The 144,179-nt window shown below is 35.9% G+C and overlaps 2 long non-coding RNA genes across 3 annotated transcripts; both read right to left on the reverse strand.

Annotated features, from left to right (window-relative positions):
- Nucleotides 1-2,399: 2,399 nt before the first annotated feature.
- On the reverse strand, nucleotides 2,400-97,450 carry LOC113943843. 2 transcript variants are annotated; one of them, XR_003526473.1, is made up of 5 exons: nucleotides 97,330-97,450; nucleotides 16,514-16,721; nucleotides 7,108-7,200; nucleotides 3,272-3,336; nucleotides 2,400-3,134 (listed from the first exon to the last, which is right to left on the reverse strand). It is a non-coding gene; the product is annotated as an uncharacterized LOC113943843 (long non-coding RNA). The 2 variants fall into 2 exon arrangements; XR_003526474.1 differs by lacking the exon at nucleotides 97,330-97,450 and adding an exon at nucleotides 73,900-73,974.
- LOC113943844 lies at nucleotides 38,959-42,165 on the reverse strand. Its single transcript, XR_003526475.1, has 3 exons — nucleotides 42,050-42,165; nucleotides 40,339-40,381; nucleotides 38,959-39,049 (listed from the first exon to the last, which is right to left on the reverse strand). It is a non-coding gene; the product is annotated as an uncharacterized LOC113943844 (long non-coding RNA).
- Nucleotides 97,451-144,179: the final 46,729 nt, after the last annotated feature.

Genomic DNA, 144,179 nt, shown 5'->3' on the forward strand with positions numbered 1-144,179 from the left:
AGAGTATTCTTTCTTATTCACAAGCATATTTGAAAATACAAAGGGCATATACATTAGTTTTTAGTGAAGCCTTAATCTTATTTCCAAAACTGAAAGTTTTGTTCTTTGAAATTATTATTTTTTAAGTATTATAAACTTTAATGTTCAGATACACATTAAAATAATATGAGGGGAAAATATGTAAAATAAAAACAATTCTAGATTATTTTATAATAGCTATGTACAGTTTTTTCATTACATAAAAAAGCCATCAAAACTGAGTCATGAGTGAAGCTTGAAGTTGCTCCTCATGTCCAGTCAGGATAGATTACTCTTAGAAGGAGAATGGATGTTTCCTAATGCATTTTGTCTTGTCACACTGGGGATACCCGAAAGAAAAAACACTACCAGTTTACTACATTGCTTGTGAATTTGTGGAAATAGAGTTCAGCTGTCAAGTTATTACTCCAGATGAACCATTGAGTGTCACAGACAATCAAGCCTATTTGTTGCAGGCATAGGATGACAGTCTCTTAAACCAATTAAAAGGTATACATTGGAAAGAGAGGGCTGCTTCTTGTTGCATGAGGCAGTAAAATTTTATGGCTTCATGAACTTTCACTTGGAAAATTTCTAAAAATTATGTTATCAGAAGAACTCACGTCTGCTTACAGTGGGTTCCTTCTTGTTCTAAAGCAAGCAAAGAGCACTCTGAGTTGAGGAGCCCAGGTTTCAGTTCCTTGTTACAGCTGGAGAAGATTCCTTTGACAGTGCTCAAGTTTTGCCTGGTTGATGTAAAGAATTAACAGCATCCTCCCAGGTTTCTCAGACAGTGTCCTCATTGGTAATTAACACTCTAGGAATGACATTTATTCCTCATTTAAGAGTGGTAACAGGGTGTCACTTCTGCAACTTCCCAGAGATAGAATTTTCGGGGCAGTGCCCTTTAAGAATACTTATAAAAGCAAATGAGCTATGAAAATGGGTTAAGTGTTCATTTGTATGTATGACAGTCATTCAGTATACTAGCAATTAGGGAGAATATCAAATTTTAGGTTGCATATGCAACTGGCATGCACATCCTGTACTCATTTTGAAAAAGGTACTTCCTATTCAGAAGCAGAATACTAACAGAGTACATTTTCATACGTAGCTGTTGGCCTATCATACTTAATCCATCTCAATTCATTTAAACCATTCATTTAAATGTGAGGGAACACTAGCTAGTGAAATATACATTGTGAGTTAGTAGTGAATTTCCATTTGTCTTAGTGTTAGAGGTTAAGTATGCTCTGAAGTAAGATCAATCCTGAAAAGCACTGTTTGAACTAAAATATACCTTTCTGATTTGTAAGCTCTTCAGTTAAGAGATATATCTACTTCTACAGTATTTCACAGATGGAAGACAAAGAGCTGGAAGCATTACTACAGCTAAGGTAAGAGTGAAGGCTCTTGGTAGTACAAGATACTAGTAAGTACAAGATACTGTGCTAATTGCTGGAGCAAAAGTAAATGTGCAACACTAAATTGCATGAAATTATAAAATTGTATGATGCCTCTAATAACATCCTTTGCCATGAGAGACCTACTTCAATAGAAGAAGATTTCAGGATATTAGCAAAGTTTTTATTGCAGCACAGTTTGTTATTGTGAGTGCTACAGAAACACTACTGTTTGCATAGCTGGTGTAAAGTGGAAGATCTGTTTTTGCAAAACAATGTACCACATCCCATAAGGGAGGAAGCTAGCCAATGAGAACAGGCTGCATTTCCACTGATTATGATGATGAACTAATGATCTCAGAGACTAGCTGGACATCAAGGAGTCTGTTGCATTAGCAACAGGGAGAAAAGGGTGCTGAGAGACAACTGTCATGCAAACACCTACTCAGCATATTGCAAACAAGTTCAGCTGAGCTGACAAGGAATATAAAAGTGCTTATATAACAAATGCCAGTTGTTTTACTAAGGAAAAGAATTGTAATGACTCATGAGAAGAGCAAAGGAATTACCTGAAATCTGGGCATCAAGTCGGTTTAGTGCAATGCTAAAAATTCACCAATGTGCTCCTAACCAAGACAAAAAAAAAAAAAAAAAAAGGAGTCACTCTCTACAAGAAAAATCTGTAGCTAAATCAAGTAGTGATAATGCAGAACCTTAACACATATGAATCGCTGAAGACATAGATCTTTAAAAACATATTTAGGAAACTGTGGTAATCAAGAAAGATCATACAAATATTTGAAAACATTTATTTTAAAAAAATGTTACCAGGATAAGGTAGTTTTTAATTGCTTTTGCAACATGTATAAAGAAAACTTGGATTTTGGACAATACTGTTTGATTAAAGCATGTAGGATACAAAACAGGAGAATTATAGCAATGTTAAATACAGAAGATAACTTTCAAGCTCAAAAGACATTTCTTTTAACTGCAATTTTATTTTAATTTAGACATCATTATGTTGACTAAAGACTAATAATAACAGAGGTGAATACTGTTTTGGACCCTACAGACCAATAGCAATAATGCAGCTGATCACCTATTTCTCCACAAGGAAAAAGAATATAGTACCAGTCACTAAGAACTGTGTTAGTACATAGATTTCCAAGGGACTGATTTCCCCAAAATAAAAACCATCATAAGTCAAACAGGATAGAAAGCAATATTTAAAGAGAAAGTTGTCAAAAGAAATTTGGAAATTCTTTTAAAATAAGATGGCTCCTAGAAAGCAAGAATTGTGCAGTAACAATTCTGTTATCCAGGTGAGAATGACAGCCAAAAGCATGTCCTGGTCCAGCACAATGTAAAGACAGTACTTAACAGTATAAGAAAACAGCAAGGAGGAAATAGAAAATAAATCAATATAAACTTACATTTATATACAGATATAGATATCTGATTAAGGAAGTTAAAGGCATTATGAAAAATGCATGGTAGAATGGGCTTAACTAATCTTAGTAAGAAGATTTAAACGTTACCGGGTCAAATGTGGTGGTGAGTGATTAGGTGCGTCTTCTGATGGACATGGCAAACTAATTCCTTACAATGAGAGACCTTGCAACTGCTTTCTTTTTCTCCCTCTGCCTCCACCAGTAGTAGAGATAATTCAGGTAGTGCCTAAGTATCTTCACTGGGAGAAAACACTGCACAGCACTTAAAAAAAGACAAGATTAAGAAACAGTCACTTAAAGTCTAAAATGACAGAAACTCATATGAGAAAATGCATGCAATTTCAACAAAGAGTGGGATTTAGCATTGCCGTGCTTTATTAATAGGACAGGTGGACTCACCTGCTGGTTTTTTTCTGGAAGACATGCTTTATCCAGGAATATTTTTTGGATTTGGTATAGGGTATCTTGGCAAAAGAAAGGGACCAGTTACTATAGAGGTCAGGCTAAATGTTCCAATAATACCTGCATTCAGTGAAACTTTGAATAATATCATTGCAATAGCCTCTTCTCATGTCTTACTTATTAGAGGAGATAAATCGCTGGCTGTATGCCCTGGGTCTGCTTCATGTTGTTAATCACTTTGTAATTTCCCTTACAGAATATATTGACTAAATTGCCTCAGTCTCAGAATATTCCTTTCCCCCTTTGTATCTCTGTGAAGCATCTTTAGCTTTACTCTGTGCTGAGAAAATAAAATAACTTTACTTCTTTTAATATTTCAGTGTTCAAGACATCTCTCAGTTTTCTTAAATCTGAAATAGCAGACAGATCCTTTGGAGAGAAACTCCAAATTTGCAGAAGGCTTTTAAAACCCTTCCTCCATAGTAACTGGGAAACTCCTTTCCAGAAATTTCCAGTTCCTTCCAATTCTTTTTCTTTTTTCACATCTAATAACACTTCAGAAGAAGTTACCTCTATGAAAAATAAATAAATAGAAAAAGGAAATTTTCTTTTCCTTAAATACCTTTCCGGACTAAGTGCCTCAGTAACTTTTCTAGTTTGATCAATTGGAATGAAAAAAAAAAAAGGATTATTTTCCTGCAGTTTTATCTATGCTATTGAATACAGAAAAAGGCAGGACACCAAATAATATTAAAAAAAAATCACAGCTTGTGTCTAAAACATGACATTTGTCTTTGGAATGCCATGTCATGAGCTGATAATGTTGAAATTAAATGACAATTCTTCGTAAGAAAGCTTAAGGCAGAAATTATATATTTGCTGATTATCTGGTGTGAAGCTAGGACAACCAGTCCCAATTTAAGAAGGCCATGATGATGGGAGAATCTAATGGGTCACCTATGTTAATATATTTTGAACTTCAAAGCACATGCTTTGATGCTCTTTCACAATCTGGGAGCTGTACCAAGAATTTATACATGATAAATTGAGGCAGAAAAAAAATTAAAGTGGAAATTACAACAACAGTAAATGTAATAATAACTCTTTCTTATTATAAATTTACTATTATAAATTTATGTGTTAAGACTAATATCCAGAGTTAATTGGGACACTTCGGAACTGTGACTACTAAAGGTACTCCCAGAAAAGGTCACATCTCATTGAAGTGCATCTGAAGTGCCTCTTTCTGCTGCTAGAGCTGTGAAAAAAACTGCAGTGTCAGTCTTACTGACTTTGTCAGTAAAACAGAAGACTAACCTATAAATTATGTAAAGCATATACAAATGTATGTTAGTTACTACTTTGTGCAATATATAAAATTTCTTTCTATCTAGTGCTTCAAGGCACAAAACATTTGTTTGATTTTTCTTTGGACTTCACTCAAATTTAAACTCTCCTTCAGGGCTATTAAGATGAGCTGCCCAGAAGCAGCTCAATGGAGCTTGCAATATAGCAGGTGCTGAATGGATGCACTCCCTTGCCAGTAGCTGTAGCATGTAGCAAACTTGCCTTTATTGGCTTCTAAGGCAGTGAATCTGCCCTAGTTTTTCAACGCAGCCCCAGGCGTGCTACTGATCATTTAGATTTAAGCTTATTGGAAGTTCTAAATGCCTCTCACTGCAGCTACCTGTAGCTTTTCAAAAAGATGCAACTGGCAAGTTGACTCAGAAATATGCCTCAAATTTACTTTCAATAAATTGCATTTAATCTGCCTACTGTTTGATACAAAAGTTCTTCTTTGTTAAAAACACATCCAGCAGCTTTGAAGCAGATTGTGAATGAACAATTGATGAGTATCAGCAGCTGTTTGCAAAAAACATTGATTTTCTGTAGATAACAAATCATCTAAACATTTAGAGTATATTACTATTTTATATAACCTTGGGAAATAAGGTACTACCGCTTTAGCATTTCAGCAAATAAATTTAGTCCCTGCCTGTTAAGTATTTCTCTGAAAGTATTTTGGGTTTTGTCCTTTCTCAAAGTACTCTAGAGAGTACTCTAGAGATAGGTTATTATATATCCTTGTGAGTGAGACAGATAAAACAGAGTACAATGCACCCAGTTTCTCTACTTTCATTTTACATACATGGAACTTTAAAATTTATATAGACAGTCATATTTTCCAAGTGCCCTTCTTGTTTGCCCTATACATATATACAGTCCACCTCAAGTATGAAATGAAAACTTCTCTAAGATTATCTTAAACATGATTGTATTTACTCTTAGTGGAAAAATGAGCAAATTCAAATATTCCCAGCAACAAAATTTTTAAATATACCTACTCATTTACCTGGAATAATAATCCAAAGGATGACCAACAAAAATAGTTGCAATTTACTACTAGACCTGATGTAAATTGCTTTGTAATTTGCTGTTAAAAGTGTTGATTTTGGAAATATTTGGTGTAGAATGCGAACAGCTTAATATATGATGATACATATATGTAAATTTCAGGATTGATAGAATTATTCCTAAGAGTATGCTTTAATTATAACTAAGTATGATAGAATTTATCCATAAACTAGGTGGATTCTTCCAGAGCATTGAGAAGCAAAGAAAAGCAAAAGGGAGATACCACACCAGCAAAATAAGAGATTAAATTGGTCCAATACTGAAAGATTCTTGCGGAGTTCAATCTAACATTTAGAAAAGAAAGGCTTTAGTATTTAGAAGTCACTGGCTCAACAGATTTTGATCAAATTTGAACTTTTTCACTTACTTTACTCGTAGGAATACTTTTACTGGTGGAATTTATATTCCTTTAATTCTGTAACTTTATGTGCCAGTGCACTGATGGGCCTAAGGGAGCATCTGAAATATAAAACTGGTAAAGACCAGATAGGCTTCAGAAGCAAGCTTAGTCCATCTTACTGACAGGGGTCATTTCCATTAATATCACATCTTAATAACTATGTCCTTAGACAGCCACAGAGCCCTGCACATTAGCTTTTCTCATGAACCCTAGGATTGAAAGTTGTTTACAAAAAGGATAAAAGTGTGACACATGGTTATAAAAAGGCATGCTGCATGTATTAAGATTGATCTTTTACTTCAGTACACATACTTCTAAAACATCCCTGTTCCTTCAGGCTGAAAGTGAAGAAGAATTACATCTTGAAGCCAAAATTCACAATTAAGCTATTTTTCAAATATTTCTAGAGCAACTCCCTCTGGTGGGTAAAGATTATCAAGAAGAATATATTAAAAAAATAGATAACATCAACTCTCACTGCTTTGGTCTTGTGTTGAAATGACCATGGTAAACAGAAATAGGTATGTCTGAAAAATCCAGCTGCTTCACAGCTATTTGGCCCTAAAGTAATACTCACCACCTTACAGGTACGAGGACTCAGTCAAAGGCATTAGCTGGTACATGTCAATCTCCCACCACATTTTATGATTCACTTAATGCATATGAGCATGCAAATAAAAATGTGGTTTCCCCGTCATATTCAGCCTAACAAAGGGAATGATCGAAATCCGGATTTTTAAAACTAAGGTATGGTGTATTAAACCAGTGCATTTCACAGTAAAAGGAGGTAAAGGGAGCCTGCACTGTCAGTTCTTAAGAGATATCTAGCTATGCTGTAGTAATTTAGTCTCTTTGTTTATATAGGTTTACCCAAAGGGTTCTCACTCTGGTCTTTACTGCTGTAGTAGTCTATATTGTAGAAAATTTCTAAATCTTGGGAACTACCTTCTATTCATCTTTGTTGCTTAGGAAAGGCACAAATGGCTGAGAAAAGGAAACATTCTTCTTCATCCTTTACCTGCCTCCTTCCCATTACCATGCTCTTCACAGACTGACGATTTTCCTGTTGTGAATTCCAAGCTTTATAATTACTTTTCTTGTGCCAATTAATCTGTAAAAAAAGTACACACCATGAGTTGTTTGACCTTTCCAGACCTCAAAATTATTTCTACATCAAGAATGAAAAATTATTCTAGTTAACTATGTGAATACACCTTTCAGAAGAAAGTAAAAAAGAGAGCTCAAATTTATATGAAAAATCTGAATGTTATTGCAACTAGTTGTAAAGTCTTGTAAAAGTTTTTTTTAGTCCATTGTTAACTGCTGCTGAGGAAGTGTCAGACTAGTTCCACTGTCACCTAGGGCAGCACTTAAAGGCACAGAAAACATAACTGGGAAAAAATGGCTGAGAGGTTGAGATGTATCACCGACTAAGCAGTGTTATACTTGTATCAATCATAAGGAGCATTTTCCTTTATCAAATTGTGATCACCTATTGTAAGACATGAGAAAATCATCACCAATAAACTGAATGAACCTCAAAGAGTTGGAAGAGCACCAAGTGAAAATGACAGATCAGCACTAGAGGATGCACAGTCATGTTGATTGTCAGACACCACACCCAAAGGGGTGTTCTGTCTTACACAGGGGCTTCTCCATCCCCCATAGATCTGCAAATGGACTGGACCTTTGGGATGAATGGAGTATCCTCCTTCTAAGGTGTTCACCTTGCTGAAAGAAGTTTGCTAGTCTGTGAAACCAGACACAGTGTGCAAGACCAGATGCCCAATCCTGTTGTATCCTTGTCATACATTGTCCTATGACAACATGCAGGTCCACTCTATCCCTTTTGAGATGACCCAGACCACTGTGCAGAGTTTTATAAAAAAGGTGTCATAGTTTTATAGAATGGGAGAATGACTTTTTCTGTTTGCTCCTCTTTTTGACTGCGTTTGGGATTTTTTGAAGAATGTACATTGAAATTCTGATTTCTTAGAAAGCATTTTTTGTAATGTGGATAGCTTTATCTCCTGCAGTCTCATAATCTCATCCCTGAATAATAATAGTCAGCTCAGAACTCATCACTGCACATATAAAGTTCAAATATTTTTCTTCTATTACTTAATATTACATACTATTATTTTCATCAGCCATTTTGTCACCCAGTCACTCAGTGGTTTCATTGTCCCTCTATAATTACTCATGGTTGGTCCTTGTCTTTACTAAGCTCCTGTAATTTTGGCTTAACCATTTGCTCTCTCATATTCAACTCCCTTTCCAGGGTATTTAAGAAACATGAATCATGACAGGTTGAAACAGATATTCTGGTGGGACTTCAGTGTTGACCTCTTTCCACAGAAAACCCACTATTTATTTCTAGGTAGTAAATAGATTTTAATAACTAAGAGCACAGAAATAACATACTGGTTTACAGCAGTTAAGCACCCTCTATGGCAAGAAAATATCACCATATTTTTCAAGTCTTTCACACAGTTATCAGCAAGTCATACTTTTAACTGTTACTCATAGCATGTATCTCTGTAGGCTGTACTTACTCTGTAGTTTGTATCTTTTACATTTCAGAATAAAAAACAATCCTAAACAGCCTCCAAGGAGGGAACTTGTCTTTAGCATCTGTGATTGTTAGAAATTATATAATAATCACAATTTACTTTAGTTATTTCTACTGACTGTGAGAAACAGTTAAGTACAATTGGCTATTTGTCCAGAAAATAACTACATGTTAACTTGCATAAACAATCCAATCCAATCCAATTACTTCATCTGATTCCTGTTGTGGGAATGCCAAATGGGCTCATCAAGCATGTGATTAAAGATGCATATTTGGCTTTCAGACCCACAACAGGAACCAAATGAAGTAATTGAGATTATTAATGTAAATTAAATATTACACTGCAGTGGCACTGCTAAGGTGAGTAAAGATTAGTAAACTGTTTTTAAAACCAGGAGGAGAATAAGTTTTATAACTTAAGCTTTAGCTTAGCTTTAACAGGAAGAAAGTTTTTGAAAAGAAAGGAAAATAAAACATTGAATGATGCTGAGCACCAAAAGCAGAGATTTTTATGTGAAAATTGACACATCTGTTTTATTTTGCTTACAGAAAAGTGACAGAAATCACAGAGAAAAACAATAAGATGGTGGAGAATGAATGATGAATAAGAGCACAGATGCCAATGCTAAGAAAAATGTTTCATTCTATCTAACATTATAGCGGGAAGTCTTTCTTTTTCTATATATTTGTAGGGAGTGTTACTATTTCAAGAATTATTGAGAATCTTTGCCTTATCTCTGACCCTGCAAAATAGGTCAGGGCATTTTGGATTCTCAAATACTTCTGTATGTCAAAACCTAGAAGACACCCATCTGTTCCAGTTTTCATCTGTTTAATTTTTTCTACTGCAGTTAACTCCTGTTACAAGATCTTGTAAAATTTGTACTGGGAGAACAATGGCAAAGTATATTTGATTATACCCAGGTTGTTTGATCTTGAACCTAGGTGTTAGAGCAATTATTTCACTAGACTATGAGACAACCATGTGAGAAATACTTCTCATTCCTCATAATTGTGTAGTAAGGATGTTAAGCTTTAAAACCTTCCTACTGTTTTCCAAATACATTTCTCGCCTGAACTCTGAAGCAATTTTTGAATAAGGCAGTCATGACTTGTTGTTCCCCTGACACTGATACTACTGTTTAAATGACAACTTTTGAATCAAGAACTTCTGTAATCAAGTATTTTCTATAAACCATCTCTAATATAAATACTTCCAATAATGGATGTTTTCAGACTAGAAAATTTCACCCATAAACAAGGGAAAAAAACCCCGTATTTTTGCTGTTACATGAAATTAATGGAATATGATTCCTTTAAAGCAGTTACTCATTTATTCTGCTTTGCAGCAAATCACTTGGGAATGTTTGCTGCTTTTAATTTGCCAGGGTTTTCTCTTCTACAAATCAAATTAGTAACCAAGTCCCTTGTTAGGGAGAAATATAATGAAACTAGAGTTCATGGGCAGTTAGGCAGAGCTGCCCTAAGCCTTTGTTTCTGCTGGGGTCTGCTGCTTGCTAACAAGATGCTGTCATAGGACAAGAGTGCCTAAGGCTTCTAATATGACACAAGTGAGAATTATTGAGGCTACAAAGCTCACTGAGCATCCAAACCCTGCTTTATGAGCATATTTGAATCTCAGCCATGTAGTTTTATTCTTTTGACCGTTTCTTGTTATACAGCTGTACTAAAATATCAGCAGTGCTGAAATTTTCCTTTGATATGAATCATAAAACACTCATACTTGTCTGTCTGTATTATGACAGTCAGCATTTCTGAAGACAAAACTTGTTTTTTTCTCTCTCACAATGATCCTGTAAATTCTTTGTAATTCACTGTAAACACTTGAGTAGCCCTCAAAGACTATGGCTGACTAGTGTATACAGCAGCTGTAAGATCCAACACCAGTTTTACAAGAGACAACTTTTCTAAGTGGACCCATCCTGGATGCGTTCTTTGGAGGGACGGTATTACGGCATACATGCATTACATAGTAACATTGCCTTGAGCATGTCATCAAGAGTGTTCTGAGGTAGAAGCACATCAAATTGAAAGAAAGGCCTCAAAGTAACCACTCCTCTTGGCAGAGTTCTCCCAGAAAGGGTTTTTTTCATATAAAGCATGCATTTATGCTGTGCAGTAAATCAGAATGACATGATACAATTTCCGTTTCTTCCCTGTTCAATAGTGCCATGCTATTCCCCAGAATTCAACTATTCATTCTAGACTTGTAGGTCAAAAAGGGAGATTACTTTATCTGAACAGCTACAGGGTGTAGCTGTAGTCTTCCCTGGAGGCGTGGGTTCGTATCCCACTTCTGACACCAAGATTCTGTTGAAGTTTCGAGCTGGCTTCCCGCCAAGTCTCCAAAACTCAATGAAAGAGCCTACTCCCCAGAGAGGAAAGAAAAAAAAAAATGAACAGCCAAAGCTATAGCAAAAATATATATTTTACATATAAAACAGATATATAGAGTGAGAATCCTATGTACATATAACCCCAGAAACTCCAAACAGCTCCCTAAATGGGAAGAGGGAGAGGGACAAGGGAAAAAGGACAAAAAAGGGACAAAAAGGGACAGAAACAAAACAAGTATGCACAATCAAAAAACCCAGTAACCAGCAAAATAAAGAACTAGCAAAATCTCACCACTTCCCTTGAGAAAAGCAGGACGGTCAGACCTGGCCCAGCACTCTCCCCTCCCGTGTGGCAGACAACAGCAGTCGCTACAGGCCTCAACTTCAGGTAAGCAAGGCCAATGTAGGGACCTCCTGTTCCTGAACCTCGCCAGAAAAGAAGAGAGCGAGGTCTCTCCGGTCAGCTTTATTTATACCTCAGTTTACGTAAAGGAATATCATGGAATACTTCCTTGGTCACTTCCCTATTTCTTCCTGGTTACAAGTTGGTCTCCAGGAAGGCCTAGACTAAAACTATTACAATGCCTATGGATTTTTTGATTTTTAGCTTTTTGTACATTTTAGAAGTAGCTGTATTATATCCCTTACCCTGTAGCACAGTAGTTTACACATTAACCCAACACTGTTACCTCATTCCATACCACTCCCTCAAAATTCCGTTAGCTTGTTTAGACTTCCCTCAAGGTAGGCCTTCATTCTGTTTAAGAACATCTGCACCCTGGCCTGGACAACAAGATACCAGGCAGGCACAGCGACCTTCAAACCCAGAGCTTTGGAGGAACTCCAAGGACTGAATGTGCTGTAATGAAGAGGAGGTTGAGGAAGAGGGGGTCCCAGAGCCCCCTGCCTCAATTTTCAGAGGGGCGTGCTGGGGGAAGGTGCTGGAGGGTGGATAGATCTGGGATTGAATGGGTTAATACCTTAAATTGTGGAACCCCATGGACATGGGGATGCATCATATGTATTCCTGTGGGCCTCAGGCCTGGAATTAAAGGACCTACTCTATCTTATGCACTAAGTTGGCTCGGAGTCCTGTTTTCTGTGGTCTCTTAAGGCAACAGGGACATCTTTTTCTTGCAGTCTTGGAGATCTGGACTACAAGGATAAAGACCTTTCTTCACCTGAGGCATTAGGAAAATTTCCCAGAGTGAATAAATGCAACTGCAGAGCTGGACTCATTGAGATACAGCAGAAACCTTTAACATGACACAGTCTGTTTCCTTTTATGGATTACTGAAAGTAATTTACAGATTACATGGATAGGCAGTTCATAGCTAGTACTTCAGTTTAGCATTTCATTTGCAATGTCGTTTGTATGAAGTACCATGGGTATATTTCCAGTTTCAGAGAAGAAATACTTGAGTTTTGTACGAATCTAGTGTGTAGCAAATGCACAGATTCAGCACAACAGAGACATACCTTAGTAATTTGGGAAAATATTTCTTCCATTTATCTTGAAACCTGGTCACATGACATTACAAAATACACTTGAAGCATATGACGAAAGTCTAAATTAAAGCATAATTTCTAGCTTGTTTTTCTTCTCATAAAAGCACTTTGCTCTCCTGCAGTCTGGGGGGAAAGGGGAGCTTTTGGGTCTTGTGTAACCTAGAAACCAATAAGTTTTACAATATTTTCCATTATTCTCTGTAGGCAACTTTATTTCACTCTATTTCACTCTTACAGAATTCCACAGTTCCTCTAGTTTCTCTCTTTGGTGAAATCTGTAATCTGTAAACTTCTCTTAGAACCGTAGAAGATGTTGAGTTGGAAGGGACCCATCAGGATCATCAAGTTCAACTCTTGGCCCAGCACAGGACACCCCAATAATCACATCAAGGGCCTGAAAGGGTTGGCTTGATATAAGATTCTTCAGCTTAAGGAAGACTTTTCTTCTTCCTTGTTTAAAAACCTTTTTCTTTTCATTTCTTACCTGTGGACTAGATTTCCTATGGCCATTTTGAAATTAAGATTCCTAAAGTAATTCTGGGATGTGTTGCCTAAAAAAATTAGGAGAAAAAGACTCTCCAGACAATGTTAGTATAGATAAGATAGAGAGCAGCTCTTTTAACGAAGGCCTTCTGTCTCATGGAGTACAAAGACGCCTGCTCACATACAGAATTCTTACACTTTCATATAATTTACAAATTATCATATCTAATGGGGACATCCAATCCTAAGACCCCTTTTGCCCTGGTAGCACCCTCAGAACCACCCCACTGGAGCCCCTCCAAGGGCCTTGAGCTTTCCAGCTTGTTTTGTCCACCATATCTCTTGTTTTTCCGGTCCAGGTGCACATCCCAATGGAATGTTCTTGCTAAAAATCTATTGCCTTGAAAAGACGGTTAAAAGATGGTTGAACCGAAGCTTCAGGAGTGTGACACACAAACTGTGAGAAAGTAATGGCCTAAAGTGAAGGAAAACTCCAGCTACATTAAAATCTACAAAAAGCTAAAAATTAAAAATTCTGAGGCATCAGTGCCTTTTAATAGTATGTACGGTTCACTGTATCTAAGTAAATCAGAAGTTTGATTGATCTGTTTTTAGGTCAGAGTAAAGGCTCAATTAACCTCATGAATGTATATCTTGTTTCAAGAGTGGTCAATAAAACTATAAATGAAAACATAATCCAGAGTGGATAAATGTCAGATCGTATATAATTTAAAGTATAAGTTTTTGGTATCATATATGACTGCTACTCAAAGCAATTCATTGCAGAACTTGCAAAAAGAGAGGAAAATCAACCTGATTTACTTCTGGGTCAAGGACAGAATTTGGTTCAGAATCATGGCTGGTTCAGAATACCCTTATCAAATAGTGACTTTGCTACAGCAACCTATATCCTTATAGAAAGAAGAGATACAGTTTTAACTATTCATAATACTGTTGCTTGCCTTCAATTAGCAGTGGTAAATAAAAATGTGAAGCTTGTTAAAAAAGGAAATGCAAAAGAGCAGCTGACAGGGTAAAATACATCATGGAAAATAGATAAAGACACCACACTAGCCAATCAGAATAAAAATAACATTACAGCAAAAGCCCATCTAACAGGTTCCATCACTGAAAAAAAGGGCCATGTTATTTATAGGATGTATCATAATTAAATGAAAGAGGAGGATCTTACAGCAAAAATAAATCAAGGATGGGGAAGTTATGAATAAATCAGACCAGGAAAATCATTACCTTTCATAACATAAATATGAAACCATTAACAGGACAAATAAAAGATTTGAGGAATGTCTTGGTAAGTACTCCAAGGCTATGAATAATTTTACAGACTTATCATAAGCATGGAATCTGCCCAATAGTTGTACAGCTTTGCAATCCTGTGCCAAAGATTTGTGATTTCAGAGTGAATAGATCCTGTAGGTACAAAAAGGAGTGCTATGGGAAGAAAAGCCATCACAGAAAATTTGAGCATTTCAATGCCTTGATATTCATAGAAGAGAAGCCAAGGAGGGTTTGTACCACAGACCATTCTTCACAGGAGATAAGTCTGAGGAATTGTTTCAGTCAGACATGGTAATAAATCATTTTCAATTAGAGATCAATAAATTGAATAGTAATAAATCACACAGATCATGTGATATTTCCTCAATATTTCAGTGTGAACTTGCCAACATGTTAAGTATATTATACTTTCAATCAGCTTTACTGCCAGAGGAAAGGAAGATCACTGGTGGAATTTCAGCTTCCTAAGGAATCTAGGTTATTGTGCAACAATGCACAAAGAAAATTGATAAATTCTGTTTAGAATTAGAACATAGAGTTATATTAGTAATTAAAAAAAAAATCTAGACATCAAACAAAGGGTGATGAGGCAAACCATTGAGTAGCTTCTATATAAAAATACATAGCCAGCTATATATTATCCACCTTGAAAAAGGGATACCTTGAAGAGAATCTGATAGTGCTATGGGCTTATGAAGGCTTGAAATTAAGTGGAAAAAAATTCTATTCACTTTTTTCTGCTAAAACACCTGAACTAAGTGATACCCTTAAACTATCAAGCAACAGATTTAAAATAAGTGAGAGAAAATAACAATTGTAAATTACATAACTTGTCATGGCAATTAGCAGTAGCCAAAATAGGTTAAGAAATAACTAAAGAACTAATAAAAGAACACCCATCAAAAGCTTGAGTATATGATGTGGAGAGAATAATTTAATAAAATAGAAACTATTGACTTTTGGAGGAAAGATTGAAGGATCATGCATCTACTCTACCTATATGGTGAGGATGCTTTCCCTATGCACCTGTGACCGGCCACTGTCAGAGACAGGATTCAGCAGTGATGGACTGTTGCTCTGACCTGTAGGTCATCCCCATTCAACTGTGATTGCTACATTTCAAATGCTACATTTCAAATGCTTCTGCTCACATTAGCAGAAGAGGATGCTAAGGCAATCAAATCAAATCAGCAAATAAACCAGGACAGTTAAAATTTCGTATCATATACTAGTAGTTGAATTTTGAAGCTGCAAAGTGTTTGTCAATAACTGGAATAATGACAATTAAAAATTTACATTTTTAATAAAACTAGTCATGAATATGATTTTTATTATGTGGAAGGTGGGTTTTTCTTTTGCAGGGGAGAGTATTAGTTAGCTTTTTAAAACAAGGCACCTAGTATGCATATTATTTAAATTTAGAGGTTTACATTCATTTTATCATGTTACTCATTAAAGGCCCAGATTAGTGCAAACAAATTGGGCAAAATCTGAGGGAGAGATTGTATAATATTCAGACAAGGTACAGAGTTCATGGCACAGTTACTCCATAATATCATTCAGATATGAATTTGCTCATGATAATTGTTATTTGTTTTGACATTTGCCAGTGCCATGCCTGACTGTTACTTACTTAGAAGGCTAGTTTTATGCAATTTTTATTCTCACAACATATTTCTTCTGACATTCTTTTGCCTTCAGTCTTGATGTTATATATTCAAGTATTATAATCATAGAACATTCAAACAGTATATAAAAACACACTGAAATATTATACTACAGTGTGTGACTATCAAAATTTACTTTTAGGTAAGTGTTATGAATTCTTTTTTTAAAAATACTGCTCCTGACATTTATGGGTAAAAGCCGCTGTTGTCCCTTCAGAAATACATTCTGAAGAAAAAAAGACATCTGCTCTATATGATGTCTATGGTCAGAGTTGCAACACGTACTTCTAATACTTATCTGTGTCCCTTCCTTTAAAGGGGAAAGAAATATTTTTTTCTTTAGGTGAGAAAGCTGCAGAACTTTCACTCTTTGAACTGCTTAAGTTCTTCATAGTGGCAGACACACATTCAGGCAGGTTTTAAAAACGCACGGTAGATTATAAAACCTCTTTTTGTATGTGGCATTTTGTCTGAATGCCATGACACCACACTGAAAACCATATAGCTTCTAGAAGTGTTGCAATGCAAATGTATTACCTCTGCAATGGAGACTGCTGCCCTTTAAGAAAACAGTTTTCTTCCTTTGGTAATACTTTGAGATATGTCCTGCTGCTGATCCTTTCAGAGTTTTATCTTGCTTTCTCAATGACCTTCTGTAGAGGTAGGCTTCCTTCCCATTACATCATGCAGTGTGGAGCACATCAGGCTCTGCAGAGTTCCTTAAATATTTGGTTGAAGGTCAGCCCTACCGTCCAGGAAAGAACAAATGCATAGTTTTATACTTTGCTACACTTGAAGAAACCTGGAATTAAAAACAAACAAACAAACAAACAAACAAACAAACAAAAACAACAACCAAACAAACAAAAACCACCAAAACCCCCACAAAACAAAAACCCATACATCACAGGAACCACTTTCCCAGTATGATGTGTTAATTTGTAGCCCTGTAACTCTATAACTTGTGCAAATAAAGGCTTGCCAACAGTAATAACTGAATACTCTGGTGTGCATATTTCACTTATTTTGCAAAGCAGCAGAAAACAAAGATGCAGGCAAGTCATATGTGAAGAAAAGGCTGGTTTTTTTCTGCTGCTGACACTATGTCATTGAATTATGGGCAGTGGTTTGGTACGAAGACTTGTACCCGTTGAATAACGGCAAAACTCCTGTTGTTATCACTTCATCTGGGGGAAATTAATGTGGAGAATTTTGGAATAAATCACGGAGACCAGAAGTCCCAGAGAAGCAAAGCCTTTCCTACACTTCAGTTCTCTTTATGCCAAAAGCCTGAACCTGGATAGAAAACACTGCTTTAGGCAGATTATTTGGAAATTCAGAAGTAAACAAGGCAGGATTTCAGTGTCGCTATTTACCTAGAGCTAACATTCATGATATTCACACAGCAGATTCATAATTTGCTTAGAAACACAGTCTATAAGTTTTCTAGGAAAACTCAGAGAAGTTGATAAAGCTATAGTATAGCCTCTGAATAGCTTCAAACAACTACAGTGTTTGAAAGAAAGTAAGGTGCTTTGCTCTCATACATGGAATTTCCTCTCCAAGAAGCAATCCTAAACTAACAACATTTAACTTTGCATTAGAGAAATACTTGTCACATTAAGCCTCACTTCATTAAGCCTCCAATAATTTTAATCCAATAAATCTGAGTTCCCAAAAGCACAAGGGACCCCTCTTTTATAACCTATAAAGAGATAGCAAGACTTTGGATTATGATAGTAAAACTGAAGATTTTCATGGAATCATCACAGAGTCATAGAGTGGCTTGGTTTGGAAGGGACCTTGAAGATCATCTAGTTCCAATGCCCCCATGAGCAGGGACACCTTCCACTTCAATTTCATAGATTTATAAAGTATACTTATTATATATTTTGCCCCATATACTGAGTATTCAGTCTTTATGCACAAGAATAGGTGTTCATAATCACAAGAAGTGGTAGCAAAAATAACATAAAAGAATGTTTTCTAACTATTTTTTCTGTAAAACACATAACAATCACAGAACATGCATTGCCAAAGTATGGCACATTGTTTTTTAACCACAATTGGAAGGCCTTCTATAATTCCTGCTTTTAAGGTGATTCTAAATGTCACTTTTATTTGACTGTCTATAAGTCTTCATTGCATGTCATCACAACATGGTTTTATCTGAATGCTGTGCTTGTCTTTGCTTTGCACACATCATTCTTCCAGGCTTTTTCTACCCTCTTTTGATTTTCCTTGGCTCTACAAGCAAATACATTTTTCATCTTATTCAAATGATAAAGTGTTTTTTGTGATTTGTCAGGCTCATGAGTCACTGTTACCATAGCATCTGAGACCTTCCTTTATGATCTTACACAGATAAGATAAACACAACAATAAGGTAGGGAAAAGTTCTTATTTTCTACATGGAAAACAGAGAAACCACACTGCTAAAGCATGAAAGAAAGAAGCACTGGACTGTCTTTTCCACTAATAAACCTTCCTTTCTGTGATGAGTTCCAGTGACATTGAATCATTCAGGTTGGAAAAGACCTCTAAGATCATCGAGTCCAACCATTAACCTGGCATTGCTTAACCTAAACATATATTTTCACCTCTGCATCAAGGTGCCTAGATTGAGCTTGTGGTGGCCTGTCTAAGCAAATAGACTTATTATTGGAAGCATATTATGTGCAAAAATACATTTTAATTCAATTTTGATTAGTTTCTACTTCAATCTCAATTATATATGCCACAAATACCTTTATTAACTTAATAAGTATTCTTTGCTTGTAATTTCAATGTTGATGAAAGACAACTTAATTGCTTTTAGAAATTTACTGTTATTGTATTTTCTGTGACTTATCAAGTGAATATTATGTACATCAATCATTGTTTTAGTGTTGAAAAAATTTTCAATTACAAGAATAACTCACATTTTAATAACACTAAATGGCGTTTCACTATGTAAGAGTCCGTTGTCAAGATGCATAATATTCAGATTTCCTTTCATTTAATAGCAGAGCCAATGAAGAGAAAAAAAAGGATATATAACTTTAGTACCCTCATATTTTCATTTCTGTTAAATATCACACTGAGTATAGTTCACATTTATCAATTTGAGTATGCAGCAGTTATGGGCTATGCTTTTGTGTATGTAATTTCTTTTATTAATTTTCCCACAAATCAAATTATATGAGAATAAAAAAGGGGAATAAAGATAACAGTTTCATAAATATCTTAAGGCCAAATCAGAAACTACGTTATGAATCATTTCCATATATTCTTTTTCTCTGTCTTTCAACTGGAGAAGGAGGAACCAGAAATTCTCATATACCTTTATTTTTCCTCTCAAAATAAATCAAACAATGATTTAAATGGTTTCCAGCCTTCTTTTCATATGCTTCCTGTCTGTAATAAAACTTAAGGTGTTTTTGTAGTTTTTGGGGTTTTTTTTGGTGAAAACAGGTGCATATATTTCAAAAGCACTTGCAATCACAAAAACATGCACAAAACCAAATTCCTGTCTCTAAGAAGAAGTCATCCTTACTTTGAAAATTAAAATATTCATTTGGATTTGTGAATGCTTGCTTTTTTTTTCCCCTCTGTTTCCCAAGCTGCCTCTGACTCGGTTCCCTTTTTCTTTCAAAATACCATTAACAGGTCTTTTTACTGATATAAATCAGAGAACCTTACAAAATAATGCCGCTGTGCCCCCGAATGAGAAGGTGCTCTTCTGGCAGCTAGACACCACAGAGGCTGGGAGGGGAAAAGTTGCTCCACGTAATGCTGGTATATGACACTGAAGCTCAGTGTTGGTGGCAAGGGGTCAGGAACGGCCACCTTTTCAGCCCAGAAGCTGCATACCCAAGTTTTAGCCTGACCAAAGATGTATATCTCATCCTTTGGAGACCCTAAGAAAAGCAGTTGCATGAACCTCCCAGGAAAAACAGAGGTTTCCTCAGCAATTATCCACTTCCTTACTGGTCGATGAAGTCAACCCGCACAGTTCCTCCTGATTTACTTCCTTCTCTATTTGGGGATCTGAATTACCTTTTTACAACCTAACCCCACCTGGCAGTAGTGACTTAACTAACCCCAATGAAACTCAAACTGTGAATTGGTCAGGCACTGAATATCAGCATCTTCTCCAGCTGTGTGTTTATATATCACCTATGTATGTTAAGATCTAAAGACTGTATCAGAGCTTTGTGCATCCAGTGAGATCTTAAGCCTGATTACAAAAAGTGATTGAGAAAAATGAGCTTGTCAGATGTCATGTTTCATACCTTTTTAAATGTAGGTAGCTGAAGACTACTTTCACAAAGAAGGGCTGTTTTACACTTCTGAGCAGCATTACCTGATGTCTTTTTGCTGCAAACTGTGCTGAGAAACTACTGGTACTAGATAAATTAATTTTGTCTTTGACTGCTTTGTCAATCGGTGTAAGAAGATATTAAATCACAATAGAAAATACATTGTAATACAGTGATTATTTCCCCGGGATATCATAAAGCATGAAGAGCAGCCAAGAGTTTCATACAGTACAGGACAGTAATTATCTCATGACAAGTGCGGTCCCTGGAGATCACTTTAAAGCTACTTTAAAGGTATTGTGGAGAAAAGCGTTATATATGCTATACTAGAAGATGACAAAGATGGCACTTTACAGTCAGAAGAATGAGTTTTAGCTGGCTGTGGGGTACACACTGATTAATTTGAAGTGTTAACAGCCAATTGAATGCTTCTTCAGTTGAAGCCTATTTATTACAGAGTGTAACAACCAGTTAATCACACTTCGAACCCATAGTATAAAAAAGAAGTTGGAAAGCAACAATCTTCTCTTTCTTTCAGTCATTTAGGGTGATATAAAACACTTCCTTTGTGGTTTTGCCTCTTGAAGCTACTTTGAAAATCAAGAGCACTTTTCCTATGTGAAAAAAACAAACCACCATATTTGACAGAAATGCAGAATATTGCTAAAGAAGGATTGTTGAAGCCATGGTTTGAGTTCTGGGGAACGTCCATGACTGACCTATATTGAAACCAGTTTACAGCTCCTGCAATAAGATATTCAACCACTTCACCATATGCTTCATTCCCATCTTGCAATACACGTTTGCTTACACAGTTCTAATACTAGACTATTTTAATATCCTTGGAAAACTGCATATGGTTACTGTTTCTCCTCTTAACACAAGGACAACTAAAGTATTTTTTCTTTAGTCTAAAAATTTCCTTTTCACTGTGTTGCCGTGGGATTCAGGTGCTGAAAAAATCTCCGGAGCAGTTAATTAGGGGTGAGATAAGAAAAGGGTTTATTTGCCAAGGCTAAGATGTTACAAGACGCGCGTGTACCCCTGTGCCCGAGAGGTTACATTTTATAACATCATCCATCCAATCCCAGATGTATCCACCCTGTGGCCTTTCCTCTGGACCGCCCCGGGGTCCACCCCCTGAAAATGAGTCTGGGGTGCATTTCGGGACCCTCCATTCATCCCATCTTCATCATCATCAGAGCACAAAGGGTACATAGTTACCTAATTCTTGACTTCATTCTGTGGTTTAGGCCCAGATATGCTGTTCTGTCAACTGTCTAGGCCTTACCTTGACAAAAGACTAAACATTTCTATTGGATTCAGGAGTAGGGTTGATATAGGGAGCATAGAATGGGGTAAGAGGGTTAAGGAATGTGTAAACAAGGGTGCTACAGGGAAAAGGGAAAGGAACAAGGGCAAAGAAGAGAGGGTTTCTACTTTCACTGCTTATAAAACTTACAAGTCTTACAAATATTAAAAGAAATAAAAAAACATTAGGGGCTTAAGGCATCAACTGAATATACTTGATTTCTATTTCTATCAGAATAAACTGTCATAAATATAGCATGTGTGCTTCAGTGTGTGTGTATGTGTAGGATTTTTTTTCCTGAACCGTCTGCTTTCCTTGAAAATGTGACCTTCACGAAGCATACAGAAAATTGAATTGCTGTACGCCTAAATATTTTCATACACACTTTTCGTGTGAAAAAATTTTTAAAAATTAACATCATAGTTGAAAAACCAGCAAATTAATTAAATTATAATACCTAAGTATTAATAGGTCAGTGCTAAATAGGCTTTACAAGGCTAGTAGCAAACACCTGTGGATGCAATATGCATTCTTCATGCATAATAAAGTCAGGGGATCAAAAAACTACATGCTGCAATATTGATTACTCATTTGCATTGAACGGAAATAAAAAAAGTGGTTATAACACATTTACAATTTTTGTAAGGTACCCTAGGGCATATGATGATATTGAAACAGAACAGGGAACAAAAAAAAGGAGGAATATGATTTTGAGGATATTATTTACAGATAATATTTATGAAGTGGTAGTGCATTTTTATTTCCTTATTTTTCCTTTTCTGTAACCAGTCTCATTGAAATATAAGAATAGAAAAGACATTACTTTGTTTCCAGTATTCTTGTCACATTTTTAATAAAGAACTAAAATACATATTAATTACTAAAGCGTATAGGACTCCTTAACAGAAATAGAGGACTTATCACAAAAGAAGAAATCAGAAGTTCATTCCAAAAAAGGTGAAGTTCGTCCTTGGAGAAGGGCCAGCACATAGTCCATGTCCCATGAAGGTTTTAATTTGACAACTTCATTTTGAGTCTACCAGGATGACTTTCACACAGGATAATGGAACATCACACAATATGCCAATTTGGAAGGGACCCTCAAAGATCAAGTACAACTCCTGGCTCTGCACAGGACCATCCCCAAGAGTCACACCATTTGCCTGAGAGCATTGTCCAAACACTTCTTGATCTCTGTCAGGCTTGGCACTGTGACCACTTCCCTGGGAAGCCTGTTCCAGTGCCCAACCACCCTCTGGGTGAAGAACCTTTTTCTGATATCCAGCATAAACCTCCCCTGACACAACTTCAGGCCATTCCCTTGGGTTCTGTCACTGGTCACCACAGAGAAGAGATCAGTGTCTGCCCCTCCTCTTCCCTTCACAAGGAAGTTGTAGACCTTGATGAGGTCTCCCCTCAGTCTCCTCCTCTCCAGGCTGAACAGACTGAGTGACCTCAGCCCCTCCTCATATGGCTTCCCCTCAAGGCCCTTCACCATCTTCATTGCCCTCCTTTGGATGCTCTCTCATAGCTTAATGTCTTTCTTATATTGTGGTGCCCAAAACTGCACACAATATTCAAGGTGAGGCTGCACCAGTGCAGAGCAGAGAGGGACAATCAACTCCCTCAACCAGCTGGTGATGTTTGCCTGATGCCCCCCAGGACACGGTTGGCCCTCCTGGCTGCCAGGGCACTGCTGACTTGCCATCAATGAGGTCCCCCAAGTCTCTTTCCACAGCACTGCTTTCCAGCTTCTCATTCCCCAGTCTGTCCGTATACTGGGGGTTGCCCCATCCCAGGTGCAGAATCCAGCACTTTCCCTTCTTGAACTTCATATGGTTGGTGATTGTCCTCTTATTTGTTGAGGTCTTTCCACAGGGCTTTCCTTCCTTCGAGGGAGTCAACAGCTCCTCCTAGTTTTCTGTCATCTTTAAAGTTGCTTAGTATCCCTTCCAGTTCTGCATCCAAGTTGCTTATGAAGATGCTGAAGAGCACAGGCCAAAGATGGAGCCTTGTGGAACCCCACTAGTGACAGGTTGCCAGTCTGTTGTTACCTGATTCACTATCACCCTCTGTGTGCAACCGGTGAACCAATTGCTCACCCACCACATGATGTGTTTATCCAGCTGCGTGCTGGACTTCTGTCTAGAAGGATCCTGTGAGAGATAGTATTGAAAGCTTTAGTGAAATCCAAAAAGATTACATCAACTGGCTTCTCTTGATCAACTAGGTGGGTTACCTTGTCATAGAAGAAAATCAGGTTGGATAAGCAGGACTTTCCTTTCACAAAGCTGTGCTATGAGAAGACCAATGACTGGTCTTCTGACAGGTTTTTCAATACCTCCCAGAATAATCTTCTCCATTACTTACCAGGCACTGAAGTGAGACTGACAGGCCTGTGGTTTCCAGGGTCCTTCTTCCCCTTCTTGAAAACTGGGGCAATGTTTGCCAGCTTCTAGCTCTTTGAATTCAACACCCTTTGTCAGTGGGACTTCTCTGGATTCCCAAGACTGCTCAAAAGTCATCAAGAGAGGTTTTGCAATTACATCAGCCAGCTCTTTGAGGATTCTGGGATGAATCCCATCAGGGCCCATAGATTTGTAGGGATACAGCTGGAGAAGCAGATCCCACACAAATTCAGGGCGTATCCCATCATGTGTCAGTAGACCACATGTTAAGTAGATCATCTCATGGGTGAAAAGTACAGAATTTTTCCAATTACATCAACCTCAGATCCATGCATTATCCTGATGGATCGGCCTATACCTATCAATATTATTCCTTGTTACCAGAAGAATCAAGGAAATCACTACCTGTGCTCTTGATCCCCTACTAATTGTCCCAGGGCCTTAAAGTCTCTTTTGATTGCCCTTGGACTTCTGTTATTTCGATGCTTCCAACTTGAACAACTTGATCAGAGGGCCTTACTAGACTGGAAAGTTTTCCAGTAATGTCCCTCATCCGAGACCCTGGGAGACAGCAGACTTCCCTGTAAGTGAGGTTTGGTGTGCATATTAGGCCCTCTGTTCCCCTTAGAACTATTACAACTATCTATTCCTATTATAACTACCCTTCTTTTCCTCTTAACAGAGGAGATCTTGATGCAGGTACAGGTGGAGGTGTTTCAGGAGGCCCCACTACCCAGAATGACCTTCACCCACCTCATCAGTTTTCTGGCCTTCTAGTGCCAGAGCCTTATACCTGCTGTAGAAGGTAGCAGTCCAACCTGTCAAATTCTGTGAAGGAAGAGGAAGGAACCTTCCTCCTGGTACCCATGGTGACCAACTTCGAAGTCTTGAGACCGTAGTGTCTCTGAATATAATCCATCTCTCTCTTGCCCATTCACCCAAATACTACATAGCCTGCTCACTTCTTCCGCAGCTCCCTCACCTGGTGACACAGCTCTGCAACCAGGCACACCTTCTGCAAAATAACTCTTGGCCCAAGCCTTGCAAAGAGGCATCGGCCGCTCCTGGCAAGCTGTGACCTTGAGAGCTGCGTCTGCCATGAGCAGGTCTGTCTCACTGGAGCCTCTGACACAGCTGGTTCAGTGACTCCTGCAGCTACAAAGGACTGAGCTTTACGGCGTGTCAACACCATAACTGAGGAAGCTTAAACTAATATGCTAATAGGAGTGAGGCTGAAAGGATCTCTTTGCTCTTCCTTACCAGATACTGAATCTGTTTGCTGCCTCTATTGGCTGCTCCTGGGTGATCCGCTCGTCCCATCTGCGTGGAACTGCTGTGCCACACCCTCACTGTCGTGTGACACTCTGGGTCATTTTACTCCCTGGAGCCATTTAAATGCCCCTTGGTCGCTCCTGGCACCGCCCCCTCCTCTCCTGGTTTGCTGCCGAGGGTTTCCAGGTTGTGGGGATGCTGTGTGGGTGTTCCTGATTCCAGGAACCCCTATACATCTGAGTCTCACCCACTGGATTTCCCTTTGCTCAGGGCTACTGGAGCCTCAGTAACTGAAGGTTTGGGTAGGTCAAAGGCCAAAGAAAGCATTAAGAGCTTTAGTGTTTACAGGGCATATATAAAGTATATTCTGCTTAGAAATAAATAAAGTGAAGCAACATCAGTAAATGCAGCTACAGGTTAAGGTTCCAAATGAACCACCAGTAGTTTTTTTTATGTCCTAAACTTATCTGAGGAGGAGGCACTTGCCACTTGCTGTGCCCTTTGTTATTCTCTTAACACTTATTATTCCCTCTTTAGTATTCTCTTCTTCAGCTCTCCAGTACAACACATCAGGCATTACAGCCTGCAAGTCCTCTGTCTCTTTGCAAACTACAACCCTGCTTACAAAAGGTTAAAGATCACCTCTAGCGGACAATTCAGGATCACCAGTGTTTCAAGTGCTGTACAGTTTAATCTTTAGTTAAAGACCATCTGTGAGAAGAGACATTACTTCCCCCCCCACACCCCGCCAAATCCCGTGGGTAGTTTCTGAAGACAAATTCCACTGTTCATGTGTAAGTAGAAAACAAGAACCAGAAAATGCTTGGTTCTTGGAAACAGAATATTTTCTAACAGAATTAGAGCTATTTAGCAAGCAGGGAAAAAAAAGTTTTGTGTTAATAAAACTGATATGTTCACAATACATGTATTTTAATTTAATTTTTTTTGTAGCTGAATGGGTTGAAGCTTTTAAAAGCCTATTAGCTTTACCAGTGGTGGTGTTTTGTTTTACCATTGTTTGTAATTATCTATTTACAGTAACATAACAAATGTAGTGCCTCCAGCAAAAAGCTAAAGGTTGATGAGAAACAGAATGGAAAAGCACCTAAATGTTAGACTAGTCAGCAAGATTTTCAAATTTGTTAAAATTAATACAAGCTATCATTAGAGTACTCTACAGTTCAGTGCTTCATAAATATGAAAAACAAAGCAGTAATGCTTTCTGTACCTTTCAGCTTGACTTTTAATGTGGTTTTATCTTCCTTTAACAAATCAGGATGCAGAACTGCTCATAAAGCTTTCAGTATAGACCAACAGTATAATAATTCACTATGTGCATCTTGAGGCTCTTACAACTTGAATGCATCCAGAATGATTGGAAAAATGTATCCTAATTACATAAAATACAACAACAAAGGACAAAGAATTATCTATCTCTGCTCTAGGGTGATGATGGATACCTCTTCATTATTTTGCCTGCTTCATTCACTGACCTAGTTGTCTTGACAGAGCAAAATAAAAGAGTTTATTTGACTTCTGTCTGCTGAGTCCTATATGTCCTGAAGAACAGTAGGATTCCTTCCAATTGGTGGTTGAGGCTTTCTAAAATGAAATAAAATATCAAAGTACGTCTTTATAATTTATGCACCAAAGAGTATATCAAAGAACCTCAGACTGAGTACTGAAACTGCTTTAGAAAATGACATAGTGGGAGAATAGTGCAAATTAATTTCAAATTTTTCAATGTTTATTCAAAATGAATAAGTGCATTTTTTACCACATAATTTTGTCAGGATGGGAGAAGGTTTTAAGTCACTCACAACATTGATCACTCATGGCGTAGCTTTTTGGGTGTACCAAGCAATTAAAAGACTTGGGAACACCAAGGTGGGTGAAAAAGTTCTTTGGTAGAGCCCTGAGTTATTCAAACATTATCTAAAAAACATTTGAAATTCTGAATGATGATTTTATTCAGGGAATCATGGGGCATTTCTTCATAAAAGTTCTACGCAGGAAGAAATACATCTCTTACTCAGATGCCTATAATACAATGACATCTTATTGCACTAGTAAATATTTGACTGACTTGACTCACAGAAATAGGTAAAATAACATGGAAAATTAAGTGAAATTAAATGTCTGGCTATGATCTCAGTGGTAAACATAAACTATGCCTTTTTATACGATCAATTATCCAGAGCTATCAAAACCCCTGGTCCAACTAACGACTGTTGAACAGAGAAGGAAAATATTTGGCCTACATAGATCTGAAGGTATTTTAGACTCTTCAGTGATGGAAGGATTTAACAGACAAGGAAATATGTATGTAGAAAACTGAAAGCATATGGTTGTAAAAATGGACATAATAGTTTTAACTTTCACATAATGTTTGTAATATGTAATGACCAGATATCAGGATTTCTTTTTTTTAATGAAATGTGCCAGATTCTAGGACAAAGCAAGAAAGATGGAATTTTTTTTTCTAAAGTGCTAGAAGTAGCTAGAAGAATGAATGTCATCGCCTATTTTATACATAAAATTAAATATTTAGGAGGAGAAAATGCATCAGGATCAATCCAAAATTAAAATTTACAGTGGCAATCTGAAAACTCCTGTGCAAGTCAGCAGCACTTGTCTGCTCAGGAACTGCAACACAAGACCATTAATTTTACTGTGTTAATGACTGATTTCAAAGCCATTGCTTTTAAAAAACCCCATAAATTAACAAAATAAACATTCTTTCTTTTAGGTATGAAAGGTATGTTAGAGGAACTCCAAAATGAATTGAAAAGTCTTCTACCAGCATTTTACAAGGTTGCAACAGATAAAATAATATCTAATATTTCTCTTTTTGGAGAGAAACTTCAATAGGTATCATTGCCCAGAGCTTTTCCAAGTGCAATCTTTTCCTCCCTTTCCATTTCTATAAGAGGAATTTTTCCACAGGCTTCATGCAGGTATTTTCATCACTACAAGTATTCAGAGAGCATCTGCAAACAGAATCAAGCTCAGAAAAGCAGAGGTGTTAAACAGAATAACCAAAGTCCAGAGAAGTGTTCGCTGTTGGTAGATGATTCATCCTGAAGCAGTTGTTCAGTGACTCAAAATTTGTGCCACCTTCTGCTCAGCAGTGTGGTAATAGATGTTGTGTTGCTATGATTTCACGATTCATCAAGGAGGAAATCCATAAATTCATGAAATGTCCACAAAATAGAATTTTAATAACAGATTATGAGAATTGCAAGAGATTCAGCAATTCTGCCAGCATATTCCTGTAAAGATTTATTCTTCTCTGACAGTACTTATGACTGAGACTTAAGGGTGCAACTTGTAAGAAAAAGTCCTGTTTCCTTGGCTGAGGATGAGGGTAGGGCCAGTGAGTTTACCTTCTTACTCAATTTGGACTTATTAGTATAGAATTCTTTCTTCTTCAGCCTGTAGAACAAAGTTAAGTACCAGACAGAAAAGCTATGAGGTACAAAGGTTAATGGTGAAACAAAAAATAATGAAGAATAAAGTATGCTATTTCCATTGTAATGAAGTCCATTTGGCTTCAGCTTTAGAAGAAAGCTATTTTAGGCTCTCTAGTGATGCAAGGATTTAACAGACAATGAAATATATATTAAAAAACTGAAAGAAAATGTGTAAAAATGTCCATAATCATTCTGTCATCAATATGCTTTAATCCTGGCCAGGATTATGGAAGGGATTTACAATTTAAAATTTAATATCACACTGGCTTATAAAACCCCTGGATTTGGTATGTATAAGTAATTATAAAAAAACCCCCAGAACACCAATCACTCCCAAGTTTTCTGATTTTATATCAAAATGGAACCAGAAGCCTCTGATTGGCCTCATACTGTCCCATCAATGGTTTCTCAGGATCTTCTTTCAGCACCACTGCCCCCTGCTGCTCCCTGCTGACACCCTACCAGGGGGTGGCCTTTTGCCACCCAAGTCCCACCTGAAGCAGGAGTGTCCATCTCCTGCACAAGCAGAGCAAGGTAAAAACTTTGTCTAGACACCAGTCCTGGGCCTGTCCCTCTGACCACTGTTTCGCCACAGTCCCTGAGAAAAGATACTTTTGGTTTAACAGGGTGCTGAAGCCAGTATGAAAAAGTATCCTTGTTATGGCTTGAAGGTTAAAGAAGCTGAAGCATTTCTTCCAGCATTTCTTCTTCAAGCACCTCATGGAGATAAAGGCAATGGGTGACAGGAGTTTTTATGGAGTGCCATCTTATCGAACTGTCAGGCACTGGCTTTATTCACAAATCTGTGAATCTCTAAAAGTGCTACAGGCAAAAATCCTTTCCCTGTGATGCATCTCCAGCTACTTGTTCTCAGGAGATTTAAAAACTAGGCTTTACTGTCTTTTCTCATTAATTTTGAATAGCAGAGCAGACATGCAGAATTCTGTTTGTCTACCTTGTCACTGCCCAGTAAATGAAATTCACAGAAAAAATGTCACAGCCCCAAACACCCACAAAACAACAAAGTATTGCATTCTGACTCTTTCATTTGGGAAGAAGTGGTTATCTGTGAATAAAGACCTCATATCCCCAGTAGTGATCAGTTCCACAAAATTTTTTGTCGGTTTTGCTGAATTTGAATATACTGTAAACTTAGGACGAAAAGCTGCCTCAACTTCATCTGACATCAGGTTAGTTTTAATGAATTTGACCCTCTAATTCTCAGCTGTCAGAACCACCAGCACTGGTATAATGAACTGACACATTGTTTAGCATACATTTTTTAAATCTCATTTAATTTTATAGTAGATTTTTTGTCTTAAAACCTTAAACTTTTATTGAGCAATTAAACTGCATTCTCAGTCAGGGGGAAGAAACGCTCATAAAAGAGAAATAAGCTAAGCAGTAATTTCTAGACAGAAGTTGCATTTTTATTTCCTCCATCATAATAAGAATAAATATTTGCTTTGTAAAATAAGATGCAGAATCTTCCAAAGAGCTGAAAATGATGACTGATCTTTTATTTTTTTCCTCAAGTGCTATTAGTTTAGAGTTCTTGGAATAGAAACCTGCTTCTGGTATACTGGCAGATTAGTCAAATAAAATGAACAATAGTTGTTGGAATCTTTTTCTACAACCATTTTGCTGACTGATGGCTGTTTTCAAAGCATCACACATATTGATTTTTCTTCCAGAAATCACCTTTCCTTTAATGCGAACATTTTAAAGGTAACCTTGTGTCTGCCAACAAACTAGCAAAATCCTGTATCTGTTGTAAACAGTTCTGATGTTAAAGCAAGATGACTGGAGACCTCTTTGTGATGGTTCAATGACTACCTGTGAATTTTATAGATGATACTGAAAAGTGTAAAACATTATGTACATTACCTAAGTATGTCTTAAAATATAATAATAACAAAATCAAGTTTTAACAAATGTTAATTTGAAGGACATTGCCATTTATAACACAATATCAATGCTTTTTACTTTACTTATCACCTCCATTCTTGTTAATTTGCTCTGGTAACGTCTAAACTGTGTTTCTATCCACCATGAATAAGAAAGGAAAAATGTACACTTTAAATAATTACACAAAACTGCCTAAAAATTTTAAAACACAAAGCATTAAACCACAAAACTATACACTGCTAATCTATGGAGAAATTCTCCTTTCTTTTACCACTATTAACTAAATGTCACTGAAGAAATAAAAGAATTCAATTATATGTCTTTTAGAAAATACGTTGCTAAAATTTCTCTATATTATGAATACCTGCCTACTTAGTTACTTTCATGATCAATGAACTTAAATACCTCAAAAATAGTTTGGACAGAGAAGACATCCTCACAGTAACAGAGTAGATAGAAATATGTGACAAGTTATTGTAAGACTCAACAATAACAACTTTATGAATATACATACAGTTCTGGTGCCCACAATATAAGGACATGGAACTGATGGAGCAAGTCCAGAGGAGTGCCAAGAAGCTGATCAGGGGACTAGAGCACCTTTCCTATGAAGATAGGCTAAGAAAGTTTGGACTATGTAGCCTGGAGAAGAGGAGGTCTCATGGAGACCTGATAGCAATCTCCCAGTATCTGAAGGGGGGTTACAGGGAAGCCAGAGAGGAATTTTTCATCAGGAATTGTGGTGGTAGGACAAGGAGTAATGGGTTCAAACTGAAAGATAGGAAATTTAGGTTAAATATAGAGAAGAAACTCTTTACAGTGAGGACGTGAGGCTCTGGAACCACTTGCTGAGAGAAGTTGTGGATGCCCCATCCCTGGTGATGTTCAAGGCCAGGCTGGGGGCGTTGAGCAACTTTGTCTAGTTGGGGAGGTCCCTGTCCAGGGCAGGGGGTTTAGAACTAGATGATCTTTAAGGTCCCTTCCAACACAAGCTGTTCTATGATTCTATGCTTAATTGGTTAAGGTCTGCATGCTAGCACAAATGCAGTATCCAGAAGAATCCTGGCAGCAATAGGGTAACAATAAGAGTATGTCAAACTCTTTGATCTTTATGTAGATGGTAAGTAAATGAATTATTATTTTAATAATAAGATTGTAATCATAGTCCTTCTTAAAGTAATATCCTACTGATTTCAGTCCTTATCTGAAAAACAAAGGCACATGAAGCTGCTGTACCACTTGAAAGACATTCAGATGCATAAATACATTAATTCTTCTGAAGCATGATGAGGGGAAGTGGCAAGAAGGTACTTTTATTCATTATTATACTCTAGTTTATAGCAGATTGAAAATTTTCTGACTACCTAAACAGTTTTGATCAATGAATATTATTTTAATTAATTAAAACATATCAGAAAAATCTATAAAAATAATTTTGGAAGGATCATTTTGAATCTTTCCAAAGATATTTTTGCTGCATGTTCCAACTTAGGGGGAAAAAAAATCAAAATCATTATACTTATTTCTGATTAAACAGACATTCCAAATTTTGACTGTCTTGAATGGAATGCTCCAGTTCATGGTTCATCCCTATTACAGTATTGCACTGTGTGGAAAACTGAAGAGTTATAACACTGAACTCTAATGACTCTTAGATCAATAAAGCACTGTGACATGCTGTACTCCCAGGTGAAAGGAAAATTGAGCTGCAATTGACATCTCAGATCTGCCAGTTCCTTACATTCACAGAGACATTATTATTTAGTCTGGCTGAAAGCAATATTCTAATATAACCAAAGGTCAGGACTGAGTAATAAATCTGAAGCTAGAGTCAGTTTATCATAATACTGCCATGTAAAAGTCACAATGTGTAAGTAAAGGTCAATTTTAGCAAGTCATATTCAAGTGTTTTTCCTTTGGGCTATGGTAAAAAAAATCCTCTTCTTTGTTACATGATAAATAAACACTGAAAGGTATAAAAATCGCTAAATTACATATTGCAAATTATCTAATTTAATCCTGCTGTATATCAGATTTTTAGAGACTACACCACAATTCCAGTCTGTTCTTTCAATTTCTCAAGTTAACCTTACCCTACATTCTCCTCAACTGATAACTGGAAAGATTATTAGCTCATTCTACAGGTGTTTCTGTGGAATTCCAAAGTTTCCTTACTTTTTGTTTCACTGAAGGCACAGAGGGATTATCATACTATTTAGAAGAGCTTCACTTATTAAGCAAGCTGAAGAAACGCCATGTGAATCAACCTACCTTTCCGTGATTTGTTTTTCTAAACTTTTAAACCGACATAGGTAAACTATACCTTTCTGTCAGTGAAGACAAATGATCTAAAAGCACCACACTACTCAAACAGCTGAAAATATGAAAGCATTCACATGACATTCCTCCTTAGGATAGCATATCTCAGCTGGAAACCTGTTCATGAATCAAGAATTGCTATCCAAACCTACAGTCTTGAGAAAACAGCAAAATGTGGGAGCTGTTTTATACTGAAAAATAGTGTGAGTGTTACTGTTTGAATATTATGCCTTGCTGAGAACTCAAAATAAGATCCCATATCAAGCAGTAGTACAAGCTTCACGCTCTGTAGTAGAATGCAGTTGAACCTTTGTAGTTTCTGAGTCAAGAGGAATGAAAGACTTGTGAGTAATTAGTGTGTAAATTACTAATATAAGCGTGGTTGGTTTAAAAAAAAATGAAAGAAAGAAAAAAAAAGCCTTGTAGGACACAGACTATAGTCAATGTTCATTCTGAACTTCTTACTAATTCTGCTTATTGTGTGACGTCCAACGAAATTTTCCATTGCTGTGGACAATTTTTATAAACCTTTTGTGAAGGTTTGCCAAACATCATTGATATTTATCAGCTTTTCTTCTTCCCTCTTCCTATGCTTTACCAGAGTGTTTGCTATAGAGATGCTGAAGATCAACAAGCAATTTATGAAGACTATGTCCACTCCAATCTGTTATTCAGGAGCAGAAGAGGTCATGTAATTTTTTTTTAATCATGGTACATTTTATTGCACAGAAGAATTTCCAGACCTCTGTCTTTTCACTTTTATTAAACTAATGTTAGCAGTATTTTATTCCTAATCTAATCATATATGATAACTTTGATAGTATTTTTAATTATTTAATTATTTAACTGGAGCTGCCTACAGCTATCAAGATTCCTAATTTTTTTATGCAACATGTGTTAGGGGATTCTCATAAAAACTAGCAATAGTAAATACCATCTTTTGTTTTCACTTTCCTCCCCTTCCTGCCATCAGGTATTTTTACACATGGATAAGCCTAAGATTTCTTTTCTCTGGGCTGAACAGTTTCAGCTCCCTCAGATTTTCCTCATATGAAACATACTCCAAGCCTTTAATCCTCTTCATGTTCTTTGCTGGACTGGCTTCAGTATGTCCATGTCTTCCTTCTAGTGAGGAGGCCAGACTTAGACACAGCACTCTAGACATGCCTTACCAGTGCTGAGTAGAGGGTAGAGGAACCACCTATGTTTTCAAGATTATAATTCAACCCATAAAAAGTAGGAAAACCTTTTTCAAAAGGAATTTCTTTTTAATATCTTTCCAATATCTTTACATTAGTTCATAGCATACTATTTTGCATTTCTTGGCAGTTTACTCAAGATACATAATTAAAGAATTATGACTTAGAAAGATGCTAGTTTCCCTTGGAATTTCTGGAACAAGCTAAGCATTTTCTCTGCAACCCCAAATTTCTAGTCCCTACAATTTTCTAGATTACTCGATCTCCCATGATATGTGTTTTATTTGCTGTATCCTGATTTTCCACAGGATGCTTCCCCCCTCTTTTTGCCTACATACATATGCTACTCTGAAATACAATATATGAACTAAATATTTTTCACAATATTAGAATTACTTTTTAATCATTAAAATACTCTCAGAGATTAATAACTAGTAAAAGAAAAAAGATTAACACAAGTTTTATGACAAGTTGTTACAATCAATATTTCAACAACATCTCTTGGATGGGATATGCTAAACTTCTGCATACTGCAACACACTATATTTGTATTCCTTTTCAATTCCTGGTTTCAGACACAGTCAGGGCCAATTTAGATATAAACATAGCATTAGTGGGGAAAAATTAAAACACTGATGGGGAAATAAAACCCATCTCCCACACTAATCCAAGAAAATGCAAACACAAAGAACAGTTGTGATTGCCCTTGATGGTCTGGCATGTTGTTAATCAAGAAACAGCTATTCAGACAGTTCTAAACATCCTGTGCAGTAATCTTAGAATTTATGGTTACCTGCTGGTTACAGTTACATACTATTTTGACTATAATGGCTTAGCTTTAGCTTGTTTCCATGCTAACCACTGCAGGCTCCATTACCTTTCAAGTATCTACCATAAACACTGCCATTAGCCATAGCCTTCCATTTGTGATACTGTTCCTAATTTTTCCAGATTCAACAATTATATCACTATTCTTCATAATTTCACCCCTGTCTTATCTGATAAAAAGGTTCTAACTAGATCAAGCTAATTTTGGTCTTGCTTTCATTCTACTTTCTTGTGGGCTATATAACTAAATTGCTTTTGGTTCATATTATGACAGAACTCAATTAGAATGTCAAATCCTACATTTCTTTCAAGTCTAGGGTACTGAATCAGGTTAAAAGTAGGAATACAGGCTTCCTAATTATATATGTTACTGCTCTGCAGAACCATTAATCTTTTAAAAATAACACACTTGTGCTTCAGAAGGCACTGAATGGTTTGTTGGCTCTCAACAGAAAACATGAAGAGTAATACAAATGCACAATCACTGTTGCAGGGGAATTTTGGAATGATTTGGGCTTCAAGCTTTCTCATTTGTGAGCACAACCCAGCTACTACTGCTGAAGAGCATGAAATTGAGCTGTCATTACTTACTCATTATATTTTATTGTGCTAGGAATCATTAGGAATCAAGGATGTGAGAGTCATGAGAAATGGGGAGTTTATTTGCATCAAATTCTTTCTGTTATGGTTCTCTTTCCAATTTAATATTATTCAAATGTCTTCAAAATTGTTCAAGAATATTTTATTTTTGTGAATTCTTCCTTGTATGTCAATACTACAAAGGTAACTTCCATCCGATTCCCTTCCCACAGTGATCCCACCTCTAAAGCATCCCTAAAAATCTAATTTATCTCTGATTCTTAACAAGTATTTTAAGATTATTCACCTTTTCCAAATACCCTCTGCCCTCAGAAATAAATGGCAAGCTCATGCTGTTTGAGATTAGCCTCTTAAAGGCTTGCTTTGAATGGCTGAAAGTTTTCCATATAGTCATTAAGGATTTAGCAGTTCTCCTCCATCATTTTAGCTTCAGATAATCTTTAGTTAGCCAACAATGGGCACTATTACATGGGAAACTGAATTTCTTAAATTCAGCAAGGGGATTCTTAAAGTGTTATTTTGTTTTAAGGTGCCTAAGCCTGGATAGACATCGTATAAACCAAAAATTTTTAGTAAGTTAATAGAATACCACGTAATGTAGATACACTGCTTCATTGTCGAAAGTGATAAACTTGACCACATTGTGCACTAATTAATACTGGTGTAAAAAAGTGTAACTTAAGTGAGTTAGCTAAATTTATTTGAATTGATTGGGGAATACACAAAAGTAGAATTAGAGTGTAATTTAATCTAGTATTCAAGGATGATATTTTTAAGAACAGGAGAAAAGGAGGGTAGGAACACCTCTTCTGTGAAGGCAGGCTGAGAGAATTTGGGTTCTTCAACCTGGAGAAGAGAGCTGAAAAGGGACTTTTTACAAGGGCATGTAGGGATAGGATGGGGGAGGTGTGGTGGAATGGCTTTAAACTGAGAGTAGATTTAGACTAGATATTAGGAAGAAATTCTTTCCTGAGAGGGTAGTGAGGCTCTGGAATCACTTGCCCAGAGAAGTTGTGGATGCTCCATCCCTGGAAGTGTTTAAGGCCAGGTTAGATGGGGCTTTGAGCAACCTGTTCTAGTGGAAGGTGTCCCTGCTCATGGTGGGGGCTAAATCCAAACCATTCTATGAAAAGATGAATCTCATAGTACCTTGACTAGTGAATTATGTCGTGTCATCATTGTCATTTCAATGCAACAGTGTAAAAATAAATCTAAAACATGGTACCATACAAGCTACTAGAAGGAAAATTAAGTTTTTTTGTAGATGACACCAGGACACATATGTGGTTTAGTCACCAGAGCCCCAAGACCCTCACAACTGTAATATTTTCTAATGTGACATTTTCTTCTCTTCCAGGGACCACCTGTATGAGTGGTAGGTCTTTCTGAGGAGTGTAGCATCAGCTACAGCCTTCACACTACTGATCCTGATACCAAGGTTCAAACAGTAATGAACTGTAGTTTTAAATTCAGAAGTCTCAGTGGAATTTTATGGTACTAAATTTAGTGTTCTGGGTCTCTAGTTCCACTAGCACTGAAAGATAAAACACCATTTTTGGAACTTGAAATTTGGAACTCATTGTAGGAGTAACCACTTGGTTTTATTTATAGAAAAATCATATGATTAACTGTAGAGCTCAACATGATTGCATATATTTCCCTTCACACTTAAAAGAATGTAGTGAGGAGCTAATTGTATAGTCTTACTAATAAGTAGGTTTTTCATTCAAGCCTGTGAATGGACATGAAAAGAGAGAAAAACAAGACCCCAAAAATTGCTTGACTATATTTAGAAAGTGCATAATATAAAGAAGAAAAAAAAAGAATTCTCCCAACTGACCCTGAAAATACAAGCTAATTCTTAATGCACCTATTTGACAAGTACTGCGTGACTCTTCTGGTAGGGTTACAGAACACTTAAAAATTAAGAGGAAGGTGGGACTGCAAAGAAAGCTCATTAATTAGCATTTTTAGTATTTCAGATGCAAAGGACAGGATAGACTTGCAAACAGCATTACTATGATATCTCTAGTGCAAAAAAAAGATATGGGAAGAAAAAAGGGGAACCCACAAGATTCCTTCTGTGCAAACTTTTTTAAGGGGATAAGTAGACAATAGTACACAAAATCAAGTCAATCTACTTTCTCCACTTATTAAGCCCTCAGTCCTCTGTTTTCCTGGCCTCTCTAACATTAAATTTTATGAGTTATGTATGTTAAAGACCAGGTGACAGCATAGCATTTGCCTTTAGCCCTGCTCCAGGCATCTGTATTAGTAGCTGAATGACATCTAGTTTTATACAGTGCAGCCACATTGCTCCAACCTGAGCACAGGCTGACTTATGGATCTTATCACCTTTTGCAAACACAGTACTGGAACCCTTCCACTGTTTCAGATTTTCTGCATGACATTGATCACAATATTGCTACAGGGATAGAAGAAATATACAGTGGTAAGCTTGTATATATCTATATATCTATGCCTGGCTCCTGCAAGTAGGAGTGCTTTTTCCCTCCTGCACCTATATTTTCCCCTACAGCATTGTAAGCACAATTTTGTATTCCAACAAGTTGTGCACAAGACATATTTGGAAGTAAAACGTACAGACCCCATGTTAGTATCAGAGTTTGATCTTATAGAGGTGACAATTTTTCCCATAATTTATCACACAAATTATTTTTTGTTGTTGTAATTTCCTGTTGTCATTATTTCCAATAACAACAATTAAATATTTCTAGATATGGATAACTGACACTGAATATGATCCTGGTCATGTTAGATCTTTCGTGTTAGATCCTGGTCGTGTTAGATCTTTCATGGCAGAAAAAGATCTAACAGATAAACATTACTTAAAGCCTTGTTGAATGTAGCATAATCCTAATGTAAAAAGTAAAACCAAAGACTTAGTAGTTTTCTTACAACAACTTATGAGAAAACATAGTAGAATAACCTCTGTTGAACTTTTGCTCTCACCATGTAAAAGATAAATTTTCATATTATTTAAACAAAGATCTATCCGTTAACCATGTCTATGTTGCGACCACAAATTTCACAGAATCACAGAATATGTTGAGTTGGAAGGACCCACAGGGATCATCGAGTCCAGCCCTTAGCCCTGCACAGGACCATCCCCAAGAGTCACACCATGAGCCTGAGAGTATCATCCAAACACTTCTTGATCTCTGTCAGGCTTGGTGCTGTGACCACTTCCCTGGGGAGCCTGTTCCAGTGCCCAACCACCCTCTGGGTGAAGAACCTCTTTCTAATATTCGACCTAAACCTGCCCTGACACAACTTCAGGCCTTTCCCTTGGGTTCCGTTGCTGGTTACCACAGAGAAGAGATCAGTGCCTGCCTCTCCTCTTCTTCCCCTTAAGAGGAAATTGTAGAGTTCGATGAGGTCTCCCCTCAGTCTCCTCTTCTTCAGGCTGAACTGACCACTCCAGCAGTTTATCTGTGATGTTATATAGAAACAGAACATTATGTAGACATTGGGTGTTATGCCCACTATGAATTTATATATATATATAACTAATAATGTGTTATGCATACCTATTGTCAGTGTCTATGCAGTAGACATACTCTGATAGAGATAAATACTATGAAAATGGTCTCATGCCTGCTTGAGAGCTAACACTCCATCCTAAAGACCTATTACATGGTGTCAGATGAGACAGTAATGAATAATGAGATAATGATGGTAAGATAAAAATGAAAAATAGTGAAAGACAGTAGTGGAAGTCCTTTTGGTGTTTTATCAGCTGAAAGTGTGAAAAATTTTTAAAAGGCTGTACAGTATGAAGAAATAATAAAAAAGTGCCAAGTATGTGAACAAAAAATAACAATATAATTTGGAAGTCCTTCATAACGTGTGCGTTGTAGGCCTTCTTTATAGAATCTGAACACTCCTGTAGATTTTGCAATTATGGTATTAAAATGAATTCAAAGATGCCCTCCAGCATTCTTAGCATTGTTACATATGCATAGCTCAATACATTCGTAATTAGAGAAGTGGAAAATTGCTCAGATAAAGACTGTCTGATGAATGACTGCAGTTCTTCTACACAAAATCCAACAAAAAAAGTTGCATATGAACAAGACATAAGTTAACCAGCTTAGCAGCTTCATTATGGAGGATATAAGTTTGGCACCACTGAAACACCATTATCTAAAAGAGATGTTCAGAAAACTTCAATATTGAGATACTGTGCTTGTTGAACACTATTTACATCAGAACAAAGATATCTTATAGTCTCTACATGATGTCACAGGCAAAACGTACTAACACATAACATTTCTGGAGTTGTAATCACTAACACTAGGAAGGGAGACATTGGAATTAGGACTTGGCTGGAGTTTTCCAACAGTCCAAGTACAAAATTGCAATCATCAAAATTTTCTCAGATTCCATCTTATAACACAGTTTAATTTCACTATCTTCTAGAGAAGTTTTTGATCTTAAAATTTCTTGCATATGTCCTAGTTCTGAAAAAAAAAGTATTACACTGCTCAGCACTTGTGTTCAGTTTGTTTAAGGGCCACGAAACAAATTCTTCCAGCAAATAACCCAAAGGCCTTAATGGTCTTAAATTTTGTCTTTTATGTTTTAAATGATGAGACTAACAGAAAGAATTGGTAGCAATCACTTGTTATCAGATCAATGACGATACCCTCTTGCACAGAGCCTACACATTAAAGGGTCACTTACAAAATGGGGGAACATGAGCAGTTCACATTTCTCACCTTTCACCATCTTCAAAATAAGTGGCCCTCAAGCAGGATACACCTGTGGGGAAAAGATGAGTCTAACAATAGATATCAGAAATACAATCAGACCCAATGAAATTAAAATACCTAATTTGCATAAGCAACTTCCTAATCCAATTTTCTTTTTAACAAACATTAGAATTCTGATAGAGTTTATATCTAAATTCTTCAAAATACCTTGCTTAAAAATAGCATCCCTCTGAAAACTTTAGTTGTATTGTTTCAGGTGGGTTTTTAAACATTTTTGTTTGTTTGTTTTCTAAAAAAACCAACTTACTCTAGAGAACCTAACTTTTAACTGCTTTGATTTATTTGCTTAGTCTCTCTTTAGAATACAGTCTTCTATCCTTGGAGACCTAGAGTAAGAGCTGGGAACAGCTTCTCATTATGCAGCAAAAGCAAGACAAAATTTCACAAAGGGATAAAAACTAGGAAAATACAATGGGAGAAATAAACAGAAGCTGATAGAAAAACAATACAACACATTGTTTGGATTTAGAAAATTTAGATATTTCTCTCATAACCTATAGCAGGTGCATAAGAAAAGGAAAACTGCTATTATTTATAAATTAAATATGATATGAAATAATATATATTCTAATATTTAAATCTATTATATTGATATATTACTATTTTACCATAGTTTTTTTTAAATTGAAGACATTTCCTAAACACTTGTTTTTATTGGGGTTTTTTTGATCCTTATGTTCTTACATATATAAAAATGAATTACCAGCTTTTAAGTAACTACCACCTTATATGTGAGAAGAGAAACATGTGAGAAACAAAAATAAGCTTTTAAAAATATCTTTATTTTTTCTTCTTTTCATAAGGCAAAAAATTAAGAGAGAGAATTGTGGGGGATAGTAAAGAGCTTTACAATATAAGTATGTAAAATTTTGTTTAATTCTTAGGACAATCTTTTTGATTTTTTTCTAAAGAAAAATGAAACACCTCTTCCTTTTTTTCCCCAAAATTATCCCTTGCATATACTGTCCTATGAAACACTTTCCAGAAAATATTTTAGATGATTTTAATTTTGAAGGTCAAGATGCTTATGAAAATATCTTGCCTACAAAAAATATTGTGTTTCATAATAAAAGAATATTACTATAGCAACTGTTCAAGTTGTTATGGTAACAGGGTCTGTGAAAAGGGCAAATGAGCTTACAAAATGTTTAGACATTTTTCTCTGCAGAATTTTTTATATTCAGTTTTTCCATAAAAATTCTTTCCAACTGATTCAGAGGATAAAGTATGGGAAAAAAGAACTACAAAGAGTTAGAGTTGTCATTACTGTTCTGAAATATAAACACCTGTTTTGTTTGTATTCTTTATATGTTATTGGTTATGTAACATTTGTATACTCTGAAAGAAAAGGGAGAACAAGGTCAATGAGACATCCTATTAGATAGCTTCTCATTTCACTCAAATTTTAAAATTTGCCAAGAAAAAAAGAAAATGAAGAAAAAGGTTCAGTCACAGGCAATTGAAACAGCATTATATAGGGCTCATCAGAATTATCAGCTTGGTTGAATCACACTGTTCTGCAGGCTAAATGTAGCTGTTGTGTACACACAGGCGACAGTGTCCAAGACAAGTGGAGTTCACATCTGCCCAGTGCAATCTTTCTTTTGCAGATTGGCTGCCTGTGTTTGCCCACACAGAGCCCGAGGTGGAATCATACCTGTAGGGCCTGCCAGGATGGGATGGAAACAGGACCTAGCAGGCTCTAGCAGAATGACAGAGGGAAGCTGCGGACTTCTGAACCATATAGGCAGGAGGCTCAGAGGAGTCTGAGTCTTGTCTTTTGTCACTGTCTCAACAAAAAGAGCGCAGTTGGAAAACAATACATTGATGCTTTTGAGTCACTGACTGCTTAGTGGTCCTAGCCAGATCTCTTGTATTGGTGACCAATGCGAAACAGGCCTTATTAGTGTCAAATCCATAGTGCTGTGCTGAAAACAGCAACTCTATTCCTTACTGTGTTGGTTCTCAGCAATGGTTCGATTGACTTTTCAACTTTCCCAGGAAATGATTTCCATGCTGACAGTCAATCTGCCAGATAGCAAGTGGAATTAAGCATACTTATGATACTGTAGCAATAAAACTTCCCATGACTGTCCAAAAATACACAAGAAATGGAAAGAGAAATTATAGAAATATTCTGGTTTACATACTGCAGATATTCAACCGATGGTCACTGATTTTCATCTGAGATCATAACTGATTCTGACTAACATTATGATGTAACTAATCTGGGACACTTTCAGAGTGGGGGAATTTGATGAAAAACATGGGAGAGCAATAGAATATTTTGCTGAAGGTATGTATTGTATTTTCCATCAGGTATTTTATTATTCTATGAAAGTTTTAAAAAGTTTTCTAAATTAATTATTAATTCAAACATTCTGGAGAAACAAGATATCACTTTTAGTTATTGGGCTATGGGTGAGATTCAGGGTATTTTTATATAGCTAATTTCTATTGGAAAAAAATAACTACTTCAAAAAACAGAGGTTTTGATCATTAAGAGTCAAAAAACTGGTTCTGAGCCGTATTTGCAAATCTGGAGAAAGCTATACACATGCTATAAACCTCATCCAAAGTTAAAGAATTTACAGATTAAATGTACTCCTTATAAAAACCCAGAACCTTAGCTCAATGAAGTAACTTCGTATGGAACTAGAGAACACTGTGAGATGACACAGCTTATTTAATACTTCCCTGTAATTAGTACAGCATTTGATATATCTTGTAGTAAAGTCTCAAACTACACTAGACACCTCCACTGGCAGGTCATCAATAAAGTAAATACCTGTTTTAATTTGTGGACACTATCAGAATAACTGACACCAATCATAATTTCTGGACACACAAAGAGGGAATTTGGTAGACACATGCATCCAGTGTCAATGCACCTACAGTGGATGTTGCCAATAGAAAGTAGCCTGAATTGCATCACTTGAAATAGTAGAGTCATTCAGAAGTAAAAAAGAAAAAAAAATTATTTTTTTTATGAAACAGGTAACCTGTTTGTATGAACAAAATATAAGTAAAAAAAAAAATCCCATTATGTCTTTTCCATCTTTATTATTCATGATTCTGTGTAGCTGCTATGTGAAGTGTTTAAACATTAAACTCTATTTAAACATTCAAAAGTAAAATATTTATTCTGTGTGTGAGACTCATTTTAGAGAATAGCAGAAAGTGTCATTATATAATCTCAGCTATTGTGTTTCACTTTATGTGGCAAAAAATGCTGCTATTTATAAAATCTGGAGAAATACTTCATGATTATTACTGCAACTAATTAATTTTTCTTTTCTGCTTGTGAAGTGTTTTCAGGTAGGAATGTCTGCAGACACAGAAGCTTATGACTCCATTTTTAGCCTTCTGTAAACAGTCACAGAAAATGCTATTTTTGAAATTTAGTTCAAAAATAGTATCTGCTATTTTTGAAATGTATTGTATATGTACTTTATATTTTATATGTATTTTCGGAACATGAAGAATATTTTTTTAATATTTAGAGAGCAAGTGAAACATCCCTAATGCATGGAAAAATAAGTGTATTCTGCATTTATAGATCTAAATTTTCTCTGGTTAAATACCAGAATATTCCTGCAGTTAAACTTGCTGTATTCATAGAGTTTACTGAAAAAGTTTCAGAGGTGAAACATTTCCCAACTGGTTCAGAATGGCATGGCTAATGCCTTTGCACCATCATTCTTTTCTTCAAGATGACTGTATCAATTATTTCTTTACTGTAGTGAAGCTGACCCAGTGCAGATTATGCTTTTAAGATCATTTGTAATAAACTAAAACTCATTCATCTCTGTGGATGAATTTTAAAAGGTTAGTTTTGAGAGTCTGATAGTGTGGAGCAACATAAATTCCTTGCATCATACAAAAACAGCAAGTATTTTGTCTAGGTAGAATTGTATCAATATTCATTGCAGTACCATTTTCCGCATAAGCAGAAACATGCAATCAAGAGCAGGAGTTTTCTTGGACAAATCCTTTTTGTTTATTTGGTTTTGTTATCTATTTATCAAATTCAGTAAAAATTCTACCAAAAAAAAAAAAGGCATTAACATTATTTTTCAATTAGCAAAGATGGTAAATTATTCTTCTGCAGATTTTTATTCATTACTTTCTGAAAGTGTTCATCACATTGTATATTTTATTCTCTTATATGCTAGGTCACTGTAATCTGTTCTGTAAATTGCATACTCCACTGATTAAAGTTCACTACATTTGAACCAAGTCACAGTTATGACGTAGCTGTCCTGATACACCTACGTATCTTTGTGAATAAGGCAAATAGCCAAATAGTCTATGTGTGAATCAACGACCTACTATGTAAAGAAGTTAGATTTAAGTAAGATTATATTTAATTTTCTTCAGGTCCTGAAATAATCTATGAACTAGTCTGCTATGCACCGCAGCTAAATATTCAGATTATTTAGGATCTCTATTATTCCTTTCCTGGTCTATTTTTATGTATACACAGAGTACTTTGGCTCAAAAATGCAAATGTATGCAGTGCTATTTTACTGTTCTGAAACCTCTGTTTATATATTCCAAGCTAGCTGGAACTTTTTCAAGAACCTTCGTTATCTTGGACTTTTTGAGAATATTTTGAAAGCTTGAATAAATGCCTAACCACCAGATGCCTAGGGCAGCTAGGCAGTGTCTGAAGACTTAGTGAGTTGAGTGACTCTTAAATTAGACATTTGCATGGTTATTTTTAATTAATCACCATATAAAATGTAATTAGCATGCACCACTTATCATTTGAATAGCAGTTGGCAATTTTTTTATTTTGTAAATTCTTCACAGAGCACAAAGTTCAGGAGGAAAGAGGGTATCCCAGAGGCTGATGTCAGGAATAATCAGGGGTGATTTAGTTGGCTGTTGCTCGGGATATAACATGCAGTTTATTTCACTCATTATTGGTCAGAATTTTTTAACTTCGGCATAGACAACCATCCTTGCTCATCATATCTTCCCTTTGTTTGGGAACAGTAATGAGCTTGACAAAAAAATAACTATGACTTACAGAGAACCTCATCCTCAAGTGCTGTGTGGTTACTCTGGATGATGACTGCAAAGGCAGCAGGTAGCACAGATGCAGGGCCTCCACTGTCTTCAATGAACATGTGTTTGTGCTGGTATGAATGAAAATTCCTAATGCTGTTTTAAAGTGGATTGAAGAACACACAAGAAGAGCTGTAAGGCAGGGAGAATCCCTAGACGAACACTTGGAAGCCAGTTTCTTCCTGTCTGGAGGCAGTCAGCCCTTAGTTAGGATTCAAAGGTACAGATCCTTCCTAACAAACAAAGGAGTCGATATCAAAAGCTTCTGCACACCCTCAGCATTTCCTAAGACAACAATTCTCACCTCCACAGTGCCCAGAGCTGGTAAGGACCTTCAGAATCATACAGATGCACTTTCAAAGACCACACAGACAACATTATCTGTGCATGCTTGGACAAGCCCATTCCCTATAGTTATGGGGAATGAGCATGACATGGTCAGCAGGTCCTGCAGCATACTGATTGTCTGGACTCATTAACATCTGTTCCTGATGACACGTCTCAAAAAGGCACTTTGTATTTGTTCCGGAACTAGTAAAGTCTGGAATAATGCAAACTGATTTCTGACAGACTGTGTTCCCATCCTAACTACCTCTGTACACATACAGATAAAACCACACTTAACATCTACAGGCTCAGTCTTATGCTCCAGCCAAGACAGATTACTGCAACAGAGCAAAGTGAAAAATGTCATGGGGTTTTGCTTGCTTTCAGCTAAGTATACAAATCTGTTAAATGTGACTCAAGCACTAATTTAAAGTTGATCATGTTTCCAGAAGAGCAACTACAGCAAATGAACTCAAATTAGAAAAGGAGGATAAGCTGACAGCATTCCCTTGCACTGTGAACATTCTTCCCTGTGAGTCACACACCAACATATGGACTGCATCCTTCATGCCATGGATCACCTGTGTGCACTGCGCTCAAGAGGGTGCTCCTAAAATTTCTAAAGATAAAATACTTTTTATTATAAATGAAAAGACCTGAACAATCACCTAATTTGAGGATGAGTTAATTAATACATTGCGTTTGAACACTGGCCAAATTCTAGAAACAACCTGAAAAGGCTTTCTGAAAGCCTTTTTAAACCCAACTCACACTTTTTCTCAAGAAATATGCTGCAAGTTTGTGAAAAGGGTGGGGAGAAAATGGAGGGGGAAAAAAAAGTCTATTCTTCACTGCACCCAAGCAATATAGAACTATTACTGTTCTGAGCTTATACCACTCCTATGTAAGCTTTAGTATCCTGATTTAAAATAAGATTTCAGCATATGAAGCATGACTTAGACAGAAGACGCTGATGTCAGAATTTATAGTTCTAGAAGTCCCTGCTCATCTGCCTCAGCACACTCAGAACACTTCAACAACACATTGTTGCCTCTGCTTCTTTGTCCTAATGGGTTCGCAAGTGCTGAAAGTTTTTCCTCAGTGTAATTCCGAAAGCACCTCAGTCCTGACAGAGCTGAGCAGACAGACCATACAATTCCTACCCAAACCTAATATAAACAGCTGGCTTTTTTTTCTTTCTTTACCCCTCCCCACCATGATTCTTACCACTTGAAAGCGTTCATAGAACACCTTCAGAATAAAGATATGCATGAAGTCATACTAGTGGTCTCTTAATTCTTCTAAACATTGAATGGAAAAATATTAACAAGAACTTTCATGTGGCAACTCAGAGCATGTAAAAAAGAACATGTATACCTATGAAAAAAAAAGAAAGAAAAAATCTTACTTTTAAAGGGAAGCCCTAGGTGATAAGACTGTTTATCTATTTTCATAAAACTGTACCTGGGTAAGATATGTAAAACACCTCAGATAAGACTTCTCATGGTAATCAGGTAAAATTTACATCACAGAAATGCTATTACTGGGTTGTTTGTTCATCCCTCCTCTCTTCCCTGTCTTTAATGTTTCTTTTAAGAGGAAAACTGTAAACAAAATGCTCCACATCAGACTTCCAAAGCAGAAAAAATTAAAACTTTGAGCCTCTGATGGGTAGGTTGCCTGGTGGTCTGGAGAGGGAATAGATATAATATGCATTTCTACACTGAAAAGTTCCTGTCAGGTTTTGGGTTCCACTCAGGAGATTGATCACTTAAAAGGAAGGCACTAGTAGCATTTTGTAGCAATACGTAACTCTCTTTTTTGATTTAGCCTTAGTTGTTTAAAAATATTCTGTTACACTCACAACCTTGCAAATTAAAAATTAAATCCCTCTGTAATGATATCTACCTAAATCAAATAAAATAAAGCAGTATTCTAACCTTGAAAACTACTTGCTTCTAATCACCCTTTAGCAGGATTTTCCCCAGGAGATTCACCTACAAAAAGCAACAAGCTCCTAGCAGGAGAGAATGACTAATGCCTCACCCAAGGCTTGCTGTCAGGAAATGTTCTTCCTGAACCTGCACCCTTCCAGTAGGTGATTCTTTCAGACTAATCTTTCTGTGTTACCTTTTTCTGCTCAGTGGGAATGTTTTCCAATTTTTCCAGCAAATAACTTCTCAGCTTTTCACAAGTAGGGCATTTGAGAGTACAACAGAGATGCTATTCTAATGAAAATGCCATTTTTTGCTACCTCACTGGCTGCTGATAACATCTTTTTGTTTCCTATTGAGACCTTTTTAATATACAATTTGTTTTAAACTGCTGATATGCTTGTAAACAGCTTAGATTGCTGTAAATTGATCCACCTGACATTCTTCTTTCTGGTGTGGATAGTCAGGATAAAGAGAAGGCCAGGTTAATTATGAAGAATATGAATTAATTAGGTAATTAACACATCACACTTCTCTGTAGCAGGTAGAAAAGAGGACAAAGATGACTGGAGAACCAAGTGAAGTTAGAGCAGAAATGGGTTTATAGCAGGAACTAGCTTTGATGAGACAGCACAGCCGTGTGTAATGCACTCTCTCAAAACCTAAATTTCTACTAAACTGCATGAATTAGCTCATTCTTTCATCTGCTTGAGAATGCAAGGGTTACAAGTCATACTAACTTAGTCAGGAGTTTGCCTCAGTTTCTACAAGCCTGGAGGAGTCTGGCCCTTTCCTGAACTGCAGAGCAGAAGACCTCAGTGAGGTCTACATAGAGGAAAGTGCTGTTGTGAATCCTCACTGTCTATATCTTACAGTGGGCAGGAATGTAAGAAAGGAATAACACTAAAGAAATTCAATTAATCACACCCAGAGAGATGCTATTTCTGGTATCAAAGAGCTCTAGCTTATGGTTTTTTTGATTTTATTATGGTTTTGAAAGGTCTTGCATCTCATATAAGAAATGTACCTGTTAACTGATGATCAGTTTGATCCATAACTTCCAAACATGAGTTTCTGTGGTTTCAAGCTCATACTCCCTGAACAAACCAAGGTACCAGGGCAAAAAATATGAGGTTTATATAGAATTAAGGGTTTTAGGGTGCTTGCTGAAACTGGTATCACTTTTTTCCATGTAAAAAAGACAACAATTTACAGAACTCTGCTGTGTAATTCGAAATATTTGTAATCTACCTACTGACTGAATTTATTAATGCCATTTAACCTGTGAAATGCACAGTGCTGTCTATCACTCTTGCTTACTGCTGTCAAGAGATGCACAATGACTTGTGTTATGGAAGTGTTACGAGGGTCTCAGCTGTCTTACAAGGCATGTTATACTTCTGTTCAGGAGAACTGACCTTTTCTAAAATAAGGTGGGGAAACAAATCTGCACATTAAAACCCTCCCTCTGAAATTATGGTTTGGCTTTTTGATAATTTATCCACCCTTTTCTTGCCAGTCTTCTATCTAAGTGACTTGAGATTCAACATATTGGGTTTTTTCTCTGTTTTAGGAATTACTTGGCTTATCAATTTCAAAGTGACAGTTTCGTGTCATACCCCTACCAAAAAAAAAAAAAAATCCACCGTAGATAAGCATTGTGTCAAAGCAAAAGTGATTTCAGAGATGTTTTCTTCTCCGGTCTTACATAGAGTCTCAATGTGTCTGTTTTTCTAATGTCTTGGTTTCGCAAACATCAGCATGTATTACAGGCAGTGAAATTCCCAGTTTCCCCATAAAAATTTCTTTAAGCATTGAAACACATTTTGCTGCTGTTACCCTATAAATTAGCAATGTCAAGTTCTACTCATTCTGATGCTACAGCTTCGTCCAATCATTATATTTTTATTCTTAGTCTTTTTTCACTGCTAGGTTGTGATGGTAGAACTAAATGCTTAAGATCACACTCATCTGCAAACCACATAATCTAATGCCCACTTAACTACATTCTACGTTCTGAGCTTTACTTATGAAACCAGAACCAGGGCAGAATTCGGAAGGTCTCAGCATGAGCTTGACACTGTCAGAATTATTAAAGATTCTGAAATCTAAAAAAAATTATATATGCAGTGCCATATTTCTGAAACTTTTGCAGCATATGTTTATAGCTGATCTCTTTTATGTGATTGAAAAATGTTAAGTACATAGAGTGCATCAAAAACCACTGCTGGTTTCTTTTAAGTAGCATATTTTTCACCTGTGCACGTTTTTTGAAGATATGTTGTAGTTTATGTTTGTTTTCTTTCCTATTTCTTTAATTTTAGCTCTAATGGATTCTTTTCCCTCTTATCTTCTTTCACTCACGTTACTTTCATAATGTCTTCATATTGCTATTTCTGTGTCATGCTCAGGACTCACTGTTTATCTTCTTCATTTCAGCAAAGTAGTTCCACTGCCTCTGTAACACTCAACATGGATTTATAGAGAGCTTCTTTTCAGATATCAAATCTTAGAAGCTAAAGCTATGAGAGATTCAGTTTTCTATTTCACAAGTCTAAGCAAGGTCATAGTTCTACACCTATACACACACAAAAAGAATGACATTTCTGTTACTAGATAGATGGGGTGTAAATCTGTGGTCATGATTTTAAAAAAAAGTATATGTATTTTCACCCTATCTTCCTTACATGAATGCATTAAATGGTGAACTCAGCAACAGGAATAATTATCTCTTCATGTTGACCTTTATTAGTATTATCTTCATTTAGCTGTTTAAAATTTACATCAACTTTTCTGATTTTATGTCTCATTTATTTCTAGTTTTCATGATCATACCTTTTTCAGGATAAAAATTATGGCTCATCTTCCAGACTCCTTAGCTACTCCAGCAAGAATTAAATCCAAAGATTTTCAAAATTCAAAATCTAAATTCAAATCCAAATTCCATAGATTTTCGCAGCCAGATTACTCTCCAGATGCCTACATAGTGTAAAGAAACAGCAAGCCACTACTTACTGTTTTGCTTTACAGTTTTTAGACTTAACTATCTAACTACATGATATTGTTTGTTAGTTTAATTTTAAGTTTTGTCTTCATTATTGACAATACAGATAACACAAAAAATTGGAACTAAAGCTTCCAGGACCTGTCAATTGAGTAACAGTCAGTTATTAGATAAACAGTCAGTCACTAGCTAAACAATTCTCTTATGTAAGTCCCAGCACTGTAATTATATCATGATCTATTACTTGTGAAAATATTAATTAATCTATGTCCATGGCAAGTATTCATACAGCAAGAGACAGTGTATCAAGTGTTAATCCAAACAATTCTGAACACCAAATATTTCAAAAGAAGCCCAGCAAAAAAGCTAAAGTACAAAGCTGAAAGGGTGTGAGAAGCAGCAGCAGAAAGGAAAGACTGAGAAGGACAGAAAAGAGGTCATATGAGAGCAGAAATAAGTGGAAGCAATCAAAGACTGGCATTTTATATAAAAGATCCCATGTGAAACAAAATTGGTCCAAGTTGTCATATCTGGCTGACATTCTTTTCTCTGTATAAGTAATGTACCAATTCTTTTGCTACATTTACTGATTAGTAGAGGCTCAAAATTCTTCCTGACAATAGATGAGTTTTAGAAATGAGATACAGCCTTAATTGTAGGCTTTATGAAGTAGATGGGAATAGCTGAATACACATCCAACCTCAGGAGACACATAGTAACTACAGAAAAAATGAGAAATATTATCTGAAATGGAGAACAGTTTGTAAGAACAGAAAGCAGGTGAAAGAAACTAGGGAAAACTGGTATCAATGTTGTTTGATGATTTAAAGAGTTCACTTTCAAATTGGATTTTCAGTTTCTTTTAGAGACAACATACAAAACAGTATTGAACCATTTTCTTACTTTTTACTAAAACAGCATTGCCATAATCATAGATTCACACAACCTCCTGAGTGGGAAGTATCATAGAGTTCAACTCCTCACCCTGCACAGAACAGCCCCAAGAATCACACTATGTGCCTGAGAGCATTGTCCAAATATTTATTGAACTCTGTCAGGCTTGGTGCTGTGACCACTTCCCTCAGGAGCCTGTTCCAGTGCCCAGCCACCCTCTACATGAAAAACCTTTTCCTAATATTCAGCTGATATTTGCAGTATTTACAGAGAGACTCAGATTCATGTGAGAGGCAACTGAGCAGGAGTCATAAACCACCAAAGACCTCCAAAGCATCCCTCAGACTCATTCCTGAAGCCTTCCACCAGAGGACTGTGTGATCCAAAAGTGTTGCAACAGATCCAGAGTCTATTACAAGAGACAGTGTAAAACTCACACCCCCAACTCGCTGCCCTCAACAAGGGAGGTACCTTGATGTTCCCATTTGGCTTGAATGTAATTAATCCATTGAACTCTATGTTTTGTGGGACCCTCACCATTGAGAAGACCACAAGAGGAGGCCCAATGGAATTCTGTCAGAATCCACATGGTGGTGACTATTCTTATACTTAATCTGTCTCTCTGTCACTCTCTTTCTTCCCCTCCTCGCTACTTTTTCCTATTTCTTTCTATCTCTATCTCATATTTACTGTTAAATAAAATCCATACTATTGACTTCAGCATATGGTCTTGTTTGCACCTTAGTTCAGGCAAAGACATCTCTCTAATAATTTTAATAATTGGATCTTAACACCTGGGAAAAGCTGAGCTGTGAATATACTGTGAAAGATTCCCTTAACCCATGATACTAGAGACTTCTTTGGCCCACATCCTGTGTGTGTCTCAGTTAGGCAAGGATGGTGATCATGTGCATTCCCTTCTGTGCTTCAAACTCAACATTTGTAAATAGGTCTGCTTTTTGACAGTTCAGTGATGCCAATGTTCCTACTTTCTCTAGCCTCATTGAAGAGAGATGACATAATGGATTTCATTGAAGCTTGTACAAATGATTGTGCACACAAGGAAAGCAAATGCTATGTCCTGGATTTTGAGAAGTTTGTTTTGCTTGTCTCAGCTTGTTTGTGATGTACATTTTCTGCAATAAACTGGCATTGGTTGGATCATCATAAACTAGTGAAAAATAAGATCTTGTTGATGCTTCTATGGAAAAGCCTATAATTTCATAGGTATTTGAAATTCGGCTTAGTAAAAGTCTTTAATGTGACATGCAATTGCCCAATGAGGAATAGCAAAACCCCAAGTTAACTGGGGTGATCTGATGTAATCTGTATTGACTTCTTAACAGGAAGATTTACACATGCATTCCATTTCTATCCAGTCAAAAGATGTAACAGCAAACTAATCATCAACTGACATTTCAGTTCTACCTAAAGACATAGTTTTGTCGTGATAAAACTGTAGTGTCTAGTATCTCGCATATTAGGAAAGTGGTACATGAACTCAGATTAAACACAAACTTCTAACATACAAGAACTTTTCACTCAAATATGCATACTCTTCTGAGGTTGTTTTCATACTTTTTCTTACCATGTTACTATTTGTGTCTAAAAAGAAGGAACCAAACAAAAGAATGAATATTCCATAAGAATGCTTGAAAGGTGATAAACACAGCTCAAATAAAACTTGGAAAGTCGCCGGGAAGGTGGTGACTCAGAACCATCATTCACAGAAACATGATTCCTGTATATAAGTCACATAAAACCATTGGGAAAAAAAATACAAATCAGTGTATAAGTGATAACTATTGTATAGATGAGTTATAGCTTGGTATACAATATTACACTAGTCTCATCAAATAGAGAAGAAAATTGGGTTGGTTTTTTTTTTTTGTATAATAAATATCTGCTTTTGTTTTAAATGCTTAAAGCCTTTCAGGACCTCTGACAGTGATGTCACTGACTATCACATAGACACCAGTATGGAATGGTAGCAATTTCAGAACTCTGATTTACAGTTTTTAGAGCAATTTCAGAACTCTGATTTACAGTATTTAGAATTTTCATTTTTGTTTTAAATGCTCGAAGGATTTCAGCTCTGAAATTTAAAAAAGCAAATATAAATAAGTTGACCCATTCCTTCTTCCCTTTAGAAAGTGTATAAAACATGTTTATTTCTTGGGGAGAGTATAAAAGGATATATAAAGCTAGAGAAAACCCTCAGTGATTAGTTATTTTCCCTGAGGTTTCCAACAGCATTTTGCAAACCTGGGAAGAACCATTCCCTCAGGACTCTCTGCTATTCTAGTCAGTTAGGTTTAATTCTCTAAAGTTGTGCTATTTTTAATTCCTTTGATGGATACTGAAATGTATGTTTCCAGAGAAGGTAAAAAGCCATTTGGAAGTATTAATGGCTAAGCAGTAACTTAAGAAAAAAAATTAAAATACTCAGCTTTTTCAGTATTAACAGTTTTAAAAAATTGTGCAAAATAGTTGTGATAATTTAAAAATAGTTGTATTTGGCTTTATTATGCTAATATATAAGAAGCAATTTTCACTCCATTAACAGAAATTGTAGTAACAGTGAGGTTCTTTCAGTTTTGCCTCTGTTTTGTAATTATCTCTTTTCTAGAAATAAACGAAATATCTGTATTAGAGAACTAGCTGAATTAGCATGCCTGAATTTAGAGTTCATAACAGATTTTAGTGCTTCGTGGTGTTCATCTTCTCCTTGATGTTGGCATTGTGTCTGTGTGCTATTGAACACAATACTGAGCACTCGATTAACACATGAGATTTTTCAAAGCCATCTCTAAACTTTACCTTTCAAAATAAAATTTTCCTAACGGGATGTCTGATCTGAGTGTAAGTGACCAGCCTTTCCAAGAAGATGTGAAGAATTTAGACCTCAGTAATACGATACTTGAACATGGGAGTGAAATACAGAGGAAAAGATGAAATTTGGGCACCATCAGAACTACCTGCACTGTACAGGTGGTATGTGTAGTGGCTTATATCAGGCTCCTGGTCCCCTGGGTGCCCCCACTGACAGTGGGGTCACACTTTGAGATTGCTTTCTAATAGTAAACAGAATATCATAAGGTAGAAGTGGAGTCACTTATGTACCACCAACTGGAGTAAGTGGGATGCAGCTGAGAAGCCACCTACACCAGAGAGCTTTTAGGTTTTGGAATGATTTTCTTCCTGCTCACAAGTGATAACCTGCGCTGAGAGAGGTTCTTCCCCCTCTCAAAACCTTGAAAAAGGGTGCTTAAGTCAGGTTTCAGTGTTAGAGACAAAGAATTTAGAAAAATCACCAGTATTCCAAAAATAAAGAGCCTTTAGGAATCAAGCTTCCCTTATTTTGTACATTCACTCTCTCAAGATGCTCTTGGATGAGGGCATATATATGTTTACATGTATATATATACAGATTTTCTGGCAGATTATTTATGTAAAGAAGGGCTGCCTTTAGTTGACATCTTCATTTTTTTACACGTGTAAAAGAAATAAAGTCACAATCCTGTACAAGACATACTGACTAGCCATTTTACAGTAGATGATGACAGGAGTGTGTTCAGTTGTGACACTAAATGAGAGAGAGAAAAAGAAAAATTTGAGAGATGAAGGTGATTGTATAAATGACAATTTTTGGAAGATTCTTCGCCTTTATCTAATACTATCCAATCAACAAAAAGCATGATGTAATAAAAGGCAATGCTCAGAACAAATTTTATCCAAAATCTCCCATGTACTCACCACATCCTGTTATACTAAATTTACCTGTATTTTTTCATGACCTATATAATGTCAATAAAAAGAATGTCTTTATTTTAATGTCACACTGAAAAATGGAGTTTGAAATTATGTAAGTAGATATATGTTGTTAGGATGAATTCTAAAGAAATTAAGGATTGTGGTGTGATCTCTGGAGAGTTATAGACTAATATTTTATTACAAAATTCCTTCGCTATTTTAAAATGATAAAAAAATGGCTGTGAAGAAGCTGATTTAAAAAGTATTTGTGGTAACACTCCTTCTCACATGATGGATTACTGAGGCTTAGAAATTGACAGAGACTCACGATTTTGTGGTGTAAAAAGGAACAACCACATATTTTTACACACTGGAATTGAAGTTTTAAACCTAAACTACAAGATGCATTTAACTAAGTTATCAGCCCACATTCCATGAATCTGCTGTGAGAAAATGAGAGCAACTAACACCTCTTCACAAGACCTCAGCTAAGTTAAATCATATGCAGCCTTTCTTTGGGGAGAAAACAGTTGGGCAAGAGATTCCATTACCTTTCTAAGATCTACAAAAAATGTACTAGAAATTTGGGGTTCAGCCCCCAAATATTTGCCTGCAGTGTGCCAAACTTTTAACACTGCAGTATAAAAAAACTTAAATTAATCTTAGATCGTTATTATAGCAAATGACCCCATGCCAGGTCAGTGCAAATAAGGAAAAGCTTGGCTGATCTTAACCTATCAAATATGTCAAATGGATGTCTCTCAAGTGTGTGATAAAAATGCATCTTCACTGCCTCCAGCAGTATGGTATCTGACCCGAGAGCATTAGAGAAGAGAGACCATATTGAATGCTTTCATTTCCCCATAAAATGCTGATCATCATAGTTCAGACATGCCAGATGGAAGTAGTAGTGATAAATGGTGTTGATGCCTCAGGAGAAATGAGCTAGTAAAGTTATATTATGTTCAGTTGGGATTTTAAACATGTAATATAGTTAAAACTGTTATTCTCCTGCAAAATCATATACCTCATATTTCAGTGCCATATCATATATGGGAGAAAAAATTCCTGCCTCCATTTGCTTCTATGAAAAGCAGATTTTCTACATCAAAACAATTTATCTCTACACAAAACATACCTAACATTTTTTAGTGTATGTAAAGGTTTATATGAAATGATGAATGACAAGTATAGGAAAATCCCAAAATGTTATTCCTCCTTTATTCCTTATGTGGGTATAGCAATAGATATCTGGAAACACAATATTAGATTATGTAAGATTCAGCGCACATTTCTAACAGGTCTTTTGTTCCTTTCTAAAATTAGTTAGGAGTTCTACCCTAAATGCTATCAGATGCCATAGAAGGTACAAAGCTGGTTTTAATTCCCAGTTTGATCTGGATAACAGTTTGCTGTGATTAGAAGACATTTTAAGAGATTTTGCTTATCTAGACATAATTTGTATCTTCTCCAAAGAGGCAACTCTATGGAATTTTCCCTTTCAGTGTCTGAGGACTTTTGAGGGAGAAGGTAGATGCAAGTCAGTCTGTTCCCACGAAACCCAAAGACTTAGAAGGCTGGAGGCGATTTGCCAAAGTATCCCATCCTCTAGTTGTATTCCAAGGACTTAGATCACTTTACTAGTGATATATCTGCATTCATTCATTTTTACTACATTGTCTTCCACCAATGGCATTCTCTTGATCTTCCATTGCATGGGTTGAAACACCAGAGAAAAGAAAGGAGGTTAAAACTAGCAGAGTTGTTAGGAGAGGTATTATTCAATTTTTCATTTTAGAGTAATAGTCAGAAACACCTTTTCCTAAACATCACCTTTTCCTTTTGTTCACGTCTGAAGCTACGATTTCTTTTCATGTGGCTGGGTTAAGAACATGCTGCATGACCATAAGACAAACTTGTTCTTGGAGAGGAGGTGGACTGCTTATAAGGGAAAGTGTTGTATGCAAGGCAATGAGGACCAACTGCACCTTTCTAGAAATTAGTGTTGATGGAAAGGTGAAAACACAGCCAGCAAATACACAGTGTTAATAATACAGTGCATGCTCACTATTCATACCAAAAAAGAAAGAAACAGGTGTTATAACCTGCATTATTTTTAAGTCCTTGTAGAACAGAGGTGCAGTAAGAACTCTGATTTTTCGTATGTTTTGTATATATTACTCAAACTTTTTGTCCTTTGGCAACTTGAAATTTAATTTCCTTTGTCTAACTCTTCTTATTTAATTTTATTAATTAGAAGCCAGCCAAATTTAGAAGAAGAAATATTACAGAGGTATATAAGAAATAAGACAGTGAAAAAGTCTATCACGTAAAGATTAATTTGTCCAATTTCAAAATGTATTTTGCAATATTTTATAGCTGACAGGTGATCATGGGCAGATAGTCATTACAATTTATCACAGCAGGAAGTTGTTAAAATGACAATATGGGCAGGTATAAAATTATATGAAGGAGAAGTTATGGAAGATCATTTTGAAACTCTTGCAACTTGTTCTTTTAAAGTTTCAATTACCAAAAGAACATAACCCAAAATCTAATTATAATTTTAAAAGACAGAGTTGGAAAAAATTGCCTGTTGAGGAAGGAAAAAATTTATGCAGGCAAATTTCCATTGTTACTTCCTCCAATTAATCAAAATTTATGCTTTGTTACATGGGAATTGTGTAAAAGTTTTTTGCTTCACCTTGTTTTGAATTTATTGACTGTTGTTCCAAGAAACAGAGAATGGGTGTCCAACCCCAATTTATGCCTTTGCAAATTTCTCTCTCTCTCCGCTTTTGCAAACCTATAATTTATAAACACCAGCCACATGTTATTTTTAAGTGGAAAAGGAATGTTCTTTGGCACTGATCAGCTTTGAGTGGAGTTTTATAGCAGTCTTATAAATTTCTCAACAGCAGGGTTTATAATGAAATTGCCTAAAGTACTCTGACCTAGTCTGCTAGTTGGCACACCAGGCACTGCTGAATGGGTCCTTGTTATGAACTAACAAAAGGAGCTTGAAATTTTTCTTCCCTATTGCTAAGAGCAGTGCTTGTTGCTTTTACGATTCTGCAATCAAAGGTCCATGAGTTTGGGTATTATGGGCTTTTCTTTAGGCTTTTCTGTGCTCCATTTGGTTACTAGGATCCATTGCAAGATTAGGACCTTACGATGACAAGTGCTTGGAGGGAGGATTCTATAGTAGTATGGGCTACAATGTCTAGCACTGAAGAACCATTGATCAGATACACTCTACAGATGCTGTTGTAATAGAAACACTAACAAATGATTAAAGTGAAGTATCAGTTTTATGCTTTATGATATGCAGAGTGAGCAGGGGTATTAAGATTGTTCCAAGATCTTCTAGTTCTTTTTTTTTTTTTAATCTGCCTTTCAAGACTAAAAGGTCTGTCCTAAAGGAAGCGTATTCACAGAAACTTAATTGAAAATCTGCTTCTGACAGGAGAACTCCAATAATGAAATACTAAAAGGAGGGGAAAAGTGCAACAAATATTCTGACCTTTCTTTTAGTTTATTGGCAGAATTTTGAAATTATCTTTGCGATCTGCAACTTTGAAACTAAACCAATTATTTAGACAGGTTTCAGCCCACCAATATGTAATAAGCAAATACTATTTTTAATATTTTGTTTATACTTTAGCATTCCCACCAAATCCATATAATCAGTACAGAGGCCCTTCCAATCCTCACTGAAATCACAGTGAAATATACTTAGCCATGACTACTGACCATGTTATAAAGCATTTCCTTAAGTTCCAGCATACTTTAGTCTCTGTTTCTGGCTAGGGAAAGGACTAGTCTCACAGCAAAACACAGTTCATCATTAAGAAAGCTACAATCTAGTCATATTTAGCTAAGCTTTCAAATTAGCCTGTTATAGGAGACTGTTATGTGCTTTGTGTGCAGAAAAACAAAGCATAACCTTTTCAGTTTTAAAACAATATGCCTTAAGAGCACACAGTTTTCAGTTAAAAAGTATTACTAACTTACATGCACCTTAAATCAAATCTGTTTTGACATGTAGGTTAGTGTTTCTTAGCATTTCTACTCAAATGCCAGCTGATGAGTACTGAGAATCACGTTAAGCAGCACCACTGACATAAAAACCATATGAGACAAGACAGGCACTCATGTGAATTCCTGTGAAAATATCCAGATAGGTGGGACCACTCAGCCAGGTAAGGGAAGTTGGGCTGAATCTGAAAAGAGAAGCAAGTCCATCTGTGTTTGAAATGGATTCCAAAACACAGTCACAGCATTTTTAAATTCCTTTTGCTTGAACATATTCCCTTCTAAAAGCAGAATGTAGTTTCTGGAACCCAGAATGTCATTATGATATTTAATACTGATGGGTTAAAATTCATTTGAGTACAGATTAGGAGGAAGTTTTCTAATACCTTTTAATAAGCTCCCTATTGAGAAAATAAATGAAATATCTACATTACTTTGCACTTCATGAGGAAATATTCCGGTTTCTGTTGAAGCCAATGGCAAACCTTTTTCCTTTCAATAAAGCAAGTACCTCACCATTGAGATAAAATACGGAGTGACTTTGCAAACCCTTAAGCAAGAATTAAGTAAACTTCGAGTCCATTGTAATCCTTGCACAATGAATGGATTTAGTATCTTTTCCTCTATTTTCTGAAAACACCATGTTTCCACCACTGATAAAAATTTTTTAAAATTTTAACTGCTAAGCAAGGTTGAAATACGTATTTTCTTATTTTTGTTTTTCTATCATACAGAGCAAAGTAAGCTTTTAAAAATTTTTAACTCAGTTCTTAAACATTGCTATAATAATGTGTTTTTAAAATTGAACATTTTGTCACTCATTGTACCATTTATATACTCCCAAAGTCTAATTATAAATATACAATGAAACATAAAATGCCATGTGAAATAAACAAGAGAAATTGATTTCATGTACTTTTAGCATATCTCACTCACCACTGTTCTGGTTCTACAGAATATAAAAATGAAAGCATTTTCAATCTTATTTGTCAAATTATAACACATTGCAAAAGCATAATTACTGTTCAGAAACTTCCAGTTTTGTCTACATGAAATTGAATGTTTCTTATAACAATATAGACTTGGCTTATTAATCTGTTGTTATGAATAATAAGTTTTTAATTGACTACCCAGGACTATGGTCATGCTATGCAGACATTGAAAATCATGGATATCTAGTCCAGAGGCATAAGTTACCTGGATGAATATTCATGAACTTAACTAAAAGTCCTTTTACAATTCAATTCTATTGCTTTATTAATACTATCTGCTTACATTTAAAGTACTTCTGAGAACAACATCAAACATTATTATCTGAGAAAGATGATTAAGTAGCTTTTTATGTCCAAAATGTTCGTGCATGACTGTAACATCCATATGTATAAGTTTAATGCATTTCCTGCTGTCAGTTTTTTACATTATTTAACTGAACAAAATTCAATAAAACACAGACTCCATAGTTCACTTGTCAACATGAACTACAGTTTGCACAGGCTTTTCCAGCTAATCCATCTGAATGTAGTCCTTCTTTGCATTTCTTGAGTCAACTTATTGTGTCTCAGTTTACCCAAATAGGCCAAAAAATTTAAACATGAAAAACATGAAATTCACAGGTACTTTCATATTTGGTGTCTATTGCTCTCAAGATCTAACAGCCTGAAGGAAATCCTGCTGCATCTGTACAATCCCATCTGGTCAGCGCAGTACTGTCTTTCCTTTTTACCTCTCTAAGCCCCAAGAGAAAGTTTTTCTATTTTTATTGTCTTATATAAGAAAGGGATTGTAGAGTGAAAAACTAAGCTAATGAGTAAACTGAAAGCAAATAATTCCCCCAAAAGTCTCGTGTCAGTTCTCTTAGAAAGGACACGGTGGCCTCAAGCTCAATCATCTTTCTTAGTGCAGTACTAGTATCGGAAAGCCTGTGTGAGTCTCAAAAGTCAAAATCATGTTACCATTACTGACACATGCAAAATATATCAAGGACTTCAGATGCTTAAACATTTATTTCCAAAAATCTGTTTTTGCGTTGCTGAATAAATTTGCTGTTTTATTAAATATGACATTGATAAAAAATGCCAAGAAGCAAATTCTAAGTACCAAGAGGATTTTTTCCATGCAGTCAAACTAGAAGATGAGAGTGTTTACATAATATCATTTTTGGAGTTCAGAGGAGGCTAAAGACAATCCAGCTGTGTGGTCCACACAGCACTGTAAAATGATCAGCCTCCCCTTTGAAGATATGGTATATCTTACAAAATTACATGGAGATGTGGAGAAATGAGAAGAGAATATACCTACTTACCCTTATATTCTAGGCCCTTATACCTTTTCAAAAAAATAAAACACAGACTTAAATGGCATGGTGTAAAAAATAGACAACAACATATATTTTAATGTGGAATTTAAAAATTCACAATCTGTAGGGCCTGGTGCCTTTTTTTTTTTCTTTTGTAGCTTTACTAGTTAGCTTGTTTTCTCCTGCTTCCTTTTGTGCAGAACAGATATGCCTGCCCTGATTGTTTGGGGGCTTAATGTTTCCAGTTTAGCAAGGAGAGATGTGATTGTGAGCCCCACTGCAGGTATTTAAATGTCTGATCAAGATATTCAACAATAGATGTAATTAAGCAGGCTCTAATTTTACTTTTGTGATTCAACATAAAGAGAGAAGCTCCATTACTTAGTATTTATGTCATTCCTCAGAGAAATGACCCTAATTTTTTGTAATTTCCAGTTGGAAGATTACCAAATTGGTTTTGAACTTAAGTATCCCTGTGGGTTCAGAGTCATTTACTGCCAGATTACATGAAGTACTCTGATCACTTCCAATCATAAAAAACTTATTTTACTTAATAAATAAGTTTACCTTTATTACTAAATAGATACTACAGTCTTAGGATCATCTTCCACCAAATAGTTAATCAAAATACCTTTAGAAATGAAAATACAAGTTACATAGTGAATATATAAAAGCATAATTTTGTGTGTCACATGAACTTAGCCAAAGAAAATAGAGGCTTATGTGACTGAGCTGAATTTTACACAGGATAACCAGGTTTATGAAACTAATCTTAAGACAAATCTCGAGAAGTCTTTAATGTATGTTAAAAAAAATTTGGGGTTTATAACTCCTGTTACCATAATGAAGACAGTCCAGCTCACACTCCAAACCACCAGACAGTGTTTCACAGTTCAAATTTTCATTAAAATTTTCCAACTTCATTAGAACCTCCTTGTTACAGACAGCTACTATATATGAACAAACTATTATACAAAAGGAAAAAGCCAAACAATGTTTAAAATTACAATGAACAAGAAACAGTGGATCAAAATAAGAGCTGTATTTCAGACTCAAGCCAATGGATAGTTTCATAAAATACAAAGGTTTAAAAACCAAAATTACGAATAGAGAACCTCAGCAAGGCAGGTACACATACTAAAAATACAAGTGTGCTCAGATCAAGGACATTTTAAGGCCACAATCGCTAATCAGAAGTCTTAGCAATGCGTTATGATGTCAAATTTGAAACTAACAAATAATTTAATGTCATATATAATGATTTATAAATAAACATAATCAAAGTGCAAAATATATATTACCTCCTCATTTCTCTGGAAAGCTTTGTGGGTGATCACCGTTCTTGAGCTGCAAGAAGACTGGGTTATATATATTTGAGACCTGATGAAAAACTCTTAATTTTTCACCTGCATTTCCTGTGAGACAATTTTTGCTGTTGAAAAATATCTTCATGTTTGTCTTTCTTACGCTGAACTCAAGGTTTTCAGACTAGATCTGCTTGATCCTACAGAGATGGCATAGGAAACACTTTTATGAGCACCTGACAAAACACAATATTGTGTCTTCAGATCCCCCATGAACAGTTTCTACTGGAGAGAGCCCCAAAACAATTAAAAATTTTGTAATGGAAAAATGGGATGCGTGGATGCATATATGCATGTGCCTGTGTATTTGTAGGGGAAAAGCCTTTGTCCCAGAGAAATTTGATTGGATGCTTTTCCTGTTCTCTGTTAAAATATGGACTTGCTGATGTCTCATATATTTTTTATAATGAAGATTGTTAGGAAATTAGAAATTCAGAGAAAATGCCTGGAAGGGGATCTTTAACATTCAGACAGGATTCCTGCTCAAATTGGAGCATTTGTCATGGTTATTTTGGTAATATCATAATCTGTGCACAAAATAACTAAATCTCATTCAGGGATGAGTGCAGTACACTCCTACAGAACTAAACGTGGTTCAAAACTAGATTAAACTTCCGCTGTGGTCTAAATACCTATTAGGTTTCTTGTCACTTCTCTGTGTTTTTATATAAAATACCTACAAGAAATTCATATTTGTCAAAAATAATTGCATCCTTATCCATCACTGGAGCAAACTGAAACCAATACACCCCCAGATTAAAGCAGTATGGGTTCTTTCCTTGGGTATACAAAGGGAAAGATTAAGTGTTCCTTTGGGATTGTTTCCTTCTTCCACTGATAATGTGATTTATTTATTTTTCACTATGTTATCGGAAGTGTCTGCACTGAAAGTTATTTTTCTTTCTCAAAAAAATCTAATATCTTATTAAATTCTTTACTTGTTTAGTATTTATAAATATTGCACTATGTAAAAAATGTTACTACAAATGTGATTATCAGTTATTAATTTAGGATCTAAAACATGCTGAATGAAAACATGAAAACCCTAGGATTTCCAGTGCTCTCTCTATACCTGTAAACTTTATCCTTCTTCTTCAGTACTGAAACCATGACTTTTTCCACCATTTTCAGAATATGGAACTTACATGAATCATTACCAATAACGGAGGCTCACAGTAAAATTCTGAGTGACATGGAATTGTGACTGCTTAGGTGCCACCAATTTGGATGCCTTAAAATGCTCTGAAGTGATATGTGACGTTGAAGTCTGCAACAAAACCAGATACAGGTTTGGAAGAATCACAGAAGGAAGTTTAAGGTCTCTGCTACCCATCAGGAGTTCAGAGAGCACAAAGCCAGGTTATATAGGACTAAAGGCTAAAGGACCGAAAATATCTTTCATGTTCCTAGGCAGACACTGAACTGGTCAAGCTCTAGAGTTCCTTTTTGTCAGGAGCTGCACTAACTTGGATTCTACTGCAGATGCTTCTGTGAGACCACACATGTCACTCATTACATTTTCTGGAGAAAATGGTTGTCTGACCACCAGCAGCATTTTCTGAGACTTTGTGTTATAGCCATTGCTTTCCTGATTCAAAGTAATGGAAGAAAAGCAGAAGGCCCAGTTTATCCAAACTGATTCCTCCTACTTCCCATAGATGAAAATATGTCACTTTAACCTTTGGCAACTGATAACCAACCATTGCTTGGTTTTCAAGTTAAATCTGTCTGACCACCTACATGCCAGCCTGCTAAATAGCATCCTCAAGAAAGTAAAATGACCAATAACAGCTACTTAAACTTTAGGGAACAGATCACCTTTCACAAAAAGTGGCAGTTTACCACAGAGCATTTTTAGGTGTACCCATCCGTCAAAATCCACTCTTCCAAGAAAGGTAGCATGAGATAACTAACTATCTGTGTCTGTATGCTGATTCTCACTGGTGGTATTTTAGATAAGAGTTTATGTACACAGCAGTCAGCATGAAAGTGTTGTTGTGAAATTGATAGCGTGCCCTTTTCAGTAAAACTACAGGCATAAGAGTGAATCATTTGTATTTCAGTAGCTGGCAGTTCAAATGCTCCTCTCTTCATTTCACAGTCTAATACAACTGGTATAATGCTTTTCTGTGTAATTTCTGAATTCAAATCAGCAATTAAAAGATCACTTTTACTGACACAGGACTCAGAGGCTAAACACAGTGCTGTGACATTGCTGATATTCATACTATGTGTAGTTTCCTAGGATGCCATCTGAAATGGGGACAGAAGAAGATATGTGACATATGCAAGAGGATCTCAGAAGGGTTTGCACATCAGGCACATCAAATCCCAAGGCATCTACCTTAGCACACAGTGTACAGTGTGTAGGCAGATCATCCTTCATTGTTCAAAATTTAATGCAAGACATCATGAGACAATCCAGTCTTACTTGAAAGAAAATGAAAAAAATAAATGCATTTCACTCAGCTGTACCCGAATGTTTCAAATAAAAGAGTGTTTAAGACAACTAGATGGTAAGCAAAGAGAAAGGTAGTGTTTTTGAAGGCTTTATTTCCACAGAGGGAAAAAAAAAGGTGGAGAAAGAAACTTTTATATGTGTTGTGTACAGAGTTGAAAAGAAAGAGTAAGAAGCCTGAAGCTGTTTGGAAGATTTTTCTCAGACACTCTGGGGAAAATTTCAAAAACTCATGCAGAAAAGAAAGGCTTACATTTTTACTGGAAAAAAAATAATCCCAAAAAATAAAGGCCAACCTCCCCAGCACCTGAAGTGTAACAGGACAGTAGAAACACTGTAGGACTCCTGAAATATTGAAGAAAGTTTTTACTGAGAGGACAAGTGAAGTAGGGGGCTTACTGAAAGCCTGGGAGGAAAATGATATGACTGGACTCAGACAAGAAATACTCCAAAAGAAATGAAGCCAGGGAAGAATGTACAAGAATGCAGATCTGAGTTGTGGTATATCAACCAATTTATATTAGCCAAACTTATAAATTTTCTGTTGCCACAAGAAGCATCATACCCAGAAGCAGACTGTGAACTCTTCATCATCCATGTTCTTTTTAAGCTGGAAGTGGGTGCAAAGGCATCCTCTAACCTGCTACTATTAGCCAACTAGGTAGAGTCCTTTTGTATTCATAACTTGAATTCTGCCAGAAAGGATAGTGACAATCTAGTCTAAAATATTCCTTGCTTGCACTGATAGGATTTGATGAATGTTTGCAAATGCTTCAAGCACTGTTTTATTGTAAGATTAAATGCCTTTTATTTGGATGCTTACTCTTTTTGAGAGTCATATCTGCTCACACTTAACAAAATTATTCCTGTTAAGTCCAAGAGTTCCATTTTCTGTTGGACTTCTTTGATCTCATCAACACCTCCGAAGCAAGCTGCATAGCTTTGTGTTTTCATGCACTCCAAAAGCTCATTTTCAAAATTACTTCCTTATACATAGCTATTCATTAGGATTTCTGAATCACTTACAGTAATCGACGTTTTAGGAATAAAAGTATTCACCTATTATAGAGGCATTTATTAGCACCCTATGCAGTAGTAAATTATGAAATTCACCACCATATAACATCATAAAGGGTCCAGAACACTCTCTGTAAGTGGTGCTGTCTCAGGGATTTAAAAAAAATGGTTTCTCTGAAACCCACAAAAACACTTCTTCTAATCAGTGGGTCTTGGCTTTGGCCTGAAGTTAAATGCAAATGGAAATATCCTTTAACAAGAAAGAAAAGCACAACAAGAAATAAAGAAAGAAGCTCTTATAGATAAAACATACCAAGGAAGAAAAAACAATGATCATCTGATTTTGCGAGGTTCTCATCTGTTCCTGAAACATATATATATGTATATAAAGTACATAGATGGGTGAAAAAAATAATTTAAATCAATCCTTCTTTTTAGCAAAGAAACTCAGAGACAACTGTTGTTTTGTGCTTAGAAACCATTTCTCATTTCTCATTTCTCTTTATACAGACAACTGGCTCCATGTACTTTTTGAAATAGCCTTTACCTCCCTCCTGCTCAAACAAGAGATCAGAAGTAAGGCCATGACCCTTGGACTCTTGCCCATGCCCTGTTTAATGCTTTGATATCTCTTAAAGATCCAGCTTAGAGCAGTCAGTGCATACCAGCCACAAACTACTCCATCCTTTTTATGACTGTTGGGCTGGAGTTAGATCAGTGCTTTGGAAACTGTGTCAAGAAGTCTTTGGAATGGAAATTTTGACTAATAAAGAACTGTTTTTGTTCTTGAACCACTATTTTCGTCGATGTTCATTTCACCATGACAGCACATATTGAGGAGTCTTCAGGGTTGAATCATAGTCTGGAGTTTGGAATTGCATTGATGAATGCTTTGCACACAGTATTGAAGTGATGAGCATCTTTGGATTGCGGCAAATTACAATAATTTGCTAAAGCAAATCCTGATCTAACAAGAAAGTCTACAGCTACATGCCTTTTGAAAACTTTGATGCATTTCACTGACCTTACTGTATTTTCCCCATTAGCCTGGCAACAAGCTGTCATACTGGATGTGTACTACTACATTTCTTCTTTGTTTGAAGTTAGATTTCCCATTAGTTAAACAAGTTAAAAAAGACCTCTAAGGATGGACACTTAGAACAGAACAGGTGAATATTTGTTATATTAATTTATTGTCCTGATGACATTTGATCATGTAAAAAGCTAAATTCAATTTGTTGCAAGAGATATAAATGCTCCAAAATAACCTGGAAGTGTTTCAGTACCAAATCCAGTCTGTTACAGGAGAACTAGCATATTGCAAGGCCACTGCCATCCAGAAGATATAGCTTTATATAGCCTTTATATTTAATAACTTCTGAAGCACACGGTACTAAAGTGAATGAAAATCACATGCAGTTTTCTGTATCTCATGTCTTATCATTTGATGAAATATTTTGTAGGAAATTTTAATGTCCTTTACTACTACTAGCAGGATTTGGTAATTATCAGTAGATCTTAAATCTGTCTCTGGAGAGCTTAAACATCCTTTTTTTCTATGAACAAGTACACATCTATACAGTTTATTGCATGTGTTCACTTTATTTTTTTCTATAATTACTCCTGTACTTAATTTTTTTCATATCAGCACACATCAGTGTTAAGCTATTATCTACAATGAGTCGGAATTATGTCTTGATTTGGTTTCTTCTATTTATATGTGTACTTCATATTAAAAAAAATATTATGGTAATTTCAATTTTTGCTCTAATTACTGGTACAACTCCAAAATAGCAATTTATAAAACACTAAATGAATAACACACTTTGAATTTAGGTAAATGATACTAAGGAAAAAACAGTTTTATATGCTAAGTGTCAATTTACTCACATTAAAAATCCATTGCATCTTTCGTCACTACTGGAAACGCCTCTTCCTAAGAAAAATCTGTCCCTTACTTGAAGCCAGTTGGAGATTTCAGTGTATGCAGAACTAGCAATATCTGAGAGGCAGTTCTTTGTCTCCTGCAGAAAAGTGATGCTGAAGATCATGTTTGAATTTTTCTTACACACTTGTATTCAGTACGTAAATCCCCTACAAAGCTAATAGAACAAGACAGCATTTTGAACTGACAAATTCTGTGTGAGTTTAATCTTTTACAAAATATTTCCACAGTGATTCAGAAGTTGATCTGATAGTATGTTACCAAAATTTCTGTATATTTTGCTTTCTTCTTTTTTTTTTTTTTTCTTTAAACAGTATGGGAAGCATGGTATGAACAGGATGAGCAGGAATTCTGGAACAGGATGAGCAGGAATTCTGTGATGTGGTCAGGTAGGAAAGAAAGACAAGAGGTTCAAATACACAGAGCCAGCACTCAGAATGTGTAGTTCCTATGTTTACAACAGCATGCAAAAACACTTGCTGGGTGTTTTCCTGGCTGAACTAAAGTCAATGAAAGTTTTACTCTCAAATATACCAGAATCAGAATCCTCCTTCTTTACATTATTCTTCCAGATCTTACACTCAGCACAAAGCAGGAATTTAAAATAACATCAGCAAACTTCATGCCAGCATCTGATGACTTCATGAACTCTAGACAGTTGTGATCCACATTTCTGTTCCGGCTTCCGCAGCTTCAGTTTCAACCACAGTGAGTTCCAGTGCGTGGAGATCCTTCAAGTTGCCTTTGTTTACTCTGTATGTGACAAACCCCAAGGTTCTTAAAGCTTCAACTAAATTCTGAAATCAGTAGTCTTTACAGTTCCTTAATTTTCTCAGAAGTATAATTATTAATATTAGACATAAATATAATGGGAGCTGCCATCAAAGAACTATCACTTACATTTACTTGAATTTATTTTCTTGCTCACACCAAATACAAGATAACTACCAATTATTCTTAATGCCACATTTACAAAACCTCTCCTACACACTTCCATTGAAGCCTGTGGTTAAGTCAGACTGTGGTACACAAGTGATCATCTCCTTTTGTCAGCAGAAAGAACTATTTCAATGCAGAAAGTAGATCATTTGAATTTATAAAAGGTAAAATCTCTGAAGTCTGAACAGGCTTAGAACTGCTCTTCTCAGATGTCTACTGGCTTAGAAAGAGAGTTTTTATGATTCTGCGTTGTAAATCACAGTCTTGTTTAAAGTAGACCTATTATTTTGGGAGAGTACAATAACACTCTGACTGACATGCTAATATATGGTTTTACATGTTGGCTCCACTGTCCACTGTTTAAGATAAGACAACTCAGACTGAGGGTTTTTCTGTTTCTCAGCAGATTGTAAATAACCCCAGAGTGAATACGAATACTAAAAGTAAACTGCTTGTACCTTTTAGGTTTAAAATGCAGAAGCAAACACATGAAATTTAAAGCTTAGCAAACTTCCGCTAGAATCCTTTTTGTTAACATTGAAGGTATTCTGAAAAGCAAGAAATCTGACAGAGAGTGCCTGACATAAATATAATCAAACCTTATTTAATTAGGTCATTCCATAATACATTAAAAAACTGAAATGCACAAAAAAAAAATGAAAATACACACCTTCCCCAAAACTGCATGCTTAATCTTATTGTAATAAAAACCTTGAACTCCTGTCCTGTGATGTAAAACTTGGACAGAGAAGTGGATAGATACATTCAAAAGCACAGGTAAAAGGGAATTTCTTTGCCTTGCCCGAGTAATCCATAGTGGCTGATATAATCCAGTGGACAGGCAATTACCAGTTCTTGTCACGAGCAGAGCGGAAGAATTTGGAAGCCTATTAAGACAGTTCATTCCTCAACATGCTGGTGCACTGAGAAGACAACATGTTAGATGCAGACTTACAGTGGAAGATGAAGGCAAAGATGGCAGAAGTCTTCTGGTGAGCTCTGCCTCTTATGGAGCCTTCCTCCCCTTGTGTGGTGTGATTTCAATGCCTCAGCCCTCCTGTTCCTGCCTCCCCTCACTCCCAGTTTTCACCTTTCGTACGTGGTACATAACCACTGACAATTTCTAGTCTACCTTTCCTTGGCCAGGATCTTCCCTGCTGCAACAAAGACAAGCAGCATTTTACTCCACTTAGACCAAATGCTACTTTGATATGCAAAGAAAACAAGGATAGACAGTCTTTAACAAACATGGAAGAAAATGTACCTTTGTATTTCATGGCTGTCAAGCCACTCACACACAACAGGAAAGATATACTGGTCAAAGATACGTATGTCTAAGGTTTATCTGAAAATGGTAACTCCAACCAGCTTGCTATCAGGTATTTGAAGGAGATGTCAATACTTTCATAACTGATTAATTATTAAAATTTATTTTAGAATAGATGGGAGATATAGTCTTACCTGATATGAGGGTCTTCAGGTTTATACATTACAGGGACAAGGATGGTGAAATGCATATATTATTTCTTTATTAGTTTTTAAATTCCCTGCTAGATTTGCCAAATGGTTTCACTGTCACTTACACTGACACTAATTTCACTAAATATTCTTGCAGTGCAAAGCTACATGATAAGCAACTTATTTGCAATAACTCACTGATCTCTATTACAGCTGTCAGGTGCTGCTGAAATTACAACAACATCAAAGACACTACCAGAAGTATCTGAATCTGATATTTTAACTCTTAATAAATAAAATGTGTCTCCAGCACTTAGAGCCTACTAGGGCACAAAATTTTGATCACTTTAAAAGAATTTTGACTATTAGTCTCATTACACTAAAAATGATGGAGCGAGCAATTCAAATTTTCAGCTGAACTTTTCCAAGTTGCTTGGCCTACAGCCAAAAATAGCAGCAGTGCTTTGATTTCCTGTCCCTTTACCTATCTGCCATAAAAGACACAGTTTTGGAAGCCTTCCAAGTCTACTTTCTTCTGAACATCCAAGCAGCCATAATAGGACACAGGATAACATCACCACATCAGCGAGCAGCTGATGCTACTAGTGGGTTTTGTGTTTGCCTGTTGTAATACAGCATAGTTAATTGTCACAAGTTTTTGTAATACAGCCAGGCTATACATTAGCTGGAGCTTAAATCAGATGAGCAAGGTGGAAAATTAGTACCTTGGGGCTCAGATTTAGGGACAATAAATTTCATCAACATTTCTGATAGGCATCCTAAAAGAGCAAGGTGTTTTAATAAACAAACTAGAAACTTAGATGGAATATTGTATGAGCATTTACTATTCTGATTCCCATTTCCATTCTGCACCTATTATTCCCTAAAAAAATCCCAACCAACCAACTAACCATCCAAAACAAACCCCAAACAAAACAAAATAAAACAAACCTTACCATAAAACCCACCCCTACCCTAAAGCTCAGAAACACAGGAAATTCGTAAAGAAGGGACAGGAACTTTTTGGCTGGATAAGATCAAATTTAAGTGTCTCCAAGACTCCCTGTTGCAGGTGCACCTGCCAGACAATACACTTCCTTAGAAATTATGACAGACGGTAAGGATTAACTGATCAGTCAAAAGCAAGAAAGGAGAAAATATCAAATCCTTACAGAAATACTGTAAGGACTTAAAGAGCATAGTTACCTGTATCAAACACTGTCAAGACCACAGAAGGAACTTGACATAAGACAAGCAACCACAGCAGGAACTTGAGATGAACACAGAAGGGAAAAATTTGCAAGAGGAAGGTGCTAATTCCAGGCCTGGCAGAGGTGAGATCTGGCTAGCCCATTATGGTTAATGCATCCAGATAAAAATTATCACTATGGCAAACTGCATGAAAGAAAGCAACTGCTCATACATGTATCACCAGTCAAAGAAAGATCATTTCAAGTGATGGGAATACACCTATGTAGATACCAGGAACTTGGACTGTATAAAGGTGGTATCCCTCAGAAGAATATCTCTGGGACGCCTACCACCAAGAAACCCAGGGTGAAGAAGGACCAACGGGATGCTGCTGGATCCATGGGTGTGGTGATTATCTTCTGCTTGATAGATATCTCTCTCTCCTTTCTTCTATTTCTTTCTATCTCTCCTCCTCACAGTTATTGTTAACTAAAATCCATATTATCGACTTTGGCATATGGCCTTATTTGCACCTTAATTCGAGCAGAGGGATCTCTCTCTAGTTGTATCTTAACTGATAGTTGAGAAATGAATGTTTATATATTGTAATACTTGTCAATCAGCAATCACACTGCATTAAAGTGCAACATGGGTCTAATTTATTCACTGTGTGAGGTCTGATTGCTCTGTGTGTTCCATAAAATTAATCTTTGGAAAAGACCCAAATCTTGTTACAGTGAGCTATTGTAAGAGTTATTGCAATGCTCCCAAAATAGAATTTTTCTACAATTGAAACATTTACTATAGTTTCTGAGAGTTTGTGTCATAATTACAAAGGTTGAGACATGTTATTCTTGTATTTTTCTCTTTTATGCTGAACTTCAATTTTTGACACTACTAAATGATGTTAATTTTTTTGGATATGAATAAATCATCTGTAACTGAATTATTAGTATTATTCTTAGGTTATATAACAAAAATAGCTGGACTTCTTGTTGACAGACTGTTAAAGAACACGATAATGTAAAAAACCCCCTCTGAATATGGAAAATACTTTCTGTCCTCCATACTGTCCATACCCAGCTACTGTAGTCATAGACTGTTGCTAAAAGTGATGAGTTGTTTCTGGGAAACACTGCAGTGACCAAAAATGTCACATGCTGTTCTGTAAATATACTACTAAACCATAGACCATATATTAATATGAAAAGATTGTTAGGCTGAAGATTCTTTTCTGTCTATAACATTGTATTAATGTACTGCTAAAGAATAATAAAAAATCCCCCTGTATGTGTTCCATTCCCATTTAAGTCATGTCTCAAAGGAAAATGCATTTTTAACTTCAAGTCTGGATATTTTATTACATTTGTTAATTCAAATCATACATTTTTATCAGAAATAACTATTTCTAATTAAGCTTTGAAAGTGGTTTCCACAGAAGCTACATTTATCTGATGTAATGTTATGGATATTTATTATATGGTTTTTGGGTTCCTCTGGGCTATCAATTTATATAAATGAGTTGCATTTTTTTTCCAAGTGATCATTGCTAACTGCTGTTCCTGTATGACATAATGTTTTACAACAATAGAATTTCAAAATTTAATGTGTTTTAAAAGAAATAGTTATAGGAAAATATGCAGTTGAATGCAAAATGAAAAAAAGCAAAATATAGTTTATTTTTTGTCTTAATTTTTAAACTTTTTTAAAAAAATACCCACAAAATAAGATAACCATTAAAAAACCTGAAACAATGTATTTTTCTTTCAAATGTAGGGATTCTTACAAAAGCAAAATTGCAAAAAAAATAGTCACTCACTTGACTTGTTACTAGATCCTCAGAAACCTTTCCAACCCCAGCCTAATCAACTTGAAGGTTCTCTTCTCGTAGCCAATAATTGAAAAGAAACAGAGCTACTCCTCTTTCTTTTTATTATACTAGCATAATCAAAGTGAGTTATTTGTTATTTAAGGTTTGTCATTTTTAAACTTCGATGATGGCATATGTAGTACAGAAATTTTTCATAAGAAGAAAAATTTGGACAAAATTTTGAAACTTACCCTATGTAAAGAATTCTGACATTTCGGCATGACTGATTTAAAAATTATATTTTAGAAGCAGAGCTAAAAATGTTTGAATTACTTCAAATCACTGACAGTGTTTTCTTAGCATCGTCTTTACATGAGGAGGCTTCTGCTTCCAAGTATAGGTTCATTCCAAGTGTTTACTAGAACGCCATGGCCAAAATGCTCCATACCCTTTTTTTTCTCTATATCACACTCCAGATGAGCTAATGCTGCAATCATCTTTAGAGTTCCTACCCGTTTGCTGGTGAGTTTTCTCTCTTAAACAGTCAGAAAGATGGTCATTTCTTTCTATCACTCCAAGAAAACTCAAGTTGAGATGATGGTTAAGACTTCAAAATAAATATGACAAACATACATATACAGTGATGACTGTCTTCCTGAAATGAGCCTATATTTTTTAGAAATATGACAAACTAAAATTCTATTTGACACATACGATACTAACATAAGATATAAAGATATCTTTCCTGCAGTATACAAGATATATAAAAGTGCAGTGTATTTCAGTAAATTGCACCATATCTGCACACATTCTTCTTTTCCAGCATGTGACGATATGCTACATTTTTTCAGCTTGGTTCAATTTTCTTTAGGTTGCTACCAATAAATATATTAAATAAACATATATGCTATAAATAAAATAGTACTACTGTATTCAGTGTTGGTTTGTGATGGAAAACAATGTGTTTTACTTCCATTTCCCCACCCCGCAATCAGTATGCAATATACTATTTAGGCTGTCAGTATGAATCATTGAAGTACATTTTAGACAGTTTTCAGTGTAATCTCAGATCCAAAATATACTTTTTGTTAGTCTTTATGCACATTTTAGATTACTGAATTAATTGTATTAGTTAAATATGGACAACATTATTTAAACAGAACCTCTCTTCCTGAAACTGTAAAGAATGCTCGGCTTGCTTCAACATTAAACTAAACAGTAACAGTGTGTTGTATTTACCACGTAAGGACATCTTTAATGATTATATCATCGATTTTAATGAGATTCTAATCCTGACTGGAGCCTCTAAATGCAACTCAATAGGAAAAAAAACCCCAATAATGAGTATATTTCCTTTTAGTAATCCACGGACCCAGTAACTCAGCCAGAACAGCTGGCATTCTTACTTCACATATCAGCAAAAACTGAATAAGCAGACTGTTCGAATGAGATCTCATATTAAAACATCATTTAAGTTATGGCAGTTACTGTTATGGGTATGCTATAGAATAAAATATTTCAAAAACAAATTATGAACTAAACAATGATCTGTAAGGTTGCAGAGTAAAGAACTTTATGTGATACATTGATCAAGTAATAGCTATTTTACTCTGAGGCTAAGAATCATTCTGCCATAAAGGGCACCTTAGGCGACTTTGAAGACTCTGCAGCTTTTGTCATCCCTTTTTCCTCTTTTACACACTAAAGTTATAGACAACTTGCCTCCAGAAGACCAGGGCAAGTTTTCCTTACTCTTGCTTCTGGGATATGAATAACCAGTATGACTTTACTACACTGGCTGCAGTAACTAGGGAACATTTTGGCCTTGGTATATCATCATACAGTCTTTAACGTGATTAAAAGATCTTTCCGCTAGTTTTCTATTTCATCCTAGAATACAAACATTACTTTGTGCGCTACAATAAAAGATCTTTTTTTTCCCCCAGTAATCTCTGTATTTTATACTCCTGTTGCTCCTTCTCCTACATAATAAAGAACATATAAGTGCTACTTTTCCTGAGTTGTGGAACATGATGATCAAATCATGGGGAGTTTTAATATCAAATATACTTCTCTCTATATTTTTATATGACTTCTGATTGGGCTTTTTTCCAAAATACCTTTGTAAGGCTGAATTTTTGTATCCAGAATTTTTTTTCTCCGTGATTAAAGGCCTGAGAGGTAACTGCCTTCAGACAGCAACAGATGGCTTCATGTCAACCTGCACTTGTTTTTCTCCTCTTCTCAACTGAAAGTTGAGAAGGCAAAGTAATGCCCAAATGGAGCATTCCTGTTAATGCAACTTAAATATTTCAAGTGAGGTAAACAGGATAGAGTTGGATACTACATCCATACTATTTTGCCCATAGTCAATCTTCTCCCCTCTTCCCCAAAGAAACAATATGACTCATATGACTGTCGCTTCAGTTTTGGCTGCAAATACTTGTAAGCTGCAGAATTTTGCCATTTACATATAAAAATAGACAAATATAAAATTAAAAGTGCTATAAGGGAAAAAAGAAGTATTTTGATGATGAGCAATATTTTCTCCCAGTGACCCCAGCAACATTTAATGGTACAGTGCCCTCAGCAGCTACATTAAAACATCCTCACTCTTCATCTAATCACAAATTACACTAAAAGTCATGAGTTAAACATATGTCAGGGTAACTGGGAGGCAATTTGGTTGAGGGGTAGGGAAGAACAAATAGGCAGGCTGCTATTTTCTAGAGTTGTCACAGTACAATTTACAGAAATCTCTTCTCAAGCACAGAGAAAGAGAATGCGTTTGTGACTAAGTTTAGGACTTCAGTGACATGGCAAAAAGGCTTTAAAATTGTAATAAAGCTTAAATTACCCTTCCCTTTGGGTTAATCCTGCATTTCAGTAGGTTTCTGGATATACCAACTGCTTCCTAATGATAGATGAATGATTATTGGGTACATAAAAAAATAAAGACTAAATAGATAAGAATAAAGATCCAACTACGAGGTAAGAAAATTACTATCTTACTAGATCTTACACAGGATAAAATATGAACATTATTTTTTCTCTCTTAGGAACTCCAAGTCCTCTTTCCTATTAAATTTTCCCCCTATGATGATGGAAATATTTTGTGTTTCTATAACACAAAATATTCTTTATGAATAAAACATTTCTGAGCCTGGGTCTATCACATAATTCGTCCTGAACCATGATTATAGGAAACAAAATAGGATTTTTCTTTACCTTAAATCATAAAATCTCTGTAGTAACAGCTAAGCACCAACTTTCTCAAAAAACCCTGGATCTACAGAAACCATGAAAGCTCCAGATCACCTGATGTCTCTTTTTAAGCATAACCTGTACTTCTGAATATAATCCTGCGTTTTACCTTTTGTTCCCACCCAACAGCAGAGGTGGATATCAGGTCTAGGTAGAAGTGCTGCAGCGTATATCCTGGGACATTAGCATTACACCAAAGAAAATACAGAACAGTATTTTTGTCACTAAACATGTCTAATCATTCATTGATTAAAAAGGATTCCAGGCTTCTGACTACCCCCACTTTCCAGGTAGGAAAGAATGCTGGCAAATACAACAATTATGCAATTTGGGTTGATTAAGTAAGAGCATGTAAATAGATTTACAATCCAGAGCTGGTCAAGGTGTTAAAGTCTTAATTTATTATTTTGTCAAAAAACGAATATGGTACAATTTCCTCTTGGAAACACGGAGAAACAGAGCTGTAAGAAAAAGACTCTTTTCTCCTTTCACCTTGACTGGAAGCTCTGACTGTTTAGAAAGAGAGAACTCTTCCCCTCTTCCACTAATATTTTAAATATGTCTCAAAATATCTCTTTGTTCTTTAGTACCACAATTCCTATAAAACTTCAGAAGATTTAGAGCATACCCACAAACCCCACTGCTTATTCCACTGACCAGCTTTACACTTCCCCTGTGCATGTACCTCTATCTTATCTGTCCTATGGAGAATGTTTCTGTTCTTTGTTTAAAGACAAGCATTCCCAACCCAGCCTGTCCCAATGCCCTGTTCCAGAAGAAATAAACAGCAACATGGAAACTCTGATGGGGCCCAATACTTTCTCACAAGCACTGAGAATTAAAACCTGGATCAGCTGGTATTATTAAAGCATGTATCACTTGTTGATAGCAGAATAGAACCAAATTACTTTGTTATTTCAACACCAGAGGATGGATAAAAAGTAGATAAAATATATTTAAAAAACAATCTAAAGAGATACCAGTAAAAGTGTCATTATTAACTAGAAATATTCATACAGAAATACTTTCTATTTTGGGAAATTTACCTCATACCCGTAAACCTAAATTCTGCTAAATTCTCCTTATTTATGCATCTAGCCTCACCTTAAAAAGCCTCAGACTATATAAATAAATGAAAGATAATACATATAAGCAAAGTTTTTCAGAACTGGATAGCCCTTCTAATCTGCAGCAGAAACAACTTAATAATGATTCTTTTTAGTTGACTTCTCTGGCCCTTATCTGAAATCCAATATGCGTTTTCCATGGCCAGAATAGAATCATCCAATGGAGAAGTCACAGATGAATCCCGTAAGGTTCTCCTGGTTTTTGAAGGACAGATTTTAGCATAGAAATTCTGTTCAGATAACTGAATGGCATCTATTCCCTGGTCTCACCCAAGGCAAAAGCTGACTACTAATGCCCTGTGAGCCTTGCTTCATGATCATTAATTTGACACAGCACTCCTCTGAGTTCTATTTCAATTCAAAACTTTTACTAGGGAAGTTTGTGCTTAGTGAAGTGAGGATCATTGTTAACTTAAGATTATTTATATCATATCCAGTGAGAAACGTTAATAGCATTAGTTTGGTTCAGTCATGATTTTTCTTTTTTCAGAAGTGGATGCTGTTTCATTTAATAAAAATTAGATTGACACATTTATACAAGCAGCATCGAATGTCACAGCATCCCTGATTAAACATTTAGGGTGGCATGTCAAATTCTTGGCAAAGTCTAGAATCACTCCAATTTTCCAGAAGGGATTGGTATATATAATATATGTAACATCACCATTTATCACAAATCTGCTGTGCTGCATTTTTAATGAAAAAGAAGCTTCTACTCTAGTTACTCTATGCTGTGTATATTTACATAGTATTTAAATAAAGACTAAATTTGAAGGTGAACCATAAATTAACAAAGGTGTAAGTCCTAGAGTCCTACTTAGCATTAAATTTAATGTACTAATCCTATAAAATCAAGAATTCAAAACCATAAAGACAGCTTACCATTTATAGATCCAAGAACTAAGGATTCAAAAATCTTTTATACATTTTTCTTTACAACTATATCAGGTAAAGTAGTGACAATCAGAGTAGAGGTAGTATAATTTCTTCCATTCAACCCTTGACATCACCAATAACCTTCCAAACTTTTTCTCACACAGATTCGTATTTTTATATGAAAAAGAGCAATCAGAAATTGCCTTCAAAGAAGTAGACAAACAAAATTAAAAACATTCATGATATTTTAAAGGAATATTTTAATAATTTTTAATCATACTGTGAATGAACTTAGTTGACTTTACAAATAAGAAGTTTGCAGAGAAATATTCATCACTGAATCAAATTCTTCAGTTGTTGGACAGTATTTCTGGTTCAAACAAATATTTAGACAATTCAGGGAGGTAAGCGTAACTTTTTAACTCTTGCCATCATTTATTGTCTTTAGCAAGAGAAGTAAATCTTTTTATATAGGCCAAAGATTTGGTAAAGGTTTTCCTCTTACCCATTTAGATACATGGCCAAACAAAAATGATCAATGTCCCTTTAAGGCAGAAGAATAAGAATATCTACAGACATTGAGGGCTGCTGCAAAAAAGTGTGCTTTAAGAGACACTGGAGAGTGAAACAATCTATACTAGCAACGTTCAATAACATATGGCCAGTCTTTCTCATCACTGGCATGAACCCTAATTATCTCTTCTCTGAATAATGTTTAAATGTCACTACCATAAATGAAAAATAGTATACATCGTAATCTTTCAAGAGCATTAAAATGCTTGGGTTTCTTACTTGGACCTGCGGGTAGTATTTCATACTGGTCATATGTTGGCTTCAAAACACAATGACTGCTTTACTCAAGGTTACACCATCAATTATTAAAATGTCTTAGTTTATGGAGTTTATAAAAACAGTGTTTTGAAAGGTATTAGTAGAGCATAGAGGTGTATCCTCTTGCATGCATCTCAGTGTTTCTTGTGCACTTTTGTCTTCAAACTTGTGAATCTTCCACCTATTTGTTCACCATTCAACTGCACATAAATATAAAAGGTGGATAAAAGGAACAACAAAATGCATCTGTTATTTTTACACTGACTGAAGCATTAGAAATCCACTTCCGGTTGTCACAATTTCAGTAGAAGGTATCTAGATGGCAGAGTGCATCCGTTGCACAGACTAGCTGATCTGTAAGAGGAAAGGCTGGTTTTGGACTCAAGGATCTAAGTTTCCAGTTTATTCCTGGAAATTCCCAGAGAAGATATCATCTTCTTTCTATCCATCACCCTTGCTCATTTCCTCCAATAGCACACATGGTTTGTATCACCTTTAAATGCATACTGACAAACCAAGGCTCCAGTAAGATGCATTGTTCCTCTGCTAATTGTCTCAAAGAAAGGACTTTTGGTTATCATGGTTGATTGAAAATAAAAAAAAAAATAATAAAAATATCATGGTTATTTCAAATATCCTGGTCTGCTTTAAATACTTTGGAGGTTGTGGGAATGTCTGTAGACACGTTGGACACACAGTTTACAAGTAGAGTCCTAATGGAGAGAAAAAATTTTATTCTAAAGGAGGGTCTAGTGTTTGCTGAAGCACGTTTTTAATGGAGATTGAAATCTGTTTTTTGGAATACCGATAAGGCTGTGGCAAGCAGAATTTGTCCTATACAAAAGAGAAAAAGTCAAATTTTCTTCCACCTAGAGTCACATTGACGTTGGCTTTCAGAGGATTCACTTGTCCTTGTGGTTGATATTTCTGTATCTGGGAAGCTGCAGGTTATGAGTTTCAGGGCAGGACTCAGGCAGAGCCTGTTCAGAATTTAGAGTTGACCATTAAGCAGGTGAAGGGAAATAACAGTGAAAAAGAACACACAAGAGTTTTGCTAGATTAGGTGGTCAAACGGCTGCAGTGATAATACTGATCAATCATGCAGCTGTAAGTTCAATATTCTCTTCACTCAGGTACCATAAGCTGTTGCAAATGTAGTTCAGATCACCTCTTTTCAAGATACTGTCACTGCAGTTTAATTTCCTTTCCACAGCAAATGCTAAACCCCTAACTGGTACATTCCTTGTTGTGTATTGCCATAGGTTTTTCTGTATTTGTATTGTCTCCAGGTTTGATCTGCAGCACATTAAAGCAGTTATAATTACCAGTAGCCATATACCATAGTACAGAAGGAGGAGTTACCCTGCACGCTGTGCACCATGCAACCTGCAGCAATACCTGATAACTCTGCCTCTGCAGAGCTAAGAGTGCATCCATCTCTTTATTCATTCTACCAGTCTTCCAGAGGTATTCCTAATAGAAAGTGATCAGGATAGCTCTACTTGCTTTGTTTCTCTCATAAGAACAATTTCCAAGGGGGAAAAAGGCTGTAAATAAGAAAATAAAGAAACACACCAGTGTAAATCCACCACATTCATAGGCTAGAGATCTGTACTGCATACACCAACACAGGATATTAATCTATGCATTCCTTTGAGCTGTTAGTGTCTCTTGGGCAATGCATCCCAGGTGTTTCATGTTCCCTGTTCATCCTAAGGTTTAGGTTCATAAGATGCCCAATCATGTTGCAGTTTCTAAAAGTCAGATCTCTGTGGAGCACAAAAGAAAATATTAATTTGCTGGGAATGAGTGATACTGTTGAAGGCAATGGAATAAAGTGTATAAAAAATACAGGTTACATATGAAGCAAATCAACACAAATGTTTCCACTGGAAGTTTTGGTGTTTGTTCAACAACTGACTTGTGTAACTGAATTTCCAAGGTTAAAACTAACCACAATATTTAGAATTCCCCAACAAAGAAATATCTCAGAATTTGACACTCTCTAAAATCACCATTGCAATTTGATGTTTAATAGATTAACTTCTTTTCAAGCAGAATGAAAACAGAATTTTACTTCCTAAACAGTGTTTTACCACCCCACCCCCCCAAGAAACCTCAACTGCCAAAACTAAAAGACTCCTATCAGTTATTTCATCCTGATTGCAATTTCCCTCCCCACAATTTAATGTTAAAGTATGTACAGATGAATGAGGCTCTCTAGTGCAATATAACAGAAAGGGAAATGATGGGTAATGCAGTTGTTCCACTATCTAAATGTTTCCAGTAATTTATCCATAAAAAGTAGGAAAAGTTTAATCATAATGTTGTACAGCTGCTACAGGAATGTTTTATCCATTAGAAATGACATGCACAGTGATGGCCTAGTGAAGTTAAATACTATAAAAAAGAAAATAATTCGTAGCAGAAAGTTCACACATTTTCATTTTCTCTTTTAAAAAGACTGCAGTAGAAAAAAAACAAAATATATGCTATGAAATAATTCACTTTTCAACGCTCTTAATTCAGTCTACTCTGGCATGAATACTGATGCTTTGCAGAGCACACCATTTCTAGGACCAGCCATTTCAAGGGTGAGTGCGGGAGGGATTTCATTTATTAGATTTCTTCTGTTTCCTTTAGTATCTCTTTTAGTAGGAAGGATCATTTAGGCTTTGTTTCAGATCAGGGCTTTTTACTCTTAGTCTTCATTAGTGATGAAAATCTGGAGACCTATAACATGTTCATTTAATATAGAATAGAATGATTCATGCCTGAAAGAGGAAAGTGAAAGGAAAAAAAAGAAAAAGAAAACCTCCCTACTATAAAGTGACATTAGTAATTTCTCCCTGTCATTTTCTTGGCAGTTGATGTTCTACATTTTGTAGACCATTACATCTAAAACAACTGAAGCTGTAAAACTAATGTAGCAGGTCAGGGAAAACAACCGAAGCCAGGTCAGAGAATCTGAACCCATGTTACCAGTTCAGTCAGTTTAGTGTCACATCACTTACTCTTCATTTTAGCATGCTAACTTATCAATATCATTGTTTATAAGGAAAACTATCCTGTACTCACTTTCAGAGGCCTTTACTGGAGATATATAAGAACTGGAAGTTTTGGATACAAAAGGAGTGAGGCATTTTTTCTAAGGAAGTATTTTTAGAAATACTTCATAATAAGAGGGTGTAATAGAATTACTGTTCATGTCACAGGAAGCAAGAAGAGTAGGAATGAAAAACAAGACAGTAATGTGAAGCAAGGGAAGTAAAGGACATGAGGCAGTTATTAATTTAAACATGTCAGGTCAGCCCCATCACTAAAAACATGGCAAAGGACTCAAATTTGATTGCAAGAGATGAAGGCAAAACCCCCAGAGTTTAGCAGAAAGAGATAAGTGTGGGAGAAGACGATGTATCAAGTATTCCAATTTTAGATACAAAGGAAGAAGGGAAAATTGCCCACAAGGATACGAACAGAAAGGAGGAAAGGGTGGATTTAATGACAAAGGGTGGATTTGATTTAGTAAGAAGGTTTACTGATCTGCAAAAAATTAGTGAGGAACCAAGAATTGGTGAGTGGATTAGCTAGAGCAAAGAAAACAATGAAGCTCATGAATAAAAAATACTAGTCATTGATCTATTCCTACTGTACACCTTCTGTCATTTTTCAACCACAACACCAGAACTGCAACTGTGCTACATTCAAATGCAAAAATGTTACCATTGATTTCTTGAATTTGCACTGACATGTATTGAAAAAGGTGCTGCTCACACTGTCTTTAAAGAACTTTACAGAATAGAAACTTAACATTTTCTATAATAGCAACTAAGAACTGATGTATGCAATAAGGAATTTTTATGGAAAGATCTCCATCTCACTGGTACAAAAATAGCTCTTAATAAAGATCTATTCATTTCTCCAAACTTACAGAATATTTATCTACAAACCTCAGAACCAAATACAAATATTTCTTGAGCAGTCTTATCACGTAATTCTTTCTGTGATTCATTGATTTTGTTTGGAATGCATTCCCTGGTCTTAAATTTAATACAGAGTGAAAGGAAAATGCCATCCTTAAGGTCAAATATCCAAACTAAAAAGAAGATTTTTTGAAATAGGAATTAAACCCAGATGTATTAAAAACCCTTCCAATATTAGTTGTTTTTACCTGACAACTACGTACAGCAAAGAAAACTTGGTCAAATTTAGAGTGAGCTTCAGCAGATATTAAAGAAAAGTTGATTAAAATTACCAGGAAAAAAAATAATCTTTTGTACATGAAACTATAAACTCATTTACTTGTAAAGCTTTTAGCATATTTAGGAGTGTTTCTGACCAAATGACTAGTTTTTCTGAGTTCTTTACATTGTATGATTTTCCATTTTTTTTTCACATATAAAATTCACGTACTCCTTTTTGTTGCTAACCACTAAGATATTAAAATAGAGAGCTCCTAATGTCCAACTAATGGCATTCAACTGGATCAATAAGTCCAAAAAATGCTTTTACTTTAAACAAGTTTAAACTGCATTTCCCAAACAGTTTCTATTTATATTTCCATTGAAGCATCCAACTATCTCATGAGATGCAGAACTACTCATGGTGACACTAAGTTCAGTACTAGTTTCAGCAGAACGCTGTTCCTGAACCTGAACATTCAAATAAGACTGAAATGGTGTGCATACAGCTACACAGTAGCAGTGTAATTTACACAGTAATCTATCTCAACATAAGTTTCCCCTTTTGAAGTAACATGTTAAGACCAATTCTTCGTGAGGTTTCTGAAATATGATACTCTTGTTCACAAATGTGGAAACTGAACTTGAACCCCTGGAAAACGCAGTCTATATACAGCAAGGAGTGGGAAATGACTAAAGTCCAGCTGGATTGATTTGCTTTCTCTACCATTTATTCACATTCTGTCAGATGTTCAGACTTGTAAACTAAAAACGGGAATGATTATTCTTCCTCAGTAGTCCAGAATCTTCAGTGCATCAGTGTAATATAGACCATTTATGATTTCATCACTTTTAAAAGATAAAGATATTATTCTTTCTCATTTTAATGAACATAAAGTTGTAAAAGTGAAGCCCTACAGATATTAATTTTATTTCTGTATCCATATCTCAGCTCTCTGAAGTTCAAAATAATTTCATATTTTCTAGGTTTTGGTTGTCCAGGGAAAGTCCTAAGGACCCTTAATGATATTAAATTAACAAAGAGTCTTCCAAAAGCATACCAGCATCAGAATATGATTTCTTAAAAGCTGGGCTAATATAATAATCAAAGTACTGCACTCCTAGCTGCATCTTCTCCCTGTAAGCTAAATGTATAAACGTACCTGACAGACATTTCCTTAATGTGTCCTATCACTCTGTCATATAACTGACGTGCTGCTTTCCCTTTAAATTAAATCAGATTTATTCAGTGATGTAAAAGCCTCCCACCTTTCTGTCAATATATCTCTGCATACAAAAATAGTGCAGTTAAGATTTTCCAATCTGGTTAGCTATGAACAGATACTACATGATGACAGCTCTTGAATACAAAAATCAAACTCAAAACTATTTGGGTTCTTTTTGGTGTACATCTCTATATGTGTGTGTGCCTTGTACATATACAGGGCGTGTGTGTGTATACACCAAAACATCTATATATGCAGGTATCCTCAACGTTTTCACTCAAAGGAACAGTGGAGGACTTAATTGAATTATCAAAGTTTCAGATAAATAGATATAAGAGATTAGCATTTGTGAGATGGGCCTCCAGCAAGCCATCTGCTGAGACAGGTATAAAGACACTTGACTGGTCAATTGCCTTAATAGTATTATAAAAACTACATCAAAAACTTGAACTGATGGACAGAGTGCTTTGGAATAAAAAGAAACAATTACTAATGTAATTTCAACCAAAATCTTTCTTACTGTATCATTCAGAGATTGAAAAATACTTGTTCTGGTGAGAAATTTTGTTAAAGTTACTTTGTACCTTCAATACGAGCTTAGTTTAAAGTCCATTTACAACCAGTGACAGGTTTTCAGCTCACTTTGGGGTTTCAGAAAATGGTGTATTTTGCTTAAAGAGAAGACACACAAAAAACCTCCTCTTTTAGTTTCTGTCATTAAATATTAGAACTGTGAAACTGCAGCATGTTTCATGTTTCCTAGTCAATTTTTTTAAGATAATGGTTTTAATTATCTATAATTTTGACAAAACAGGATGAAATTTTTCATGTAAGGTTACTTTGATTTGTTTTGTCTTGATTTTAGCAGAACAATTTACAGAAAATTTTTTGTTCACTAATAAAAAAAGAAATTCTTATTGATGATAGATTCTCATCAACTCTTAAACAGAAACCTATAGAATTTCTGTGCATTCAAAGTATGCACCTAAAACATAGCAGGAAATATTCTTACAGAAAGCACGAACTAGCCATTCCTGTGGAAGCTTGCCCCAATTATCTGTTTTTAAAAATGCAATTTCATGTGTTTAGAAAAAATAGCTTTATTGCAAGTAAGAAATTACATTTGTACTAAGAATGCTTCAGATTGAGGTCACCAGGTATTTTCTTAGCAGCACCTGAGGACCCTGTATGATTCTCATGTATGTTAAGTCTGCTTATTAACATTGATAATAGGAGCCCATCTCAGTCTCAGTTCTTTCTTCCTTCCTTCCTTTCCCAACCTCAACTTCCCTAGAATAAACCTGGAGTTATAGCAACAACACAAAAGCAAACAATTAAAGCTCACAATTAAAGCAGCTGAATGAAAACCTGTGGAGCAAAATAATATTCTTTCCTTAGCTAGTGAATTTCTGTGTGCTAATGAGTAAGTCATTTCAAATAGACTTTTCATGGATGGACATTAATAGGGTCTCATAATTAGTGATCATCTGATTTCTGACCTGTCATCCTGATACGCAGACATGCTGAATAGTAAAACCTGCAACAGAAAGTCAGCAGCAGCTTTGCTTTAAGCTACTGTACCGTTGAGCTATTTGTAATGCTAAGTAGTCTGGAAAGCAGGTCATGGGTAGCTCAGTTTGTCAACCAAACTGAGTGGCATTTTGACCTTAATCTCCATGTATGACAGTATATGACAGTATGTCACCTTCTCATCTTGCAAGGTGATCTAAAAATAAATACTTTTAAAATAAACAAAGTATGAATGGGATGTTTGCTATTGAAAAGCAACAAGAGACATTGTTGGAAATTCTGGAATTGAAATAGGTTGATATAATGCAAAAGGAAGTACAGAAAGGCAAAAATGAATTTTATAACTTCCTCTGTTGAATCTAATCCCATTTTAATTCTTTGAATCTCTTCAGGTAAAGCAAACAAAAGATATCCTGGGTATTTGGATTTAATGATTAACAATCTCGATGTTATTTCTTTCTTGAAGTTCACAACTAACATATGACACCTCAGGGAACAACCAAGAAGACAGAAATAAAAATCCCAATCCAATTCTCTCTCTTCTACAATGTGATTTTCTATTATATAGAAAGAGAAGTGACTTTTCTTCTTCTACCTGTTCTCCAGAACATAATATCTGGACGACATTTGATCTTTATTCAACTGCTGCTTGCTCATTCATATTTTGACATAGTATAAATGACTGAAACAAATATGGAATTCTTGTCAACTTTGTTACTTTGTTAACTAATAGTGCTTATAGTTGTGGTAGTAGAAATTAGAAATGCATCAGATTGATTATGTTATTTAAAATGACATTTTCATTCCTGTAGTAATGGAAGTGAGTTAAATATATTTTATATTTTCTCTTCTGCAGTAATTATACTCATCTTTTAAATCTAGACTCAGAGCAAATTCTGTACATATCCATCACTGTAAACAGCATTCTTTCTCTTCAAAAGAAAGACTAAATTTTCTTTCTTCTGTTGCTTTTACCTTCTCTTCTTTCTATACTCAAAATTACCATCATGATACCCAAGATTCTTTTTTTTATGAAGCTGAGAAACAAGACTGCCATTAAATGTTATTTGATAACTCAGTTTGCTGAGTTAACTGTAAAGTTACCTGCTACTCTTCATCTGGCAGCTTTTGAAACTGCAAGAATCTAAACAGGAGCATTTTTCTCAGTGTTTTGAGCTTGAAAATCTTCCAAAACCTATAGACTCTGCATGAAGTTTGGTTAAAATCAACAACTGTTGCCTATTCTTGTCAACAAATCTCAATTATTAATTATTTTCAAGGGCTTTTGACAAAGCAGATTAATCTAAACTTAAATCTGCAAGGAAATCTCAGGTTACTGGAAGTAGATACAGTATTACATTTCACAAGAATGATTATGAAGCACTCCAGTTGAGGCAGATGATGGCATTTCTGTGATATGTGCAAACTGTCACTCTGTGCTCATACTGTGAATTTGCTTCAAAAAGGAACGTATAAAAGGAAAATATGTAATTGGCAAAGCTGCAAGTCAAATTTAATCAGGTCATTAGTTCAGAAACCCAATGGAGATCTTAATTAGATGTGAATTATCTAATAACTGTGAGTATCTCTGATGTACATTTGTTTGGACATCTATTACTAAGGGTCCCTAACCCTACAGCTAAAGTCAGGAACAACCCCTTTGAGTCCTATGTTGGCTTCCAGTGATCTACATATTGTATCAAGTTATTAATGTGAATGTCAACAGATATGAGTTCCTTGTAAAAAATTTCTAGCAAATTTTTAGTGATTGTATTGTTTGTTTTCAAGTAAACTTGGTTTGAATAAGTTTGATCCTAGATCTTTGGATGTCTTGCAATCTCAGGTATTCATTTGTGTCCCTGATTATTTTCGCTAATTTAGCTTTTCATTTTGACTCCAGACAAAAATCTTGACTTTATGTGTATGCTAAATATTCCCAGGCATAGCAAAGTCTTGCCTTCCTTTCAGCTTTTCACCAACACTTCTCTGTCTGACATATAATATAACTTCAAACCTAGAATATTCTCCAATTTCAACAGAGCAGATGTGAATATAAAATTATAAAATATGCACCATATCTTTTGTACAGTCAGTTAATACATTTCTGCCTCTTAGGCTCTCAATTTACCTTATACAGTATCCAAATCCATCAGTAGAAAGAAGAATATGCAGTTATCCTCTTAGGAGAAGTAAACAATACAGGTACTCCACATTAAATCAAAAAATTACTTGTAAAAGTAAAGGTAGAAATCTATCCCATATCTATGGTACATATATAAATAAATGCCTGATATTCAGTACTCAAAATTGCTGTCAGGAAAATATGCTTGTGCTTCTTACTGTCAAATACAGACTTGTGAACTAAAGTGAATGTTTGTAAATATTAAATGTAGTATCTTTTTGCCTACAGGTACCAAGATATATGATTCAAGTTTTCTCAAAAGACATATTTATGAGTAGATTAGACAAGCACTTGTCACTATAGCAAGTAGGCGTGAAAGACCTTTCAGGGTCTTCAACAACAATCAGTTACTCTGTTTCTGATTTTATGTATATCTTAGTTGGAAATTTTAGCTTCTTTTTTATCTTCAAGACGTTTGCTGTATTGTAATGAAGAAATCACCTCAAAGAAGGTGCTTGAACAGAAAGCTTCTCATGGTGACAGGTATAACAAAGGCCTGTGTTAAACCTTTGACTTATATTCTACTGCACTGAAAATTAGAAGAGAAAATGAGGCTGAAAAGAAAAAAAAGTATAGTATAATTTCCCTTAAACTCAGATGAGATGTTATGAAGAAATAATCAAGCTGAAACTTATTTTAACTTCTCTGTCTAAATCAATACAGGAGTAGTCTGTCTTTGCAGTGATAAGACAGGAAGATTCAGCCATTCTATTGGGCTCAAGGTAAAAGTCACAGGTTGAAGTATAATCAAAAATTATCTTCTTGCTCTTTCTAGCCTTTTTTTTTTTTCTTATTCCCCTCACTCCAAGAGATGAAGCTTCAATTGGTGATCTCAGAGCTTCAGATTATCTGTCAGACGGAGAAAGGCTGTCTCAAGCTGCCAGGACCACTAATCAGATATTGACAGATAAGATGTTCTGGGAGATAAAAATAGATTTTAAATCCAAAGTGACAGCTTTTAACTAGAATCATAGCCTACCTATTCAAGTCATGATATAAGATAAATTATACAATCTAAGTCTTCCAATCAATTTGTTAGCTTTCCTACATATAATGAATATGATTTTCCTACTTAAGGCAAGGTCCAACCCCCACAAATCAACATAAATAATTTAATATTTTTCTCTAGTTTAATAAAAAGACATCTCTTCATAATATAAACAACTTCTACCTGATTTGAAAAACTTAAAAATTTCAAGGGTATATAGGAAAATAGGAAATACTGACAGAAATAGTCATACTCTACATTAAACTAGTATATCATTCTAACTGAGCCCACGGTAACAGTGTAGTATTTAACAGCTCACTTAAAGAGATTCCTATAACTAGAGAACATCAGTCAGCTTCAAAACTCAGTTCAGACTTACCTTAAATTAATGCAGTGAGTTACACATTCCATAGGAGTATGTTATGTAACAGAGAAGAAACCACAACTAAAACGGAAAAAAACTGCCACAAACTAGCCATCAATAATTAAATGTAACGGAAAATAATTCTATCCACCAAGAACTAGATAGTTTTAATATAAATCCAGCTTGAACTGATGGGCAAAAAATTCATGAGTCATTGCACAAGCCTAATAGCAGATGCTATTGGTCAAAGAAACAAGGGAGAAAGAAGTATATCGTCAAACAGACTCCAAGTATATCTTTAATATTGAATCAAAGTAGCTTAAATTGATAAAAAAATATTACTCTTATGCTGATGATGACCTTGATGCTGCTTTATTAGAGCATTTAAGCCTGTGCATTAATTATTTTCCTAAAAGCACAGGACTCAGAAGAAGAAAATATCAAAAAAAATCGTAGGCATAATTTGGCTTTGGGTCCCAGAGGACAACAGCCACTATTGAAGGGGAGTTCATAAAATCTTCTGCAATGTAGAAACCAGGGTGGGATGGAAAAGAAAGGCTATAATTTTTGTACGGATACATCACATATCTGCACATAGGGTTTCAGCCCAGGAAACATCCTTCTGAGTAGGATGACCAGCAATCATCATCTGAATGATGTTACATTCAGCCAAGGTTAACATGAAGTGTTGTATCAGAAAAAGAGCAAGTGTTGAAGAAAGGAGGTAGTTTATGCCTGGAATGGAGATATGATCAACTGTGTGGTGCAGAGAGCCCAAATAATGAGTAAGCGGAGTGTTTACGATAGACGTGAAGACAGAAGAGCTGACAATCAGTTAAGAGGTGTAAGACACAGCATACATCCCACAACATCATGGGTGCTGTTTGATCTCATATACAAGTATACAGGAGAACTGAAAAATGCATGGACTTTTGTGACTGAGTTTAAAAGTGTTGCTAGAAGAAAAGAGAGTACAAAGTTAAACGAATGAGGAAGATGTCCTCTGGAGTCATGGCACAAAAGTCGATGTAGAATCAGTATCTTGGGGCCCATACTTGTATGGCCAATGCTAAGACTAAAATACAACTATGATTTAGTGTTTGGATTTATAGGCTAAATGTATTACAGAACATATGGAAACATAAAGTAGAACTTTTTTTTGGATTAATGAAGTATTTTCAAAGTGCTCTGGTCATGTAATCTAATTCACTTGAGAAAATTAGATTTTAGACTAACTTTCCTTTAAACTGTTAAAATTATATGCAAAATAGAAATCTACATTTTCATACAATGATATGTTCACTCAAACTCAACACCTGTTATGATATGATAGAATAAGCCTTTTCAATTTTATATAAAAAAGTAAAATGTTTTGGAGTAAACATTGTGCAAACAATCAACAAATTTAATGTTCTGAGCAATTATTAGTTTACATCAAATGTATATACTCCATTGCATGTGTAAAGAAATTCACAACTATAAAAGCAAAAATTCGAAGGAAATATTCATTCATGTATTAAAATAGAATCACAACAGTATAATGAAAATCATCAGAGTTAAACTATAACTAATAATGACAACAATAGAAATAATAATAACAACAATTAAAATCTTATTCTGAGACACTAGGCTGTACCAGTATTTAACAATCCTCAGAAGAAATATATTCTCCTTTCCAGTCTCCTTGCAACATTCAAATAAAACCTTACCAAGGTAAAGGAAACTTTCCAGCACAAGCACAGAAGACAATTCCCTATGTTTTCACTACATTCCTCAAGAAGATTTTTTTAAATGATCAAAATAATTCTGGCAAGGCATGACTTGTAATTTACTGCATATCCAAAATTTAACTAAGCATTTAACTAAGCCTGTGCCTTCTTCCTTGTAATACTCAGAAAGATTTTATCAGCTTTGTCTGTTTATAGACTTTGTTGATAGAACCTCATGCTCTTTACAAGCAAAAAATACTAATTAATTTAGTCTCACAGCGTCCGTTTTTTGTAGAAAAATGACATTCACTTTACAGATAGGGAATTTCATGAGTTCATGGAAGTCAAATCAAGGTCATACAGAAGTCAGCTGTAGAACTGCCACTGAATTCAAGATTTATCCAAAACTACAGTAAAGCTCAGGTCGAACTGAGAGGAGTCAAATTTTAATTCTTTCTCCAGATTCACAGTACTGGGCACTAACTTCTAGCTACATTTTGAATTAACAATGGCTTAGTCTTTTTTTTCTCCCTTGTATTGTTGGTTGTCAACACTGTTCACTTTGTGAAATAAACCAGTAACTTCTAAAGGAATTAAGAGAAAAAATTAGTAACACAGGAGTTAAACTAAACTGCTCTGATTCTCATCAGAGCAATTCCATGGTGTGGTTGCTCTGACAACTGCATCCATTGCAGAGAGATTTATTTCACTACATTTCATCCGCTTCATATCTAGTCTTATTCTACGATTTTTCCACAGCGCAAACTAGTTTAGATTAAGAGCGAGGTAGAAACCTTTCACTTGGATGATTTTTTTTTAATCCAGGGTTCAAAGGACTAGTGTTAAAGAAACAAATGTTTTAGACATTTTTGAGGCCCTATAGACTACATATTTTCTAAATATTTTTTAAGCATTGAAGAAACACATTAATTTTAATATTTCTATTATATATACATTACATCATGGGGTGTGTGAAGGTATTTCAGCAAATCTTTCTTTTGTTCTTTTATTAGCTAGTCTACAGTCAATAAAAAAATAAAGGTCAAGTATGAAATATTGTGGAAAAAAGGTGATTATTGTTGGGGTTTTTTTAATTATACTTAAAACATGCACTTTAAACATGCACTTGCATTTGTCGTGCTTGAACATCTAGACAGACATACAGTGAAAATTTGCTCTCTAATTTATGTATTCTTATAAAGATTCTTGCTAAGCATCCACAGGTTATCTCCTCCACAATAATTTCTCTGGAAATTTAGCACCGTGGAAGTGATGTAGATAATTTCCATGTTCTTTAAAGCTTGCTTCTTTTTCATACCAATTATCCCCAAGCATTTGGTTAATGACTAAATACCTGCTCTAGCTCTTTCTACGAAACAATGAACTGCAAATAAACTACATAATTGTTACTTCCTGATCCTAGCGGTTATGCTATAGTTCCAATTTTAATAGCTTTCCTTTAGCATATTGTGTTTACAGGCCAAGATGTGCCATTATATACGCAGGAATGTTCTTTATCTTCACCTGAAAGCATATACACTTTTTTTGGTTACATTCGAATTCCAAAGGTGTTTGTATCATTGATTTCAATCCACTCAATAGTTTTGACATTTTGCTCAAATTTTGTTTTTATTAAGAGATAATGGAAAGCACATTTTTTCAGCATTATTTTGTATTTCTTCCCAAACCACATATGTTATCTATTTAATTAAGAGGTCTCATTTATTAAGGCTTGTATCTTCAGGTAAACACTAACAATGTGAATTCCTCTCATGTAGAAATTGTCTGTACACTGAACAAAACTCAGAAATAAATTTTTATGTATGGAAAATTTTATCAGGTTTTGAGATAGAATGCTGTTTAGTGATAACCCCACACAGGCAGGTTTATTTAGTCCCAAAACAGCACTGAGTTCTCTGTCTCCCAGCTTCACATTATTACTGGACCATGCACACCAGTAAACTCCAGTGTTTCACTACATTCACTTGCACCATATATTTTGGCTTCTCACCACACAGTGTATACAGATGACTGAGAGCCAAGTTTGACACCTATCTTAATACTGGATGGCTATTCTCTCCTTATTGACTTTTCTGAACCCCCACTAGTGAGTTTCAGCTGGAAGACAGTGTCTAGACGCTTGTATTCTCATTTAAATAGGTGAGCCTATTAAACATAGTTCCTTTATGTAGATGATGAGATTGAGGTGAGTTATAACTCAAGTAGAATGTCTAGTTAATTGTGCAGTGAAAACATGCTGCTAAACACCAATACCAATCTGAAAGCCACTTGCAAACCCTAGCTGAATTTTTCTCACTGCAGCTAAAAGAACTGGAATGGTTTTAATTTAGACCCTGACAGAGAGCAAAGAGGACTAAGGTAAATGAAAAGAAATATGTTTTTAGCTTTCTTTAAAAACAAAATAAAACAAGCTCTTCAGACTTTCACATCTTTCAATCAAAAAATTAATTAAGGCATTATTTAAATTGACATACATAAATAGTGCAAAAGATTGCAAGAACATTTACTTAATTAAAAATGAGGCTTATTTTATAAACCAGGCTTTAATTCAGCTCAAAGAAATCCAAACTAATTAGAATTGGTGTATTTCCTATGTTTATATAAGGCTCTGGATTCCTCTGAAAAGTTCCTTACTTATGATCTCTGAGTATAAGGTATTACCTGATGTAACCATTGACCATATTTTTTCAAGAAATCATAAGCAGAGCACTCCATTAACCATAATGAAACAGTCTATTAAGGAAAAAAATGGTGTCATATGACTATAATTTTCAAGAAGGCTTGAAAAGAATTATTTATTTATTCTCATTGGGCAACATATATATTCATGATATCTTTGGTCTCAGTTTAGTAATTTCTGCTACACTGCTATTTCTTACCTCACCTTCACGGAGAACTCATTTGCAGGCAGCAACAAACATGAATGGAGAAACAGGCATGATTTAAACTTTCTCAAGTTAATAAGCTCTTGGGTTAATTTTTCTTTGTGTAAGCAAAACTATAAAATGATATTACTTTTCTGCGAGCGACTTAAACTCTTTTTCTTTACGTTAGCAACCAAATTTTTTCTTCCTTTTTTTTTCTTTAAGAATAATGTGAAGTTGACAAAAGTCAGAAGTAAGCTCAACAAAGAAAATAACAAACTGAAGTTTTCCCATTGTTTTTTACTATTTTAAATACATTTAAATATATTTTTAAATGCCATTCTCACAAATACAGCATGCGTCACACCAGGGTACCCAGAGATCTGATTGGTCTACAATGATTTATTACAAACAATAATTCTGTATCCTGGCAGTTGTTGGAGCAAGGCTGTGCTTGAGGCCTATACACATACATATTGGAATTAATGAAGTAGCAGCTTATGCTGTTGCAAACAGCTGGGGGTGCTTAACTTGTTTTTCTCTACAGAATTTTTGGATTTCATTTGTTTCTGGCAGTTATGGAATGCAATAAAAGGGAGAATGGTGAATGAAGAGAAATGGAGATATGCAAAAGCAGCAAAATCTAGGCCTAGGTGAACAAAATATGCCCTTCTGATAACACAGACAAATTTATTTTGATATTTTACGTTGTCTTATTAGTTCTGCTTTTCCCCCACATGCTGTATTTGATGTCAATAAGATTAAGGATAACTAGAAATATGTCTGCAAAATACACCAAGCAGCATGATACAGACCTTCAAACTCCTGCTGAATCAAGTCTGTCTCAAAACCAGAAGAAAAACAAAAACGGGCTTTTAACTGGGACATGTTCCTAATGTGGTACTATTGTTTCTAGACCTGTGATATTATTGTGTCCAGAGCTCTTAAAAAACTCGACACTGCACTATGCTGTGAGGATATGACATTTCTGGTTTGCATCTCATCTGGAATTACTTTCCTCTTAAAACCACTGTTGTATATAAGCTGTACTTACAACAGCAGTTTATTTGTGATAGTTAAACTGTGTGCAGCTCTACAGGTCCAATGTATTCTTAGGGCAACTGGTATGTTCTCACTTTTAAAGTTCCTATAAAAAAAAAATTAACATAATAGGACAATAAATGTAAAACAGTGCACCTGAGAACAGATTTTAATAGCACTACATCCAGTTACGGCAGAACATGCAAACATTCCTGAGCTGCTGCTGGGGAGCACTTGTTAGGATCAGAAAGAGAGAGGCAAAGATGGGTGTTTCAGCAGCTGAAGAGAGGTTGAAGGGCAGTTGCAGAAGCTGGAACATATGTGATCCTTCATGCAGAGACCGTGGGGTGTGCAGCTGCTTAATTCTCTACGGAATGTTCCTTTTATCATGAATATTCCTTTATTCACTGTATCTCCTCCAAAGGAGTTGGCAGTGCCACACCATAGGATCCTGTCTAGTACTCTTCAGAGTCTCCCTTGCTACAGCTTTTTAAGTCAGCTAGAGCTCTAAAATGATTGCTTATAGCTGGGTCATGTTTTGATTGCTCTCCTGTCTTCCTTAGGCTATTCAAATGAAGGCAGCAGCTGCATTTTGCCATTCACAGTCATTTATGCCTAAAGGCTCATGTTTCCTGTCAAAAGCTGGAAACAGTGATTGTATGTGATTTTTGTTCTTTGGTTTAGTCGCACATCACCGATATGTTTTCATAGCATTTTCCATCTAGTAATGACTTTATTGATCCATTCTTCAGTCTTTCATCTTTCCATGCATCTAAGCACATTGTAACAAACTTCCACTGATCATTTTGTACCTTGAATTGCACATAAGTATATATTATAGACCTATTCAATAATCACTCAGTATCAACAGGCTTGCTATACAAGGGCCCAAGACAGCCAGACATTCTTAACTGTCACTGGAAATAATCACAGTTAAAAAGGCACAGAACTAAGCTGCTACCATCTACTTGGTCTGTTTCCCATTGCATATTCAATATGAAAAAAAAGAGAAAAAAATAAAAAAAAATAAGAAAACAAGAAAGGAAAATAAGCCTATGACCACAACAGCAAATAATTAAAAAACTTCCTTTCTTTTTTTAATAAGAATATAAATTCACATGCAGTGATTGTAACATTTAAATTTATTTATTGAAGACATATATTTTCACAATCACTATGTTCTTACATTCTAGACATCCTCATCAAGATGAACAGCAATATCTAAATGTACTTACTTTACTCTGATATACTGTCCTTTTTTTCTCTCATGGTTTTCCAAAGAATCAAACATATTTATGTTGAAACTAAATCTTCTTTTACCGCATCCATGATTTCAGTTTCTATCACATTGTACTGCTACGCTCACAGTGTTGGATTTCTAATATTGCTAATATCTTAGTGTGTTCCATAGCAACACACTAAGACATCATAAACTTGGCATTACGGCTTTATTCCTAGATTAGGTCTAAGGAGGAGCTGATTTCAAAAGGCAGCTCTTATTAAAGCATACATATACATAATTATCAAAAGTAATTGCCAGTGGAATACAGATAATGGCCTTCAGAATTCTGTGAATAAGTTTTATAAAAAAGTTGTCCCTTTTCAAATCTGACCAAGAACAAAGACCTTGTTTTGTTAGTGATATTCAAAATATATTTCCCCAGCCATCCTTAAAGAAAGCACCATATAATCACAGAGATTCAATTACTAAGAAAGATAATATTACTCATATTTTTCACATGCTGGATTCAGTCCATTACTCAGTGGATACAGCACAGTATAAAATGGGGGCTTTTTACTTGCAAATATTAAAAATGCATAAATGAACACACCGAATGAATAAATGAATGAGAAGGAACTCAACTTCAAATGCTGCCAAAATAATTTTATCAATAAATCTTTTTACTTTTAAGCACAAAATGTAATACATTAAGTAGAATACATATCATTCGGTCAGCATTCTGGCACATCTTATGATATATAATGACTAAGGACAAATGGGCTCCACTTGTTACTTCCTGGCTGGAGTCCTAACTAAAATTGTTAAAAGAGGATAATGAAAAAACCCATATACAGGTTGTACTGCCACGTACCTTACAAATGGTTGAATATCTCAGAAATAAAAATACTATTTTAGGAGTAACTAAATCTTCATTGGTTTTACTCTGTATACTTTTCATTGGCAACAGTCATGATTATAGAGGAAAATACTTCTACTCTTTTGGTCTCAACACAGGTTTTCTTTGAGATTCATCAGGAAAACAGAACATCCAGTTCTCTTGATTATGAAGTAGCATGTGGAAAAGGAAAATCCACTTGTCTATTTCTAAGGCATTCAAGAAGGTTACTCTTACCTAGATAACACCTCTAGATAATAGGGAAGGTTTTACAAGAGTGAATTCAAAGTTAAAAAATCCCCAAACAGTAAAAAAGAATGAGCAGCTTTCAGCAGAGAATACCTAAGGATCTGTACTAGTACTTGCTTTGTTTAATATATTCACAAGTTCTCTGAGAAGGTGAAGAAAGGTCATTCTGAATACAAGAATACAAGGTCATTGAGAATAGTGCACAATTTCAGAGGAAAAAAACTGAACAATTATATCATAAAATGGCACATAAAAACAGGTGTAGAAAGATAGTGATGCATACGGGAAAAAAGTGAATTTCACATACAGAACAATGAATGCTATGTTTTCTCAGGAGTGGTTTTCACTATTTTGACTCAAAGCTCTGGAGCAGTGGAAATAAATGAATTGAAGACAAGAAACAATAAGAAAAGGGAAAAAATGGAAAACAATGCCGTGCTGTCATTAAAATGCACTGGTGTCTTGAATACCATACGCAGTTGGATTTCATCTCAGTAAATTTATGGAGTAGCTGGGAAAAGTCCAGAGAAGAGTAAATGGCATGGCTTGAAACTAGAATTCTTCAGTCTGGAAACAAAACAGTTTATAGGAAGAAAGATGGACATCTACGTACTATGAAAATAGTGAAGAGAGGCAAGAGGAAAACAGCAATTAACAGTCTTTTCCAGCATGGAAGATAAAATTAAACAAGAATACAGACTGTAGGTGCAGGGACCTTTGGAAGAAATTAACAGGAGGGAGAGGTTAATACCCGGTCAAAGAAACTTTTGCTGCCAAGAAAAAGCTTTAACATGGGAAGGAATTTGTTCTCATGCAGGAGAATGTTCTCTGTGTATATTTTCTTTGTCTGTCTGCTGGGAGGTAACTCCCTTGCTATAAGTGACAAAATTCTCACAGGCATGCTTGGAGGCTCCCAGAGGGGGAGAAGAAAACCTGGGGTTTTATTGCCCATACAAAAGGTGTTATAAAAGCATCAAAATGGGGTTTCTCTTTCACCTTCTGTACCACCTGTATTCATAATATATATATATGTATGGTAGTGTTCTCGGTTGTTAAAATAAATTTTCTTTAAAACTGTGGTGGATATTTTTTGCTTTGTGGTATTTTTTTGTTAGTTTTATTGCTGTTGTTATTGGGGGTTGTGGTGGGTTTTTTTCCCCTTTTTTTTTTTTTTTGTTGCTGTTTGGTTTTGTGTTTTTTTGTTGTTGTTTTGTTTTGTTTTGTTTTTTAAGTTGATTTGTTGGCTTTCTAATGACTGCATGGTCATATGTTTAAATAATCAGTGGAACTTCTTGCTGTAAGATATCGTGGACACTAAAATCTCATCTCTATTAAACCTTCCTAGAACTGAACAATGCAAGGACTTTTAAAAAAGATGAGAAAATAACATGGCCTAAGGAGTGTCTGAGGCACAAACTGCGGGCTGGAAGAAGCACATTTGAGAGTTCAGGCTAACATCCTGCCTTTGCCGCAGCATTCTGTTCTCATCCCTCTGCCAGAGGTGGCTGGAGTCTCTCCTGGGATGAACTCATGTAGCCACTCTTTGTTACAATCTGTCTACAATCTGTCAGGCAAGTACTACTCTTCTGGCACAGCAGAAGGGCTGGAAGTGTTCTGTATGTTTCTGAGAGAGTAGAAAGCCCGTGATCTGGCCATACAACCTTACCTCCACACGCAGAGTAGGGTATCTTCTTGCCTTAGCACACCATGAACTAGCTTATTGTCTGTTATTTGTTTACTCATTTGTTTTCTTTTCAATTCTTTATTGTTGCTCCTGGGATTCAAATAATCATACCAACCGCACTGAGCAATTTAGATGAAAGAGAAAAAGGAGCAGAGAACACTCTGTAGGAGGACTGGGTGTACAGTTTCACAGACTACAAGACTCAGTGGCCAAACCCACTGTGAAATCTCATACAAAGAGCCATGGCTTTTATAGAATCATAGAACAGTTTGGGTTTGAAGGGATCTAAAAGATCACCTAGTTCCAATCCCCCCACTGTGGACAGGGACATCTTCCACTAAGCCAGGTTGCTCAAAGCCCCATCCAACCTGGCCTTGAACACTTCTGGGGTGGGGCATCCACAACTTCTCCAGGCAAGTTGTTCCAGTACCTCATCACCCTCACAGTAAAGAATTTGTTCCTAATATCTAATCTAAACCTGTGTTCTTTCAACTTGAAGGCATCACTCCTTGTTGGAGACAGCTCCTCTCCAGATTTCTTGTAGGGTCCCTTCTGGTACTGAAAGGCTGCAATAATGTCGCCCCAAATGTTCTCTTCTCCTGGTTGAACAATTCCAGTTCTCTCAGCCTTTTCTCACAGTCGATACGCTCCATCCTTCCAATCATCTTGGAGGCCCCCCACTGGCCTTACTGCATCAAGTCTATGTCCTTCCTGTGCTGGACACCCCAGAGCTGGACGCAGTACTCCATGTGCGAATCCCATGAGAGCAGAGGAGCAGAATCAGTTCCTTCAACCTGCTGGTCATGCTTCTTTTGATGTAGCCTTGTTAAACCCCGTGATATTCCCATGGACCCACTTCTCAAGGTAGTACAAGTCCCTCTGGGTGGCATCCCATCTTTCAGAGGTTTCAATTGTATCACTCAGTGTGGTGGTGTCTGCAAACTTGAGGAGGGTGCCTGTGTTTATAACACACTACTGTCAGTGTCAGTGTGGCTGGCATTTCCAAAGGATCTACTGTATTTTCTCATGCATTACTGGATGTCTCTCTACACTCCTATGAAACTTTTAAGTGCTATTACTTCATATGTGTCTTGATTTTTTTTTTTTTCAATAGCAATATGCCCCTCCACAGTCTTAGAACTACTTGTGCCAAGCTCAGGCTCAGGAAGAATATAGGTCAGTGGCCAGCAATCTGCACTTTTTCCTAAGGTACAGTGTCAAGCAAATGCAAAACTAGAGAAATACTACAGTTTGTGCTTCCTGTACTGCAGTGTGGGAGAAAGTACCTTTAGGTACCATATTACCTGGAAAGTGAATTCTTGCCCACAAAACCAAAATTTTAAGTTGTACATTACAAATTGTAACCAAAGGAATAATTCAGTAGGCAAGACAGAACAAAGTCCCAACTTCCCATTTATTTAGTCTATAATTTGTCCTTGTTTCAACATGCATGAAGGGAACAGACAACTCCTTTCTTCTTTTAGGAAAATGAAGCAGTAATTGTTCACTGTCAGGAACAGCATATTAGTTAACCATTAATTAAAACATGTCAAACGAGGTTTTTAACAGCTAGAAGCCTTTGTTTTAATGTTTGAAGTGTATCTGGCAGACTTTATAATTTAAAAGACACTGAAGGAAAGTATAACCTAGAAAATGTCCTGGAAAAGAGAATTTCCAATTATACATGTTAATAACCTTAATTTCTTTGGATTGCAGTTAGTATTTTGTGTGGGGACATGTTGGTTTTTTTTTTTCTTTCAGTGTTCTTTCAAAATAAATATTTTTGCATGACAAAATGAGAACATGAATTAATAAGCAAGATAAAAAAATTCATTTTCCCAGTTTCCTATTTCTGAATCTTGGTGATATTTAGCAATTTTCTTGCTTTTCTGTGTTTATAATTTAATATTTCTGCTGTAATTTAAACTTGCCTTTATATGCAAATCTTTGAGTAGCGTGGTAAAGGTGATTTTTCTTTGCATTTCAGATACTACATGAGAAAAACCTTACAGTTCACTTCACTACATATATATTCTTTTCAAAATGAGACCTTAAAAGATTTTTTTCTATCTGCATGGATTAATTTGTTTCTTCAACTGAATGTATGGAAGTATTCTGACTAGATGAAAAAATAACACTTCTGGGGCTGAACTTCATTCTCTACTGAGATGCTATGCCTGGTCTTGGTTGAGTTACAAGGAAGTTCTACTTTTACTTGCTTGGGAACCACATCAAGATCTAAACCTGATGTACACTGCATACACTGATTTACCGAACTGCTCCAGAATCATATCCCTCCAGTTTAAGAGCAAGATTATGTGCCTTAATATGACAGAATTCCAGAATTTGATAAAAAATGAATTTGCAAAGACACTCAGCAGGGTGCTGAACATCCAAAACTAACACTGCTTAAAGACTCGTCACCAGCTACTGTTTCCAACAGGCACTCAATAAAACTACATTCCTTGGTATTAATTCTGCAGAAGCAAAAAATACCAGTTATGTAACTGTAGTTTTGTGGTTCATTCACCAGAACCACTGTAATGGACTATAGGAATTTTGAGATAACACTGTGATTGTACATACAGTGTCTCTGTCGTTTACCATGAGTTCAATGCTATTCCAAAATGTGTGGGATTTTTCCTTAAAACTAAGCGAAATGGGAGGAAAATCATGCATATACTTCTACATTTTTTCTACTTCACACTCAGTGTAGCTCTTCTCCTTAAAATGTCAAATACTGTCTCTCATTTGGCACTACACTTTCAGCATATTTAGTTTTGTGGACAAGTGTTTTACTTTTGCGGATAGAAACAGTTTTGCTATGCTGCTGAAAGGAGTTTTGAAATATAGGTACATATTTTGCATGGTTGTCATATATGTACTTTCAAACGCTTAAAATAGGACCCTCTCTCCTGAATTTCACATAGATTTATGAGCTGTTGACTCTTGTGCTCCACTAGAAGTTAGCTGCTACAGGACAGCAACAGGCTCAAAGCCACACAAATTACCATTTCAGATTACCATTAAAGCAATTGTTTTCTCACCAAGACTTGTTCAAAGCACAGAAAATGCAGACAATCAATTAGATTTTTTTTGTTCTTATTTCTTAAACTAACTTTTATTCTCAGTGACATTTATGCAGTTAACCATAATATGTACTTTTTCTTTTCCATTGGTCTTTAATGGTTATTTGTTGATTCTATTATATTCAAGTGATAAATGTCTGTTTCTTGCATCATCTTGCATTATTTCACCTCCAAAGGTCATGACACTCCTTTGGTTAGTTAGTTGAAAGTCCACTACAATAACTCATTTATTGTGGTATTTCTCACTGATACTGAGACAGTGTTGTAAAAGCTGATGCATTTGAAGCTTTCCTTCTTTTTCCTGAAGAGGTGATTTCCCCCCTCTAGTAGCTCATACCTCTTTTTGCTCAGTAACAAAGTGAATGAGAAGACAGATGAGCAGCCAAAATAAGATATCCTGCAAAAGAAGAGAATCTCAATGGAACAGCTCACTTAAAAACCATAAGCATATTTCAAAGCACTGGTTTTAAAAATAGACCCAAACAGGATGAATGAGCTAAATATTTTAACTCCCACAATTTATATTTAGTTTAAATATTTTGACAGAGTTTTTAGTTCAGAAAGATTTTTCTTTATTTCTCTGATAATGGAAATGGTAATTAAATACTTTGTCTACCTCAGTGAGAAGGCTCATCTTGTCTGACTGGCTTTTGATAAATATCAGGAGCATAGACTGGAAAAAAGTGAAATAACTAATAGTTAAACTTACTTACAGCTGAAATGTTGTATGAATCTTGTAACTGGAAGCTCTTATTGATGCAGTAGTCAACAGATTAGGTCATAGAAAATGTTTCCAGTTTTCTTTTGGTCAGAATAGTAATTTTTCAATATCTTGTATGAATTTCTTGGTGTGTTAACCTAGTCATCCCATACACTCAAATTCCAGTGAGATTTTCTAACTCAGGTACAGTGAACAGCTGAAGAGAAACTGTTCCTCTAGATGAATATAAACTTAAAATTTATTTTTTTCCTGATATTGGACTATAAAGGATACCTCTTGTCATGTAAGAAAAAAAAATATCTTTCAGGTACAACTATTGCAGTCAATAAAGTACTTTTGTGCATTTCTAACATACTAATCCTTGGTAAGATAGTAATATGTTTTAGAGATAGCATTCCTATGTGTGATATGCATGCCTTAAAACACTTGTGGTTTAGTTTTCTCCAGTGATTTGCATTTTTTACAATAAATGCATTATTTCTACTACGCGTATTTTATGTGCTATTGAACTATTACAAAATATACATACAGTGCAATGAATGCAAGAAATCATACAATGAAGAAGATAGAACAGGAAACAGCCATCATGTTTCTTGGCTATTCACCTTCTTTTTTCACTGAAGTTGACCTTCCAATATTGAGGTCCATTCTGTACTGGGTCTGTATGTGGAGAGAACTGAGAGTATGCCAAGATGTCAGAGGACAGCAACTGGGAATGCATATTACAGATGGAAGAGTTCAATTCTCCAAGACTGACTGGCCTGTCCCCATAATAGCCAGAAACATGAAAGGCTTGTTGTTCAAACAGATAGGACTAAGTAAGTAAAATTCAAATTATTTACCTTCTTTTCTAAAGTATTTGCTATTAACATCTGTATGCTTTATCAGAAATGGAATATTGGATACAGTATTTTTTTTTTTACTTAGAGTAAGTCATAAGTACAAAGTAACTTCTCTGTCTACAATACTATATAGTATCTTAAGGCATTATGATCTGAACAAAATAATTTTGAATTGGTCTGTGCTACCCCTAGCTTCATTACTGATCCACATGAAACGGATGTGGCCTAGAGCAGAATAATTCTGGAAATTCTATGAGTTAACCCGAAAAAATAACAGACAAGTCTCTGCAACAAGGCCTTCTTTTCCTAAAAATAAGGATGCATATGTATAAAACTTTAGTTTTGATACATATTCTATTTTTAGTCATAAAAATACAGAGATTGTTCAATTTCCATTAAATATTCTTATACTGTCCTCATAAACTAAGGTCAAAGTTATACGGGGAAACTATTACAGATTAACTTGCAACCTTTCGGAAGAACAACCAAAAAAAATCCAAAAAAGATATAAAAAGTACCTACATTAAATTGCTTGTATTACTTTATTATATTAATAAATAACTGAAGACCAAGTAAAAATGGCTTTAATACAAAGAATTATATCCACTACTCTTCTTAAGTAATTTTCTAAGTTTTTAATAAAGCTACATAAACGAAAGAAACTTAAATTTCAGTGCTATATATAATATACAGTACACGACTGGATATATATCTCTGATGTAATAATATTAATACCTTTGTTTTCAGATTAATTGAATCATCTCCCTGATGAAAAATTCTGGATGCTAATTTATAATCTGTCAAGAAAATCTATAGATTCAACTAGATTTGTGCAAGTTGCCTGCCTCTCACCTGTTTGACATTAAAAAACTTAATCTCATGAGAAAACTTCGTGGCTACTTTACAATTAGTCATAGCAGGTTGTCTTCTACACAGGAAAGACGTTAAATGTACTTTGTGCTACATATGGAATTTTATTAAATGTAGAAAAGACATATTTAACTCTGAAATATTTACTAGTATTGTTAGTTTTTTTATAACTTTCATCATTTTTGAGTACTTCTGTGCATTGAGAATAGTAATGACCACGAGAAAAGTGGAAAGAATAAAAGAATGTGGATTCTCTAGCTCCAACACAGAAAAAACTTTGATTAACTCCCATATATATTTTCATGTATAAGTGAATTTTTTCACTTAGAAAACTAAATAACAATAATGAATTATTAAGGAATGGACTATGCTCACTGTACATTTCATTTGGACAAAAATATTTTGCAATGAATGCTTGACAGAACACACATTCTTGTAAAACTCCTTTAAGAGTTTGGCAAGGTAAATAGTTTCACAATGTTAATATCAGAAAATCACCAGGGTACTGGTAGATTTAGATAAAACAAAATGTAAAAGGAGGGATTTTGGACACTTAAAACACAAGTTACAAATCTGCATGGCTATGATTCAGTTCGGTAAATACCATATAACACTATGTTTAGACATGGGAATATTTGCCATGAGATTTCCCTATGTGAAGCTAAAAGCTATATAATCAATGATTCCTACTGTTTCAGTAATATGCGCATGACCATGCAAGACAGTGTCTAGTAAAAACAGAAAGTTTTCGGCTGTGAAACAGAGAAGACAATTTTTTTTTACCAGAAGAATGTGCCCTACTATAGAAAAAAGAAATTAACTAGTGAAAATAAACCCATTAATTCACTCTAAAATTTCAAATATATAAAGCTATTAATATAAAGCTTGATATTATACAATAAAAATTGTCAATGGCAAAATCATTTATATACTATTAATTTGAATCCAACAAAAATGTCTTAGCTATACAAGTTCTTAAACAAATATTTAGAGAAGTAGAACTGTTCCCTTCTGATCCAAAAGTTTTAGCCAAAAATACCACATTGTCTAGACAACATGGAGGTCTGAATATGAACATATTAATTTTTTAAAATTACTTTATTTTTTTGAGTGATTATGAAAAATAAAGTACAGAGATCATATATTTAGCATCAGAATGGCTTTTTTCATTGCTTGTTCACTGATGAGCTTGAAATCTTCCTGATGAATGAACTGGACTCCTAATTTAAAATTATTCCAGATAGAATAACTTTAAATTTGATCTCTCTGAATTACAGTGGATACTGACAGTTTTTTGGTTATTGAATCTGGTTACAATGTAAATAAATTAGGCATTAAAAAAAATTTTATTTAAATTGAAATTGATTCAACTTAATGATCATGAAAATTTCAAGGCAGTGATGACAACACAGTGATGATATAAGCCTTAATGCAACGCACACTTGCCTGCATAATCATATAGAAAATATAGCTTCTATAAAGTACATTAATACAGAAATTTGAAATGTATAACAAATCCTGTATATATGATTGCCCACTTGGGCTTTTTGTTATGACATTGGAAGGTCTTATAGGCTATCATATCAAGACTACCTATTTTACCACCCATGAACTACTGCAGAAATTTTGTGAGAACCTGGTTAAATGCCTGTATGTTTCTCTGTCTTTCTCTTTTCAAGGGGTTGCTTGATATAGATCACAGTACCTATTTCTGTACCTATTTGCTGACATATATATGCTTCCTCTAGAACCAGAGAATACTTGGCTCTCTTTTATTTCTGAATGACAAGTCATCAGCGCTACTTGCATCGTCCCGTTTAATAGGTGAGGTCACATCAAGTACATTATATCCCCTAGGCAGCAAAAATTTAACAGCTCCATAAATGTGTCAAGATGACAAAAACCTCATAAAGTTGATATAAATTTAATATGAGTGACCACTATTCTAGATTTTCCCACAGGTATCAGTAAAATTACTCTTTTTTTCTTTCTTTTTTTTTTCTTTTTATTAACAGCTTCCTGAGTAACCACACAGAAGAATACTTAAATTATAGTACAATGCATTCCAGTTTGTTTTAGAAAGCATTTTAAATAAATTGATATCCATATCCTGTACAACATGCTGTTGGTAGCCTTTTTTGTTTTGTTCAGTAACTGAGGTACAAATTTTAAATAATCAGAGTAAAATTTTACAGGATATGGATAAAAAAGTAAGACTATTTAGTTATTGAATACAAACAATAAAAATGTCATATCTTCCAGAGTTTCAGTATTGCCTATTCAACTCCCTCCCTCCCCAAAGAAAAAAAAAGAATATTCATAAAACTTAGACTTGAATTCCAAAGTCCTTGGTGTTCGCAAGAAATCTGTAAGTGTCAATGACACAAAGTTGGTTACTTTCTACATTTCTTCTTGGGAACTTTAAGTATTACTGTTAAAAGAAAACTTGGACAGCCTGAAAACACTATAGAAAATGAGATGTCTGAATAACAGTCTAAGATCCTTATTAAAATAAAGAACTAGTATGGTATGCAACACTGTCTTCAAATCATAGACTAAATAAATAACATGATAAAAGGTATTCACTTTTACTTTTTTTTTGCGTCTTCCTTTTCTTGAATTTTATCCCATGTTGTGAAGAACTGGGACAATGGTAAAGAATTTTACTCTTTTTGTTCTCCCAGCATTTCATTTCTTGAATCACAGCAATCCAATAACGTTACCATAGAATCACAGAATATCCTGAGTTGGAAGGGACTCACAAAAATCATCTGAGTCCAGCTCCTGGCCCTGCACTGGACAGTCTCCAGAACCCCATCATGTGCCCAAAAACCTTTTCCAGACGATTCTTGAACTCTGGTAGGCTGGGGCCATGGATCACTTCCCTGGGGAGTCTGTTCAAGTGCTCAGTCACATTCTGGGTGAAGAAGCTATCCCTTGACCAGCTGGCAGTGCTGTGCCTGATGCTCCCCAGGACAGCATTGGCCCTCCTGGCTGCCAGGGCTCTGCTGACTCAGATTCAACTTGTTGTCAACGAGAACCCCCAGGTCCCTGTTTGTGGTGTTGCTCCCTAGCCTGTCATTCCTCAGTCTGTCTGTACATCCAGGGTTGCCCCATCCGAGGTGCAGAATCCAACACTTCCCCTTGTTGAACTTCATATGGTTGGTGATTGCCCAGTCCTCTAATTTGTCGAGGTCTCTCTGCAGGGCCTCCCTGCCTTCGACGGAGTCGATAGCTCCTCCCAGTTTTGTGTCATCTGCAAACTTGCTTCGTATCCCTTCCAGTCCTGCATCCAAGTAATTTATGAAGATGTTGAAGAGCACAGGGTCTAAGATGGAGCCCTGTGGAACCCCACTAGTGACAGTTTCCAGTCTGATGTCACCCCATTCACTATTACTCTCTGTGCTTGACCCGTGAGCCAATTGCTCACCCACCACATGATGTGTTTATCCAGCTGTGCTTTTCACAAAACTGATCCATGGCATATATGAAGTATACCATGACTAGTGAAAATCAGTACTAAGCAACCAATTGCTCGTATTTCATATCTGAAAATACATAACTATAAAACAGTGCAATTTTTATTGAAAATTCTGAGAAGGTTAAATTTCTGTCTTCTTCAAAACGAGACACTGTACACTTGATGACACCCTGACAGTATGAATCAAACATAGATTCCCTTACATATAAGTAGAAGGATTTTACCTGTTTGCCTTCTTAGTCCAATTTTAATTTTTCTTTTGATGGTATTTTATTACTATTTTAACATTTTTTTTTTTTTAAAGTGTCTTTTGCTTCACTAATCAATAGGTTTGACACCATCAACAGAAATTCTTATGTTGCCATTTGGATGGATCAGTGAAAAGAATCTTGTCACATGAGTTACCTATATAGAAATACTCCATACAAAGATGTTTAAAATAGAAATTATTTTTTAAATGGTATAAGATAATATCTACTGCTGAATTCCATTAATACACCTGTTAACATAGTTTTCTCCTCATTATTGCTGTTATGTTAACTATTTTGTGCTGCCAGATAAAACTAAAACAATTTCAATTTATACAACAGAAGACTTGCTGTTCATAATAAGAACAATATCAAGTTTCTGACACAAAAATAATGGATAGTTCCCACAGAATTACCTTAGTCTTGACAAAACTGTTAACAAGAAAGGAATTCAAGTGTAGCATATTGCTTTGAATTAGTAACACCCATCTGAACTGCAAAAGTAGAAGGAAAGTTTCTGCTGCACCTGTTTCACACTAGCTCCTGCAACATGCACATTTCTGAGAGCTCCCTATCTTTCCAAAATTAGTGTCTTCCACTGTAGGCAAGGTCTTCATCTGTCAGCTGCTCATTAGCTAGGTTTTATTGAATGGGTTGCAGAACCTAATCCACGTTTATTTGTCATTGCAATGAGCTGTAATTAAAGAGTTACCATACACCTCCTGAATGGCAGTAATTTCTTTACATTTTTATAAAAAACATGACTGCTTGCAATCCTGCAAATATACCTTCATGCATATACAGAAAATTATGCATATTATCTAAATTAGTCTCACTAACTAAAGTGACTGAAATTATTAAATTCAATATGTGAAATTAACTAAATATGGACTGTATTACCCTAGTTATAGTAATATTTTTCTAAGGATCGTAATTAAAGTGTACAAAGCTGTGCTTTTCCTTCTACAGAACTTTATCTAGACTCCCAAAAAAATCATTAAGGTCCTCCATAAGCTCTAAAAGACATTCAATTTACCAGGAAATAATATCATCACATAACTCAGTAGTGACATGGGGGATCAGTCTGAATAAGCACTGAGAACTAAATCATGTACCTAGTCATTAATAAAATTAAATCATCAGAGAAAAATACCTAATATTAAATTAAATATGAACTAATTATTTCATTCTAGCCATCTAAATAGAAATGGTAGCCTCTCAATTTCTTTCCAGAGTGTGCTCTTTTATGAAATATGTAAGCAATCCTTCTTCAATACATTTAAAAGAATTTGTGAAATAAAATGCTCCCAGTTTTAGTATCTAAAGGGATAAGAAATGGTAGAGGTATTACAACATGAGTGACAATTTCAAGAGATGATTCCAAGTAGAAGCATAGCATTAAACGGAAAGTTTAGTTCTCTTAAGTTGACCACTATAGATTGTGTATTAACTCAATATTTGAATGCTAAATAACCCTCCCACAGAAATAAAATACCAAATATTGCACATGCAATAGTAACGAGTACAATGCAAAAAAAGGTTTAAATGTAAGATTCCATTTTCAAGGATGGAAAACATTTTTTCTAGCATATTCAAGTGTGTTATGAAGACTTTCAGAATCTACTAACATTATTTTCTTGTTAACTATATTCTCCAGGTGGTTAATCAGTCTCTCAAACAAACTATACTCCTGTATCTTTCAGGTGATAAAACAACATAAATGACTTGTATTCAAATCATGTAAAAAACTGCTGGGCCAGTCTCTCAAGTTCACTCAGCTTCTGTAAGCATATCCAACCCCAGATCCCTGGAATTCAGTTCTCTTCTAGCTCCTCATTAGTTGAAAGTACCTCCCAAGTTTTTAGTTAAAACTATTAGTGGGATTGTAATGTCTAAGTTTTCTTCATTTCCTTAGATGACAAACCAACAGACAATACAAGGAATGATACAAAAATCACAAAGTAAAGCTTGCATGTGAAAACCTATGCTTAAATCAGTGTTCATTTGATAAATAAACCTGTTTACATGAAGCATGTGTGCTTATCAACTCTTCAGAAAGTTGTAGCCTACTTAAATCTAAAGAAACCTATTCCAGTCTTGTTCCGATGACCTACTGCAAAGCCCATGAAGTTCAAGATAATAATTAAGCCCTTCCAGCTAGGCCTTCCTATGATATATAATAGTTCTTCTCAGAAGACATCTTAAAGATAATGAAGTGAGACTGTAAAGAGGTACTTTCAGTAGAGTTTCCTTACTTCAAACTCTAAACTTAAATTCAAGAATTTCTGGAATCTGGCCCATATGACCACTACTCTTATTGCCGTGTTTTTATCAGAAGTACATGAAATTTTAAACCATGAGTAGTAAAATTAATAATGAAAATGAGTAAGTTAATTTTTATTTATATTAGATGTTTTCCAAGATAATTGTTAGTACCATGATGGGAATATTTAATCACTGTACCACAATAAGTGAAATGAAAGAAAGCAAACAATTTTAAATAGTAACGAGAAGAAAATATTTAAAATACAAGCTGGGAGACAATCACTAAAGAAACACATAAAAGATCATTTAACTAATTATAATATTTGATTTCTAAATCTCCATAGTAAGGCATTAATTTCTTCTAGAAATTTTAATTCATCCATGAAAGACATGTCAAAAATACAGGAATCCTATTTTGCAAGTAAAAAAGTACATACAAGAATCTTAAAACAATTCTGATTGGATTTGCATACTTTGTAAGAAGTTAAAAAAATGAGAATGGCAGCTGAAGAGCTTTATGTGTTTTGCATGAGCTGAGATACAAAAACTGAAGAACAATTACTTGCGTACATTGATTAACTAACAAGGAAAAAAAAAGTGGTCCAAAATTGCTGAGATTTAAATAGTAACTACAGTAAACACACATGAATTCTAACAAATTAATTAATGAAATATGTTAATTTAGTTTGCAGAACCAAACTCTTCAAGCTGGATAATTCACAACTTCATCAACAATTCTATGGTTAATTTTCAGGGTCTGAATCTAAAACTGTCTTTCCAAGTTAGACATCTCTATATCCTATAGCAAACTCACTATTTTTAACCAGGTTCTCTTTTATTAAAGAATTGAGTTTTACAAATTAATTTCTCGATGTTGGAATTAAGTTCCACTCACACTCAATTAAACAGTGCAAGACTTACCTGCTCTGTTAAGCCTAACAGATGGCCTTCAGCATTTGCCTTGGAATGAGTTAAAGTCTGTGCTGGTGTAGACCAGCAGGAGCTGGGAGAAATAGAAGAGAACAATACTGTGCAGGGTGAGGGGCAGTGAGAGGTATTGCAGCAGGGGGGGAGGGAGAAAGGACACAGAAGTGCAGGCAACCAGAACTCATTAGGTTTTGTGCTCAGGGAGCAGCTTGTCAAACACTGAAGTTTCTCAGCTTGTCAATGATCTTGTCTGTCCTGATCTTGCCAATAAGCTAGGCAGAAGGAAGATTTTTTTTTAAAAAAAGAAAAGCAAAATAAATGCAGACACTATGCAGAAATATAGAGAAGTGAAGCATCCATCAGTAATGTTAAATCTGCCACAGCTGAGTTTGCCTGCATTCACAATTAGTAAATAGAGTTTGCCTAAATTGTCAAAAAAAAGAGTATATAAAAGGCAAAAAAAATTTTCTAAACAGCTTCTTTGTCATAATTTAAAAACCCCTTAGCTCTAGCTAGGACAGAGAACAATTAATTTCTTACATGGATGCAGAAGTTTGATATTCAATAAAAACTAGGCTGAATTTCCTGTTCCTTAACATTCAAAAAATTGACTATACTCTCTTGAGTTTAGCTGTTCCTGGTTTCTATTAAAATAAGGGAGATTAGGATCAGTGTTTGTAAAATGTACTGTACAACATGGTCACTTTTTTAATAAAAAGAAAACATAATAACAGTAAAAATAGTAATTATAGTAGAACATAGAGATAGTGGATGATAATACTAACATCTCTGAAACACAGACATACAAAAGAAGGAAAACAAAACAAATCAGTGGCTTTCCATTGCAATTGGCAGAGTAGGGGCAATGTAAGAACTACCAAAGATTCTGTTCTGATTTTAAGGTAATAAAATTGCTGTTTCCCAGTACAAAGTACAATAGAGAGCTTTTTTGTCTATCTCTGGTCTATTTTTCTCTTTCCTTGAGAATACTACAACAGAGTAAGGTCCACACTGTCTGTTATTGAGACAATCTCAACTATACTTTCTCTCATCTACAAATGCATCAATTAATCCACTGTAATCAATGCAATTATCATAGAGTATTACAGAATATACTGAGTTGGAAGGGACCTACAAGGATCACTGAGGCCAGTCCTTAGCCCTGCACAGGACCATCCCCAAGAGATGGTCACACCATGTGTTGAATGTTTCTTGAACTCTGTCAGGATGGTGCAGTGAATTCTCAGAATTCTCTTTATTTTGTCACTACCAGTTTCAACAACCAATAATGGATAGTAATCAGAGGACCTTATTAGACTGGAGACTTTCTCATTAATGTCCCTTATTCCAGCCACTGGGAGACAGCAGACCTCCCTGCGAGCTGGGACTGGTCTCCATATCGGGCCCTCTGTTCCCCTTAGAAGGGAGTCTCCTATTACAAATACCCTTCTTTTCCTCTTGATAGAGAAGGTCTTGATGCCAGATACAGGCAGTGTTGTTTTGGGAAGCCCCACTACCCCAAAAGAATCTCATCAGTTCTCTGGCCTTCTAGTGTCAGCCTCATACCTGTTGTAGAAGGTGCCAGTCCTACCTGTTAAATTCTGGGAAGGAGGAGGAACCTTCCTCCTGGTACATGCAGAGATTACCTTCCAGCCTTCATCTTTCACAGACCCTTGATCAACAGCCCTTTGACTAATTACCCTGCAGGATTCCGAGTCCACCTGCTTCTCCACTACAATGGAGGTTTGAGACTCCTGAGAGTCTTGAGACTGTAGAGTCTCTGAATATAATGTGTCTCTCTCTTGCCCATTCACTTGATACTATGCAGCCTCTTCACTTCTTCCTGCAGTTCCCTCACCTGGTGACACAGCTCTTCAACCACGGTACACTTTCTGCAAGATACATGTTTGTTGGCCCAGTCTCATGAAGAAGCATCCTGGCACACTCCTGGTAACCTGGGTCCTGGAGAGCTGCATCTGCCATCAGCAGGTCTGTCTGCCTGGAGGCCTCTGACACAGCTGGTTCAGTGACTTCTGCAGCTACAAAGGATTGACCTTTATGGCGTGTCAACACCATGACTATGGAAGCTTAAACTAATATGCTAATAAGACTGGGGCTGGAAGGGTCTCTTTGCTCTTCCTTACCAGCTACTGACTCTGTTTACTGCCTCTTTTGGATGCTGCCAAATGGTCAGAGAGGAGGAGCCCTTCCCACTTGTCCTGCCTCCATGAACTGCCGTGCAAACTGCCGTGCAAACTGCCGTGACGTACCCCTGTTTGCCGCACTCTGGGTCACTTGTGCTCCCTGGAGCCATTTGAAAGTTCCCCCAATTGCTTTTGACAGGACCCTCAGCTCTCCTCCTTGGTTGCCAAGGGCTTCCTGCTCCTCACAAGGCTGTTGCTTGGGCTGCCTCGCCAATCAAGGCCCTGCCCAAGCCTTACTGGTGTTTAAAATTCCCGATTGCTCTTGACATGAACTGAGTAAAATGTATTCCATGTCTTATAATAAGGAAAAAGCGCAAACACAATAAGTTTAAAAAATAATTTAGACTGTATTTGGAAAAATAAAACCAATGTAGTATTAACAAGTATATTTTACAACGTAAAGCCAATTCAACATTAAGAAAATTGCATACCAGTTTATATTTCTACTAGAGTGCTTGAAGTAGGAGGACACATACTATACTACACAGCTGTTGCAAATCTTTCTCTTTTAGTGAACATTTTTCCCTTTTTGGTAGGTAACTAAATAATTACATAATCCAAAGAGACTAACTAACACTTCCTCTGTAGTTTTTACTTTCTGTACAGTCTAACCCTCACACTGCAGAGGCCCGAAACACCATGAGACCCAAAGAGGAGCTATTTTAGGCCAGTATTTAATTGACTGGAACTCAGAAACTAATTACAGATTTGCATGAAACTTCACAGAAAAATCAAGCTTTAATGAAAAACTGTTTGCTGGAAAAATAGGGGAAGGCATTTTTTCACATAAAACAGGGAAAACGAGTTGCTACTAAGAGTGCAAAAGAAAATGAAAGCTTCTACATCTATACAGAGGTCAGTTCCGCCCAACAGTTGAGACGCGCGCTACAGGTGAATATACATTCAATAACTGCAATTAATTAGTTGTAATTTATGGAACAAGAAATGATAGCATTCTGCATCCACAAACTTTGGGATCTACAGGGATATTCTCTTTTTCATCTTTGTTTCCAGGGCCAAGCCAACTATGTAACTTCAGCTTAATTTACTTCAGCCTAGAAAACCATCAGTTTTGAATTCTAGCTCTAACACTTGAAGATTATCTTGGAATTCCGACACATGTATAATGTGTATTCATAGATTCTAAAATCATAGAATATCTTGAGTTGGAAGGGACTCCCAAGGATCAAGTCCACCTCCTGGCCCTTTGTTGGTGCTGTGACCACTTCCCTGGGGAGCCTGTTCTAGTGCCCAACCACGCTTTAGGTGAAGAATACCTATTCTGATATCCAACCTAAACCTCTCCTGACACAACTTCATGCCATTCCCTCAGGTCCTATTGTTGGACATCAGAAAGAAGAGAACAGCATCCGCCCCTCCACTTCCTCCTGTGAGGAGGCTGTAGACCACAATGAGGTCTCCCCTCAGTCTCCTCTTCTCCACCAAGTGACCTCAGCTGCTCCTCATATGGCTTCTCCTATAGGCCCTTCACCATCTTTGTTGCCCTCCTTTGGGATGCTCCCTAACAGCTTTATGTCCCTCTTACATTGTGACACCTAAAACTGCACACAGGACTTGAGGTGAGGCCACATACTTGCAGAGTAGAGTGGGACAATTACATCCCTTGACTGGTTAGCAATTGGTCTATTTAAAATCAGCAAAGATAATTTCCCTAGTAATATCTAGATATTTTTATTCAATATATAGAAAGGTAGAGTGTTTATTGGAATTTGTCTCCTCTTTGATCTAACAGAATCACAATTTTCCCCTACCTTCTGTGGCACAAATATCTATCTATCAGCAGTTTCCATGTGCAAGTGCTTTACAAAGCATGAATGTTAGGGAGAGTGCAGGAACCTTGTTCAAAACTCATCCTTTGTAAATGTTCACTTTGGCTATATATGAGTTGGTACGTGCCTAGAAATAATTGATTGATACATATGTTAGATATGGGGAGTGTAATAATTATCAGTTCCATGTTTGGATTATTCTAAAAGTTAATCAAGGAAGTAGTAATTTATTAAAGAGTGTAGAACCTCTTTTAAGCACTAAGAAAAAGATTGTAAAGAATTTTAGTCCAAGAGGAATTTAAAGCAAAGAAATAATGAAATAATTCATGGTAGAAGAAAGGAACCTTTGACAATGACTGTTTTCGGTCCTGCTGAATTAGTAGCAAAACAGAAGCATGCACATATATGGAAATTCTCCAGTGGAAGAAAAGGACGTAAGATTATATCAAGAAGGAAATTAAACGTGTGGCTAATGGTAACTATTGACTATTAATTCAAAGCTCTAATAATTACATTGTGTTTTTTTCATTTTTCAGTGACCCATGTTTGCAGGTTTTTATTTTTATTATGTATTATTGTGATGATGGCAATCCTGTAAGAACAAAAAAGCAAGCAGTAAACCTTTAGTGCAATTAAAAGATTACCAGTATTAAGTATAATTTGAAAATCTATGGCTAGGTAAATGACTTTAAAAGATAGTAGAGTATGGTTAGGACTTTCAGATATGATAAACTCCAATATTCCTTCAATACACTTTACAAATCAAAGACAAGTGTTATCACTTGGTATTTGAAATTTATTACCAGAAAATATTTTTGCTGCTGAAAAATATTTCTGACTTCACTATAAATTTTTTACCATTTCCATTTTATTTCAATATATTATTACATATACATTACATTACCATTACATGGAAATATAAGAAAAAATGCAGTAAGAAAGCAAGCTGAATGTTATTATATAGCACTGATTCTATTCAAAACCAAGAACTGATTTATTTCAAAACCAAAAACAGTTTTATTACAAATAAAAAAACTACAGAACAGATCGTGTATAAACTCCAAGTAGATTTTTCACTCCTACCTAAAAAAAAGGTATTTTCTAGAAGTTGTATATGCATAGATACTACATAATAACCTCAAAATAATAATCAAAATAATGTTTCCAAGAAATTAAAATCACGTTCTAAAAAAATCTGACAAAATTGTGATCTGATATCCAGCTTTAAAATAGAGTCATTTAAAATATGTGCATTGAGAACTGTCACAGGTGGCTTTTTGAATATACTGCATTTATGAACAGTCATTACCCTCTTCATTGAGCTTTATGTCTGCAATATTCAGTATCTAGGTGACCAAGAGAATCTGGCTGGCAGTTCTATTATTTGAATATTCCTAAGCATATTCAGTGAATCCCATTGTATTGGGTCTGGCTGAGATGGAGTTCATTTCCCCATAGCAGCCCTCACAGTGCTGTGCTTTGCATTGGTAACTAGAAAGGTGTTGATAACACACCAGTGTTTTGACTACTGCTGAGCAGCACTGGCACAGCATCAGGACTGTCTCTCCAACATTCTCCCCACCAGTGGGCTGAGGGTGGGTGCTATCCTGGGTGGGGACAGAACTAGGCCAGCTGACCCAAATTAACCAAAGGGATATTCCATACCATATGATGTCAGCTCAGGAAATGAGCTGGAAGGAAATGAGAAGGAAGGGGGGACATTCATTACTTGCTGTGTTTGTCTTCCCAAGCAACCGCTGTGTGTGCTGAAGCCCTGTTTCATGGGAAGCGGTCAGATATCACTTGCTGATGGGAAGTAGAGAATAACCCCCTTTTTTTTTTCCTCACCTCTTTGCTTGTGCATATGCAGCCTTTCACTTTTGCTTTCATAAACTGCTTTATTTCAACCTGTGAGTTGCTTCCCGTCTTTTCTCTCCCCAGTTCAGCTGAGAGGGGCGAGTGCTACAGCAGCTTGGTGGATGCCTGGCATCCAACCAAGGTCAACCCACCACACTCATTCACATTTCCACCAAAATCCGTTGACACTGTTCTATGATTGGTCACAAGAAGACCCATTTCAAACAGCAGGCTGTGATTGGCATCTGTGCCAGAAAATAGAATATGGAAAAGCATTTAAGGAGTCAGTTTCCTCTTCCTCTTCCCTGATTGGAAAACAGTCACAATGTCTGCAAAGAAAATTCCCCTGTGAAAGTACTCCTTTCAAGTCAGACTATTTAAGAAAAATGGGGTCTGCTTTTCCGCTGTAATTGATAGTCAGTTTCCCATATTATAATTTGTTCAGATTCTTTGAGCCAGCCCATGATTTAAAGTCAGAATAAGACTTCTACAGCATGAAAAAAACCAGCTTCTCATTAAAATCTCCATAGTGTGCATGTTTTGTTGTACAGCTAACAGCCTTCTTTGAAGAAAAAAAAGAAGGAATAATAATTCTTAAAACTTTCATCCTTTCAGAAAAAAGGCAGAAAATCCAGGAAAGCAGTCCATCACAAAAACTGACTGAAACTTCGGCAATTCTTCTAACTACATTAGCTATCTAGTATGTGGTGTTTCCTCTTACTATGCATCACAAGTCTCCTCTATCAAAATTGCAAATCATCTTCTGGTATTTTTGCAACACTAAATTCTAAAAGTCCTTTTATGAATTTTAATTAATCCTCAGTATAAATAATCCAAGGCAGGCAGGTATTATTCTTAATTTACAAATGAGAGGTATGGCATGTATGAGAAGTGACCTTGCACAAGTTTGTACAGAAAAAAATCTGAACAGAAGCCAAGTTTACATATCAGGGTTTCTTTCACAGTCTCATAGCCATACTTCATCTTTTCATTTCTTGCTTATGTTTTCCAAACTCACTAGCTGCTTATGCTAACCTATTTTTAAAACTCTATCAATTTTTGGGTCAGTAGACACAGACCTTCCTACTCCATACTCAGTAGAAGTTGTTCAGCCTATATTTCCACCTCATCCCTCTAAAGAGGTAATTATGTATTTTCCTAATAATTTCAAATCCTCTGAGCTTGCATGCTAAGAAAAATATCAGATTGTACTTTCTGCTAACTGATGAAGCCATTTTCCTGTGTTGGAGTTTGCTCAGGCAACCTGTTGCTGCATGTTGCTTTCTGAACAATTGAGTTCAGGAATTGATCCAATATACCTAGCATGTTATCTTTCTGACGCAAGATCAGTCTAGATTTTTTAATTCAGCACTGAAAGGTTCATAGGTACATCAGTAGCTTTTAGCTAATTTCGAGACAAGAATATATTTCTTCCACCAGTATAATGGTCTGTTGGGCAGTTACTGATTCAGTCATCAGCACGCTCTTCAAAAATACATTAATGTAGTGACTATCACCCACCATGCTTTCTGTCTCCATGTTTCCACATATGCCTGTTTCTGAAAAATAAATAATGTGCTAATAGCAAAACAGAGAAAATACTATTTCTACACAAGTGCCATCAAATTTTGAGATATATCTTAGTTACACTAGTCCTAAAGTTGGATTTGTGACCATTCTGTTACCCAGTTTGTGAAAACTTTTTCCTCTACCAGCTCTAGAGCCAAGTGATCGTTTTTCAAAAACTCTTTGTTTCCTGCTATATGTCTATGATTAAGCAACATTTTTTCAGTTGGAATCAGGAAAATAATCATTAAAAAGACATCAGGACCATCCTCAAATCAGTAAGAAGACTGCTTGGTGAAGTGAGGTGAAGAGAACAAACACATTGTTGAAAAAAAAAAGAGAAGAAAATAATCATTGATGCTCTTTCTGAGCATCCAAATGATGCTTAACTCGGAAAGTTTCTCTCTGAGACTTTCCTCTCCTCCTTTCTTGAATACACAATCACTTCTCCACTTCTGCTACCACCTTCTCACAGCAGGTAAATCAGGAAAAAACAATCCTGAAAGTGAGCACCACTGGATGCAGTGCTCCAGAACTGAATGAATGTTTTAGTCCTAAATGTGTTTAGTCAAGGTCTATCTCAGAGGCTATAAAACATTCCAACACACTGAAACAACCCTCTCATGAAAAGGATAAAAAAAAACACCAAAAAAAAGGATAAGAACAACATAACAATAACTGACAACGATTTCACCGTTGTTACTGTAACGAACAGTAACTCACATATTTCAATATTCAGCAAAATGTTCAAGTATTTGCCCTGTAAGTGGGGTCATTACTGCATTCTCTGCTCTAACAGTGTTCTGTTTATCAACAATTGTCATTTGAGCCATTTAGGACACATCACGGTGGACCGTCTTCTCCAGATTCAGAACTCACGTGCTGAGATGCATGTGTGTACATTGGCAATGCTTTAATTCAAGCCTTTTATAAATCAAGCTGGATTTTTTTTTCTTGCCTTTGTGAAAGATAAATAGTGCTGATTTTGGTTTTGTGTTTTATTAAAAATCAAACCCTCTCTAAAAAGGCAGCTCTTGGTGAACAAGGTAGTTAATGCAATAACAATGTTACTTAGCTAACCAAAGATGAAATGGTAATAAGGTGTGCAAACTGAGACTATTTAGTTAATTTGTTGGCAAGGGAATCATTGCTATTCTCAGTTGTGAGATCAAGGCAACCTTCTCTTTAAATTAAAATAAGCCACGCTTTGATATTGGAAGCAGTGTCTTGAAAGTAAACTTATTTTAAGTCAGTCAATCTAAAAGTTTCTTAAGCACCTTCCAAAATGGGAAGCATATATAGCTCATAAAAACCTTCAAGATGACTCAGATTTGCAAGTACATTTTCTTAAATCAGTCTATAATTAAAGAAGAATAAAATCAATACAATATTTTTCTTACCTGTGTCAGAGTATCTGGTATTGTATTCTAAAACCTACAGCAGCTGATAATATTCAACTCAATTCTCTAATTAATTTCCTCAATTATCCTGATAAAATTCATTTTTGGTATAACAGTTTACTGATATTAGTCTATAGCCATATTCTAATTTTGACATGCCATCAGCAATACAGAAGAAGTGAAAGTAGACTACTGAAGGCCATAAATTTTCTGTGGGCCTACCTGCGCAAGGCGTTTTGTCATTCTGCCCAGACCAGAAAAGTCTGTGACATGTATTGGTTGTAATTCAAGGTGACCTTGTTCCCTGCATTGTGTTATTCCCCACTCATGTAAAAATTAGATGCTCAGTTCCCATCTTCATGTCATAACTATTGCCAATGAATATTATACTTGAAAAATTTCATTGATTCCTGGGGGAAAAGTATGGACATCAACATTCTTGTCAAAGAGATTATTGGATTTTCAATCTACTAAATACAAAAATCTCAAGCAGATTGCTTTTGCCTCAGATATGTGTTCTGGTCATGGAGGTAATTTTTTTTTTTATATCTTACGTTTGATTACTATGATATATCTTAGAATACACAGCAAAAACAAAAAAAAAAGTCTGAAGTCACTGAAATGTCCAGTAACACATCACATACGTATAAATATAACTTTTGGGTGTTTAGGATTTACTTCATATTTTAAGACGCTCAAGTGAACTAAGATTATAGTTTTTACTGTAGGCAATAGCACAACTACAATCTTTGTAGATATACCCAAGGTAGTCTAAAATTAGCTGACTCCTGTATTGCTACCATTGTTGCCATAGCAGCCTAGAGCTCAGTATTTATTATCAATGTCTTGACATGGTTTTGCAGTCATAGGAAGCCTCATGCACATAAACCATATATAAGCCAAGTATTTTGAACACAGGTTTGAACATAGTGCGGCCGTGTCACATATTTAAATACAATGTTATCATTCCTAAATAGTTTAGGATCATTCCTAACTGAATTCCTGTCTGGAATTCAGTCAGGAATGATTCAATTCTTACAGTGACATGGCCTACTGACTGATTTTACATAGTATTCTGAATACCAGAAGTTCACTATTTCACTCTGAGTTTTCATTAAAAGAAAAAAAAATCCCTACTGCCATTTTTCTTCTTTTCTAGACTGACTATTACTATAAAGGATGACTAAACCATAGTTTGCTGTCTAAACATATTCCTTCAGATGCAACTGAGTTAAGCACAAGTAAAAGTAGTAGAGCAGAGCTACATTAATTCTAATTATAAAAAAATAGATAAGTCTAGCAGTAGTAGACCAAGAGAGTAGACCTATTTACATTTATTTAGTTATTTATTCTTAGTAACATGAAATCAGGAATATATAAATAGAATTTAAAATAATTCCTGATTATTTCAGAAAGTACTTAATGCTTTCATTCAAGCTTCAAAAGACCAGTTTGGGAGAAAACACGGCAGCTGATTTTCAGTAAGCAGAGACAGTAAGATGAAATTCTGATATAGCAATTAAAGAATGTTTCCATGAAGTAATAACTGCCACTGCTTCTCCCCTTAACCCTGCAATTGCATAGCCAACATGGTAGCAATAAAGCTTTAAAAACTTTTGAAGCACATGGCAGGAATAATAAATGTTAAAGAGCAAGAAAAGGACATCTACCACATCTCAGAATGCATCTCTGAATTTCAAGCAGGTCTAGCAAGATATTGGGAAACCTGAAATTATCTGAAAGATTCACAGGTTCTTGAAGAACAATTTTACACATTGTAGGACACCCCAAGGAAGTTTATATTTCTGCTACATTTTTCTTTGCAGATTTAATTCCTCTGAATTTTGATCTGAGTTACACTCATCTGCCCCTGAAAAGAAACAGCACTTTAATTTTCCATCTAGCACTAGGGATCTTAACACAAAGGCACTATCCTTCACATGGCAAATGAAAACCTAGTGGAATTGCAGACAAAAATTGATGTTGAGAAGAAAAATAAAAAGGATTGTCCTTCTATTCCAGGAATCTCCTCCTCTGTTACAGAAAAAAACCCTGAAATATTGCAAAATCCAAGATAACCTACCAGACAAGAGATTTTCCCTGTGCCCTCTGTATTCTAGCTATGCTAGAAGTACAAGAAGTGATGCAAATACATCACAAACACAAAGATGCAATAGAGATGGAGAACTTGAAGAAGTTTGGCATTTGAAAATATAAACAGCCTGTTTGATATACTTATTAACCTTATGCTCCCATCAGAAACAGGATTTCTCTTTTGAAGTCTAAGGAACTGATGAGATGAACGCAATTCTGGGTGTCTACTATAAGTGATTAGCTTCCTGCTTTAAGCCTGAGCAGTAGCTATGTTTTGCCATCTAGTCAACCTTACGCATTTATGATTCATTTGCAGATTTCTAAAAAAAAAAAAAAAATTGCTGTTTGAGTGTTACTAAAGATTTTGGTTGTTTTGTTTTTGTTATTTGTCTTTGTATAATAAGCATCTGTTGTCAAGTGAAGGAAAGCAATAGAAGATTTGAAAATGGGAGCTCTGGAAAAACTCAAGGCTAATCAATTAAAGGATCTACTAAGACTTCTCAGGAGGTCTCAGCTTAATTGAAGTTGCTGTCTGAGTGGCAGCTGACATGAAAATGAGGTATTCTGTCACCTGATCATCTTGCCTTGGTCTCAGCAGGATACCTGTTGAGTATGTGAAAACTGTTTTTTTCTGTGAAGAGGAGGATATTTTCCATGTGCAGTTTTATGTGCTTTCCTGATAAAGATCAGTGACAATCCTTGTGTGGGTGAAATGACTGCATCAAATAATATTTACAATGATGACTGAGCTCTCAACAGCAATGATTTTGTAGTCCTCTTTACCTTTCTTCACACCTACTAAGGAATCAGGCAAGAACACATGTAGTGAATTTTAAGACTGCCTCCAAATTATTTCAGATGCTGACCAGTATTCCTCCACGTGAAAGATTCTGTTCAGTTCCCTTTCGATTTAAAACAGACACAGAGTTCTGCTTTGCTAGTTCCCAGGTTCCAGTTAACTTCCTTCCTGGATTAACACTGGCAACACCTATGGTTGATTAAGGAAATAGAAATGGATGTTTATATTAAACATTTGGGATAAACATCAGGACCTCTGAGAGTCATATAGGAGGCTGAATGGAAGGCAGAACATTTTGTTTCAAGTAAGATCATGCATTTATTTTTATTCTGCCTCACAAACTCCAGCCTAAACACACTGAAACAAACAAACTCAGGCATAAACACACTGAAAGCAAAAGGCGAAGTTCCCTACAACATCTGAACTTTTTAGTAGGCAATCATCTCTAAGAAAAGATACCTGAAACAAAACACAAAGGCTTAAATTTTACTAGGATCAGACTAGAGAGAGAAGAAAATAACAGAGTAAGGGATTTTGCTGCCTGACAGAATGGACTTGTACCTGAAGAATAAAAATAGGCTGACTACTGTGCAGACAGCTCAGACATGCCAGTTTGGTCAGCGTGATGCACCCTAAGCCACTCAGGAAAACAGCAGGTGACTCATGAATTTTCACTTCCTTCCCAAAGTGCCCATCTCAGCAGTACTACTAAGTATATTTTAACCATAATCTCACCGTTAACTGTGCACCCGCTCACCACTGCCTATAAGTTTACACGTGAGATGTACATAAATGAAATGTAACCTTGCACTTTGCAAGCAGAACTGTTTCTGTCAGCTTACATTTCCAACACAGGGTGTTTCTCAGTGTTGTTCTAAACATGTGGCAGCAAAAAATCAATATATAGTGAGAGAATAATAAGGTTTTGAATATTCTATACATCTTTAAATCTTATAGCAACACAAGGTTCCAACTTAGAGTACATTGAGTAAAAATATATTATTTAAACACATTTAAAGTCGTCACCTGAACGTAAAAGTCTATATTTTCACATTCTGTATTGTTAATGCATTCCGTATTTAAATGTTGACCTCACAGAGCATGTCTCTGGATCAGTTTCTCCCCGAGCTCCTGGAATTAATAGATATTACGGTGTCAGTGAGATCTTATGCAAGTTTTATTATGTTCTTGGAAAAGCAAAATCCAATTTTTGTAAAAAATCTCAAACTCAGATCCGTATATACATTTGCCTGGCTGCCTGGGAGAGACCAGAACACTGAAAATTACACCCCCTCATGTACAAATTTACATTAAGATGTTAAACAGAGCATCCAAATCACAAATGGAGATCTGCTCTCCCTCCATCAAACTCTCTAGTTTCCACTCCTCTGTCCAGCTAGCTCATTTTTTTCCTCTCCATTTTCACTTTCTCCATTCCCTTTTTCCTTCTCCAATTTTTGTCCCCTTCTGACCCAGCTTTTGTTTCCCCAGACAGCCTACTCCTTTTTCTCTAACTGAAACTCATTCTAGGCATATGGTTTTCTACTACCTCAGTTACTAACAGAGGAGAAACAGACTTCTGTCCTCCCTCCAGATGCACTCCTGTCTGGCTTCTCTGTGGTAACAGATCATTATCTTGTCTGCAGTGAGACCTGCAAGAGAATTAAGAGCATTCACTCCCTGCCAATAAGAGAATACCTCAAAGCTTGTAGCTTCTAGGAAAAGCACACAGAATTTTTCAAAATTTTTGGAGTAGTAGAAATCTACATCTGAGTAGATTCCACACAAGTCAAAAGGCTCTTATTCACAGAAACCTTTTCCCTGCCAAGTTTGAAATTCTCACTACAAACCAACAGATGCTAGAATACTGCATGGAACAAGGGGAAATAATCTAGTGGTACTAAAATATAATTTACATATAACATATGAAATAGTCAAGAGAACTTCAGGTTTTTCTTCCTTACTATTGCAACACAAGGTATTTGCAACACAAAGTATTTTCAACCTTACTATCATACCTATAAAAAGGTATAGATAAAGTTCTATAAAATAGTGAAACATTAAGGCAGGTGCATGACATGGAAACCATCAACCCACATGTTTAGCATTTGGCAAAGTTACAAGAGACAAAAACCCCACAGTGTTATTACAGGAAATTAATGTTAATGGTGAATCCCAGAGCCCACCCTTCCAGTAACATAGAGGTGGCTTTTATTCCTTGTAATCATTCCTAATTTACTCTAAATGTTTGAGAAATAATTATACATGAATTTTGGTCATCTTGGCTGCTAGTCATCAGTAACCATCAAAAGATCACACAGAGAGTATATTTTTAACTATGATTTGACCTGTCATAGTGAGAATTTACTGGCCATATAAGGGCCCTTATTATCATGAGCTGTATATACAAAATTATCCTTAAATCACTTATAAAAATTAATGAATAAACTACTATGAAATTATTATTTTATAATTGCATTAAGTTATGTTTTCTGACTGATATTATTTGAAGCATAAGATGGAAGTAGTTTACTGAATAAAGAATTGGACACAGTAAAAATACAGCCCACCCACAAAGTATCATCTCTACTCAATTTTAACCTGATTCATAAATGATGTGAGCAATAATATTTTAAAAGTGTTGATTTTTTTGTGTAACTAAAAGTAACATATATGTCAGACAATTATGTATGTATGTCACAAATTATTTATAACCATCATACAAGAAATCTCAAGATGTGATTTAACAAAAGGAAGAGAGAATTTGAAGAATGCAATCTCTTCCCCTTACCTCCCACCATATCCTTGCGGAAAAGGGTGAAGAGTTGATGCAGGAACAGTAAGAAAACAGAATTGCAAAACAGAGAGTTTGGAAGTATAAAGGTACACAATAAGAAACAGAACATAGAAAAATCAAAGAGATTATTTATTAGGAGATAAATAAATGAATTACTTTGAAGTTGAGAATTAATGTTACAAAGTTGATAGGTTGGAGAAAGTGAAATGGCAAAGGGACAGAAAAGGAGGATGAAAGAAAATTCCCATAAGCAGTATATACTCTGAAGGACTGTTGAGTGATGGAGAGACACAGAGGACTAAAACAGATATCAAAAGGCAAACGTATAATTCCTCTCACACTGTTTGTTCATAATAAATGAAAATTGCATTTCAAAACATGTTAGCAATTGCCTTGAAAATGTGCGCATAATGTGTCCTCAGAACATCTTTGTACATGTCTATAAATGTACTAGATTAGTACCTGTACTGTAAGTACAGTTATAAATTCTATCTATAGATAATTAAGACAGTAACCATCACTGCACATATCTGAAATCTCAAACTACACTTACTCTTACCATTGTCATTAAGTGAACCTAACATCCATAGCAAGAGGTGATGGCATTTCACAGAAATGACTTGTCCATGCTGTTTTATACAGTGTGCATAAAAGTAGTGGTATGAACCCTGAGGAGTTGGAGGACTATTTTTATGAAGGCTAAATAGACAGGGATTTTCTTTCATCATCTCTCATAGGATAAATACCAAGAATGAACCAAGGAACAGAAAAAAATAGAAAGGGTTCTAAACATCAAAAAGGGTCATTAATCTATTACAAATTTCCTTTTTGTGACAAATATTTCAAACTGAAAATGGTAGATTGCATGTCACTGCATCCTTTACAAGAGAATTAAGAAAAAACAAGAGCTGTGGTGACACATGCTCCAGAAAATCAAACCAAACCACCTTTGGTGAGACCCACCAGCTTTGCAGTATTATAATAACTGCTTTAAGCAAAGTGGTACAGTGATACACCAAAGAGTGTAATTTAAATTTCCACATTCGACGGGAAGTATACTTGTTTCTGGTTGAAAAACATCTGACTGTTTAAGCACTTTTAAAAGGACAGTTAATACCTTGATCGCTCTTTTGTTTCTATCAGTTAATTCCACACAGAAGAACAAACTAAATAGATTACAGTACATTGACTTGCACGGATTAACAGTAACAGAAAAAGGAGTTATTTTGAATTGTAATTGTTACAAGGCAATTTTTTTCCCCTGCAATTATAGATCTTGGAGTAATTGATTTTGTCTGTCTCTCTCTATATATATATCTCATATATATATCATTCTTCCTTTCCATAATGTTTGGCATACCAACACTATTTTTGTTTACTTTCGGGGCCTGAAGTTTATACTCTTGCCTCCCAGGAGTTGAGCTATCTATGCTCAAGGACAGCTCTCTGATGTGGCACTTATCTGAATTCACACTATGAAGGAAGAACTGTTCAAGAAAGAATCTTTAAAGTCTTGTGGGGCGGAACCTGTCCCTACTTCATTGAGGAGCCACTTCAGGCTGTCCCATTGATCCTTCCTTCTGTGCCTTGCCTTTGTCTGCCCACATACCTTCCTCATCCAGAGCTGGCACTACAGCCATGATGAGAGATCGCTGTGCTATGTCTGATCTTAGTCACCATCACCGGACTTTCAATGAAGGAAAGAAAAAACACAATTCATAAACTCGATACAGATCAAAACCCGTTATTGCACATTTCTGAGTGTTATCTCTAGGACCATACCTCTCAATCTTAGCTGTAAGGTTGTTTGCATCCTTTTTCATCTAATGCCCTGTTCCTTGTACTGTCTTTGCCTACCTGTTTTCTTTAAACAGAAGCTGTTACAAGGAATTGACAATGGCCAATTCCCCCTCCCTTCTTTCCTGACAGTTTGGCAGTGACACTCTTCCACTACAGCACCTCAGAACATTGTCAAGATGTCCTTCTAGACCACTGGAGAGAATACCACTGGAGAGAATACTCCTCCCTGGCAAGGAGAGACTGAAAGTGACACTTGAGAGACCATAAGACCGAGCAAGAGAGAGAGTCTGTGCAGTTATCTCAGCAACTAACCAAAACCCAAATTAAACCGTAAAGTGGAATAAGAGGGAAAACTGAAATGTTCTATGAAATTAGGATATTTACCACATCTGGAATATCTGACAAAAGGCTTAAAAGGATGCACCTTACCACTTCTTTTTATTCTGACACTAGAGTCACAGGAACACCACATAATATATTAAATTATGCACTGGATCACACACAACAAAATAGAACTGAGATTTTAAAGGGGGTATTAGAAACTATGTTTTTTTTAAATTTCTTGCGGTAAACATGGTACCCTTTATTCCCTTTCCTTCTGTATCAGTGATTAACTATAAATTATATGAAAGACAATGCTTATTCAGGTAACTGGAGCTCTGCATTTTTGGAGTAGCAGCAGGTTAGAATATGACAGGAAAAGTGGTGGCAATATTCTGATGAATATACAAGCTCCACTCTTCAATTTTAACATGGATTTGGAGTTAATGTTTTTAGAGTGTTATATATTTGGAAGTTATGCACAAGTGTGAGAGACTGGATGTTAATGGTTAATGACTTAATTGAGGAAGCTTCGAGGTTCTTTGCTGGGGCTAAGTTTGCATCCCTTCGAGGGAGTAGGGGGTGAGGTTTTAGTTGTGTAATGGTGAGACTCTCATCTGCGTAAGACAGAGGGGTAGCCTATAAACGAGGCTTTGAGCCAGGTAAGAGGCAGATTCTGCGGAGATAGTATGATACTTTCTATCATGTCAAATTGCCCTCCCTTACACGCACACTCCCTCCTCCCCCCTGGGAAGGTCACATTCACACGTAGGTCTACTGATATAAGAGGCAGCCGTCACATCTTAGAAAGGGTCATAAACCATCCAAAACCCTGAAAGTGCCCCCCCACCCACTCCTGAGGCCTCCCAGCAGAGGACTGCATGTGATCCAAAAGTGTTGCAGCAGATCCAAGCCTGTTGCAGGAGACAGTGTAAAACTACCCCCACACCCTCACACAGGGGAGGTACCAGTGTCTTCCTGAGTGAACATTAACCACTGGACTTTGTGTTTCATGGGCTTTTTCCCCCCATCCCTGATGGACCAAGATGGATCAAGACTTCACTCATCACTTCGACCAACGGTGCAACAATGAAGTCTCATAGATCCACGGGTGTTTATTATGAATGTGATTATGAATCTTTCTGCTCTTATCCTTTCTTTCTCTTTTCCTTTCTTTTTCCCTTTTGCATTTTCTTAAGTGATATTTTTATACTTTCATATTGCCATATTACTATAGATAATAATAACCAAAACAGCTACATACCTCCTTTCCATTGCAATCAAATTGTTCTAAAACAAATCCTACATATATATATATTTACAGGCATTGGTCATTCAGTGTTTTTCACTCTAATCTACCCCAAGGGATCTATTAACAAGAACCTGAGTTACTCCCGTCTTCAGGGGCAGTTTGTAACAACGAGATTAAATAATATAACAAGGATAATCTAAGTATAGTAACACTCTAAGATAAAGTAAAATCTCAAGTGTGAGAACTCATTATATCCAAATTTGTAGACATAAGATAATGCTTTTAAGTTGATATCTACTGCACAATATCTTTTTTTCCAAATATTCCCAGTTCAACTGGTAACAGCCTCCTGTACAAACTATAATCTCAGTACTCTGAGGAAGAAACAAAAAGCTACATCTAAATCTTACCAATCTTAAACATCTACCAATTCAACTGCAAATACGCTTGCCTAACCTAAAATTGCCATTCTCTATTTATTCATGTATTTATTTAAAACCTGACCCTACGAATTGAAAATATTGAGTGAGAATAAAGGTTCACCTTTGACGGAATTAAGACTAAATTGTTACCTCCTTCAAGTAATGTATATAAGAGACACATTTTTATACTTTTTTTTTAAAAAAGTGTCATGTTTCAAACAAGCATATAGAGAAAAGAACTTACAGACAGAAGACAGAACTCTGTTTCATTTAGCATCACTCCATTTCTTTTGCCTGTCTATGGAAGCTACACAGAGCTTTCCAACTCTGTGACCATCCTGATGCATTACATCTGCTAGGAAACAGCAGAGACACTGGTTCCACTTGCCCTGCAACAGGAAGAGTATCCCCTAGCTGGGACTCCGGGCTCTACTCTCACATGTATGGTTAGATACCAATGACCCCTCCAAGGCAGGGTAATATTTTCAGCAGTGGCTGTAATGATAAAAGTCAGAAGAAAGGACATATTTATTGGGTACCACTTTTTAATTACCTCTCAAGGTCCAATCAGTTCAGGGACTCCCTGAGCCAGATGTATTTTTTGAAGCATGTAACCACCATTAGTGTTTATCTCCTCCAAAAGCTTGCCCAGTCTTCCCTTGCACCCATGTGAGCTTTTAGCACCTTCAGCAAACACAGGCTTAGCAAATGCAAGGATCTCTACAAGCCCCTGTATGAAGAACCAAATCATTTGGGGAAGCCCTATACATGTGTAGCGGGTTTCTGTGGCTGTGTTTTGGTAGCAGGAGGGGGGGCTACAGGAGTAGCTTCCCCTGTCCCGTGGAGCCAATGCCAGCAGGCTCCAGGATGGGCTTCCTGCTGCTGGCCAAGGCCAATCCAATCAGGAGTAATAGTAACGCTTCTGTGATAACATATTTAAGAACAGAAGGTTGTGGCGCAAAAAGAATTCCAGCCAGGGAAAAGCAGAGTGGGAACATGGGAACAACAACGTAGACACCAAGGTCAGTGCAGAAGGAAGGGAGGAGGTGCTCCAGGCGCTGGAGCTGGGGCCCCTGCAGCCCGTGGTGCAGACCATGGTGGGGCAGCTGTGCCCCTGCAGCCCATGGAGGACCATCAGTGTGCAGAGACCCACCTGCAGCCCATGGAGGAGCCCGTGCTGGAGCAGGTGGATATCCAATGGAGGCTGTGACCCTGTGGGAGGCCCAAGATGGAGCAGGGTCCTGCTGGAGACCTGCAGCCCATGGAGAGGGAAGCCCATGCTGGAGCAGAGTAGGACTTGTGGTCCGTGTGAGGGACCCACACCGGTACAGCTCATTCATGAAGGACTGCACCCCATGGAGGAGTGACCTACAGGACAGCAGTTTGGGAAGAACTGCTGCCCGAGGGATGGACTCACATTGGAGAGGTCCATCAAGGACTGTCTCCTGTGGGAGGGACCCCACAGGAGCAGCAGAAGGACTCCTCTCTCTGAGCAGCGGCAGAAACAACAACTGACTGTAACCCCCATTCCTGGTCCCCCTGGACCGCTGGGGGGGAGGAGGGAGAACATGGAAGGAGGGGTGGGGGGAAGGTGTTTTTAAGACTGTTTTATTTCTCATTCTTCGGCTCTTATCCTATTAGTAATAAATTTAAGTACTATCCCTGCTTTGAGTCTGTTTTGCCTGTGAAGGTAATCAGTCGCTGACCTCTCCCAGCTCTTATCTCTACTCACGAATCCTTAGCTGTTTTTTTCTCTCCTCGGTCCAGTTGCGAAGGGAGAGTGAGAGAGTGGCTTTAGCGGGTATCTGTCATCCAGCCAGGGTCAACCCACTACAACATGCATCCCAGATTTACACGTCCTCTCCAAGGAAGAGGTAGCCAAGGCAAGAAAACTGGAAATTATACTTGATTAAATAAAAAGATTGATGCTCAGGAAAGAGAACAAGATTTATTTTGAATTCTGATTGCTTTTTTTAAGGAGGTTAGAAATAGGCCTTAAATATTTTATTCTCCAAATGTTGCACCCACTAGCAAAAAAAAACTCCTGATACTTTTTTATTAATATTGGTATGCTTAACAACTCTTAACTTTTTAGTCACAGAGGTAGGTATTAAGCCTACTTCCTTAAGATTCAAGATTTATTGCTTTGTTTTTAGGTTTGTTACTTTTCTAAGTATTGTAAACTGTCTTTTTCACAGTCATTTTCACCCATTTTTTTGGTACTTTAATATTTTCTACCCTTCTTCCACAATATTTAGAATTACATATCTAATTCTAATTGGCTTTCCTTTTTCTCTCCCCTGTTTAATGTATAAAAATATGCTGGAAATTCTGTACCTTGTTGCATCTATTTTCTAAAACATATTTTTACTACCATCATAAGTACAATGGAAAGCTTTGCCTTTTTTTTTTTTTCCCTTCAAAAATAAGTCTTTTCCCCTCCCAAGAATCAAACCTTGTTTGGTGGTTCTCTACTGATTTGGCCAGAACATGTGTATCATCTCTATATGGACCTACTTGCCATGCAAAGCAATACATTCTCTTATTTTCCCCCTTGCACATGTTTCTAGAGCAAATTATATCCACTAATATTCTAATCATGTGAATTATCCCACTGAGTGTCTCATATGCCAACTAAGACACTGTTGTGATCATTAAATAAGATTTCAGCTCTTCCTGTTTATTTCCCTTCTCAAATTAGTGCAGAAACAATTAAAATATTTAGGGGATTGACATCCTACTATTCTGCTTGTCCTTCTTATGACCTTCTTTTTTTAGGTCCTCTTCCCAGTAATTACTGTTTATACATATCTGTGAATATTTGGAATCTCTTTTGATCCCAGTTTAAACATTTTGTCATTAGTGACTGACCAAGACTGTGTCTCAAAATGTTGTTCACAATGGCAGTACCATATTTTAAGGGTCAGTGTTAATAAAGACTTACAATAGGTCACAGAACTATTCCATTGCTCAAAATAATTATAAAATTAAGTTACTTTTAAAATCAAATTACTTTCCAGTTTCCTTTTCTCTCCTTCTCATGCACATGCAAGTACCAATGTAGAATATTCAGTCCAAAACAGAAAAGACATTTCCTCTCATATTTCCTTACTCATATCCATGAAGAGTTCAGTACAAACCTTAAATCAGTTATTGATTCTGGAAGCTTTCCTATATAAACATCACTTAATTCTTAGGAATTCATTCTAGGAACTTCCTCCACCTACTAACAACCCTGTGAGCAGTTATCATTATGGTGGTTGCCATTAGTGAAGCTAAGAACTTTTAAACACATTCCTCTATGGGGAAAGTGAGAAAAACAAGAGTAAGAGCAGCCTGAAAAAGCCTGGAGGTGAAAATATTTAATTAAAATCAGCTGGAGCCGTCCCACTTCAGCACTGCGTAAGGCCTATGGGGCCACGCCTCCCTTGCATGATGATGCTAGTCCATTTCCTGCCCCAACACCAGGGAGATTTTTATCATGGTGACATAGCCAGACAAAGATTTAAACCTGAGGTTCTGACTAGAGCTTAAATTGCTACAGAAACACACCCAGAGAACCCAAGAAATGTGCAGAGTACTCTTTGAGGTGATCACTAACAATGTGGGTTACCTTGTCATAGGACGAAATCAGGTTGGAAAAGCAGGACTTTCCTCTCATGAAGCTGTGCTGGCTGTGACAAATGACTGCATTGTCTTTCAGGTGTTTTTCAGTACCTCCCAGAATAATCTTCTCCATAACTTTATGAGACACTGAAGCGAGACTGATGGGCCTGTAGTTTTCGAGGTCCTGTTTCTTGCTCTTCTTAAAAATTGGGACAGCATTCATCAGCTTCCAGTCAACTAGGAACTCTCCAGATTCACAAGACCACTCAAAAATCATTGAGAGAAGTTTTGCAATGACATCAGCCAGCTCTTTGAGAATTCTGAGTTGAATCCCATCAGGCCCCATAAATTTATAGGGATTTAGCTGGAGCAGCAGATCCTGCACAGTTTCAACGTTGACTGGGAGCTGATCATTCTCTCAGTCACAGTCCTCCAGCTCAGGGCACTGAGACCCCCTTTGTCCATCATCCATGTTAAAGAGATGCAAAGAAAGCATTAAACATCTCTGCCCCATCTCTGTCCCTGTTTGTGAGGTGACCATTCTCATTCTGTAATGGGCTAACAATATTTCTATACTATCTATTGCCCTTAATATATTTGAAAAAACTCTTTTTGTCCCTCACATTTCTGGCCAACTTTAACTTGAGCTGAGCTTTGGCTGCATGAATTTTCTCCCTACAATGGCAAGCAGCATCTCTGTGTTCTTCACATGTCAATTGACACGGCTTCCACTGGACATACACCTTCCTTTTTTGCCTTATTTTAATCTGTCCCAAAGTACAAAGCTTTCAATTAGTGTTTCCACCTAACATCAATTACATCAATTACTCATTACCAATCTCTAGTAATACTTCTGCAATTCTAAGGTTTTTTAATGAACATAATGAAAAGCAAGCATTTGACAATTTGTCCTAATAAGTACCATCACCTCAGTCACGTCCAAGGTGAACCGAGTTGACTCAAGTTCAATCAATTTTTCATATATTTTGCTCTTTCTCTCATGATTGTGTTACAGCATTCATACTCCTAAAATTCACGACAAGCTATTGCCATTCTCAGGTTTATTAATAAATATGAAATAGAATCAAAGCACTCTGGTCTTCAGAAAATTCCAGGACCACCTGATAGTTCCAGTGTCTTCAGTGCTCTCTATCTGCATTCAATATGAAGAAAATTACATATAGAATGCACTTACAAAATGTTTGCTCTTAGTGCTGTAACTGCTTACTACAGAAACTTACTTAGAGTTGTGAGAATTAAACTAAAATTACTTAGTTTTCCCTTGTCACAGTTTTAAAAAGTTGAGTATTGACTTAAGCTGAGAAAACATTATCTGACATATTAATCATCACTGAAAGAAATCAATATTGGCACTTTTGTAATTTCACTAGAGCCTACATATTTAAGACCAGCCAGAGAGTGGGGTAGGGATTGGAAGTTATTTTGCATAGAATGCTCTGGGGAAAAAAATGCTGTTTAAGTATATACAGTGTTTATTATTAGATATTTATTTTAGTTATATAATTAAAATTAATATGAAATATATGCAAATAAATTTTAATAAAAAGCACAATAATATATAAATACATATAAAGGGTCAATAATAACTTTGATTTGTTATAATTTGTTATTAAACCTTAGCTCTAAAGCAGGACAAACAGAACTTCCACATTTTTAATTTATTTATTTATTTATTTTAACATAGGCCACATTTTTCTGCTTTTTTGTTTGCACTGATTGGATAGGCCTCAATTTGAAGTATGGTGTCAGGGCTGAGCATTTCCTGTTCTCTGTTAAGACTTCTTAAATAAAAAAACCTAAAAAGTTCAATCTCTAGTACTTTAAAAAGAAGTGGAAGGCAATTTTATAAATTTATAAATGCATTATGTACCTACTCTATAAGCAATTAAAACTTTGTTCAACTCACAGTTTCTGATTGTTAGTGATCTGCCACAACAGAATCTCTTTTATTGTAGCATAAAGTGTCAAATATTTCTTCAATATTCATTGCAATTATCTGTCCTGGGCATCTCACCGGAATTCATCCAGAGGCTAGTTCTGCAAGGTGTTGAATTCCTTGTAAAAAAAGCTGAATGTCCTCACATCTTGTTAGTGAAACTGAGAGTACTCAGTGCTCTGAAGAATTAGACCAAAATTCAAACTTCATTTCATAATCAACATCGCAGCTTCTGAGCCTGTTTACACAGGCTCTAATAGCTACTGCACTAGTCAAGTCTGGTTCTCCCAGAACAATTTTGAGAATGAGGGCTGGAACACAGAAATCAACATTATTTTAGAGGGAGGGAACAACTTGCTGTGAAGATACGAAGATGCCTTTACCCTCTAGTAATAAACACACATACTTTTCTTACTGAGCTTGTGCCTGGTATCATCAATCCAGAGACTTTGTCTGCGCTAATCCACATGGAAGATGCCTGCAAGGTCACACAAAACACCATTTCCTTCTGTGGAAAGCTGCCGTCATTCTCAGTGTTCTCAGCACTGCCAAGTGTTTGATCTATAAACCTATATTTATGGCGACAGTTCACACTCATACTGATAATCTGCAAATCATTTTGCCCAGCAGTCTTCAGTATATTAATTTGCAACACAGTTGGCAGAGTGTATAGTAAACAGAATGGTCATCCAGTTTCCTTCAAAGTTTGCTTCACCAAGGATGAGCATATTGTTTGCTTTATCTCTGAAACCTTACATAAATGTGTGTTTTATTCTACTTTTTTCTCAGAAATAAAATACAAAAAAAAAGCAATGACAATTGTTTTCTGTCACTATCTGCAGAATTTTCTGACAAAAAACCAGAGGGTTTTGAGGAATATTTTTCAATGAATATTTTCACAAGAATATACTAATACAAAATTCAGCATAAGATATTGAATGGGTAAATAGGTCTTGCAACATCCTGTGTGAATTCTCCACCTTTCTCTGCTTCTATCTTTCTCTGAATATGTGGTGATCCTAGTGAGGTCCTTAATCAGACAAGTATTTGATCTTCTGATAGTTTTAATTAAGAGTATAGCAAACATAACATTTGCATATGAAATTGTTGCTATAGTCAGCCCAAAACTAGTGAACAAGCCTGAGACACCTATGGGAAATATAGGGCATTTGGGCAGCAGACCAAGGAGATGAGGAATGTAGAAAAATGTTCTCAGCTATGAAACAAAAGCCTCCCAAGTAGAGTTGAAAATGAAGAAATTAACTGAAATGACAGATGCCAGGTCTGGGTTACTGAGGACAGCAAGTGGGGTTAAACAAAGCTTGAAAAGCACTGGAAGACCACTGGGCTTAGAGTCAAGGAACTGAAAATTATAAACTATTACTTCTAGCATTTGTTAGAAGCACCATAGAAAGTCAGCTTCCACGGGTGGGGCGGGGGGGGGGGGAAGAGAAAGATGGATCTCTGTAAGAAGGATATCAGCCAGAGGTTACCAGCTTGGGAAGACCTATCAATTATGTGTTGCCATTTTACCAATTAATGTATTGACAATTCTTGCACAGGACTTAAACTGGAATCTGTTTCAAACATAATGAGATTCATGTTTCTTTGTCATAGTCAGGGACAGGGGAAAACACATCAAACCACATGCAGGTTTATTTCAGGGAATAGGAAGTCCTTCTATTGCCCTTCATTCTTCTGAATAGTAAAACAAATTTACTCATTTGTATGGAGGTGTTCAACACAACCTTGTATTTTTAGTCCTCGGGACAGTATAGCATAGTAAGTTCAGAGAAAAGAGACAGAAAAGGAATAACATTTAAATAATTCGGAAAATACTACAGTCAATAAATTATACTTTTGTTCTTCCCTAGTGAATTTCTCACACCTTGACATGCTTGACAACTATGTGCTAGTTTAAAATTCCAATTTGTAAAACTGACAGGTTGAAAAAAATTCTAAAACGTGCTTATTTACTGAGGTAGAAATCTTGAACTGAACATCCCACATTCTCAGCAAAAGTGGTTTTTGGATGAAGGTTGATCTCTGACCTTGCCATGTAATCTCTGCTGAAATCAGTGAAATGTGCATTTACTAAGAAGCAAAGAAATTAGTTCAAACACAGCATTCTTATCAGATATTGGAATTAAAATACCTGCATCAAATCTTAAATATCCGTTCTATTTTTATCTGTCTTATGTTGTCCTTGATACTTCTGAAGCTCAATCCAGCTGAGATCACTAGATCTAAAAATGCTTGTTTGTCTTCAAAAGCTGTGTCTCATTACAGATCCTCTTTGAGTCATATGAGGTAGAGAAGATGCATTCTCACTATTGCTAAAGCAGGAGAAAACACAATAGAAGGATGAACATAGACTATGTCTAATTTAGCAAGTAACATGGCACAACGGGAGTGAAATATGTAGAGTGAATCATTCACTGCAGAGGACCAGTAGTCCATGTTTTATATATATATATATATACATATTTGAAAGGGTTATAGCTGAATAACTCCAGTTTGATCCTGTGAGCTATTACCGTTAGGGATTAGAGCTCATTAATCGCGCACTAACATGACAGCACCTTTTACCAGTTCAGGGTCATCAGAAAAGAATTGAGTTAGAGAATCCTGAAAATATTTGGAGGTGAACTGAAGCACAGTTGAGAAAAGACTCCTTACCTAATATTGAACACCGAAATGGACACAGTTAGAGTTAACCTAAACACTATTGCTTACCATACCCCTGACAAATCATATGCTGTTCACAAAATTCACAATAGCAGCACATGATAGCAGGAAGACCTTAGCGCAGCTAGATAACAAAAAAAGCCACCCTAATACAGTGGGATAATCCACTAATCCACAGCCTTATCCCGTAAAAATACCTTTTGTGAGATCACTCTGTTCGTGACTACACAAAGAACTTCCTGGAATACAAACCTAAAACCTCCAGAAACTGAAACCATTCAAAGCAACTGTATTACAGAGTCATGGGCAACTTTCTTCAGAACTGTAGAGCTACAATTAGCTTTTTTCCTCCCTTTCTACACAAGAGGGAATAGGTAAAATAGATTGTAATTCATTCTTTGAATGGGAGCCTTTATTAACTTCTGTATTGGAACTCCATGTAGCACATGGATATCTTGTTCTGAGTGGAATTTAGGATGCACTGTTCTGCTCATTCTGTTTCAGAAAGTTTTTACTTTTTACTGCTCCAGAGCTTTTAGTGTATTGCAACCCCGATTTGGGGGTGTTTTTTAATTTTCTTCTGTTTTTACTTTACTTGCTTCCCTATTTGCAGAATTTGAGGTTTCACCTCGAATTCTTCACTTGCCAGTTCTTTTAGGAAAAACTTGTTTGACCTTCTTCTATGTTAATATATGTATAAAAACGTTATGAGATTTATGACTAAAAAGCCAGTTATTACCGAAATTGTAGAAACCGTGACTGGAAAAAACTATTAACAAAAGCTGAACTGTAAAAGCCATGCTAATCTCATCTGATAAATTCAAAGCATATTATTCATACTGGTTTAATTTGAAGCATCTAACTTCCCAAATGATCAAAACAAGATCATTTGAAAAATCAATAATTTAAAAAAAATTAATCAATATTTATTTTCATGTGAGAATACACCTTGGGAAAAGCAGAAATACTTATGGATAATTTATTAGTAGTACCATTCCTATTCCCACCCCACAATGTACTTCACTTAAGCTGTTCTGAGAGGCTGATTGCACCCTGGTTTATTCATAGCAAGATTGGAAAACAAGTTTGGAGTAAAACATCAGAAGAAGGAGGGGGAAAAATAGGAAAATAAGTTTCTTACAGATCATATAGTAACTGAATAAAATCATTACCAAGAATAAAAAAAAACCTAAACTCAACCTGAAACCTTGATAATAATAGCTAATAACACTTTTGTTAAAAGGGTAGATGGCCTTTACATATCATTGATTTTAACCTCTTTGATAACAGCATGAAGCATAGAGAAATGTTCTTTTCATGTCGATGAGATTTCAGAGAGGTTTCCGCAACATCAATAGGCAAAATTTGCTTCTGTACAAGCCAATCTATGAAGAAACAGGCTTGTATGACTATATTAGGGGACAGCATGGTAACACAGAGGTAAAATGGACATTAGAAGATGCAAGAGAATGGATCTGAAGAAAAAAACCATCTCAGGCCAAGAACCTTTACATCTTTACTGCAAACATTTCAACATGTTTTATTTTGACATAGCTTTTTTCTGATCTCAACAGATTCAATACCCCTTAACATCTAGATCACATTGTACACTCTCCTACACCATTTTTTATCTTTTACTGTCATGTATATAAAAATCCACCATGTGTACCATTCAATTGCAGGCTGGCAAATCAGGTTGATCAGAATATTAGCTTTGAAAGTTCATTACTGATCTCAAGTAAAATATTAACAAAGATGAAACTATAGACTTGAGAAAGTGGTTTAAGTTGTTCTATATACATGCCACTGACCGAATATGTTATAGAAATACCACTTGGTCTTCTTCAGGTACTCATACCCATACTTCAGCTCATCTAGGTCAGATAAATCTGCACTTTCACATTTACAATTTCACACTGAAGATTAATAGTGTCTGCACTGGATATCAGGAGCTAGCTTACCAACTGTGCAGCAGTTACCTCCCACAGAGTCTTGGGTTCCCAGGTCCCTTCTGAGGGAAAAGTAGAAAAACAAGGTAGGGCAATAGGAAACTCCAGTTTCAAAAATGCCACATAGCAGGTAAAGTAGGGACTTGGATCAGGCACCTTCATATTTCTGACAGAGATGCAATGTTTTCGTAGTATAGTTGCCTCAAAGCTCAGGTTTAAACCTAGTGGAAACACTGAGGGATTGCACTTATTTCCTCTGATGAAATGACTGAGTTTGAATTCTAAGATATTCACAGTATTATCACATTCCAGATCTAATACAATCCAGAATGTTTGAATTACATGAGAAGGTGAAGGAGACCAGAGAGGCAGAGATGTGTTGTTTTAGGAACATTGCATAAACTTCCAGAACCCTCTCTTAGAAGGCTTCTGATAGAATGCTGCAGACTAAGTTTAGATACAGGTAAGAATCTGGGTTTCTGGACCTATTCTTAGTTACACTCATTTAGTGGATTACACCATGAAAAAACAAATTTACCTCAAATTATATTCTGAGAGACTAGAAAGAAGATTTTGCTCCTATGAGTGAAAACTGAATACAATCCAGCTCTTTTGGCTTGCCTGAATTTGAAAGTATGCAGCTAGTTATAAAGTACTTGGGAAAATAACTTTCAATCATGTATACAGATTTTAGGTTCGTATATCCAAAATCTAAGTGAAATGGTTAACAGTGGGAAGTGGTTATCAGCTTTGGTATTTAAGTAACCTGAATAGGAATTCAAATTAAATTCAATAGCTCAGAAAAACAAGTGCGGGAGTATCACCCTTGTGTCAACTTGTCTGGTGGCTCATCTAGTACTTGGTCATACCTTATATGGCATAACCAATTTCTGCCAAGAGAAAAGCCTCCAATTATATGATAATACAAGTGGTGGAAAATCTTTCCAAAGCTGGTAAGAAACTCAATTTTGCTGCGCATGTAGTGCTCTACTCTCCTTGCTGATAAGTGAAAACTCCAAGCAAATGCCACGTAATGTACATGTCACCAATTGCCATTTTCTCTGATAACACATTTAGCTTGTCTTACCTGACAGTTACATACTATTATTATTTGAGAAAAATGCTGATTTTTGCGAAAAAACCCTGGCAAGAGTTCAGAGGATTGTATTTAGTCATTGAACATCAATCTATAGCATGTCATATTTCAGCACGTGGGGATTATTTTTTAAGACATTTTTCATTTTGCACTCATACAAAATGAAGATTTCTTTCCTCCATATACACAGGGGAGTGTTTCTGATCAGAATATTTTTTTTCATTTGGACAAGAAAGGTACATGCTGTCATTAATAATTTGATTTTATTTTTCTTTAGCAGACACAATTCTGAGATGCCTAAAAATTGCCCTGTCTGATAAAATAATCACTGAAAGTTACTTACTGTTCATAACTTGGAAAGCTTACTAAAGTGTCCTATAAATTATCTGTTTTAAGAGTTCAACTTTATTTATTACAGTGTGTCATTTTGCATTCATGTTTTATTATACCTATATGGTATATAGCATGACCGTGATATTTAAAATTCAATATTAGCAATTAATTTGTTTAAAAAGCCTTATTTTATGACAGCAATTTCAAACACCAAAAACTAGGAGAAGGCAGAATCCAGGGTGCCCTCCGCATATGTACAATTTGTAGTAAAAACCTTATTGCTTTTATCTGTTAGCATTTTCTCCACAGGACCCTGAAAGGTAAATGAACTACTGTTCATTAGGTTCTGACATGACATCTCAACCCCTTCTAAATCCTTTTCCTGGCACTGCCAGTCTCGTCACATACAGAGGTCCCCACAGATTTTATGACACTTCGTCTTCTACCCTTCCCTCCTGACTGTTGAATACCATTAATTCAACCTCTGGCTTGCTGCAGTATCTGCTGTATACCACAGCTGCCTGTGAAAGCTGTAGCATAAAAAGTCTGGAAAAACTGCTTTTAGGAGATTTGTACCAGTTCCTCCCCTTCCCAGTCTTCACTTCAAACAAGCAAGTCTTTTACACACATATGAAGTGCATAATCCCATCAGTTAATTAACATTGTAAACCCAATGACTGTTTCCATTCTTTAGATTGTGTTTAAGCATCAAGAGAGCTACATCATTTCTCTTCCTTTCGTTGTGCACCTTTTTGGTTGTGCTTGACCAGCAGAAAACTGCTCAGATGGCTAAAGGACAGAGTATTAACTACATTCAGGTGGTGTATACAAATCAGTTCAATCTTTGTACTTTAGGATTACTGCCCATCTTTCAGGAGGATTCAAGTGCAAGTAAACTTCTTTTTAATGTTACTGACACGTAAGGTATATGCATTTTCTCTTTACCTACTATCAGTGCAGAATATTTGTTCATTTCTTCTCTATAGAAAAGTCTTCTTTTACTTTCCTGCACCTTGGGAAACACATGCAGTTCTGTGAGGTGCATGGAAAACTCATCCACCCCTAATCTTCACCTCCTTGATGACAAGCCCCTAGAATATTGATGCATTTTGTTACTAAACACATTAAACTAACTCCTCCTATTTTTATCATCTGCAAAAATGCAGTAGGGTAAGCACCAGACCCAACAATTAAAATGAGAGAATTAAAAAAAAAAAAAAGTCTGCACCTTAATTCTCATGAATTCTGGTGCCCTTGGCATATTATTATAAAAAACTTAGAAAAATCAATTCCATTGAAGTGCACTTCTGAGTGGATTTCAGACCATTCTCCAACATACTGATTTAAGCATAAATAAAATCTAATTTAAGCACCACTAAGGACTGGATATATGTACATAAAAGAAAAACTTGGGATTTTTTGGGGAACAAAAAATCTTGTATCAAGAAAAATATTCACTCTGACTGTTCCAAAACCAGCTATTCCCTAATATAGCCTTTTTTTAGCCATCCCTCTGGTCCTGACTTGGTTTAATTTTTGCTATTTTGGAGCCAGCTAGTTTCTCAACCATCTTAATGCAGATCACAACGAATTTCTCTTCATTTGTTTTGAGTGACATATTATTTTTCATCTACTACAGAAAAAGAATGCTAGCACATTGA

Source organism: Corapipo altera, unplaced genomic scaffold, assembly GCF_003945725.1.
Source record: "Corapipo altera isolate COAL_440 unplaced genomic scaffold, ASM394572v1 22b, whole genome shotgun sequence".
NCBI lineage: Eukaryota > Metazoa > Chordata > Aves > Passeriformes > Pipridae > Corapipo > Corapipo altera.